This window comes from Scyliorhinus torazame, chromosome 1 (assembly GCF_047496885.1).
Source record: "Scyliorhinus torazame isolate Kashiwa2021f chromosome 1, sScyTor2.1, whole genome shotgun sequence".
Taxonomy (NCBI): domain Eukaryota; kingdom Metazoa; phylum Chordata; class Chondrichthyes; order Carcharhiniformes; family Scyliorhinidae; genus Scyliorhinus; species Scyliorhinus torazame.
The window spans coordinates 245978475-246122653 of NC_092707.1; the positions used below are offsets into that span (position 1 = coordinate 245978475).

The 144179-nt window shown below is 50.4% G+C and overlaps 2 protein-coding genes, 3 non-coding genes and 1 pseudogene across 7 annotated transcripts; 5 read left to right on the top strand and 1 right to left on the bottom strand.

The window, feature by feature from the left end:
* The first annotated feature begins 5807 nt into the window (after window positions 1-5807).
* Window positions 5808-73280, top strand: tmem178a (transmembrane protein 178a). Of its 3 annotated transcripts, none has more exons than XM_072504240.1 (4): window positions 5809-6349; window positions 47479-47592; window positions 52110-52243; window positions 70487-73280. In XM_072504240.1, the coding sequence occupies exons 1-4, from the start codon at window positions 5881-5883 to the stop codon at window positions 70634-70636; spliced, it is 867 nt and encodes a 288-aa protein (XP_072360341.1). In that variant the 5' UTR covers window positions 5809-5880; the 3' UTR covers window positions 70637-73280. The 3 variants fall into 3 exon arrangements, with proteins under 3 accessions (XP_072360347.1, XP_072360341.1, XP_072360333.1); XM_072504232.1 differs by having other exon boundaries at window positions 5810-6349; window positions 52110-52247; XM_072504246.1 differs by lacking the exon at window positions 47479-47592 and having other exon boundaries at window positions 5808-6349; window positions 52110-52247.
* LOC140429154 (dermatan-sulfate epimerase-like) lies at window positions 30837-31409 on the top strand. The gene has a single exon (XM_072515793.1). It carries the CDS (start codon window positions 30888-30890, stop codon window positions 31407-31409), a length of 522 nt encoding a protein of 173 aa, XP_072371894.1. The 5' UTR covers window positions 30837-30887.
* Window positions 31530-34281, top strand: LOC140420194 (dermatan-sulfate epimerase pseudogene; annotated as a pseudogene).
* A 37179-nt stretch (window positions 73281-110459) lies between the features above and the next one.
* LOC140430328 (U5 spliceosomal RNA) lies at window positions 110460-110572 on the bottom strand. Its single transcript, XR_011949380.1, has one exon. It is a non-coding gene; the product is annotated as a U5 spliceosomal RNA (small nuclear RNA).
* A 15227-nt stretch (window positions 110573-125799) lies between these two features.
* Window positions 125800-125912, top strand: LOC140430356 (U5 spliceosomal RNA). Its single transcript, XR_011949388.1, has one exon. It is a non-coding gene; the product is annotated as a U5 spliceosomal RNA (small nuclear RNA).
* A 13606-nt stretch (window positions 125913-139518) lies between these two features.
* LOC140430343 (U5 spliceosomal RNA) lies at window positions 139519-139631 on the top strand. Its single transcript, XR_011949385.1, has one exon. It is a non-coding gene; the product is annotated as a U5 spliceosomal RNA (small nuclear RNA).
* The last annotated feature ends 4548 nt before the right edge of the window (window positions 139632-144179 follow it).

The window sequence follows — 144179 nt, forward strand, 5'->3', positions numbered from 1 at the left end:
CTGTTGGCCACCTCCAAGCCGGTCATTCTGGGCGGTGACTTCAACTGCATCATCGATGCGGCTGGACGATCCGGCAGAGCCGACAGCAAACTAGACGCTACGTCCAGACTCCTGATGGAAACGGTAAAAGACGCTAAGCTGCTCGACGTCTTCAGCAACCCTGAAGACGGAGCGCAGCGTAGATACACATGGTCACGGCCAGACGGGTCCGTCCGCTCCAGGATAGACTTCTTCTTTGTGTCCTGTGCTTTCACGGTCAGGTCCACCGACATTAAGCCGGTGTTCTTCTCTGACCACTGCCTCCTACTGGCCGACTGCCACCTGCAGGAAAACCAGGGGGCGGGCAGGGGGACATGGAAGCTGAACGTGAAACTGTTGACTCCAGAGAACGTCGAGGAACTTAAAAGGGATTACAAAGGTTGGAGAACCGTGAAACCCCTCGTTGAGTCTCCACATCTCTGGTGGGAAGCAATCAAGGGGAACATCAAAAGGTTTTTCATCCTCAAAGGCATTCAAAAGGTGAGAGAGAGATGAGGGACCATGTCCAGGCTCCAGAAAGGTATGCAGAATTTGCTCCAGCTGCAGTTGATGGGGGTTGATATCAAGGAGAATCTCCAAGAGGTGATGTTGCTCTCTTTGGTGTTGTCTCTTAATTTGACTCTGTTTAATTATGTTTGCTCAAGAGTCGCCAGGTATCTTTCGACACCGCCACAAGGTTCAGAACCGAATACTGATCAATGACTCGATACACCAGTTAGCAAGTTCAAAAGCAATGCTCATTTATTTGCACACAGTCAAATCTACTCATGCATAAACTGTACAAACTAAACTATCACTATTACTAAAGCCTATACTTAGCTTTGGGTGCCCACTCAGTCAGAGGAACAATGGCCATTGCTCGGTTCTGAGGCTGCTGGGTTGAGCTGTTTGCAGGATAGCAACTAGGAGCGTCTATCTCGTAGCGTGTGTTGACTTGGGGCTTACTTGGTCTGGCATAGCTGCTCGGCTGGTCTCTCCCTTCGCTGAGAGCCAAGGCCAAAGAAGAAAGATTCTCCCTTGGGGAATACTTTTTATACCCAAAAGGGCTTTGCGCACTTTTGGGCGGGCCTTGAACTTGGCCTCAATTAATTGGGCCGTTCCCAATCATTCGTATCGATCTTCCTCCAATAGAGGGATGGGTTCCCTGGTTGCTGGGCGTGTCCTACGTGGCCGTTGGTTTGCTTTGTTTGAGTCTCCTCTGGCCCTGGGGTGTCTGCCTTAACATTGTTTATCTAAATGTTTCCCTTTTGTCCCCGGAGATGGCTCATTAGTTTGTAGATGGCTTAGCAGTTTCTGTCCTGTCTGAGAGCTAAGGCTCTAATCAATAGACAGACCTTGCACCTGCTTGTTTCTCAGTATTGTCCAATTTTCCCTGCATTCTTTGCAAGTGTCCATTTTGTAATCGGGACGTGGCCATCCCAGATGGCTACAGTGAAGAGCCAGCAAGCCTCGCTCTTCACCTCAGAGACCTCCTAGGTTATCTTCCGTTCCAGAGTCCGCTCCGTGGAGCAGGATGAAACGTGCTCACGCTTCTTCTTCCAAAAGGTGCACAGAGAGACCTCTGTGATCAGCAGCCTGAAGGAAGAAGATGGCTCTGTAAAGTCATCGCAGTCTGACATCCTGAGGATCAGCAATTCTTTTATGCCAGACTGTATGATCTGAAGCCAACAGATAGCACGGTTTCCCAGACCTTCCTGTTGTCTATCACGGAGGTCTTGGGCGACAGCGAGCGGGAAAACCTGGACAAACCGCTAACTCTGGATGAGCTGACAAAGGCCGTCAAGTCCTTCGAGACGGGTAAAACTCCCGGAAGCGACTGCTTACCGGTTGAGTTGTATTTGGCTCTGTGGGACTGGATGGGCCCAGACCTGCTGGAAGTGTACGAGAGTATGCTTCTGGGCGGCAGCATGTCAGAATCCATGAGGAAAGGCATCATCACCCTCATCTACAAGCAGAAGGGGGAAAGGGAAGAAATTTGAAATTGGCAACCCATTTCACTGTTGAATGTGGATTATAACATTCTAGCCAAGGTCATTGCCAATCGGGTCAAGTCTGCTCTGGATCGGTGATCCACCCTGACCAGACCTGTGCTGTACCCGGCAGAAAGATCTCTGATAGCCTCGCCCTACTCAGGGATATGATCGCCCATGTGCAGGACAGGAGGGTGGACACCCGCCTCATCAGCCATGACCAGGAGAAGGTTTTTGACAGAATATCGCACACCTACATGATGGATGTGCTCTCCAAAATGGGGTTTGGGGAGGGAATTCGCAATTGGGTCAAACTGCTCTACACAAACATCTGTAGCGCAGTCTCAATCCATGGGTGGGAATCAGAAAAGTTCCAGATCAAATCTGGAGTCAGGTAGGGCTGCCCCCTCTCCTCTGCCCTGTCTTCCCGTAACAGCCTCCCTGAACAGGCGCCGGAATGTGGCGACTAGGGGCTTTTCACAGTAACTTCATTTGAAGCAATTTTTTTTGTGTGTGCTGCATAGAACCTTTTGCGAGTCCATCAGGAAGGATCCGGGTACAAGAGGAGTGACGATCCCAGGCAGCGAAGGCGTGCAGGTTAAGGCCTCCCTGTATATGGACGACGTCACCGTCTTCTGCTCAGATCCCGTGTTGGTACGCAGGCTCTTGAACGCCTCCGACCAGTTTGAACTGGCCTCGGGAGCCTAGGTAAACCGCGGCAAGAGTGAGGCCATGTTCTTTGGTAACTGGGCCGACCAGTCCTTTGTCCCCTTCACCGTCAGGTCAGAGTACGTTCGAAGCGGCTGGGGATGCACCAAAAACTGGGAGGAGCGCATCGCCAAGGTAAGACAAACTGGGGTGGTGGGAGCAACGCTCCCTCTCCATTGCCGGTTAAACCCTGGTCATCAGGTGTGAGGTACTTTCGGTGTTACTGTACGTGGCGCAGGTCTGGCCCATTACCCGACCCTATGCCGTAACAGTCACCCGTGCCATCTTCAAATTCATCTGGAGATCCAAGATGGACCGTGTCCAAAGGGACACCATGTACAAACCTCTGGATAAGGAAGGAACGTACCCAACGTCTCCCTCATCCTGATGGCCACCTTTGTGTCCAGCTGCATCAAGCTGTGCGTGGACCCCCAGTATGCAAACACCAAGTGTCACTACACACTGAGGTTCTCCCTGTCCCCGGTGTTACGAAGGATGGGCCTGGCCTCATTGCCGCGGAACGCTCCAAGTAGTTGGACCGTGCCGTATCACCTGTCCCTCGTGGAAAAACCTTTTCAGAAAAACACCTTTGACCACAAGGCAATGAAGCAGTGGTCAGCACGTAATGTCCTCGAGGCCCTCAAGGAAAAGGAGACTGTGGAGGATGTTGGATGGTTCCCTGAGCAGACTGTCAGAGTCATCTGGCAGAACGCCTCATCACCAGAACTGTCAAACAAGCACCAAGACCTAGCTTGGCTGGTGGTGAGAAGGGCCCTCCCCGTCAGATCCTTTGTGTACACCCGAAGTCTCAGCACCGTCGCATCCTCAGAGTGGCTGCAGGGCAGATGAGATGGTCGCCCACCTCCTTGTGGAATGTGCCTTTGCAAAGAAGGTCTGGAGAGAGATGCAGTGGTATTTGTCAAGGTTCATCCCGAGCAACTCTGTGACACAGGACACTGTGCTCTACGGACTGTTTCCAGGGGGGGACACCGAGACAAACATCAACTGCTGTTGGAGGGTCGTCAACTCGGTGAAAGACGCTCTTTGGTCTGCCTGAAACTTGCTGATCTTCCAGTGCAAAGAATTGTCCTCGACCGAGTGTTGCAGACTGGCACATTCCAAGGTCCAGGACTACGTGCTGAGGGACGCACTCAAGCTGCCGCCAAGGCGCAATGGGGAAAGGTCACGGTGTAAGGTCTTACCAGCAAATGTACACCGAGGGGTGGGTAACAGTGTAAACCCCTCGGTCTGGTCATTAACACTCCAATGTACAAAAGTATTGAAAGAAACATGACGATGTAAATACTTACGAAAGAATTGTAAAGTAAACAGGGAAACGTGCGGAATGTCATCACAATTGAATGTAAGATAGTCAAGTGAATATGTAACTTTGATGGGAATGTACAGTCACAACAATTCAAAATGTTCTGTAATGTTTATTAGAGATTTTATGAATAAAGTGTATTTTTTGTAAAAAAAAAATGTATAAAGCCAAGGATGCCTTTAACTTCTAAACTTGTGCTTCGCCTCCAAAGATCTGGATATACTGCAGAATGTCTTCATTTTTTGGCATTTCAATTTAATTTGAAATACTGACGTACTTTGGCATTTAAAACCTACATTTTCAGTGAAAAAATTGAAGACTTTTTAATTTTTTTTAAATCAAATCAATTATTATTAGTTAAGTCTCAATTTAAATGTATGGGGGAGGGGTAAGTATGGATATATTTAGAGCAGTCTGTTGTTTCCTTCCAGTGCTGTACCTTGATTTTTTTTCCACTCGTTGCACGTTGTCATGGTAATGATTTGGAGCTGAATGTGCGGCAGGCGAGATTTGCAAATTGCCCTGGGGTTGATATTTATTTGTGGACAGATGCACTTAGTTTGCCCCAGGTAACGTCTGGCATATTTTTGAATGGAATGTGTTTCATAAAAAGGCCAGACACGATATTGGCTCCTCAGAATAAGATTCTTTTGTTTTACACATTAATGAACTTTGTCGCAGATGATCCTGATAGAAAGAAAATAAAGTCTTGCATTTCTATAGCACCTTCCGTGACTTCAGGAATTCCCACATGCACTTTGCGGCCAATGAATTGCTTTGAAATGCAGGCCTTGTTATAATGCAGAAAACTCGGTAGCCACTTTGTACAAGTGTAGAACCCGCACAGAGTGAATGCACATGGAACAGGAGGCTGGATGCAACAATAGTCGTTTATCCTCTGTACACAATAATTCTCTCCGAAGAGCCTCCTCAACTGCACACATGTCGGGGTTTTTATACTATGAGGGCTCCCCTCGTTAAAGGGGAAGCCTAGTCCCGTTACCGGGGAAATCCGTATTCCATAGAACGGGGAACTGGATGGTCCATCCCCGTGACCTCCATGGGGGTTGTAACAACAACAGCCTTCTGCAAACAGCAATTTGGCAATGGTCGGGCGGAAACGTTGGTGGTAAAAAAGAAAGAAATGTTGGTGGGGGGTAAATATTGACCATGGCACGTGGTAGACCCATTCCTGCTCTTCTTGAAAATAGGTTCACGGGATACTCCGCACCATGTGAGAGACAGTAGGGTTTCAGGTCAAAATGTAACTTGAGAAAGACAGCACCTCCAACAGTGCAGCACTCCTTCAATATTGCCCAGGTGGACCAGATGTCCTCAGAAGGAACTAAACTTAAGCCTTCTGAATCAAGAGCTCGTGATACCAATGAGGTAGATAAAGGGTACGTTTAAGTTCGAACTTGCATTAAATTTGGTGTTGCATTCGCAATCTGGGGTGGGGGGAGGGATGTTTTAGAGGTTGTTTGGTACTCTCACACCGAGAGCGAGAGAGAAAGAAAAAAACTGAAATAACAGCCAGAGTGGGAGATGCTGCATCTGCCAGTGAGGAGAGGGAATGTGAGAGTCTCCAGGCAGAGGAAGCCAGTGCACAACTCTCTCTCAGCCAGTCAGTCCCTCTGCAGGATTGCCCCTGCCTGTCCGAGCCACTGCACAAACCTGAGTCCGGACAAATGACAGGGGAAATCAGAAGCGTCTGCCCGACCCCCGGCGCCGGGGCGAGGGTGTGGGGCTTGTAGAAAGGGGGGAGGGAGAGGAGGGGGAAAGAAATCCATCGGATTCGAGAGCGGCGTTGCCTCGGACAAGAGCAGGGAGGGGAAGTCGATGCTTGGGGCAAACAGAGAGATGGAGAAGCGGAGCTGGATCACCTCCATCAGCCTGTTCCTCAGCGGCTCCGCTCTCCTGCTGCTCACCACGGCTATTTTCACCGATCACTGGTACGAGACGGACGCCCGGAGACACCGGCAGGGCTGCGACGGTCAGAGCCTGGGGAGCGGCGGCGAGGAGCAGCAGCGGGTGATGCCCATCTACAACCTGCCTCTGCGGGAGCGCGGCAAGGCGGAGGAACCGGCCTCCCCGGGGACTGGTGCACCCGACACCAGGGGCTCCTCCCACCCACTGTCCCCGGGCCCGGGCAGCGACCAGGACCTGCTGGAGAACTGGCGCGCGGTGCTGGGGCTCGGGGTCTTCGAGTCGGACTGCGCGCGCCCTCTGTTCGCCACCTACACGGGTCTGTGGAGAAAATGCTACTACATGGGCATCGACCGGGACATCGACCACCTCATATCCAAAGGTAAGGTTCAGGACAAAAGGGGGAGGGAGGGGGCGAAGGTCACTTCCATTCCCTCATCTTCCAGAGTTGGCTTGTTTGCACTTACAAGTGTAAAAGGACAATATGAAGAACAGGAGGTTTCAGGTAAACCAGCTCAGATCTTTAGTTGAGCTGGCCAATAAGTCCCATGTACATCGACTAGACACCAGTGTGGTCCTTCAGTGGGAACTGTCTAACATCCCGCATGGGACTTGCTGGGTGGGAATGGTAATGATTCCCATGGTTCTGGTGGAGTACGAGCACCCCCGCTGAGAGTTGGAGGAACTCCATTGAGCATTGTATAAAAGGTCATCCTTAGTAAGGCACAGACCAGAGAGAGACCCGGTAGGGCTCTACCGGGAAGTGTATATACCGTATTTGTAAATAAATCAAAGTTTTTACTTTACTCCCCATATCCTTATTAAAATGTCCATCTCCTGACTCTCAAAACCAAGTCCAATGCTTCCCGGCAATCCTTCCCTTGTTATTCCAGACACTAACGGGGAGCATTGGTTCAGGGGAAAATCCTCTAAATTCTCCTTCCAGAATTTTTTTTTAAATTCAAGGACATGTGTTTCTTAAAGAAAAGGAGACAGGCTCAGCGAGTTTTAAAGCAAAATGAGTGATTCTTGCTACTTGGGTGTATTTCTCCCACCTTCCCAATCAACAAAAAATTAAATATGCCAGAATGATCCAGAATTCAAATTTCAGTTAATTTGTGGAGATCAGTTTGTATCCAGGACAGTTTGGTACAATTTAAAGTGAAGATTGACATTTCTACAAGGCTTTTCACTAGCTCAAGACATCTCTCAAAGGACTTAACTGCAAACTAAGTACTTCTTAAAACTGTGTATTCACTGTTGTGAAGAATTCTGCCACCCATTTGTGCACATGCATTATTTAATCATCCTTTTTGGTGTGCATTTTGAATTATGTATTGGCCCGACCCACCCGGCTTCTTAGAGCTATGATATCTCTTGCTCAAATCTTAGCAGTGGGACTTTGGAACCCACAACATTGTGACTCAGAGGTGAGATTGCTACCACTGAGCCCAGACTGACACTTGTGAAGCAGCTGATTGTGTGTCTGATTTATTTTTTCCCCTGAAAGTGAAAGAGAATCATAAGCGATTTGCTCTTTCAGGCACTTGTCTGTTGTTATTTTCAGCTGGCACTGAGAGTGAGTATAGCATGGGTTAAATTGACGATTACAAATCAGCAATTTTTGCACTTTATGGAAACTATATTTTTTTCACTGGAATGGCTAGGGAAAGTTATAATCTAATATCGAGGTTAACAACCCATTCAGCTGGTGTGGTGTGAGTGGCTATGATACATTGCATTAATATGACTTAGGTATTGAATAAATAATGACCTGGTAACATTTGATGCTGATGTTTGCTGCCAAAAGTGGAAGGTATTTGATTACACACCATAGACATCCGTCAACTGGGCGGAGCAGTAGTTAGCACTGCTGCCTCAGGACGGCACGGTGGCTCAGTGGTTAACACTGCTGCCTCATGGTACTGAGGATCCGGGTTTGATCCCAGCCCCAGATCAATGTCCGTGTAGAATTTGCACATTCTCCTCGTGTCTGCCTGGGTCTCACCCCACAACCCAAAGATGTGCAGGGTAGGTGGATTGGCCACGCTAAATTGCCCCTTAATTGGAAAAAAAAAATAATTGGGTGCGCTAAATTTATTTTTTTAAAAGCACTGCTGCCTCACAGCGCCGAGGACCCGGGTTTGATCTTGGCCTCTTGTCACTGTCTGTGTGGAGTCTGCACATTCTCCCTGTGTCTGCGTGCTCCCCCCCCCGCCCACCCCCCACAACCCAAAGGTGTGCAGGCTAGGTGGATTGGCCACGCTAAATTGCCCCATCATTGGAAAAAAAAGAATTGAGCACTTTCAATTAAAAAAAAAGACATCCCTCAGCTAGCAATTCCTACTGTGCTTCAAAGTCTCACTCCAGAGACCTGAGCTAAAGTTGACACATCAGTGCTGTACTGAGGGAGTGCTGCTCTGTCAAAAGTGTCATCTTTCAGTTGAGATGTCCAAATACCCAGCTTCCCTTTCAGATAGATGTAAATAGATCCCATAATACTATTCAAAGAGCAGCAGGAGAGCTTCCCTAGTCTCCTGGCCAGTATTCACTAGATTGATTCCTGTATGATGGGAAGCTGAGATAAGTTGGTTCTATACTCTCTGGAGTTTAGAAGAATGAGAGATGATCTCAGTGAAACATTCAAGATTCAGAAGGAACATGACAGAATAGCCACGGAGGGGTTGTTTCCACTGGTTGGAGAATCTAGAACATGGGGCACAGTCTCAGGAAAAGAGGGTGATCATTTCGGACTGAAATATGGAGAAAATTCTTTACCCAGAGGGTTGTGAATCTTTGGAATTCTCTAGCGGATTGTGGATGCTCCATCATTGAATATATTTAAGGCTGGGATGGACAGATATTTGGTCTCTCAGGGAATCAAGGGATGTGGGAAGCTGCTGGGAAAATGTAGTTGAGGCAGAAGATGGGGCACGTTCTCATTGAATAGCAGAGCAGGCTCAAGAGGCAATATGGTTTACTCCTATTTCTTATGTTCTTATTTATTCCTCAACTAATCATATACAAATTGGCAACCACATTTTCCTACATTATAGCAGTGATTGCATTTCAAAAGGGCCTAAATTTCTGTAATGCACTTTGGAAAGTTTGCGCAGTCCTGAAAAAACAAACCTTGTACTCATATACCACATATCAATAATTAAACGTATCAGGCACCTTCATAGGAGCATTATAAAACAATATTTGATACAAAGCCATGCAAGGAAGTATTTACAGCAGCTGACTAAAAGCTTGATAAAATAAGTATGTTCTAAGAAGAATCTGGCACGTCATCGACATGGATACCACTATTACACGTGAGAACACCACCCACCAGGTACGCGGTACATACTCGTGCGACTCGGCCAACGTTGTCTACCTCATACGCTGCAGGAAAGGATGTCCCGAAGCGTGGTACATTGGCGAGACCATGCAGACGCTGCGACAACGAATGAACGGACATCGCGCAACAGTCACCAGGCAGGAATGTTCCCTTCCAGTCGGGGAACACTTCAGCAGTCAAGGGCATTCAGCCTCTGATCTCCGGGTAAGCGTTCTCCAAGGCGGCCTTCAGGACCCGCGACAACGCAGAATCGCCGAGCAGAAACTTATAGCCAAGTTCCGCACACATGAGTGCGGCCTCAACCGGGACCTGGGATTCATGTCACATTACATTCATCCCCCACCACCTGGCCTGCAAAATCCTACCAACTGTCCTGGCTTGAGACAATTCACACCTCTTTAACCTGGGGTTACCCCATCTCTGGATCTGTAAAGATTTAATCACCTGCTAATGCTCGCATTCCTAGCATTGTTTGGCATCTTTGAATTTGTCTATATATGTGTTTCTGGAACAGACCTCTTCATTCACCTGAGGAAGGAGCAGCGCTCCGAAAGCTAGTGACATCGAAACAAACCTGTTGGACTTTAACCTGGTGTTGTAAGACTTCGTACTGTGCTCACCCCAGTCCAACGCCGGCATCTCCACATCATAACATTGTAAATAGTCTGGTTCAGCAGTTCCCAGGGAACAGAGTTTGGTATTGAAGACAATGGTCTCTGGTTTTCCCAATGTTTAGTTGGAGAAAATGTTTTCTCATTTAGTACTGGATGGTGGACAAGCAATCTCACAGGCAGTGGAGGGGTCAAGAGAGGTGATGGTGAGGTTGAGCTGGGTGTCGCAGCATGCATTTGGAAATTGATGCTGTGCTTTTGGATGATGTAGCCAAGGGGCAGAGAGGAGGGAGTCAAGGATAGGTCTATGGGGATACCATAGGTAATAGTGTGTGAGCATGTAGAATAGTTATTGTAGGGGATACTCTGGATACAATAAAACAGATAAGAATGGAACCAGGGAAGTGCTGTCCCACCCATCTGCACGTCAGTGGAGAGACGGAGTAGGATGTTGTGGTCAAACATGTTAAAAACCGCAGGCAGATCAAGAAGGGCAAGGAGGAAGAGTTTACTTTTGACACAATTGTCAGATAGGATGCCATTTGTGACTGAATCATAGAATTTACAGTGCAGAAAGAGGCCATTCGGCCCATCGAGTCTGCTCTGGCTCTTGGAAAGAGCACCCCACTTAAGCCCACCTCCACTCTATCCCCGTAACTCAGCAACCCCACGCAACCGAAGGGAGGAAAGCCACGCAGACTCTGCACAGACAATGACCCAAGCCGCGAAACGAACCTGGGACCCTGGAGCTGTGAAGCAAGTGTGTTTTCGGTATTGTCGCAAGGTTGGAAACCTGTTTTACAGGAGCCAAACATGGAGTTCCAGAAAAGATGGGCATGGATTTGGGAGGCAACAACACTTTGGAGCGGGAAGGGAGGTTTGTGATTTGGTGACAGTTTACAAGGACTATAAAAATTAATGGGCTGGATTCTCCAGTCCCCCAGCCGTCTGCTTCTCGGCAGCATGCCGTTCACTGGTGGTGGGATTCTACGGCCATGATTCTTTGGCCTCGTTACATAGATACATGGAAAATAGGAGCAGGAGGAGGCCTTTTGGCCCTTCGAGTCTGCTCCGCCATTTATCACGATCATAGCTGATCATCCAACTCAATAGCCTAAACCCGCTTTCTCCCCATAGCCTTTGATCCCATTCTCCCCAAGTGCTATATCTAGCTGCCACTTGAATATATTCAAAGTTTTAGCATCAACTACTTCCTGTGGTAATGAATTCCACAGGCTCACCACTCTTTGAGAAGAAATGTCTCCTCATCTCTGTCCGAGATGGTTTACCCTGAATCCTCAGGCTGTGACCCCTGGTTCTGGACACACCCACCACCCGCTCTTGCTCGAGCGAAACAAGGCTGTTGAATAGCGGGTGACGCCGAAAATGAGAACTACACCAGGCGGCAAACAGTTTGCGATGTAACTCGCCTGCTCCCAGAGGCAAAATCGGGATCTAGCCATAGCGGGTTAGAAACCAAGGCCGGGATTCTCTAAAAATGCAGCTAAGTGTTGACGCCGGCGTAAACACTGGAGTGTTTCGCAGCGGCTTCAACGGGCCCCTTGGCGCAGCGATTCCGCAGCCCACGGGGCCAGCACAGCACCGGAATGCTCCGCGCAGCTCCAGTGTAGAATTTACAGTGTAGAAGGAGGCCATTTGGCCCATCGAGTCTGCACCGACTCTTGGAAAGAATAGCCCACACCTCCACCCTATCCCCATAACCCCACCTAACCGTTCTGGACACTTAAGGGGCAATTTAGCATGGTCAACCACCATCTTTGGACTGTGGGAGGAAACTGGAGTACCTGGAGAAAACCCATGCAGACATGGCGAGAATGTGCAGACTCCGCACAGACAGTGACCCAAGCCGGGAATTGAACATGGGACCCTGGAGCTCTGAAGCAACAGTGCTAACCACTGTGGTACCGTGCCGCCCTATTGGTATTTCCCCAGGATGCACATCTGACGTGCTTACCATTGCTTACCACGTCCCGTGGCCTTTAACACCTGGGGCGGCCGTCCTCTGGGGGCTCTTGAGGCTCGCTTGTCGGCGGCACATGCACTGCATGTGCTGGCTGTGAGCCGCAGCCTCATCAGAGGGGTGGAAATCGGGGGAGCTGGTGTCCATTGCCACTCCATTGGACGGGTCTGGGTTGGCACCTGGAGCCCCCTCCTCCCGCTCGGTGCCCATAGAGCCCTGGGATTCACCTTGGAACGGAGGGGCAGCTGGTTCGAGCCCTGGCTGCCCCTGCATCATCTGGCTCTGCCAACCCTGGTGGTTCCCCATGGTCTGCACCTTCATGCCAACGCCCTCGGCGATGCTCCTCAGTGACTGGGACATGCTGTGCAGCGCCTCGGCATTGCCCACCTGCGATTGGGACAAGCTCCGCAGTGTCTTGGCCATTCCCATCTGAGAGTGGGACATGTCCCGCAGAATCTCATCAAGGTCAGCTTGGTACTGGGTCACAACCCCCAGAGAGTCGGACATTCTGCCGAGAACCCCAGCCATGGCCGTCACCGACTGTGCGACACCTTGGACACCTTCATTAATGGTGCCAACAGGCTCTCCACTGCGGCGACACCCTATCATTGTTGGCCTCTGTGCTATGCATTGCCGGCGACAGCTCCAGCGCCCGTAGTCTCTGGGACTCCTCAATCGGCTGTGGACCTGCTGGAGTGTCGCTGACATCTCCCTCTGAATGTACCGGCCGCACCCTAATTACTCCATCAGCTCCGGGATGACCTCTTCCATAGGCTCAGCATCAGGCTGGGATCCAGCAGACCTCTGACCATTAACATGTCCCACGCAGGTGCATGTATCTGTGCTGGTGGAGGGTGGGGATGACAGCTGTGACATGGCATCCTCCGATCTCTCCTCCAAGGTGGTCTCATGGGACTCTACTCTCTCATGCTGCCCGGTGTTGGTCATTGACCTTTTTCCGGCAATGGAGGCCAATCCTCCTCTTTACACTCCTGGTGATCATAGCCGCCACATCCTCGTCCCAGGCAGCATTGGCTGCCCTATGGCTGATCCTCCTGGGAACAGGACATCCCTCCTGGCCTCCACAGCATCTAGCAGCCTTCCAGGGCTGCGTCCCCGAATCTTGGAGCCGGTCTCCTGGGCGCCATTGTATGAGCTGACTGGTGTTGGCTGAGCAAGTGCTGCTTAAGTGCTGCTCAATCTTGTTAGCGGGAGGCTAGCAAATCAGATGTCGAGCCTACATTTGTGGCGAGAAGCCCGCGAGGCCTAGTTAAGTGGACCAATTTGTCGTGTTGGGTGTTCCGATACACAAACGATCCAACACGGTTGTAGATGGTACAACTCTGTTTTATTATTCTGTACAATAATAACTATTAACTTCTGGCTGTGGTTCGTACTTCACCAGCTAACCTGTGGACCCAGCCCTAGCACTATCTTAGTGAGGCACTCAGCACATGGTGTATGTCTGAGTGGCACGCTATGAGCTCTGTGCTCTGAGCTATCTCCTGGTAGAATCAGCGGGAACTGTGGTGTTCCCTGTTTTATAGTGCGTGTGCTCTCACTGGTGATTGGCTGTGATGTTGTGTGTGTGTTGGTTGGTCCATCTACCTGTCCATCATTGTGTGTGTGTGATTGCACCATGATATGTTAATGTGGATATCATGATATCCCCCTTTTCACAAGGCCATGTGCCTACATGGTAATAAATATTGGTGTGTACTGAGTGCATCTGTGTGCAATATTTACAACATGTACATGAGGCTAAACTATATACATAGGAAGGTGTCAGGTGCAACAGAGCAACGAGGTCGTACCACAAACAAAACAAGTGCAATCATCAAATATCGAAAGAGAACTCCTGGAACGACAAGAAAGAAAGTTAACATTATTGCACAACAAATCAGTGAGTCCAATGTGCAAACAGGCTCATAAATCCAGTCTATTAGGTGGGCGACGAATTCGGGTTGACCGCCTCAAGGGTGGGTCAGGATCCACCGGCTGAGGAATGGGCCTGGCCACGGGCGAGAGAGGAATAGGCAGGGTCGCAGGAAGCTCCACGAAGTTGACATCAGGGACAACAGGAGGGGGTGGCACCGGTGCATGATCACGTAGCGAGCGCGGAAGCAGCCGAAGGGCCCGCCGATTACGCCGGCGGATGGAGCCACCAGGCATGCGAACAAGGAACGAGCGGGGAGCCACGCGGCGGAGAACCTCGGCGGTTGCCGACCAGCCACCCTTCAGTAGGTGTATGCGGACGTTGTCTCCAGGCGCCAGGGCAGGAAGATCAGTTTCCCGAGCGTCATGTGCCACTTTCTGCTGAGCACGCTGCTGTCGCATCCTTTGCAGTACTGGAGCATGGTCGGGTTTAGGAATATGAATGGACGGCACAATGGTCCTGAGGGCGCGACCCATCAACAGCTGGGCTGGTGAGAGGCCTGTGGACAGTGGGGCCGAGCGATAGGCCAGCAGGGCTAAGCTGAAATCTGATCCGGCATCAGCAGCCTTGCAGAGGAGCTGCTTCACGATATGGACGCCCTTTTCTGCCTCACCATTCGACTGGGGATGCAAAGGGCTGGACATCACTTGTGTGAAGCCGTATGAAGCGGCAAACGAAGACCATTCTTGGCTCGCAAAACAGGGCCCATTGTCAGACAAGACGGTGAGCGGAATGCCATGGCGCGTGAAGGTTTCTTTGCATGCTCTGATGACAGCTGATGATGTCAAGTCGTGCAGGCGTATGACCTCTGGATAATTGGAAAAATAGTCAATTATAATGACGTAGTCCCTGCCGAGCACATGAAAGAGGTCCACACCCACCTTTGCCCAGGGGGACGTTACCAACTCATGGGGCTGAAGTGTCACAGGCACCGGCTGAAACCTCTGGCAGGTGGGGCAGTTGAGCACCATGTTGGCGATGTCGTCGCTGATGCCCGGCCAGTACACAGCTTCTCGGGCCCTCCGCCTGCACTTTTCAACCCCGAGATGGCCTTTGTGCAATTGTTCGAGGACAAGCTGGTGCATGCTCTGTGGGATCACAATCCGGTCCAACTTTAGGAGGACACCATCAATGACGGCCAAGTCGTCCCGGACATTGTAGAATTGTGGGCACTGCCCCTTGAGCCACCCTTCCGTCATGTGGCGCATCACACGTTGTAGAAGGGGGTCAGCCGCAGTCTCACGGTGAATGTGGGCCAGACGTGCATCAGTAGCCGACAGATTGGCCGGTGTGAAGGCTACTTGTGCGTCGACTTGACAAACGAACCCCTCCGATTCGGGGGGTGTGCTCACTGCTCTGGAAAGGGCATCCGCGATGATGAGGTCCTTTCCCGGGGTGTAGACAAGTTGGAAGTCGTATCTTCGGAGTTTGAGCAGAATGCGCTGGAGGCGAGGGGTCATCTCATTGAGGTCCTTCTGAATGATGCCGACCAGGGGGCGATGGTTGGTCTCCACAGTGAACTGCGGAAGACCATACACATAGTCGTGGAATTTGTCGATGTCGGTCAACAAACCCAGGCACTCCTTTTCAATCTGCGCACAGCGCTGTTCTGTGGGGTCATGGCCTGCGAGGCATAGGCGACCGGGGCCCATGATGCAGTGTCATCCCGTTGCAGGAGTACCGCCCCAATGTCGGACTGGCTGGTATCAGTCGAGATCTTTGCGTCCCGAGTAGTGTCGAAGAACGCCAATACCGGGGCTGTGGTGAGCATGATCTTGAGCTCCTCCCATTCCTTCTGGTGTGCGGGCAGCCACTGGAACTCCGTTGTCTTCTTGACCAGGTGGCGAAGAGCCGTTGTGTGCGAGGCAAGGTTGGGAATAAACTTCCCCAGGAAGTTGACCATCCCGAGAAAGCGTAGCACTGCTTTCTTGTCTGCCGGCTGCGGCATGGCTGTAATAGCTGCCACTTTGTCGGCATCCGGACGCACCCCTGACCGGGATATGTGATCCCCCAGAAACTTTAGCTCAGTTTGGCCAAAAGAACACTTGGCTCGGTTGAGGCGCAGGCCGTGATCTCGTATCCGAGCAAAGACATGCTGGAGACGACTGATGTGCTCCTGTGGTGTGGTGGACCAGATGATGATGTCGTCAACATAGACGTGCACCCCTTCGATGCCCTCCATCATCTGTTCCATGATGCGATGAAACACCTTGGATGCCGAGATGATGCCAAACGGCATTCTATTGTAGCAGTATCTGCCAAAGGGAGTGTTGAAGGTGCACAGCTTCCTGCTGGACTGATCCAGTTGAATCTGCCAAAAACCCTTTGGGGCATCAAGCTTGGTGAAAATATTAGCCTGGGCCATTTCGCTTGTGATTTCTTCCCGTTTGGGAATGGGGTAGTGTTCCCTCATGATGTTATTGTTCAGGTCTTTCGGGTCGATGCAGATCCGGAGCTCGCCGGAGGGCTTTTTTACGCACACCATGGAGCTGACCCATGGTGTTGGCTCCGTGACCCGGGAAAGCACTCCTTGGTCCTGCAGGTCCTGCAGCTGCTGCTTGAGGCGGTCCTTGAGTGGTGCTGGGGCTCTACGAGGTGCGTGAATGACAGGGGTGGCGTCCGGTTTGAGCCGTATTCTGTAAGTGTAGGGCAGTGTGCCCATGCCCTCGAAAACCTCCTGGTTGTGGGCGAGGAGCGAGTGGAGCTGCGCCCTAAAGTCTGCATCCGGGAAATCGGACGTGCCGTCTGGAGACAGAGTGTGTACCCGCTGAACGAGGTGGAGGATCTTGCACGCCTGTGCGCCTAACAGAGAGTCCTTCGAGGATCCAGCTATCTCAAAAGACAGTGTGGCTGTGTATGCACTGTGTGCAACCTCGAGCTGGCAGGACCCCATGGCCGGGATAACGTTCCCGTTGTAATCAACCAGCTGACAGTGGGATGGGCGAAATGGTGGTTTAACCTTCAAGATGTGGAAGGCTGACCATGCAATGAGACTGGCGGAGGCACCAGTGTCTAAGCGAAATGTAATTGGTGATCGGTTGACCGTTCGGGTGGCACACCATTCATCGCCCGGATTAATGCTGTGCACTGGCATCGGCTGGTGGGTCCTACTTGGGGACATCCAGTTCCTGTCTATTACCGCAACGCGGAAGGGTTCCCGGTCGTTGGCATCACCGGTCTGCACGTCATCAGGGTATGACTCGGTGTATGGGGGCTGAATGGCCTGCACGTCCCTGCGAGGCTGGCGGAATTGCGGGCGAGTTGGCAGGTTGAGCTGCTCGACAGCAGGCAGCGTAGTGGCCCATCCTGCCACAGCAGAGGCATTGTCACATTTTGGCTGGACATTGCCGCTTTACGTGTGCGGATCCACAGTTGCTGCACGTCGTGACGTCATGGCGTTCTTTGCGCTAACGCGCATGCGCGGTGCGGTCCTGCGTAGAGCGCGCCTGCGCATCACGTCCCTCTGCGTCGACGTCCCCTCTTTTGGCGCGTACAAGCGCGGGAGGTCTCGGAAAGCGCGCGAAATGGCCGCCCTCATCCGGGCTGCGGGCCGGGAGGAACTCGATTGACTGGACCCGCTCGGCCTCGTAGGACCCCTGCTGTGCCGATTTGGCCGCCTGGAATTGGGAGTACCGGCTGGTCGGGTTTTCGTGGAGGACGCGGGTTTCGATGGCGGTGGCTAGGGTGATGCACTTTATTTTGAAGAGCTGCTGGTGTAGGGTGTCCGAGGTGACCCCAAAAACGATCTGATCCCGAATCATGGAGTCGGAGGTGGCCTCATAGCCGCAGGACTGCGCGAGAATACGGAGGTGTGTCAAATAAGATTGAAAAGGCTCATCCTTACCCTGCAGGCACTGCTGGAAGAGGTACCTCTCGAAGCTCTCATTAACTTCCACGCTGAAGTGTTCCTCAAATTTTAGAAGAATCGTCTTGTACTTCGTCTTGTCCTCGCCTTCCGCGAATGCCAGGGAGTTGATGTGGATGGCGTGTTACACCGGCGTGGAGAGGAGGAGTGCGATCTTCCTGGTGTCCGACGCATTCTCCCTGTCTGTGGCTTCTAGGAAGAGCTGGAAGCGCTGTTTAAACAGCTTCCAGTTGCCGCCGAGATTTCCAGCGATTTGGAGCGGCTGCAGCGTGCTGATGGTGTCCATGGCGCAGGATGGCGGATCTCTGAAGAGGTGCAGGTATGTCTCACAGTCGCTGGCGAGTTTCCAGCCCTGGTATCATGTTGTGTTGGGTGTTCCGATACACAAAGGAACGAACACGGTTGTAGATGATACAACTCTGTTTTAATATTCTGTACAATAATAACTATTAACTTCTGGCTGTGGTTCGTATTTCACCAGCTAGCCTGTGGACCCAGCCCTAGCACTATCTTAGTGAGGCACTCAGCACATGGTGTATGTCTGAGTGGCACGCTGTGAGCTCTGAGCTATCTCCTGGTAGAATCAGCGGGAACTGTGGTGTTCCCTGTTTTATAGTGCGTGTGCTCTCACTGGTGATTGGCTGTGATGTTGTGTGTGTGTTGGTTGGTCCATCTACCTGTCCATCAGTGTGTGTGTGTGTGATTGCACCATGATATGTTTATATGGATATCATGACACAATTAACGTTGAATACTGTTGCCAGCCTCGGTGGGCCAAGCGTCGGGAAGCTCGCGGCACTTCCCACTCGCTACAACACTGAGAAATCTTTCCGAGAATCGCGCCCTGTACTCCCACCACTTGTCAGTGGGATTTCCCATTGAAACCACTCACCCCGCCGGAAAACCTGTGGGCCGGAGTGCGCTGCCTGGGGGAATGAGAATCGCAACAGCCGGAGAATTCCGGCCAATGTCTTTTACTTTCTTTACTGTTTTTCAACATGTTCTCTGTTCATAAACCCTTTGATGATCAAAGAATAATGATTCTAGGTATGATAAGCAATAGGTATACTGATTCCAGATATGTTCCCGTCTGAGTGATAAACAGGTTTTACACAGTTGTCCATGGGATTTTAGATTTTAAATAGTACGATGCACATTGAAATGCTACCTTTTCAAGTCAGAGTGCTTCTTTTGTGAAGTATTATTGTTATTTTTTTAAATGCATGCCATTTTGTGCAGATCACTATCCTAAACAACTGAAATGAAAAACTAGTTCATCTGTTTTTGATGGTGTGAGGGAAAATAGAAATTCTGGCTGAAGCGCCAGGATAACTGTGCAGCACTGTGCAATCTCTATCATCCATCTGGACCATTGGAGCAGGCACCACCTTTGTTTATTGTCCCATTTAAATAGTGGCATCTTCAACAAGAGCAAGATTTAAAATCAAATTTCATGATCTGGGTATCGCTGGCAAAGTGGTTATTTATTGTCCAGCCTGTTCCTTACAACTTCAATGCCTGGTGCATCACAATATATACATATCCCACCCCACCCGTAAGCCATACAATCCACTGGGAGAAGCAAAAAAGCCAGATCAAAATAGAAACAAATTGGGGAAGGAAGATCTGGAGAATTCCTCTTTGACCCTATCTAGTGATCAAAACTAGCTCAGGAGACCACTCTGGCCACAATTAATATACTATACCTACCTTATCATAGATTCAGATGACGAAAGATGGGAGGAGCTCAAGTGGAGCATAAACACCTGCATGGATTAATTGGGCCAAATGGCCTGTGCCTTGTGCCCTCGGTAATCCCACACAATATATAATTCCTGGTTGTCTTGAGAATGTTGTGATATAACCTTGCAAAACAACTTCAGAGATCAACTAAGAGTCAATCCCATTGGTGTGGGACTTGAATCACATTATATATTTGACCAGATGACAGACGGCTTCAAGCTGATAGCAGCTTTCTTTATTTCCAGATGTAAACAAATTGAGTTCCAACTCTCAAAATATTACAGTGAGATTTGAACATGAATTGTATTGTGCTGAAGTGTCACTGTAGATTTAAGTCCTTGTACCCTAGTGGGGAATGGATTGAACCAATGGACTTCTGACTTGGAGGCAAGAGTGTTACCACATGTGGCAAGCTAACATAATAGGGACTATGGCTTTTCATAGAATCATAGAATTTACAGTGCAGAAGGAGGCCACTGGGCCCATCAAGTCTGCACCAGCCCTTGGAAAGAGCACCCTACTTAAGTCCATGCCTCCACCCTATCCCCGTAACCCAGCAACCCTCACCTAACCTTTTGGACACTAAGGATCAATTTATCATGGCCAATCCACCTAACCTGCACTTCTTTGGACTGTGGGAGGAAACTGGAGCGCCCGGAGGAAACCCACGCAGACACGGGGAGAAAGTACAAACTCCACACAGTCACCCAAGGCCAGAAATGAGCCCGGGGCCCTGGAGCTGTGAGGCAGCAGTGCTAACCACTGTGCTACCTTGCCGCCCTAATTTTGACAATTTCATAGAAAGCTTTTGGAAAATATATGCTTATAATTTTCCGAAAGCAAATTTAAGAAGCCACAATGTTACTCTTTTGATGCTTAGCATCCTTCAACAAATCTATGCATTTTATACCACAGTCCACTGATGAAAATTATTTATGTCAAGAGATGGTTTTGGAGACCCTTAGTGTACATTACAGTTACTGCAAGTTCTGTTTGTACTTGTGTACGTGAAAGCCTACCCTCTTCATTATGCTTTTAGCAATCAGAAAGATTATTTATTTTGAGATTAGGAATGACCTTTGGGCTTCTCCTTTTATCCCCCCAAAATATACTTTATCCATGACGTTTATCAAATGGATCATTCAAAGTTGACGTTACATAAAGTGCAAAACAAATCAGTTTCATCTGATACTGACTGTATATTATTCACTACATTTACAATGACAGTCAATATTTACCATTTGCATGACATGTCAAACAGATAGTGCGAGGGTTGTTCACAGCTCCCAGACGCTGTGCACTGAGGCCTGAATGGCCTTCAAAAGTGGCCTTTCCCTAATGTGCTTTTATGGCTGGTGCCCCAAGCTTGAATGCCGTCAGCATGTAGTCCTAAGCCTTGAGCGGGATTCTCCCTTCTGGGGACCAAGTCCCCATGCCGGTGGGAAAACCGGCGCCAACCACTCCGGCGTCAACAGCCCCCGAAAGTGAGGAATTCTCCAAATTTTCGGGGGCTAGTTTGACGCCGGAGTGGTTGGAGCCGCTCCAGCCGGATCTCACGCATGCGCGGACCGACCGGCATATTTCCCCGCATGCGCGGGAGTTCTCTTCTCCGCGCCGGCCCTGGGGCAATATGGCAGAGCCCTACAGGGGCCCGGCATGGAGGAAAGAAGGCCCCCACGGAAACAGCCCGCCCGCAGGATCGGTAGGCCCCGATCGCGGGCCAGGCCACCTTGGGGACCCCTCGGGGTCGGATGCCCCCGCGCCCCCCCCCCCCCCCCCCCCAGGACCGCCCCCGCACACTTACCTGCCAGGTCCTGCCGTACGTGAGGTGAGTAATTCGCGCCGGCGGGACTGGGCCAAAACTGGACGGCCATTTGGCCCATTGGGGTCCGGAGAATCGCCGGGAGGTCCGCTGTCAATGGCCCCCGACCGACGTGGTGGGAATGCTGCCGGCCCCCGAAAAACAGCACCGGAGAACAGGGCAGCTGGCATCGGGGCGGAATTGACGCCTCCCCCCCCGGTGGGGGGTTGGAGAACCCTGGCCCTTGGAGCATGTCAGTGTGCATCACCCAGTCATGGATAACTCTTAGCATCGAAGGCCGATAAGGCTGACGTTGACCAATGAACATTGTGACGGGGCTAAGACCTCACACTATATTTTTATGAAATATATATGTCATCATCATGGCTAATTCCTAAAATGAATAGAACCTATGTCTGGCTGTGACCTGATACAAAAGAGCCAGCAAAAATGTATCAGAGACTTGCACCTCATTATCTCTGAAGCTTCCTCTCCAAACCCCATTTTGGAGAGTAGATTCATCATGTAGATATGCAATATTCTGAAAAGGACCCTAACCTGGTCCAAGCTGATGAGGCAAGTATCCACCCCACTATCCTGCACATAGGCAATTGTATTCCCGAGGCTATCAGATATCTTCCTGCCGAGCACAGCACAGGTCTGATCAAGGTAGATCACCAACTCCAGAGCAGACTTGACATGATTAGCGTTGACTTTGGACAGGATTTTGTAGTCCACATTAATTAGTGAAATGGGCCATCAATTTCTAATTTCCTCCCTCTCATCTTCTGCTTGTAGATGGGGGTGATGATGCCTTTCCCCGTGGATTCTCACATGCCGGAAGCAGTCTCTCAGACACTTCTAGCAGGCCTTGGTTAACCCAGTCCCACAGGGTTGAATATAACTTGGTAAACTGTTGCTTCTTGGTGTTCTACTCCTATAGAAGGGCCTGGCAGCATTTGCCAACTCATCCAGAGTTAGCAGTTTGTCTAGACTCTCCTGTTCGTTGTCATCAAAGACCTACGTGATAGAGGACAGAAAGGACTGGAATACTATGATGTCTGTGGACTTTACATTTAAAATCCACCGTAAAAGGATGTTCTGATCATTCAGATGACAGGCTGTCATCATGTTCAGAGTTCTCTGTGTACCTTTTGGAAGAGGAAATGCAAGCACGTCTCATCTAGCTCCACGGAGCAGACTCTGGGTGGAAGATAATCTTGGAGACTTGCGCAGTGAAAATCGAGGCCAACTGACCATTCACCTCTTGGTGATCCTCCTTAACATCAACCCCCACCAACTGCAAAAGGAGCAGATTCTGCATGGTTATCTGGAATTGAGATATTTTCCTCTTTCTCTTTCTCTCTCTCTCATCTTTTGAACACTTTTGAGACTGAACAATTTCTTGATTTTCAACTTAGTCGCTTCCCACCTGAATGTCAAGGTCTCAAAGTGAGATTTCATGGCTCTCCAATCTTTGTAATATTTTTTGAGTTCTTCCGTGTTTTCTGAGATTGGCAATTTCAGTCCAGCTTCCATATCCCCCTGCCAGTTCTCTGGTCTTCCTGTAGGTAATAGTCAGACAGTAGGAGGCAGTGGTCAGAGAAGCATACCAGATTGATGTCAGCGGATCTGATCGTGAATCTGCAGGATACAAATAGAACTCCAATCCTGGAACCAACTACGGCAACAATTTGGCCTGACCAAAATGTCGGACAAAGCTCCCATCTGCAGCAACCATATGTTCACATCAGCGCTGACTGACGCCACCTTTAAAAAGTGGGGACAGGACGGAGGGACACCGACAGTTAGGGACCTATACACGGACGGCAGGATCGCAACAATGGACAAACTGACAGAGAAATTCCAGCTAGCCAGGGGGAACGAGCTAAGGTGCCTGCAACTCAAAAAACTTCCTACGAAAGGAGACGAAGACGTATCCACAACCGCCACGACAGACATTACTGGAGAAGTTACTGGACACAAGCATCCTAGATAAAGAGAATTGTAGCGACATGTATGACCGACTGGCAGAGAAAGGGCCGACACCGTACTGGACGCAACAAGAAAGAAATGGGAGGAAGACCTGGGCATTGAAATAGGGTGGGGACTCTGGAGCGAAGCACTGCATAGGGTTAACTCCGCCTCCACGTGCGCAAGGCTCAGCCTGACGCAATTAAAAGTGGTACATGGAGCCCACTTAACAAGAACCCATATGAGTAGGTTCTTCCCGGAGGTGGAGGATAGATGCGAACGGTGCCAAGGTGGCCCGGCCAACCACGCCCACATGTTCTGGTCTTGGCCCAGACTTGCTCGGTACTGGTCAGCCTTCTTCGAGGTAGTGTCCAAAGTGGTGGGGGTGAGGGTGGAGCCATGCCCGAATGTGGCGGTCTTCGGGGTTTCAGACCAGCCAGATCTATTCCTGAGAGGAGGGCGGACGCCCTTGCCTTTGCCTCCCTCATCGCCCGCCGTAGAATCCTGTTCGGTGGCGGTCAGCAGCACCACCCAAAGCTGCAGACTGGCTGTCCGACCTCTCGGAATTTCTCCAAATGGAGAAAATCAAATTCGCCATCCGCGGGTCAGACGACGCCTTCCACAGAACGTGGGAGCCATTCACCCAATTGTTCCGGGACCTGTTGTGGCCAATGAACAAGCAGAAGAATAGCCAGGTCGCCAAGAATCAGGGGAAAGTTGCCGAGGTGGGGGAAGGAGGGATAGACCCGGGGGTGGGGGGGGGGATAGCATCTAAACCTAAGAGAAAAGAAAGACGAACCACAGGAGAAGGGGAGGGGGGGGGGGGGGGAAGGGGGCAGGAGGGGGGGGGGGAAGGGGGCAGGAGGGGGGGGGAAGAGGGATGAGACAGGGAACAATAGAGGGGAACCAGTGAGGTGGGGGGGAGGCATGGGAATGACAGCCGGAAGGAGGGCATGGGAAACGATAACAAACTTGGCATCTACAGGAGCAGAGAACAAGGAAAATCCGGGCGAAAGACGGGGCGAACGGCTGAAGTGGAGGTGATCGCGAGACGACAACGGCAGCAAAAACCGTCCGGGAGAAGCAAGCGACAACACCAACACCAGATCCATTCGCGTATTGCCCTCTGTAATTGTTTCCCCGGCGCCCAAATGTGTATGTACCCCCCCAGTGTCCCCCCCCCACAAACAGATGCCCACTTCTGTGCTAAAAACAATATTGCCAATTGTACAGAGCTGCTGTTGTTGAGCTAGCGCATAATACCCCATCAGTTATTTTATTCTAACTTTTTTAGTTGTTGTTTGTTTTGTTTTTTGTGTGTATTCCCTTCTCTTCTATGTATATATATATATATATATGTATTCTATTTTATGTACATAACGTAAATATATTTTGTTCAAAAACCCAATAAAAAACATTTATTAAGAAAAAGAATACAAATAGGAAGTCTACCCTGGAACAGGCAGATCTGTCTGGCCTCATCCACGTGTGTCTACACTGAACCCCATCTGCAAAGTTGCTTAAAATGTTGTGCAGCTTTGCAGCTTTTACTGTATCCACAGGAGGCGGCGTCCAGTTTGCTGTCAGCCCTGCTGGGTCGTCCAGCTGCATTGATGATGCAGTTAAAGTCACTGCCGAGAGTGACTGCCTGGATGTTGCCAGCATCAGTAGGAGTTGATAGAGGACAGCCAGCTGCTCACTGTTTTGAGCTGGAGCATATACGTTAATTAGTGGGAGGGGAACAATATTGTGAATTACATCTTCTACAAGGAAGCGCCTGCCCATCACCTCCATATCTTTAGAGATGGTGAAGTCACCTCCCCCACAGTAGAATGCTCAGGCTGGAGGAACAGGAATTGTTTCTTCCTGACCAAATCAGTACTCTACAGGGACCGCCATTGTGACCATTCTATCTGGGTGCTGAGGTGCCATGTCCCACACTCCTGCAGAAAGAGCAGGACAGCTTTGATCTTGACAAGGTACCCCAAGGCCAAAACACACTGCATAACAGACTTAATGCAATGTACATTAATGGAAGCAATCTTTAGCCTAATTTTGGAGCATTTTGTCACTTACCAGACCCATTGATTAATTGTTCTAGCCCTTGAGTGTGCTCCCGCATGCCCATGGTGTTCACCAAGTCTCACTTTTGTCGGGCTTAGAAGGTCATCCTGGTCTGCCCCATTAGTGTTGTTCCACCCGCGTGCCATCAGGGGAGTCGTGCAAACGGGGTTTGGTCTGCCCTCCATTCAGGATGTGGGTATCGCTGGCTAGGCCAGCACTTGTTGCCCATCACTACAATCTCTCTCCTGCATTCTCAACCTCTCTTGTGTTATTGGAAAACATTCAATCTAAATTTATCTGAGTAAAGCTTTTGAAATGTGTCCTGGTGTTTTATCTATAATTTTAAAAATTCTTTCATGGGATGTGGGTGTCACTGGCTTTTGATGTCCATCCCTAATTGCCCTTGAACTGAGTGGTTTGCTCGGCCATTTCACAGGACAGTTAAGAAAATAATAAAGACAGGAAATGCTGGAAAAACTCAGTAGGTCTGGCAGCATCTGGAGATAGAAACAAAGTTAACGTTTTGAGTCCGTATGACTTTTATTTTTCAGAATCAGCCACATTATTGTGGGTCTGGAGTCACATGTAGATCATGATAAGGACAGCAGATTTCATTAACTAGATAGGTTTTTACAATAATTGATGGTTTCATGGTCGCCATTACTGAGACTAGCTTTTCAATTCCAGGTTTATTCATTTAATTTAAATTCCACCAGCTGTCACGGTGGGATTTGAAGCCATGTCCTTAGAGTATTAGCTTGGGCCACTGGGATTAACTAATTGACGTTACCATCTCCCCAGTTGTTTGAATGAAGCTATAAGACAGAACGTGATAGGAGCAGAATAAAAATATTGCATTGGAAAAACTGACTGAACTGTTGTAACTTGTGAAATTCAGCACAGTATCTCAGGCTATATATATCCAAATTCAGATCACAGCGTCACAGCTCGAGATTAGTTGCAAGTAACGCAGATATTACGACACAATAAATAATTCAATGGATAACATGTTAATGTGAAATAAACATTTTAAAAATGTGCTACCATTTTGTTTGGACACTGACTATGGTCATTATTTTAGTTACAGGCAAAGAATGTATTGGAGCCTGGTGGCCAGATTGTGCAATGATGGTGTATTATACTGTGTATAAAATGGCAGCTTTTGTGCATCATTCAACAACATCTTTAACATTAAAAAATACATAGGAACAGGAGTAGACTATTTAGCCCCTTGAACCAATTAAGCCATCCAATGAGATTACGGCTGAGCTGTGACCTAGCTCCATGTGCCCATCTTTGTTCCATATCCCTTAATACCTTTTGATAAACAAAAAATCCATCAATCTCTGATTTAAAATGAGCAGTTCATAGTGGAACAGAGTATCAAACTTCTAGCACCCTTTGTGCGTAGACTTGAAAGGTCTGGCTCTAAACTTTACAGTCCTTCACCCACTGTGGTAATAGTTTATCTCTATCAACCCTCTGACCCAGGTATCCCAGAAGATGCTCTGGGGGACCCCCCAGAAGTTCACACACAAAGACTGTATGGCAATTGTCTGGGAAGTTCAAACTTCTGACAGGAAAGTACCCTACACTTAGGAACCATCCAAAACTTTAAATTGAAGACTTTGGATGGTTCGGATTCTCTTAACAGAATAGTTCCGCAGGAAAAGTTAGTAGAAGTGTTAAAACTACTTCTAACTCCTGGGTAACTATAGTACTTACCCTACCGCCAGCAGCCCATTGCACATCCTAACTACACCTCCCTCCACTACCCCCCCCCCTCCACATGGACCCCCTGACTACCCCCACACCCGACTATCCCACCCCAGCCTCACACCTCCAACTACTCCCTCTGCACATCCTCGACTACCCTCCTGACCCTACCAATCCACCCTACCCAGCCACTGATCCATTCTACCACCTCACCCACTTGCCTTCTCCCTGACTCCTTTAAACTTACCAGCTTAGGGGCAGCATGGTGACACAGTGGTTAGCACTGCTGCCCATGGTGCTGAGGACCTGGGTTCGATCCTGGCCCCGGATTACTGTCCGTCCGTGTGGAGTTTGCACATTCTCCCGGTGTCTGCGTGGGTCTCAACCCCACAACCCAAAGATGCGCAGGGTAGGTGGATTGGCCACGCTAAATCGTCTCTTAAATGAAAAAAGAATAATTGCGTACTCTAAATTTTTTTTATTTTTTAAACCTACCTGCTTAGCCCCCCCCCCCCCCCCCAAAAAAAAAGACTGTTACCCTGCACAGAGTAGCCCAGGAGTCGGTACACTGTATATTTCTGATCCGGCCTGAGTCAAGGTCAGATGAGAAATGTCCAGCTCCCAACTAAGGTAAGTAAAGATGCGCAGAGTGGCAATCTGACTGTGATTGCCACTCCTCGAGTTCTGACCCAATAAGTTTCCCATATAATACATGGCACATGTCCTGGGTTTAACATATAATGGATGGTGAGTCGAAGAATACAAATCTCTGTGCCATAAAATATATCGGGTCCACCGAATGTCAAACAAAAAATGGCATGAGAAGCTGGAGGACCTGGAGAATAGGTCAAGGAGGCAGAACCTGCGGATTCTGGAGAGAGGCCAATGCCCTCTGTGGAGACTGGATGTAGGACTATTGGCGGATGAGGAGTTCTGTGGGCGGATTCGGCGGGGTATCCAAAGCTATGCGGAGCCCAATGATACTGGGGAGGTTTCAGTGAGTGTGGTCTGGGAGGCGCTGAAGGCAGTTATCAGGAGGGAGCTAATTTCAGTCAGGGCCCACAAGGAGAAGAGGGACAGGATGGAGAGGGAGAGGTTGGTGGGGGAGATACTTAGGGTGGACAGGAGGTATGCGGAATCCCCCGAGGAGGGGTTGTTAAAGGAGCGCCGGAGTCTGCAGGCGGAGTTTGATCTGCTTACCATGGGGAAGGCTGAGGCTCAATTGAGGAAGGTACAAGGAGTGGTGTACGAGTATGGGGAGAAGGCAAGCAGGATGCTGGCGCATCAACTGCGGAAGAGAGAGGCGGCCAGGGAGATTGGGGGAATTAGGGATGGGGGGATAACACGGTGCTGAGCTCGGCAAGGATCAACGAGGTCTTCAAGGACTTTTATGGCAAATTGTATGAGTCAGAACCCCCGGAGGTGTGGGGAGGGGGGGGGGGGGGGATGAAGCAATTCCTGGACCAACTGAGGTTCCCTAAGGTGGAGGAGGGGCAGGTAGAGGGATTGGGGGCCCCGATTGAGATGGAGGAATTGGTTAAGCGGTTGGAGGGGATGCAGTTGGGCAAAACCCCGGATTGGCATCCCGTAGAATTTTACAGGAAATTCTCAGAGCTGTTGGGTCCGCTATTGTTGAGAACTTTTAACGAGGCTAAGGGAAAGGGAAACCTTCCCCCGACGATGTCGCAAGCTTTGGTCTGTCTTATCCTTAAGCAAGATAAGGACCCGTTGCAATGTGGCTCCTATAGGCCAATTTCGCTCCTTAATGTAGTGCCCAAATTGTTGGCCAAGATCTTGGCCACTAGGATTGAGGACTGTGTCCCGGGAGTGATCAATGAGGATCAGACGGGGTCTGTGAAGGGCAGGCAGTTGAACATGAATGTGCGGAGGCTCCTGAATGTGATTATGATGCCCTTGGAAGGGGGAGACGCAGAAGTGGTAGCGGCAATGGATGCGGAGAAAGCCTTCGATCAGGTGGAGTGGGAGTACCTGTGGGACGTGTTAGGCAGAATTGGGTTTGGAGAGGAATTTATAGGGTGGGTTAAATTGTCGTATCAGGCCCCGGTAGCGAGTGTGTCGACGAACCGGCTGCGGTCGGAGTACTTTAGGTTACATCGAGGAACGAGGCAGGGGTGCCCCCTGCCCCCCCTGCTGTTTGCCCTGGCGATCGAGGCGTTGGCCATGGCGTTGAGGGAGTCCAGAAAGTGGAGGGGCTGGTTCGGGGGGGGAGCATCGGGTTTCATTGTATGCGAATGACCTGCTCCTGTACATTGCGGATCCGGTGGAGGGGTTGGGGGAGGTCATGCAGACCCTTAGCGATTTCGTGGACTTTTCGGGGTATAAGCTGAATGTTGGAAAAAGCGAGCTTTTTGTGACACATGCGAGGGGCCAGGAAAAGAGACTGAGAGAGCTACCGCTCAAGATGGTGAAGAGGAGCTTTCGCTACTTGGGCATACAGGTGGCTAAGAGTTGGGATGCCCTGCACAAGCTCAATTTAGCGCGGCTGGTGGATCAGATGGAGGAGGACTTTAAGAGGTGGGACATGCTGCCGCTTTCCCTGGCGGGCAGGGTGCAGTCTGTGAAAATGACGGTCCTCCCCAGGTTCTTGTTCGCCTTCCAGTGCCTTCCAATCCTCATCCCCAAGTCCTTTTTCAAGCGGGTAAACGGGAGTATTACGGGATTTGTGTGGGCAAACAAGACCCCGCGTGTTAAGAGACTGTTCTTAGGTTCTCACTCACTCACTTTCCTCTATTTCAACTTCCACTTACTCTTCCCCCTCACTCCCGCTTCCACTCTTCTCCCTCATTCTCCGCTCCCTCACTTTCCCTTGCTCTCTTCTCCTCATCCTCCTCTCCCTTACTCTCCCTTCCACTCTTCTCCCTCAATCTCACTCCCCCTTACTTTTCCCCATCATTCTCTTCCCCCCCCACTCCCCCTTGCTCTCTTCTCCCTAACTCACTGGCCCTTACTCTTCTCCCTCATTCCTCCCTCTTTCATTCCCTCTTGCTCTCTTCTCCCTCACTCCGTGCCCCCTACTCTTCTTCACTCTCCTCTCTCACTTTCCCTTGCACTCTTCTCCCTCACTCACCCCATTACTCTCCTCCCTCACTTTCCTCTCCCTCACTCCTTCTTGCTCTCTTCTCCCTCACTCAGTGCCCCCTATTCTTCTCTGTCATTCCTCCCTCCTTCACTCCCTCTTGCTCTCTTCCCCCTCACTCACTTCCCCTAACTCTTCTCCCTTACTCTCCTCTCCCTCACTTTTCCTTGCACTCTTCTCCCTCACTCTCCTCTCCCTCACTCTCCCTTCCACTCTTCTCCTTCAATCGCTTCCCCTTACTCTTCTCCCTCAGTCTCCTCTCCCTCACACCCCCATGCACTCTTCTCCCTCCCTCACTCTCCCAACTTTCCCCTCACTGCCTCCCAGCCACTCATCTGTTGCTGGTGACGTTGCCGTTCCCCTCCTCCTTACTGTTACACTGAGAGTTCTGGTGGGCTCCCGCCCTCACCATCAGCTGGAAATGCACCGCCTTTGGGAATAGCAGCGCTCAGCGCCCTTTCTCTCCGCCTTACCTCCGGATCCCACCTCCTGGGATCAAAACAAAACCGGATACCACCTCGCATCCATCGGGATCCACAGCGGAAAATAAAAGGGAGGAGGCAGTGGCATAGTGGTATCCTCACTGGACTCGTAATCCAGAGACTAGCCCCTCACCGGTCGCGGAATCGGTGAGGAGTCTGCGCCAATTTATTCATCGTAAAACGTCCACTAATTCTCCATTCGAGCTGGCCATTAGCTGTTGAAACGGAGAATCCAGCCCTCCATGTTTTGTACAGAGTTATTGAAGATGATTTGGTCGGAAGTCGGGTTTGGGGATCTGATGCCACAATGAAGACATACACACATGGTGTACCAGTCGTATTTTTCATCAATTTGTTCTGCTCTCTATTAGCATTCACTGTAAGTGACAAATCTGGTGGTCGCATCCACTTCATGAATGGGAATTATGATGGTCACCCCATGCTATACTTCACTAAAGGAGATGTGGAGGATCTGCGGCTCAAGGCAAGAAGCACTCACCGGCACATTGCGAACAAAATTCGGGATGCAGGACAGATCATGCTATCAAGCCCAAAGGAGTACTTACCTCCCTGGGATCCTAAACATTTCAGTGCCCGTTGGAATGAAATCTATGGCAACAATCTGGGAGTACTGGCTATGTTCTGTGTACTGTTTCCTGAAAGAACCGATGCTGTGGAGTTTGCGATGAACTACATGGAGAGGATGGCATCTCAGCCTATTCCTCAGCCAATAAAGAAAAATATCCTATATGCCTTCTTCACCACCTTGTCAACCTCTCCTGCTACCATCAGGCATCTGTGGACATGCACTCCATGGTTCCTCTTGTAACTTGTTTTTATACCATAATACAAAATGTTGATTGTACTATGCATCCCCATATTGAGGAGAGGATAACCCCAGCCAAGAATCAAGATCAAGTGCTTCCCAAAACAAGTGGTATGAGGCTGGTGAAAGATGCTCCGTGGGATGAGGTTCCACTGGCTCACTCACTGGTGAGTTTTGCCACTGCATATGACTTCTTGTATGAACAACTGAACAAAACTCAACAGGAGACATATCTGGAGGTCATCGCTGATGCCTCTCGCTACATGTATGAAAAATCTTACAGCCGAGGATGGGGATTTCAATATATCCACAACCATCAACCAACCAACTGTGTGGCCTTGTTGACAGGAAGCCTCGTTCTCATGAATCAAGGTTATCTCCAAGAAGCTTACTTATGGACAAAACAAGTCCTTGCTATTCTGGAGAAATCGATGGTCCTACTAAAGGATATTAAGGATGGCTCCTTGTATGAAGGCGTGGCTTATGGCAGTTACACCACCAGATCCCTATTCCAGTATATGTTTCTTGTACAAAAGCACTTCAATATCAGTCACTTTGATAACCCCTGGATCAAACAGCATTTTGCTTTCTACTATAGGACTGTTCTACCGGGCTTTAGAAGAACTGTGGCTATTGCTGATTCCAACTACAACTGGTTCTACGGGCCTGAAAGTCAATTGGTGTTTCTGGATACCTACGTACTGCGCAATGGCAGTGGCAACTGGTTAGCAGAGCAAATCAGAAAGAATCGAATACGGGAGGGACCGGGCACACCAGCAAAAGGACAGAGACGGTGCACACTCCACACTGAATTTCTGTGGTAAGGTACGATGGCTCTCTTGCTCCAGTCCCACCTCTGGATTATGGGTTACCAAAATTGCATTATTTCGAAGATTGGGGCGTTGTGACCTATGGAGGGGCTGTACCAGCGGAAGTTACCCGACCCTTCCTGTCCTTCAAATCGGGTAAACTGGGCGGACGTGCAATCTACGACATAGTGCATCAGAAGCAATATTCACAGTGGATTAATGGCTGGAAGAATTTCAATGCTGGTCACGAACATCCTGATCAGAACTCTTTCACGTTTGCACCCAATGGTGTGCCTTTCATCACGGAGGCTTTGTATGGCCCCAAATACACGTTCCTCAACAATGCATTAATGTTCCTTCCAGACACGGCAGACACCTGTTTCAGCCCATGGGTAGGGCAAGTGACAGAAGCTTGTAACTCAAAGTGGTTGGAATATAAACATGGCATTTCAGGGGATTGTCGTGGTCAGGTCACTGCAGCTTTCGAGCAGAATGGAGTAGTCTTTATCAGAGGGGAAGCAGCAGGCGCTTACAGTCCTAACCTGAAACTGAAGAGTTCCCAAAGGAACCTCCTCCTTCTACAACCCCAGCTTTTACTCCTAGTGGATCAGATCGACTTACACGAAGACAGCCCCCTTGAAAAAGTGAGTGCATTTTTCCATAACACAGATGTAGCCTTTGAGGAAATATCTGAAGATTGGGTGAATGGAGCATTTATTAGACAAAAGGATGGTCAGTATACAATGTTCTGGATGGATGATAAAGGCAACAGTGAAAAGGCTGGACTGGCATTCAAAACTTACCCCCGTGGATACCCAGTCACCAGAACAGCCTATATCTTCTTTGGACCTTCTGTGGAGATTCAAAGCTTTAGCATTCGAGGAGATTTGGATCGAGTAGATGTATATCTAGCAACAAATGAAAAAACCTATACAGTTTATCTCTTAACTGGGGAAACTTCCATGAAACCACTGTTTGCTATGGTACTAGCCGACCGCCAGAAAATTGTGTTTGACAGAGCTTCTGCAATCAGGGATGCTTCAGTGCAGGAGGTGGAAGATTACATGACCGTTGTTGAGGAAAATCTTCAACATGCAAAACCCGTGTTTCAGCAGCTAGAAAAGCAAATCTTGGCCCAAGTCCTGAACACCGATAACTTTCGAAAGATGGCCGAGCGGCTTCTAAAACTATCGGACAAAAAGAAGACCGAGGAAGCTGTTGAAAAGTTATTTTCTGTCTCGTTTGGACGAGGCAAGGCCAAAAAAATGTAAAAAGGAAAAGGTGATGGTGATAAATTTCCCAACAACCTTCCAGATATTTTTGCACAAATTGAAATGAATGAGAAAAGGGAACGGAAGAAGTTGCTGCAAAAAGTGCAAGAAGAAACTTCCGATGAGAGAAATGAGGAAGTGAAGGAGACTTTTGACTTTTCTGATGTGAAACCAGAACAAGGTACAAATAACAATGTAAAACCTGGTTCGGTCAAACCAGGAGCCACTGTTCGAAGCACTGCACAATCCCTTTCGGCTTCCTACACAAGAGTTTTCTTAATTTTAAATATAGCAACCTTCTTTTTCCTGTTAGCTTTACAGCTAATTCGTTTTCAGAAAGCTCCAAGCTTGTACGCCCAAAGATTTCTCTACGCAGTGCTTCTACTGGATAGCTTTGTACTGCTTTGTTTGTACTCCTCTTGTTCCCAAGCACAGTGCTAGACTAAGGAAGCCATCTCATGAAAGACTAAATAAAAGTGCAGTACTATTACTAAACTGAGTGTATAACGCAAGTACAAGATTTCCAGATGCATTTTAACAGATTTTTACGAGAAGATACTTAACAGGAAAGCCAAAGATTTGATGAATCCCTGTTAAAAATGCAGATAAGTGGAAGAATTATTATCTCCACACTCCTATTATCTGCCATCCTGATTATCTACCAGATTTTTCCCAGGTCAAGGCCTTGATTGACGATGCCTCATTGCACAGCTACTTGTGTTATTTGTATTTCACCCCCTTTTCTTGTTGAGTAAAACAACATAATGTTTCTTTTATTATTGTACTGTAGTCACCTTCATTTGGGCAGCACGGTAGCACAAGTGGATAGCACTGTGGCTTCACGGTGCCAGGGTCCCAGGTTCAATTCTCCACTGGTTCATTGTCTGTGCGGAGTCTGCACGTTCTCCCCGTGTGTGCGTGGGTTTCCTCCGGGTGCTCCGGTTTCCTCCCACAGTCCAAAGATGTGCAGGTTAGGTAGATTGGCCATGATAAATTACCCTTAATGACCAAAAAGGTTAGGAGGGGTTATTGGGTTACGGGAATAGGGTGGAAGTGAGGGCTTACGTGGGTCGGTGCAGACTCGATGGGCCGAATGGCCTCCTTCTGCATTGTGTGTTCTGTGTCCTGTGTCCCATTCCAAGTGTTTTGCAGTGTAAGTCCAGAAATCTGTGAAGCAGTGTTAACTCCCAATCTTATCTCCCCCAGGAGGCTTCCTTTCAATAGGTTGGGTCAAAACATTCCAGTTAACAAAAATGGGCCATTATTAGTACAAGCCCATTGTTTTTAAAGGTTTCACTTTGACTTGTCACTACATCGTCTTCATATATAATGTGTGTGTAAATGGTGTTCAGGCGAACCTGTGCCTTCTCTTATTTTTGAAAGTTTTGTATAATTTTATCACCATATGTTTCCCCTGGTAACTGGTGAGTTCTCAGTGAACAGCAATGACTGCACACACAATGTGTATACTAACTGCAGCTGGATTGTTCAGTTTGTCATCCTTTCCTTGATCAATCATTAAAGCACAAATGTTATCATGCAAAAAAAAAGACTGTTCTTAGAGCGCAGTCGGGGTGGGGGTGGGCTGGTATGGGTGGTGGATAGATTTTATTTGTAAAGGGCAGATACCCCACCTTGTTTTGCTAATTTGTTCAGTTGTTTTCTTAATTAGTACTATGCTTTTTGTTGTTTTCTTTTTGTAGTGGTTTGTAAAAATTATTGAAAATTTTTGAATAAAAACAAATTAAAAAAAAAAGTTTAGTTAGAGGTTCCCCTTTTTGTGTAAAGAAATTGAAGTGTATGATCGAATGTTATAGTGCCCCCTTAGAATTTTTATAGATATGTGTTGTATTAGGGAAAACTTGGGTAAATGTTTCGACCCATAGGACAGAGTAGGATAGAACCTGTCCTTGATTGAGGGTACCCGGCATATGTAACAGGAGAACAGGAGAAGATTCAGTAGTGTGATCCTTCACGCTTTGCGTTGAGGATCAAGAGGATGGTCTGTAGCCATCTGGGATGGCCACTTACAATAAGAAACATGGACGGTCGCAAAGCATAAAGGGAAATGTGGACAATGTAGGATTCAGGCAGGCTCAGAACCTGAATGTATATTTGTGAGCGAAGAATCCAGACAGCAGGCATTTCGGCGCCACTCCCTTTACTCAGGAAGCGAAAACAACAGGGTCAATGACCGCTTAGAACACGCCCAGCCATCAAGGCACCCGCCCATTTATTGGCTCAAATCGAATACAGTGATCAAGAACTACCCAATTAATGGGGTCCAAACCGAAGGACCGCCCAAAAGAGCGCAAAACTCCCCAAGGATAAAGAGAGAGACTGCCATGCGTTCAACCTCTCTTGGACCTGGCGCTCCGGCAACGTCCACCTCCAAGTGCAGCGCCACCAGAAGCAAGTTCAAGTTCAACGCCCGCTACCAGACGGATGAGCCCAGCTGAGCAGCAGTTACTTCTCCAGACCCAGTAGATCCAGAATCGAACAACGGCCACTGTTCCTCTGACCTAAGCCGGGTGCCTGAAGTTAAGTAGAGGTTGTCATAGTTGATAGGTGTAGTTTAACTAGTAGTGTTTATGTTGCATGATAATTGTATGTGTAAATAAAGTACCATTGATCTTGAACTAACTAACTGGTGTTTGGCTCTTTGATCGATATCCGGTTGAACCTTGTGGTGGTATCATTTGATACCTGCCGACTCTGAGCAATATAATATCGATATATAAAGAACGAAGGACAAACTTATTGATTGCCATATTTATAGCTGGTAAAAAAGGCAACACTGTACGTTTCCCTTTACGTCTGCCAATTTTAACTGACTGTCATGTTTCATGGCCATTTTCTGAAGTTCAAACTCTCTCTCTTTATCTTTTTCCCTGATCTGTATATCCCTTTCTCTTTCTTTTTGGTCTGCTAGGGCTATTCTTTCTTTTCTTTTTTCTTCTCTCTCCTTTTCTTTTTCCTCTCTATCTCTTTCTCTTTCTTTTTCCGCTCTCTCCCTTTCTTTTTCGTCTCTTTCATATTCAAGCTGCTTTAATTCTTTCTCATGTTCCATTTGTTTAATTTGTAACTGAATTTTTGCCAATTCCAATGAGTCAAACTGTATCTCAGGCAACTTTAAATGCTTAGCCACCGCCATAATTACCTCGTCTTTTCGCATTTTGTCAGGTAATGGTAACTGCAATGTTTTTGCCAAATCTAACAGTCTGTTTTTAGTCCGTTAGGTACTGCGTGTGACCGTCTCCACCCCCAAAAACTTCAGAGCCTCTGAAAGAGCCATTGTCCACAACACACTCCCCACTTAAACTAGAATACCACACCTGAAAAGCAACCACAATATGCTCACCCCTCACTGTCTTTAAGTTCACCAAGCCAATCCAATAGATAGACTTTTAACCCCCTCGAGCTCCCAATTTGTTATGGGCCAGGGTTTAGAGAACCCCAAAGTGTATAATGGACTTCACCTGACCCACAACTTTTAAAAGATTGTGGTATGGGGAACACATGGCCCACTCTACAGGTGTGGTACAGCAGAAATGGAAAAGTATTTTTTAAAGCAAAACAATGTTTATTCTATGAACTCAAGGAAACCTTTTTAAAACATACAGTGAACATCTTAGCAACCATTAATTCAAATACAACTCCCAAATAATACAACACTAAGTAATCCTTAAGCTGCCTTTTTAACATCCATAAGACCTAAAAAAGAACTTTTAACAGATGCACATCAGGTTAAAGTCACTACTGAGAGCAGTTATAAGCTTTAAATCACCAAAGGATCGATTTACAGTTTTTAGATTACAGAGAGAGAGACTAATACCCCTTCTGGCTGTGACTGTAGCTATCCAGCTCTGAAAACGAAACTAAAACACACCCTGCAGCAAACAGCCTAAAACGAAAGTAAAAAGCTGACAGACAGCCCAGTTCCACCCACACTCTGACATCACTGATAAACACCCATTTCTTAAAGGTACATTTCTTAAACACCCATTTCTTAAAGGTACTCTCACATGACAGTAGAGAAAAATGGTAGCGATGATTTTGCAAGATACAAGTAGATAAAAGATAAATTGCTGGAAGTGTGTGCTTGGTGGCTCTGGGAAGTGGAGAGTGAGTTAATAATATCAGGATGGTGATGGTGGGTTTTGGGAGAGTTGGCCATGGCATACGGGTGTCTTGGTGGGTTTTAGTGATTCATGAGGTCGGAAAGGAAGGAGTAGTTGCAGAATGCAGGAACTTTATATGGTGGTAGGGAGCACTGGAAAGATGATACCAGATTCTGGTAGAAGTGGAAAAGTGTGTTGGGTTGCATTGATTGGGTCCTGTGGCATGGGAGGATTAGCTGAGGGTCCTGGGGAATGGGAGGATTAGATGAGGGTCCTGGGGAATGGGAGGATTAGCTGAGGGTCCTGGGACATGGGAGGATTAGCTGAGGGTCCTGGGGCATGGGAGGATTAGATGAGAGTCCTGGGGAATGGGAGGATTAGGTGAGAGTCCTGGGGCATGGGAGGATTAGCTGAGCGTCCTGGGGAATGGGAAGATTAGGTGAGTGTCCTGGGGAATGGGAGGATCAGGTGAGAGTCCTGGGACATGGGAGGATTAGCTGAGGGTCCTGGGACATGGGAGGATTAGCTGAGGGTCCTGGGGCATGGGAGGATTAGCTGAGGGTCCTGGGGCATGGGAGGATTAGATGAGGGTCCTGGGGAATGGGAGGATTAGCTGAGGGTCCTGGGGCATGGGAGGATTAGATGAGGGTCCTGGGGAATGGGAGGATTAGGTGAGGGTCCTGGGGCATGGGAGGATTAGATGAGGGTCCTGGGGAATGGGAGGATTAGCTGAGAGTCCTGGGACATGGGAGGATTAGCTGAGGGTCCTGGGGAATGGGAGGATCAGGTAAGTGTCCTGGGGAATGGGAGGATCAGGTAAGTGTCCTGGGGCATGGGAGGATTTGGTGAGTGTCCTGGGGAATGGGAGGATTAGGTGAGTGTCCTGGGGAATGGGAGGATTAGGTGAGTGTCCTGGGGAATGGGAGGATTAGGTGAGAGTCCTGGGGAATGGGAGGATTAGGTGAGAGTCCTGGGGCATGGGAGGATTAGCTGAGCGTCCTGGGGAATGGGAGGATTAGGTGAATGTCCTGGGGAATGGGAGGATTAGGTGAGGGTCCTGGGGAATGGGAGGATTAGGTGAGAGTCCTGGGACATGGGAGGGAGGATTAGCTGAGGGTCCTGGGGCATGGGAGGATTAGCTGAGGGTCCTGGGGCATGGGAGGATTAGGTGAGTGTCCTGGGGAATGGGAGGATTAGGTGAGAGTTCTGGGACATGGGTGGATTAGCTGAGGGTCCTGGGGCATGGGAAGATTAGCTGAGCGTCCTGGGGAATGGGAGTAATTAGGTGAGCGTCCTGGGCATTGGAGGATTAGAAGGGAGTTGGACACACACGCCCTGCTGGAGCTGCTCATTACTGGTTGGCCTCGCTTTCTTCTGTTGGCCTGGAACAGATAATTTTTTTTTTTAACAAACAATTTTATTGAGGTATTTTTTGGCATTGTAAACCGTTACAGATTACAGAAATATGCAAACATCAACGGAAAACCAACACTTCAACCAAACCATAATGCACAGACCCGCTCCTCTCCCATAGACACTATCCGCCTATGTATCCCTCCTACTCTACTCTAAACCCCCCCCCCCCCCCCCATATTTATCCCTCCTACTCTATTCTAATCCCCCCACCCCCTGCTGACGTTCACTCTCCCTCGAAGAGGTTGATGAAAGGTTGCCACCTTCGGGCGAATCCCAGTACAGATTCCCTCAAGGCGAACTTGATTTTTTTCCATACCCAGAAAACTTGACATGTCCGAAAGCCACAGTTCGGTCTTTGGGGGTTTTGAGTCCCTCCATGCCAGCAGTATTCGCCGCCGGGCTATTAGGGAAGCAAAGGCCAGAACATTGGCCTCTTTCTCCCCCTGGACTCCCGGGTCTTCCGAGACTATTCTGCCCTGGATGCCTATTGGCGGGAGGCGTGGGAAGCATGGGACCTGTCTGCGTACAAAGTCCCGCACCTGTAAGTACCTAAAGTCATTTCCCTTTTCCTGCCCAGCTTTCTCCTCCAACTCCCTCAAACTCGCAAAGTTCCCCTCCAGGAACATATCGCCCACCCTCCTCACCCCCGCCCGCCGCCATGTTCGAAACTCTCCATCCATGTTCCCGGGGTCGAATCGATGGTTATCACAAATTGGAGCCCAGACCGACGCACCCACCTCCCCTGCATGCTTTCTCCACTGGCCCCAAATCCGCAGGGCCGCCCCCACTACCGGGCTGGTGGAATACCTGGCCGGCGCAAGCGGTAGGGGAGCCGTGACCAGGGCTGCCAAACTGGTGCCCCTGCACGAAGCCGCCTCCACCCGCTCCGAGATAGACCCCGTACCCACCAACCACTTCCTTATCATGGCTATGTTAGCCGCCCAGTAGTAGTTGATCAGATTCAGCAATGCCAGTCCCCCCTCGCTGCGGCTCCTTTCAAGCATCGCCTTTCTCACCCGTGGGGATTTTCCCGCCCAGACAAAGCTCATGATGATTTTGCCGGTCCTTTTGAAGAAGGACCGTGGGATAAAGATCGGGAAGCACTGGAAGATGAACAGGAATCTAGGGAGGATTGTCATCTTAGACCTCTGCACCCTCCCCGCAAGTGACAGCGGGAGTGCATCCCATCTCCGAAACTCCCTCTTTATTTGTTCCACCACTCGAGTCAAATGTATCTTTAAAAAAAAAATTTTTTAAATAATTTTTATTAAAGGTTTTCATAAAATATCAATAACAAAATGAGAAAGAAAAAAGAACCCAACAGGGTTAAGTACAAAACACAATCTAAAAAAGCAACCCCCCAACCCCTCCCCCCTGTACATAAATAATAAATTAACATTAACACCCCGACTTAACACAACAGGTGTATACACCCCCTCAGACCCTCCAGTGTAAATAACATAAACAAAAATAAAGTAACCCCCCCCACCCCCCCCCCCCCCCCGAGCTGCTGCTGCCATTGACCAATGTCTATCGTTCTGCCAGAAAGTCTAAGAACGGTTGCCACCGCCTAAAGAACCCTTGTACCGCCCCTCTCAAGGCGAATTTCACCCTCTCCAATTTAATGAACTCTGACATATCGCTGATCCAGGATTCCACGCTTGGGGGCCTCGTATCTTTCCACTGAAGGAGAATCCTTCGCCGGGCTACCAGGGACACAAAGGCCAGAATTACGGCCTCTTTCGCCTCCTGCACTCCCAGCTCCTCTGCCACCCCAAATATTGCGAGCCCCCAGCCCGGTCTGAGCCTGGATCCTACCACCCTTGACACCGTCCTCGCTACGCCCTTCCAAAATTCCTCCAGCGCTGGGCATGCCCAGAACATATGGGTGTGATTTGCTGGGCTCACTGAGCACCTAACACACCCGTCCTCACCCCCAAAGAACCTGCTCATACTTGTCCCGGTCATGTGTGCCCTGTGCAGCACCTTAAACTGTATGAGGCTGAGCCTCGCGCACAAAGAGGAAGAATTCACCCTCCCTAGGGCATCTGCCCACGTCCCCTCTTCGATCTCCTCTCCCAACTCCTCCTCCCACTTACCTTTCAACTCCACCACCGAGGCCTCCTCCTCCTCCTGCATCACCTGGTAAGTTTCCGAGATCTTCCCCACTCCCACCCACCCCCCCGAGAGCACCCTGTCCTGTACTGTGTGTGGCAGTAGCCGCGGGAATTCCACCACCTGCCGTCTGGCAAACGCCCTTACCTGTAAGTACCTGAAGGTGTTCCCCGGGGGGGAACCTGTACTTCTCCTCCAACTCACCCAAGCTCGCGAACTTCCCGTCCACAAACAGGTCCCCCAACTTTCGTATCCCTGCCCTGTGCCACCCCGAAAACCCTCCACCTGTTCTTCCAGGGGCGAACCGGTGGTTCCCCCGTAATGGGGTCCACGCCGAGGCCCCAACTTCCCCCCTATGCCGCCTCCACTGCCCCCAAATTTTGAGGACCGCCACCACCACCGGGCTTGTGGTATACCTCCTTGGAGGGAGCAGCAGCGGCGCCGTTGCCAGCGCCCCCAGACCCGTACCCACACAGGACGCCGTCTCCAGCCTCTTCCATGCAGCCCCCTCCCCCTCCATCACCCACTTGTGCACCATTGTCGCATTGGCGGCCCAATAGTACCCACAGAGGTTGGGCAGCGCCAGCCCCCCACTATCTCTACTCCGCTCCAGGAACACCCTTCTCACCCTCGGAGTCCCTCGCACCCACACAAACCCCATTATATTCCTGTTAACCCGCCTGAAAAAAGCCTTTGGGATAAACACGGGGAGGCACTGGAACAGGAACAAAAACCTTGAGAGCACCGTCATCTTAACTGACTGCACCCTACCCGCCAAGGACAGCGGCAACGCGTCCCACCTCTTGAACTCTTCCTCCATTTGCTCCACCAGCCTTGTAAAGTTAAGCCTATGCAGGGCCCCCCAGCTCCTGGCCACCTGGACCCCCAAATATCTGAAGCTCCTCTCCTCCCTTTTTAGTGGGAGCTCGCCAATCCCCCTCTCCTGGTCCCCTAGCTGAACTACGAACAGCTCGCTCTTCCCCATATTGAGCTTGTACCCCGAAAAGTCCCCGAATTCCCTAAGGATCCTCATTACCTCTGGCATTCCTCCCACCGGGTCCGCCACATACAGCAGCAGGTTGTCCGCATAAAGCGACACCCTATGCTCCTCCCCACCCCGCACCAACCCCCTCCAGTTCCTCGACTCTCTCAGTGCCATAGCCAGGGGTTCAATCGCCAGTGTGAAGAGGAGGGGGGACAGGGGACACCCCTGTCTCGTCCCTCGGTGCAACCGAAAGTACTCGGACCTCCTCCTATTTGTGGCCACACTCGCCATCGGGACCTCCTACAACAGCCTAACCCACCTGACAAACCCCGAAGCTGATGCGCCAGCATCCGGCTTGCCTTTTCCCCATACTCGTAGACCGCCCCCTGGGCCTTCCTCCACTGCACCTCCGCCTTCCTGGTGGTCACCAGGTCGAATTCGGCCTGGAGGCTGCGCCTCTTCCTCAACAATCCTTCCTCGGGCTTTTCCACATACCTCCTGTCTACCCTCACCATCTCCCCCACCAGCCACTCCCTCTACCCCCCCGCTCCCTTCACTCCTTGTGGGCCCTAATGGAGATCATCTCTCCCCTCACCACCGCCTTCAGTGCCTCCCATACCGTCCCCACTTGGACCTCCCCGTTGTCGTTGGGTCTCCAAGTACCTCTCTATACTTCCTCGGACCCGCTCGCTCACCTCCTCGTCCGCCAACAGCCCCACCTCCAAGTGCCACAGCGGGCGCTGGTCCCTCTCCTCCCCCATCTCCAAGTCCACCCAATGCGGGGCGTGGTCCGAAATGGCTATTGCCGAATACTCGGTATCCTCTACTCTTGCTATCAGCGCCATACTCAAAATGAAAAAGTCGATTCGAGAATAAGCCTTATGGACATGTGAGAAGAATGAAAATTCCCGAGCCCCCGGCCTTGCAAATCTCCAAGGGTCCACCCCTCCCATTTGGTCCATAAATCCCCTCAACACTCTAGCCGCCGCCGGTTTCCTACCCGTCCTAGACCTGGAGCGATCCAGTGCCGGATCCAACACCGTGTTAAAGTCTCCCCCCATTATCAGGCCCCCCACTTCCAAGTCTGGGATCCGACCCAACATACGCCGCATAAAACCTGCATCGTTCCAGTTCGGAGCATACACATTGACCAGTACCACCCTCTCTCCCTGCAACTTACCACTTACCATTATGTACCTACCGCCATTATCTGCCACAATGCTCAACGCCTCGAATGACACCTTCTTTCCCACCAAGATCGCCACCCCTCGATTTTTGGCATCTAGCCCCGAGTGAAACACCTGACCTACCCACCCTTTCCTCAGCCTTACCTGGTCTGCCACCTTCAGGTGTGTCTCCTGAAGCATAAACATCCGCCTTGAGCCCCTTCAGGTGCGCGAACACGCGGGCCCGCTTAACCGGCCCATTCAGTCCCCTTACATTCCAGGTTATCAGCCGGATCAGGGGGCTACCCGCCCCCCCTCCCCCGCCGACTAGCCATGACCCCGCCTCGGCCAGCCACGCGCCCGCACCCCACACCCGGCCCGTTCCCCACAGCGACATACCCCCGTCTCGAACCCCCCCCCCCCACTCGCTCCAGCTCCTCCTTGACCTTAGCAGCAGCAACTCGATCCCCCCCCCCGGGCTAGGACCCAACCTAGCTGGTTTACTCCCCCCATTGCACTTCCGCAAGTCAGCTAACTCCTGCTGACCCCGGCCACTCCCGCCTCCCCTTCGCCTCCTCCCATTGTGTGGCACACCCTCCTCTCCCGCTCCCCATCCACAGGCTCTCCCCCTCCCCCCTCCGTTCTAAGCGCGGGAAACAATCCTCGCTTCCCTGCCCCGGCCCCGCCCCCCCAGTCTTCGGCGCGGGAAAAAAGCCCGCGCTCTCCACCTACCAGGCCCCGCCACCAACCAAAACAGTGCCCAACCCGCCCCATCCACCCTCCCCAACCCGAAAGAGAAAAGCACAGAGAAAAAGAAACCCAAAACAATGCAAAGGGCACCCCCCACCTCCCCGAACCAAAAATAGGCATAACATATCCACCGCAGTCCCCAATCGCCCATCCCGACCCTCAGTCTGTGTCCAGCTTCTCGGCCTGAACAAAGGCCCACGCCTCCTCCGGAGACTCAAAATAATGGTGCCGGTCCTTGTAGGTAACCCACAGTCGCGCCGGCTGCAACATGCCAAACTTCACCCCGTTCCTGTGTAGCACCGCCTTCACTCGATTGTACCCGGCCCTCCTCTTCGCCACCTCCGCACTCCAGTCCTGATATATCCGAACCTCCGCGTTCTCCCACCTGCTGCTCCTCTCCTTCTTGGCCCACCTGAGCACACACTCCCGATCGACGAACCGATGGAACCGCACCAGCACCACCCGCGGAGGCTCGTTAGCCTTTGGCCTCCTTGCCAACACTCTATGGGCCCCTTCCAGCTCCAGGGGTCCCTGGAAGGACCCCGCTCCCATCAGCGAGTTCAACATGGTGACCACATAGGCCCCCACATCCGGTCCCCCCAGTCCCTCCAGGAGGCCCAAAATCCGCATATTCTTCTGCCTCGACCAATTCGCTATCTCCTCGAACCGCTCCTGCCATTTCTTGTGGAGCACCTCGTGCGCCTCCACCTTTACCGCCAGGCCTAAGATCTTGTCCTCATTGTCAGAGATCTTTTGTCGAGCCTCTCGGATCGCCACCCCCTGGGCCGTCTGTGTCTCCAGCAGCTTATCAATAGAAGCCTTCATCGGCTCTAGCAGGTCCGTTTTAATCTCTCTGAGGCAGCGCTGGATACCCTCCTGTTGCTCCTCCGCCCACTGCCTCCACGCTGCCTGGTCTCCGCCCGCCGCCATTTTGTCCTTCTTCCCTCCCTTCTTCTGGTCCACCACCACCTTTTTTGTCGCCCCGCTCCTAGTTAAAGCCATATACTGACGGGGAGCTATTATTAACTCTTTCCCACACCGGGAAACGTCGAAAAAGTGCCGTTGGGGGCCCTGAAAAGAGCCCAAAAGTCAGTTTTTGCGGGAGCCGCCAAATGTGCGACTTAGCTCCGCATAGCCGCAACCGGAAGTCTCGAGAGGGAATCCTGTTGGCAGTGTTCTCTTCACAAATCTGCCCCCAAAAGTCTGTGGAAACTCCTGAACAAGGTCTGAGAGTCCGTTCCAGACGGGAGCTGCCGAATGCGCGACCTACTCCTCCATGGCCGCCAACAGAAGCCTCGTCCCTGCTTCTTCAGTGGCCTTGGTAGATCTTTTCACAGTTGTTCCCTCTGCTGCTAGAATTCACCTTTAATAAAGGCCCTCAAGTCAGCTTGCAGCTTTAAGCTTGCCCTTCCCCCGCCTGCATGCTGCAAGAGGCTCTGTTTATCCTGCAGTTACCGCCAAATCTTTTACTGTTTCTGCCGGGTCTGGTAACCAAGAGACATACCATTCCTGGGGGACACTGTCGGGGGAATGTTGCAGTCTTCTTCCCACACCGGGAAATGTCAAACAAATGCCGTGGGGGCCCTGTAAAGAGCCCAAAAGTCCGTTCCAAGCGGGAGCTACCGAACATGCGACCTAGCTCTGCATAGCCGCACCCGGATGTCTCAAATTTAACTTATGTAACCTGCCCCAGTCTCATGCCACCTGTATCCCCAAGTACCGGAAACTTTCCCCAACCAGCCTAAATGGCAGCTCCTTCAGTCTAGTCTCCTGGCCCCTTGCCTGCACTACAAACATCTCACTCTTGGCCATATTTAGTCTGTACCCTGAGAACTGACCAAACTTCCTCAATGTTTCCAATATATTTTCCATCCCGGCCAGTGTGTCCGACACGTACAGGAGCAGGTCATCTGCATAGAGAGAGACCCTGTGCTCCACCACCCCCCCCCCCCCCCCCCCCGCCCCTAGTCATTCCCTTCCACCCCTTTGCAGCTCTCAGCGCAATCGCCAACGGTTCTATGGCCAGTGCGAACAGCAACGGGGAGAGTGGGCATCCCTGTCTGGTCCCGTGATGCAGTCTGAAGTAATCTGACATCATCCTGTTCGTCCTTACGCTAGCTTTTGGGGCCTGGTACAATAGTCTGACCCAATTAACCAGTCCCTCCCCGAACCCAAACCGTCCGAGTACCTCCCACAAATAGTCCCACTCCACCCGGTCAAAGGCCTTCTCAACGTCCATTGTCACCACTACCTCCACCTCCTTGCCCGTCGGGGGCATCATAATCACATTAAGCAATCTTCTCAAGTTGGCTGTCAGCTGCCTGCCTTTCACAAACCCTGTTGGTCGTCCCCAATCACCTCCGGTACGCAGTCGTCAATTCTAATCGCCAGGACCTTGGCCAGGAGCTTGGCGTCCACATTGATGAGGGAGATTGGCCTGTATGACCCGCAGGATTCCAGGTCCTTGTCCCGCTTTAATATCAGCGAGCTGGAGCAGATAATTTGATTGGTCAGGATGACCACAAGGGTAGTGCCACTGTCTGTCCAATGTAACTTGTGTGTTTGTGATGCTGAAGTTCGGCGTTTTAACTCAGTTTACACATTATATTAGAAAATAAACAATAAGCAGTGACCAAGGTAGTACAGGGCCCAAAACAATCAAAAAACACTCTCAAACTATGTTTTAATCTCACCATTTTACCAACAACTACACAAAAAGGGTTAAAGTACACATGCATATAGCATACAAGTTTGAGTATTGAGATCACAGGTCTACTGATAGTGTCTATTGCTTGTATTTAATTTACTAATCAGAAATACAATGATCCATATCTGTTTTTTCAATTAACTGCATGTTTATGGCTTGCGGCTAACATGTTTACAAAAATACATACATGGAATTCTGATATTTTCAGTCAAAATCTTTAATGATAGGGTGTTATTTTGTGAGTTAAACATTATACACTATGGTACTAATGATCATTATGGGTAGCACGATGGCATGGTAGTTAGCGCTGCTGCTTCACGACGCCAAGGACCCAAGTTCAATCCCTGCCCCGGGGTAACTGTCCGTATGGAGTTTGCACATTCTCCCCATGTCTGCGTGGGTCTCACCCCCAGAACCCAAAGATGTGCAGGTGAATTGGCCACGCTAAATTGCCCCTTAATTGGGAACAAAATAATTGGTTACTCTAAATTTATAACAAAAAAAAAGGGAAAAGAAAACCTAATGATCATTATTCTGATGCGAACGTATGTTATTTATATTACAGGTGTAATTTAACTTCTGTACCTGCATCATAAAACAGTCAATGTATAACTACTTTAATTGCAATGGTCAGCATTTAGGAATATTTACTGTGTTTATAGGATCACACAGATTTCCACTGATATTTAATTCTCAGTTGTCCAATGTTAATGAATCTCATTTCCCTCACAGGAATTGCACAGAGATGCACATCTGTCAAGTATCACTACTCCCAACCTATCCGTCTAAGAAATATCCCTTTCAATCTTACAAAAACCATTCAGCAGGATGAATGGCATCTGCTGCGTAAGTGTAAATCAGTATAAAACTGCTATACTAATGATCCTTTTGAGCTTTGCTTCCCATTTCTTGGATTTAGATTTATTGTCACGTGTATCGAGGTACAGTGAAAACAGTCCAGACAGATCATTCCATACATGAAAAACATAGGACATACGATAAATGCACAAAGGGCGTGATTCTCCGGCCTCGTTGCGCTCTCGCTCAAGCGGAACGAGGCTGGTGAATAGCGAGAGAGGCCAAAACGATATCCGCGGCAGGAGCCAAACAATTTGCGATGCAACTGGCCCGCTCCTGTTGGCGAAATCGGGATCTCGCCGTAGCGTGGCAAGAAATCAATTATCACCACTTAAGCCCCATTTCCACTGCCTCCCGTGATTCAGCGACCAGCCTCCCCAGCAAGTGGTCACGCTGGCACGATTAGAATTCCTTTTGAAAAATGTGAACCTGGTGGAAGGGCTTCTGTGGGAAGCCGAGGGGGTGAGTAGCCATCTTTACTCACAGGCAAAGAGCCTGGGGGTGCTGGGCTTGCCCGGTGCTCGGTGGGCCGCCATGGGAGTGGGTGGGGGAGGGGCGCCTGGAGAGATAAGCCAACGGTCCGGGGGTCAGCCCGTATTGCGGAAGAAAGTGACAGAGGCATCATGATTTTGCAAAAAGATGTTTAATCTGTTGTACAAACCCCACTCCCGATGGTGCCAGTGCCTTAAGTGATCCTCAACGTGCTTGCCTTCCTCGCTCTACCACTACGTCTTGGTGATTCCCCAGGATTCACATCAGAGGTGGTGGCAGCCAGCTGCTTACCTCGTTGCGTGGTCTTTGATGCCCCTGGCAAGCATCCTCTGGGGGCTCTGGGGCCGAGGACCCCAGGCACTTGCCGGCGGCACATGCACAGCCCTGCCGTCCTGTCCCGTGTGCTGACTGCAAGACGCAACCTCATCAGAGGGATGGAACCCGGAGGAGCTGGTGGCCACCATCGCTACTCCATGGGATGGGTCCGGCCAGGAACCCAGCGTCCCCTCCTCCAGGTCAGTGCCCTTAGGGCCCTGGGGTCCACCCTGGGATGGAGGGGCAGTTGGTTAGAGCCCTGGCTGTCCCTGCATCATCTGGCTCTGCCAGCCCTTGCGGTTGCCCATGGTCTGCACCATCGTGTCGACACCCTCGGCGATGCTCCTCAATGGCTGGGCCATGCTCGGCAGTGCCTCAGCCATGCCCACCAGCGACTGGAACAAGCTCCGCAGCACCTCAACCATTCCCATCTGAGAGTGGGACATGTCCCGCAGAACCTCATCAAGGTCGGCCTGGTGCTGGATGACATCCCCCAGCGAGTCAGACATTCTTCCGAGCCATGGCCATCACTGACTGCGCGATGCCTTGGACACCTTCACTCATGGTATTGATGTTGTGCATCACGCTCTCCACTGCACTTGCCACCCTGGCAGTGTTGGCCTCGGTGCAACTCATTGCTGAGCCATCTCTTGCGCCCCTAGCGTCTGGGACTCCTCCAAGTGACTATGGATCTGCTGGAGTGACGCTGACATCTCCCTCTGAAAGTCCAGGTTGGTCCCTATCGTCTCCAACAGCTCCGGGTACCTCTGTACCACAGGCTCAACATCAGGCCGGGACCCAGCTTGATCCTGGGATCCAGCAGACCTCCAACTGCTGTCTCGCCTGGAGGTTCCTGCCTCCACCTGATGTGCATCATCAGTGATGTGGTGCTCAACCGATTGTGCCCCAGAAGCCTGTCCACTAACATGCCCCACCGAGGTGCGTGTATCTGTGCTGGTGGGGGTGAGGATGACAGCTGTGCCACGACTACGGGTGCTCTGAGGTGTTCTCCTAGGAGGCAGGAGAGGGGGCCGCCCAGGATGTGCCGGCATCATCGGCTGGAGGACCTGTGGGAGAATGGACATGTGGCCAGTGGGAGGGATGGGTCAGTCAGTAAGTCACACTACTCACGTTTGACAGGTCCTCCGGGTGGGAGCCTCTGCACGTCTGCCAGCCTCCGCATGGCTGTCCGATCTGTCCTCGGCTACCCTAATCACGTCCACATATTCTGGGCGTGTCCAAGATTGAGGGGGTTCTGCCAGGGGTTCTCGGATGTGATGCCCGTGGCGCTGGGGGTGGAGGTTGTCACGAGTCCAGAGGTGGCAATATTTGGGGTGTCAGACGACCCGGGAGTCCAAGGGATGAGAGAGGTTAATGTTTTGGCCTTTTGCATCCCTGATGGTTTTGCGAGGATGGCAGGACTTGGAGCCGCCAAAAAAGGAGGTGTTGTTTAGTGACTTGGCGGAATTCCTGAGGCTGGAGAAGGTTAAGTTCGCCTTGAGGGGGTCGGCAGATGGGCTCACCCGGAGGTGGAAGCCATTTATTGATTTCTTTAGGGAGGTTTGAGAGGTCGGGAAGGGAGTTAAAATGGGGAAGACGGAATATGAGGAGGGGTTGGCGTCAGGGGAGCGGGGTGGGGGGGGGGGGGGGCTGTGGGTGTTGGTTGTTTATTGGGTTGTTTGGTTGTTCTTCTGTTTCTATTTGTATGTATAAAAATGCCTTGAATAAAAATCTATATTTTTTAATGAATAGGTGTCTGGCGTGGGAGTCCTTGTTGTTGAGATGCTCCAGGGATGTGTGTCGGGCCAGGGAGATAGCGCCTGCTGTGGACCGGTTGTGGTAGTATGCGAATTGCAGTGGATTTCCTTCCATGCAAATGTTTTGATCGCCCTTTTCCAGATGTGCTGGGCCTGCAACCCTAGTTGCTGTTAATGTGGCTCAGTGGTTGCCAGCAGGAAGTGACAAACACAGGGCAAATGGCAGGAACATCTCAGGTCAACTCCTGTTCCACTGCCAGATCGCCAATGTAGGTTCAATGGAAGTCCTGTTTCTGCGCTTAAAGAGATTTGGCACTGAAGTTTCAGCCACTGATTGGGAGAAGCCTTAAGGAAATTATTGGCTATAGTGTGGCGATCTTGTAAAATAAAGACTTCTTGCTGTACAGTTTTTTTCCATTTTGGGATGTCGCCATTTCTTTTTTCTTAATAAATTTAGAATACCTAATTTTTTTTTTCCAATTAAGGGCCAAATTAGCGTGGCCAATCCACCTACCAGGCACATCTTTGGGGGTGAGACCTACGTAGACACAGGGAGAATGTGCAAACTCCACACAGACAGTCACCTGGGGACGGGATCAAACCTGGGTCCTCAGCGCTGTGAGGCAGCAGTGCTAACCACTGCGCTACAGTGCCGCACTGGGATGCGGTTGTTTCTCACAAGGCTGAAGAAGGTGGTAATAAACTTTGTTCTTGGACCTCTACAGGCCTAGTGGTGAAAGTGCATCCACAGCACGTTTAGATATGGAGTTCTTTGATTGTAACCCAGTGACAATGAAGGAATGAGGATATATCTACCACAGTTGGTTTGGCCTGTGTCTTGGAGGAGATCTTGGAGGTGATGATTCCCATGCATTTGCTGCTTTTGTCCTTCTCAGTGGTGGAGGTTGTGGGTTTGGTAGGTGCTGCCAAAGAAGCTTTGATGAGTTGCGTCCAATGGGTACCACATATTGCAGTCACTATTTAAAACTCAATGGGTTAGCAATGACTCTGAAAACAATCTGACATAGGTCAGGTTTTTCGGTAGCGTTCTGCAAACAGTAGTAGGATGTTGGATCCCGTGCGTTGTAGCCCTGCCTATCTCTATATCCATTTAATTTTCCATGTCATATATGCTGAATGCCACAAGTGCCTGTCCAAATAAGGACAAACAGTATAAAATGAGCTGGAAATGGGGTTATCATTTCTCAGATCCCATTTTCTGTCATTACCAACTTATTTGCATTGGATGCTAACCATGTTTGTAGAAAGTAAGCACGTATTGTTGCTGGGCGCTAACATGAAGGCAGAAGATGACACACAGGCAAAGCCAGGGCTGTGCTAATGTGCTAATTATTTTGACACTCAGCTTTGGGTCCGAAAAAGATTTTTGTGTGAGACCAGTTTATGTTCTGGTTCAATTTTTGAACAGATCACTAGAAATTGCACTGGCAGCATTTTTACCTGCCCCTATAAGAACGATGTTTACAATCTAAAAAGCTCATTCCACATGGTCCATCTAAATTGGGAACTCACAGTCTAATGAATTACAAGGCAGAACCCCAAGTCCCATTTCTGTGATTCAGTATGCATTAGTGCTGTTGTGGTTTATAATTCTTTTTTTTCTTACTTTATCAGAGTTACAAAGCCAGAACTCAGAGTGTGGACAGGAGCAAACCCCGAAACCAATTCAAATTCAAATTAAATCCAATTCATGGTCCCCACATACCAGATCCAGGCATTACACCTGACCTCACGCTCACCTTCGCCAAAAGGCCAAGAAGCGATTACGGTTTATAATTCTAACCGCAATATGACTAACACTTTTATTTTACAATTTTATTTTTCAATAAAATTTTGTCGAAACAAATATCCTTTTAAGTTTTCGTGAGGAAATACTCATGAGGTTTTTTCTTTCTATTTTTTTCTACCCGACCAACTCAGATTTGAGGAGGATCACCGCTGGATTCCTGGGAATGGCAGCTGCTGTCCTGCTGTGTGGATGTATTGTGGCATCGATGAGCTTCTTCTGGGAAGAAAGCCTCACTCAACATGTGGCAGGTCTCCTATTCCTAATGGCAGGTCATTTTCCAGCATTTTACTTCAGCATTAATTTTGAATTACGAATTGTACTCCTAACCATATGTGTTATATAGGTATCTTTTGACAGGGAATGGGTTTAACAGTATATTGCCTCTCACATCACTATGGAGTGGATGATGACAGAGAAAAAGGAAGAATTTGCACTCAAAAAGCACCTTTGACATCCTCAGGAAGTCCCAAAGTGCTTTACAGCCAATTGAGTATTTATGAAATACAGTCACTGTTGTAATGTAGGAAACACAGCAACCAACTTGTACACAGCAAAGTCCCAAAAATAACAATGTGATGATGACCAGATAATGGGCGGCATTCTCTGAAAATGGGGCTATGTCCCCACGCTGGCGGGAAAACCGGCACCAACCACTCCGGCGACAACAGCCCCCGAAATTGAGGAATTCTCCAATTTCGCGGGGGCTAGGTTGATGCCGGAGTGGTTGACGTCGCTCCAGCCGGAGCCGAAGAGCCGTCGCAAGTTCGCTCATGCGCAGAACGGCTGGCGTATTTCCACGCATGCGTGGGGGTTCCCTTCTCCGCGGGCCCCCAGGCAATATGGCGGAGCCCTACAGGGAACCGGCGTGGAGGAAAGAAGGCCCCCCATGAAACCAGCCCGCCTGCAGATCGGTAGGCCCCAATCGCCGGCCAGGCCACCGTGGCGCCCCCCCCCACCCCAGGACCACCCCCGCACACATACCTGCCAGGTCCCGCCGTGTGTGAGGTGAGTAATTCACGCCGGCAGGACTGGCCAAAACTTTACTCCCACTCGGCACCATCGGGGCCCGGAGAATCGCCGGGGGGGCTGCTGTCAACGGCCCCCGACCAGCGTGGCGGGAATCCCGCCGGCCCCAGAAAAACGGCGCCGGAAAATAGGGCAGCCGGTGTTGGGGAGGTGGGGCGGGATTCGCGCCTCCCCCCGTGGATTCTCCGACCCGGCACAAGGTCGGAGACTCCCGGCCAATATGTCTCAGTGATGGTGGTTGAGGGTTAAATATTGGCCAGGAACCATGGAGAACTTCCTTTGTTCTTCCTCAAAATAGTGAGATAGGTTCTTCTACGTTCAGCTGAGAAGGTAGATTGGTTTTGTTTTATTTTTTCATTCATGGGTTATGGGTATCACTGGCTAGGTCAGCATTTATTGCCCATTCCCAATTACCGTTGAGAAGGTGGTGATGGTGAGCTGCCTTCTTGAACTGCTGTCGTCCAAATGGTGTCGGTACACCCACTGTGCTGTCAGGGAGGGACCTCCAGGATTTTGACTGGGCGACAGTGAAGGATCGGCGATATAGTTCCAAGTCAGGATAGTGAGTGCCTTGGAGGGGAAATTCCAGATGATGGCGTTCCCACATGTCTGCTACCCTTGTCCTAGATGGTAGAGGTCATAGGTTTGGAAGATACAAAGAGATATAGACAAGAAAAGTGAGCGAGCGAGTACCTGTTTTAGGGAAGTGTAAAGTTATTCACTTTGGTTGTAAGAATAGAAAGATAGAGCATTTTTAAAAAGGTGTGAAACCCACAAAGTGTTGATGTGCTTGTTCAAGGAATGCAGAAAGTTAGCATGCAGGTGCAGCAAGCAATTCGGAAGGCAAATGGTCTGTTGGCCTTTATTTCAAGGAAATTGGTGCACAGAGTAAGGAAGTCTTGCTGCAGTTGTGCAGGGTTTTGGTGGGACCACAACTGGAATATTGTGCGCAGTTTTGGTCTCCACATTTAAGAAAGGATACACTTGCATTGGAAGTTCACTGAACTGATCCCTTGGATGAAGGGGGTTGTCCTTTGATGAGAGACTGAGAAAATTGGTCTTATATTCTCTAGAGTTTAGAAAAATGGAACATACAAGATTCTGAAGGGGCTTGATAGAGTAAATGCTGAAAGATTGTTTCCACTGGTCGGAGAAGTCTAAAACACAAGGGCATAGTCTCAGGGTAAGAGACCAATCATTTAGAACTGCGCTGAGGAGAAATTACTTGACTCAAAGATTGTGAATCTTTTAAATTATTGACCTTAGAGGATTGTGGATGCTCCATCGCTGAATATATTTGAGGTGGGGATAGACAGATTTTTGGTCTCGAACAGAATTAAGAGATACGGAGAGTGGACAGAAAAATGGAGTTGAAGTCAAAGATCAACCATGATCATGCTGAATGGCAGAGCAGGCTGGATGGGCTGTATGGTGTCATGCTGCTTGTGTATTTTGTGTTCTTATGCTGTCGAAGGAACCTTGGTGAGTTCCTGCATTGCACTTTGTAGATGATACACACTGCTGCCTCTGTGCATCGGTGGTAGAGGGAGTGAATATTTAAGGTGGTGAATGGGGTGCCAAAGGTCGTGAATGCGGTGTCAATCAAATGGACTGCTTTGTCCTGGATCATGGTTTTTCATAAATTTAAAGTGCCCAATTCTTTTTTTCTCCAATTAAGGGGCAATTTTTTTTTAGCATGGCCAATCTACCTTCCCTGCATCTTTGAGTTGTGGGGATGAGACCCGTGCAGACACGAGGAGAATGTACAAACCCCATGCGGATAGTGACCCAGTGCCGAGATCGAACCTGGCTCCTCGGCATTGTGAGACAGCAGTGCTAACCACTGCGTCACATGCCACCCGTGTCAAGCTTCTTGAGTGTTGTTGGAGCTGCACTCACCCAGGCCAGTGGAGAGTTTTCCATCACACTCCTGAATTGTGCCTTGTAGATGGCGGACAGGCTTTGGGGAGTCAGAATTCTTAGCCCCTGACCTGCTCTTGCAATAGTTATAGGGCTAGTCCAGTTCAATTTCTGGTCAATGGTAAGTAAACTCCAGGATGTTAATTGCGGTGTTTCAGTGATGATAATGCCATTGAATATCAAGGAGAAATGGACAAATTCTCTCTTGTTGGAGATGGTCATTGCTTGGCACTTGTGTGGCACAAATGTTTCTTGCTACTTATCAGCTCAAACCTGAATACTGACCAGGTTCCACTTGATAACCCGGTCGACAACATTTTCTATCACTTTGCTGATGTTAAGACCATAAGACCTAGGAGCGGAAGTAAGGCCATTCGGCCCATCGAGTCCACTCCACCATTCAATCATGGCTGATTTCAACTCCATTTACCCGCTCTCTCTCCATATCCCTTAATTCCTCGAGAAATCAAGAATTTATCAACTTCTGTCTTAAAGACACTCAACGTCCCGGCCTCCACCACCCTCTGTGGCAATGAATTCCACAGACCCACCACTCTCTGGCTGAAGAAATTTCTCCTCATCTCTGTTCTAAAGTGACTCCCTTTTATTCTAAGGCTGTGCCCCCGGGTCCTAGTCTCCCCTGCTAATGGAAACAACTTCCCTACGTCCACCCTATCTAAGCCATTCATTATCTTGTAAGTTTCTATTAGATCTCCCCTCAACCTCCTAAACTCCAATGAATATAATCCCAGGATCCTCAGACATTCATCGTATGTTAGGCCTACCATTCCTGGGATCATCCGTGAGAATCTCCGCTGGACCCGCTCCAGTGCCAGTATGTCCTTCCTGAGGTGTGGGGCCCAAAATTGCTCGCAGTATTCTAAATGGGGCCTAACTAATGCTTTATAAAGCTTCAGAAGTACATCCCTGCTTTTATATTCCAAGCCTCTTGAGATAAATGACAACATTGCATTTGCTTTCTTAATTACGGACTCAACCTGCAAGTTTACCTTTAGAGAATCCTGGACTAGGACTCCCAAGTCCCTTTGCACTTCAGCATTATGAATTTTGTCACTGTTTAGAAAATAGTCCATGCCTCTATTCTTTTTTCCAAAGTGCAAGACCTCGCACTTGCCCACGTTGAATTTCATAAGCCATTTCTTGGACCACTCTCCTAAACTGTCTAAATCTTTCTGCAGCCTCCCCACCTCCTCCATACTACCTGCCCCTCCACCTATGTTTGTATCATCGGCAAACTTAGCCAGAATGCCCCCAGTCCCGTCATCTAGATCGTTAATATATAAAGAGAACAGCTGTGGCCCCAACACTGAACCCTGCGGGACACCACTCGTCACCAGTTGCCATTCCGAAAAAGAAGCTTTTATCCCAACTCTCTGCCTTCTGCCTGACAGCCAATCGTCAATCCACGTTAGTACCTTGCCTCGAATACCATGGGCCCTTATTTTACTCAGCAGTCTCCCGTGAGGCACCTTATCAAAGGCCTTTTGGAAGTCAAGATAGATAACATCCATTGGCTCTCCTTGGTCTAACCTATTTGTTATCTCTTCAAAGAACTCTAACAGGTTTGTCAGGCACGACCTCCCCTTACTAAATCCATGCTGACTTGTCCTAATCCGACCCTGCACTTCCAAGAATTTAGAAATCTCATCCTTAACAATGGATTCTTGACTTCCGGTTGCGGCGATGACCAGCTAAGCCGCATGTTTCGGCACCTCCTGTTTCAACGGACTTTTGCGCTCTTATCGGGAGCCCCAACGGAAATATTTTGCGGCCAAACCCAGTGTGAGGTGACAAAGGAAGGAGTCCCCCCGGGTGTGGATGGAAAGGAGCGACAGTAGTGGCCAGATTGTGGAGGATCCTTTGGAGCAGCGGCAGAGAAGAGAAGGGAGAAGCAAGATGGCGGCCGAGGGAGCCCAGATGGTATGGGGCCCGGAACAGCAGGAGTTCCTCCGACGATGTGTGGAGGAGCTCAAGAAAGAGGTGCTGGCGCCGATGTTACTGGCAATCGAGGGACTAAAGGAAACACAGAATGTCCAGGCGATGGAACTCCGTGGAGTGAAGGCAAAGGCAGCCGAGAACGAAGACGAGATACAGGGCCTGGTGGTGAAAACGGAGACGCACGAAGCACTACACAAGAGGTGCATAGAAAGGCTGGAAGCCCTGGAGAACAGCTCGAGGAGGAACAATCTACGGATTTTAGGTCTCCCCGAAGGAACAGAGGGAGCTGATGCTGGGGCGTATGTGAGTACGATGCTCCATACTCTAATGGGAGCTGAGGCCCCAACGGGCCCCCTGGAAGTGGAGGGAGCATACCGGGTCCTCGTGAGAAGACCAAAGGCAGGGGAAACACCAAGAGCAATAGTGGTGAAGTTCCATCGCTACAGGGACAGGGAGATGGTCCTGAGCTGGGCTAAGAAGACACGGAGTAGCAAGTGGGAGAACGCGGTGATACGCGTGTATCAAGACTAGAGTGCGGAGGTGGCGAGAAGGAGGGCGAGTTTCAACCGGGCCAAGGCGGTGCTCCATAGGAAGAAAGTCAAATTTGGGATGCTGCAGCCGGCGAGATTGTGGGTCAAGCATCAGGGCAAACACCACTACTTTGAGACGGCGGAGGAGGCATGGACATTTATTCAGGAAGAGAAATTGGACTAGACTTGAGAAATTGCCCGGAGATGGGTAGCGAGGTGGTGGCACAGAAATGTAAAGTGGGGAGAGGGGAGGGCTAATGTATAATAATGTTGGACGGGGAATTTTTCTCCCCCCGATGTGGGGGACATGAAGAAATGTGGGTGCCGGTGGAAATGGGGACAGGGAAGGGGAATGAGGGAACTGCGCCATTAGGGGCGGGGCCGAGAGGAAGGCGCGGGTATTTTCCCGCGCTATGGAAACTATGGCGGGAAAAAGGGCGCAGGAAGGAAGGGAGCCTCACACGCAGGGAGGTCAAAGGATGAACGGGGGAAGCCGAGGTCAGCCAGAGTTAGCTGACTTCCGGAAGCAATGTGGGGGGAGTAATCAAGCTAGAGGGGGATCTAGGGGGGTGGGGAGGGAGGGGGGGGATTAACTGGGTTGCTGCTGTTGAGAGTAAGGGGGAGCTGATACGAGACGAGGTGGTCGGGACGGGAGGGCGCCGTCTGGGGGACAGACGGGTGCGTGAGACCTGGGTGAGGAGATGGTTTAAAAAAGGGGATGGCTAGTCGACGAGGGGGGTGGGTAAATGGCCCCCCAACCCGGCTGGTCACGTGAATATGAGAGGTTTAAATGGGCCGATTAAGAGGGTAAGGGTGTTTGCGCACTTAAAGAGACTGAAGGCGGACGTAGTTATGCTCCAGGAGACGCACCTGAAGTTGGCGGATCAGGTTAGACTAAGGAAAGGATGGGCGGGACAGGTATTCCACTCAGGGTTGGACGCGGAAAACAGAGGGGTGGCAATATTGGTGGGGAAACGTGTATCGTTCGAGGCTAAGACCATAGTGGTGGATAGTGGGGACAGGTATGTGATGGTGAGTGGCAGATTGCAGGGTGAGGCGGTTGTGCTGGTGAATGTATATGCCCCGAACTGGGATGACGCGGGATTCATGAAGCGAATGCTGGGACGTATCCCGGACCTGGAGGTGGGAAACTTGTTAATTGGGGGGGGGGGGGGGGGGACTTTAACACAGTACTTGACCCAGGGCTGGACCGGTCCAGATCCAGGACTGTAAGAAGGCCGGCAACGGCCAAGGTGCTTCAGGGGTTCATGGAGCAAATGGGGGGAGTAGATCCGTGGAGATTCACCAGACCGATGGGTAAAGAGTTTTCCTTTCTCTCCCACGTCCACAAGGTATATTCCCGGATAGACTTTTTTGTTTTGGGAAGGGCACTGATCCCGAAAGTGGCAGGAACGGAGTACTCGGCCATAGCCGTTTCAGATCACGCCCCGCATTGGGTAGAGCTGGAACTAGGAGAGGAAAGGGACCAGCGCCCACTCTGGCGATTAGACATGGGACTACTGGCGGACGAGGGGGAATGCGGAAGGGTGAGGGGATGTATCGAAAGATACCTGGAGGTCAATGACGATGGGGAGGTCCAGGTGGGAGTAGTATGGGAAGCGTTGAAGGTGGTGGTTAGAGGAGAGCTGATCTCCATCAGAGCCCACAAGGGGAAACAAGAGGGTAAAGAAAGAGAGAGATTAGTATGGGAAATTTTGAGGGTGGATAGGAAGTATGCGGAGACCCCAGACGAAGGGCTATATAGGGAAAGACGAAGGTTACAGACGGAGTTTGACCTGCTGACCACGGGAAAGGCAGAGACACAGTGGAGGAAGGCACAGGGGATATAATATGAATATGGGGAAAAGGCGAGCCGGCTGCTGGCCCAACAACTTCGGAAGAGGGGGGCGGCGAGAGAGATTGGTGGAGTTAGGGACGAAACGGGAAAGATGGAGCAGAGAGCAGGGAAAGTGAACGAGGTGTTCAAGACATTCTATGAGAGGCTGTACAAGTCCCAACCCCCGGAGGGGAAAGAGGGAATGAGACACTTTTTGGACCATCTAGAGTTCCCGAGGGTGGAGGGGCAGGAGGTGGCAGGTCTGGGGGCGCAGATTGAGGTGGATGAGGTGATCAAAGGAATTTGGAGCATTCAAGCAGGGAAGGCCCCGGGACCAGATGGGTTCCCGGTGGAATTTTATAGGAAATATATGGACCTGTTGGCCCCACTTTTGGCGAGAACCTTTAATGAGGCTAAGGAAAGGGGGACATTACCCCCGACAATGTCGGAGGCGACGATATCGCTAATCCTGAAACGGGACAAAGACCCGCTGCAGTGCGGGTCATACAGGCCCATCTCCCTCCTAAACGTAGACGCCAAACTGCTGGCCAAAGTGATGGCGACAAGGATAGAGGATTGTGTCCCAGGGGTGGTACATGACGACCAGACAGGGTTTGTTAAGGGGAGACAATTGAATGCCAATGTACGAAGGTTGCTGGGGGTGATGATGATGCCCCGACCGGAGGGGGAGGCAGAGATAGTGGTGGCGATGGATGCAGAGAAGGCATTTGATAGGGTGGAGTGGGACTATTTGTGGGAGGTGCTGAAGAGATTTGGGTTCAGGGAGGGGTTCATCAGATGGGTTAGACTCTTGTACGCGGCCCCGGTGGCAAGCGTCGTTACAAACAGGCAAAGATCGGGATACTTTCGATTACATAGGGGTACAAGACAAGGGTGCCCCCTGTCCCCGTTACTGTTCGCGTTGGCAATTGAACCATTGGCCATAGCGCTGAGGGACTCTAAGAAGTGGAGGGGGTGCTTAGAGGGGTAGAGGAACATCGAGTGTCACTATATGCAGACGATTTACTGCTATATGTGGCGGACCCGGTAGAGGGGATGCCAGAGGTAATGCAGATACTCAGGGAGTTTGGAGAGTTCTCGGGATACAAATTAAACATGGGAAAGAGCGAACTTTTTGTGATGCACCCCGGGGAACAGGGCAGGGGGATAGATGCTCTGCCGCTGAGGAGAGTAGCAAGGAATTTTCGATACCTGGGGATTCAGGTGGCCAGGAACTGGGGAACCCTACATAAACTTAACCTGACGCGATTGGTAGAGCAGACGGTGGAGGACTTCAAGAGGTGGGATATGGTGCCCCTGTCATTGGTGGGCAGAGTACAGGCGGTTAAAATGGTGGTTCTCCCGAGGTTTCTTTTCGTGTTTCAGTGCCTCCCCATCCTGATTACAAAGGCCTTTTTCAAAAAAATAGACAGGAGCATTGTGAGATTTGTGTGGGCGGGAAAGACCCCGAGGGTAAAGAGGGGGTTCCTGCAGCGCAGTAGGGACGGATGGGGATTGGCAGTGCCGAGTCTGAGTGACTACTATTGGGCCGCCAATGTGTCGATGGTCTGTAAGTGGATGAGGGAAGAAGAAGGTGCGGCGTGGAAAAGGTTGGAGACGGCGTCCTGTAAGGGAACGAGCCTAAAAGCGCTGGCGACCGCGCCACTACCGTTCTCCCCGAAAAGGTACACCACAAACCCAGTGGTGGTGGAGACCTTGAAGATCTGGGGGCAGTGGAGACGACATAGGGGAGTGACGAGTGCCTCGGTGTGGTCCCCGATAAGGAACAACCACAGGTTCGTCCCGGGGAGGATAGATGGGGGATTTCAATGTTGGCAGCGAGTGGGAATTAGGAAGCTGAAGGACCTGTTTGTGGACGGGACGTTTGCGAGTTTGGGAGCATTGGAAGAAAAATATAAGTTGCCACCAGGGAATGCTTTCCGATACATGCAAGTGAGGGCATTTACGAGGCAACAGGTGAGGGAATTTCCGCGGCTCCCGACGCAAGGGGTCCAGGATAGAGTGATTTCGGGGGCATGGGTTGGAGAAGGTAAAGTGTCCGAAATATCCAGGGAGATGCGAGACGAGGGGGAGGCGATGGTAGAGGAGCTGAAGGGAAAATGGGAAGAGGAGCTGGGGGAAGAGATTAAGGAGGGGCTGTGGGCAGATGCCCTAAGTAGGGTAAATTCCTCGTCCCCATGTGCCAGGCTTAGCCTGATTCAATTTAAGGTTCTACACAGAGCGCATATGACGGGAGCAAAACTGAGCAGGTTTTTTGGGGTGGAGGACAGGTGTGGGAGGTGCTCGGGAAGCTCGGCGAACCACACTCACATGTTCTGGTCGTGTCCGGCACTACATGAGTTCTGGGAGGGTGTGGCAAGAGTGATCTCAAAGGTGGTGGGGGTCCGGGTCAAACCAAGCTGGGGGTTGGCTATATTTGGGGTTGCAAAAGAGCTGGGAGTGCAGGAGGCGAAAGAGGCCGACGTCTTGGCCTTTGCGTCCCTAGTAGCCCGGCGAAGGATTCTACTTATGTGGAAAGAAGCGAAGCCCCCGGGCGTGGAGGCCTGGATAAACAACATGGCAGGGTTCATAAGACTGGAACGAATAAAATATGCGTTAAGAGGATCGGCTCAGGGGTTCACCAGGCGGTGGCAACCGTTCCTTGACTATCTCGCGGAACGATAATGGAAAAACAGAAAAGACAGCAGCAGCAACCCGGGGGGGGGGGAGGATTATTCCGTGTTATTGTTTTTTTTTCTTAGTTAGTTTTATATTTGCTTTTTGTTTATTTCTTTTTCCATCTGTTGTTAGTTTAATATATTATTTAAATAACGTTTAATGTATATTCCTTTATTAAGTTGTAAAAACGGAAAATCTTTGTTTGAAAAACTTCAATAAAATATATATTTTTAAAAAACAATGGATTCTTGAATCTTGCCAACAACCGAGGTTAGGCTAATTGGCCTATAATTTTCCATCTTTTTCCTTGTTCCCTTCTTGAACAGGGGGGTTACAACAGCGATTTTCCAATCCTCTGGGACTTTCCCTGACTCCAGTGACTTTTGAAAGATCATAACTAACGCCTCCACTATTTCTTTAGCTATCTCCTTTAGAACTCTAGGATGTAGCCCATCTGGGCCCGGAGATTTATCAATTTTTAGACCTCTTAGTTTCTCTAGCACTTTCTCCTTTGTGATGGCTACCATAGTCAACTCTGCCCCCTGACTCTCCTGAATTGTTGGGATATTACTCATGTCTTCGACTGTGAAGACCAGCGCAAAGTACTTATTTAGTTCCTCAGCTATTTCCTTGTCTCCCATCACTAGATTACCAGAGTCATTTTGGAGCGGCCCAATGTCTACTTTTGCCTCCCGTTTGTTTTCAATGTATTTAAAGAAACTTTTACTATCATTCCTAATGTTACTGGCTAGCCTACCTTCATATTTGATCCTCTCTTTCCTTATTTCTCTCTTTGTTATCCTCTGTTTGTTTTTGTAGCCTTCCCAATCTTCTGACTTCCCACTACTCTTTGCCACATTATAGGCTTTCTCTTTTGCTTTGATGCATTCCCTAACTTCCTTTGTCAGCCATGGCTGCCTAATCCCCCCTCTGATAACCTTTCTTTTCTTTGGGATGAACCTCTGTACTGTGTCCTCAATTACTCCCAGAAACTCCTGCCATTGCTGTTCTACTGTCTTTCCCACTAGGCTCTGCTCCCAGTCGATTTTCGTCAGTTCCTCCCTCCTGCCCCTGTAGTTACCTTTATTTAACTGTAACACCTTTACATCTGATTCTACCTTCTTTCTTTCAAATTGGAGATTGAATTCTACCATATTATGATCACTGCCTCCTAAGTGTTCCCTTACTTTAAGATCTTTCATCAAGTCTGGCTCATTACATAACACTAAGTCCAGAATGGCCTGTTCCCTCATGGGCTCCATCACAAGCTGTTCCAAAAAGCCCTCCTGTAAACATTCAATGAATTCCCTTTCCTTGGGTCCACTGGCAGCATTATTTACCCAGTCCACCTGCATATTCCCGTACCAGCCTCCCCGAACAGGCGCCGGAATGTGGCGACTAGGGGCTTTTCACAGTAACTTCATTTGAAGCCTACTTGTGACAATAAGCGATTTTCATTCATTTTCATTTCATTTATTGAAGTACCCCATGATCACTGTGACCTTGCCTTTCTAAAATGCACTTACTATTTTGTGGTGCATTTTGTGCCCCTGGTCCTGACCACTGTTAGGAGGCCTGTACATAACTCCCATTATGGTTTTTTTGCCTTTGTGGTTCCTCAACTCTACCCACACAGACTCCACATCATCTGACCCTATGTCGTTTAGTGCTATTGATTTAATTTCATTCCTAATTAACAAGGCAACCCCGCCCCCTCTGCCCACCTCTCTGTCTTTTCGATAGGTTGTGAATCCCTGGATGTTTAAATGCCAGTCCTGAACCCCCTGCAACCACGTCTCTGTGATGCCTACCACATCATACCTGCCAGTCACAATCTGGGCCACAAGCTCATCTACCTTGTTCCATACACTGCACGCATTTAAATATAGCACCTTTAATTCTCTATTGACCGTCCCTTTTTGTTTTCTTAGTGTGGTGAACCTTGGTTTACTGAGCCTTTCCATACACTGTGTCATATTTTGTGGGATGGGGGACTAGCTCAACCTCTCCTAAGTTCTGTCTTTTCGTGCTTTTTTGTATTCCTAAGCAGCTACGCTTCCCACTGATTACGTCACCTCTTGATTCCCTGACTTTCCCTTCCCCCCAATCTCTAGTTTAAAGTCCTATTGACCACCCTATTTACTCTTTTCGCCAGAACACTGGTCCCAGCTCGTTCAGGTGGGGACCATCCCAACGGTATAAGTCCCCCCTGTCCCAAAACTGATGCCAGTGTCCCATGAAAAGGAACCCCTCTTTCCCACACCACTCTTTCAGCCACGTTTTAACTTCCCTTATTCTTGCCTCCCTATGCCAATTTGCACGTGGCTCGGGCAGTAATCCGGAGATTATGACCCTTGAGGACCTGTTTTTTAATTTGAATCCTAGCTCTTTATAATCTCTAAACAGGTCCTCTTTTCTAGACTTGCCTATGTTGTTGGTACTGACATGGACCACAACAACTGGATCCTCCCCCTCCCTCTCCAGTATCCTTTCAAGCCGGTCAGAGAGATGTTCCGCACCCTAGCACCGGGCAGGCAACGTACCATGCTCTTTATCCTGCTCACAAAGGATACTATCTATCCCCCTGATAATAGAATCTCCTACAACTACAACTTGCCTATTTACTCCCTCCCCTTGAATGGCCTGCTGAACCATGGTGCCTTGGTCAGCTGACTCATCCTTCCTGCAGCCCTGTTCACCATCCACACAGGGAGCAAGTACCTCATACCTATTGGACAGGGTCAAGGGCTGAGGCTCCTGAGTTCCTGACTGCTGGTTCCCTTTACCTGCCTGACTTGCAGTCACACCCTGCTGTCCCTGGCCACTGGCAGGATTTAAACTACCTACCCTGACAGGTGTGACTACCTCCTGAAACACAGTGTCCAGGTAAGTCTCCCCCTCCCGGATGTGCCTCAGTGTTTGAAGCTCAGACTCCAGCTCATCACCTCTGAGCCGGAGCTCTTCGAGCAGCCAACACTTACTGCAGATGTGGTCGCTGCAGCTCGCAATGGGATCTGCCAGCTCCCACATCAAGCAGCTCAAGCACATCACCTGACCAGCCATCTCTAATTAATTAGTTAGTTTAATTTAAGTTTACGAGTTTAGCTGTGTTTTTTTTTAAATTTGGGGCAGATTTGCTATCAACCAATCAGATCACAGCTTCCCTCTGACGTCACTTTTGGGGGAATAAACTGGAAAACAGGAAGTTACCGTTAGGTTTTTATACTCACAGAGACTGCTGCTCCTCCTCCGAACGGCTCCCAAAATTAGGCCCGGAGAAAGAGAGAGAACAAAACAGTCGGGAAAAAGCACCTTCTCCCACTCTTCACCGAATTACCTCACTGCACCAAATTACAAAATTCTCACTCTGTCTGTGTCTCACTCACTCAGGCTGTGTCTCCTTGACCAACGCAATGCTTACTGAGTGCGCTTTCTGTCTGTCTTTTATACAGACTTTAGGATGACTCACACTAAAACTTCAAAGAGAAGAATACAATGTGTACCTTTGTGCCCCTTAACAGGCCTCAGGTGAGAGTAGACTGATGATACGGTTATTGGCCAGGTTGGATTTGTCCTGCTTTTTGTATACAGGACATACCTGGGCCATTTTCCACATTGTCAGGTTGATGCCAGTGTTGTAGCTGTACTGGAACAGCTTGGCTAGGGATGCGGCTAGTTCTGTAGCACAAGTCTTCAATACTATTGCTGGTATGTTGTCAGGACCCTTTGCCTTTCCAGAGTCAGTCTAGATTTTGCATGCAAGTCCATGGAATAGAACACCACGTGTGTATCTATTTTTAAAAAAGTTCGAGGGCCCAATGATTTTTTTTTCCAATTAAGGGGCAATTTAGCATGGCCAATCCATCTACGCTGCACATCTTTGGCTTGTGGGGTGAAACCCACGCAGACACGGGGAGAATGTACAAATTCCACACAGACAGTGACCTGGGGCTCAGCTCGAACCCGGGTCCTTGGCGCTGTGAAGCAGCAGTGCTAACCACTGTGCCACCAAGCCACACTTTTTTTTCTTGTTTAACACTCCATAACAGGGCAAGATTCAGCTGCAGCCTGTACGTCCTAAAATCCTCTCACAGGAAGGAGCCATTCTACAGCGTGTTTCTTGGAGAAGCATTTCACTCCCCTTGAAATTTCAATAGGCTCTGTGATTTCACTGTTGCAGTATGCCTTCATTTATCCATTTGTACTTCGTTGTTTACAATGAATTTCACACCCCATTGACCATTATTAGCCTCTTGATTGACATCTAAAACCTATCCCAAAGGAAGGATTAGCTTTGTTTTTATTGCACTTCACTATCCATTAACTCTGAAGTGCTTCCTCTTTTAAGCAGGTGCCCTGCCTGGCTGCATTTTTTCTATAGTGTTTTTTTTCTACCCTGAAGTGTTTCCTAGAAAGAGCAGGTGCTCTGTCCAAACAGCACTATTTTTAGACTGGATATTTTTCAACCTCTGATGCCCGAACAGCATGCCTGCACTTTTCCACTGTAGAAGCAGCTGGTAACACTCAGACATTAAAGTGCAAGGGTTCCTCAGTGAGGATCTCTTTGCAGCCACTGTTGAATTCATTGGATAGATGTGATGACCATGCCGGGGGGCTCAGAAGCTTTGATTCGTGTCACTTGACCAGGACTCAAAATGCTACTTTTTAAAAGTTACTTTTTGTTTTTGATTTATAAAGTTCTTGCTGGCCTATTTTTGTCAGGGGCATGCCTGGGTGGTGCCAACCTGTCAGTGCCAGGTTAGCACTACTATGGTGCCAGGGGCAGTGGTTGTTTGGCACTGAAAAGGGACAGGGCCTGAAGGGGGGTATTGAGGGGAGCCTTAGGGGCAGGGGGGAGCTTTTAGCGACCCCAAAGTAGAGTGTTGATCACTTGAGGAGGGTGCGTCTTTGCTGGTGAGATGGTGTGGGGATGGGTGCTGTCGTGTTATTCTGAGATTGGGGCACCCTTTAAAAATGCTGCCCTGATCTCTGAGGACCCGGCCTTGCCAGCGTCTTCACATACACATTTTTGGCACAAATCATCCTTGGCTCCAAAAAAAATGATTAAATGTGAGAAGATCGCAATGGGGATCGCGGCAGAACAGCCATGTGATTCGCATTGATTTTCTCATCTGAAACTTGACGGAAATGTGGTAGCAAGCGGGAATTGCCACGAGCTAACCATTGCGCCACTATGCCGCCACTTCAAGCAGTTCTGCAGCCAAAAGCAGGGAGCACAGAGCACACACAACCTGCAGTCATCTGGGAGCTTTGGTGCCCCCCCACAATCGAGGCTATTACCCCACCCCGCTTTCTGGCGGGATGGTTAGATCATGGGAGGCCATTAAATAGGGGGTCATTCCCATTAATGGCATAGAGATGAGAGCGGCACGGTGGTGCAGTGGTTAGCACTGTTGCCTCACGGCGCTGAGCACCCGGGGCCAAATCCGGCCCGGGGTCACTGTGTGTGTGGAGTTTGCACATTCTCCCCGTGTCTGCATGGGTCTGACCCCCATAACCCAAAGATATGCAGGGTAGGTGGATTGGCCACTCTTAATTGCCCCTTAATTGGAAAAAAATAATTGGGTACTCTCAGTTTATTTTTTTAAATGGTCAGGAGATTGGCTTTAATTGGTGATTATCGGTTTCTCGCCACACCACAGTGGGATTCGGTTCTCAGCAACAGGAATCGGCTCCTGAAAGGGATTGCTCTGTGAAATTGAATGGATACTTAGCGTTTCAAAGGATTTTAGGGGATGCGAATCCTTTTCAAACGTTGTGGGCTTTCGAGGAAGTCTCTGACACTTCAAAAAGCAGCAGTTTTAAAAGCATACGTGTGCCTCGGGCTTCCAGCCTGTTAATTGCATGATGATGCATGTAGATCCGCAATTTACATTTTCCTGCCAATGCGGGGTTTTTCTCTATCTACCCTATCTATCCCCTTTATATGCTGAAAACATCAATCAATTTCCTCCTTACCCTTTGAAGGAATACAACCCTAGTTTGTGAACTCTCTCTTTGTAATTTAATCCTTACCATTCTGGTAAATTTACACGGCACACACTTCAGGGCCAATATATCCTTCCTATGGTGTGGTGCCCAGAACTGAATGCAGTGCAAAGTCAGTGGTCTAATTAGGACTTTGTATGGCTGTAACATTATTTCTACCCAAGGACTTCATAAAGCTGTAACGTTATTTCTACCTAATTGTCTTCTAGCCCTCGAGATAGAAATGTCAACGTTCTATTAACCTTTTTGATTCTTTTCTGTACCTGCCTGTGACATTTTAACAATCTAAATACAATGGACTCCTAAATCTCTTTGGAGCTCTGCTGTTTCCAGATTTTCATCATTTGGAAAGTGATCTGGGGCGAGATTCTCCGACCACCCGCCGGGTCGGAGCATCGCCGGGGGCTGGTGTGAATCCCGCCCCCGTCGATTCTCTGGCACCAGAGATTCGGCGGGGGCGGGAATCACGCCGCGCCGGTTGGCGGGCCCCTCCCCGCGATTCTCCGGCCCGGATGGGCCGATGTCCCGCTGCTAGAATGCCTGTCCCGCCGGTGTGGATTGAACCACCTACCTTACCGGCGGGTCAAGGCAGCGCGGGCGGGCTCTGGGGTCCAGGGGGGGGCGCGGGGCGATCTGGCCCCGGGTGGTGCCCCCACGGTGGCCTGGCCCGCGATCGGGGCCCACCGATCCGCGGGCGGGCCTGTGCCGTGGGGGCACTCTTTTCCTTCCGCCTTCGCCATGGTCTCCCCCATGGCGGAGGCGGAAGAGACTCCCTCCACAGCGCATGCGCGGGGATGCCGTGAGCAGCCGCTAACGCTCCCGCGCATGCGCCGCCCGGCAATGTCATTTCCGCACCAGCTGGCGGGGCACTTCTGTCAGCTGGCGGGGCGGAAATCAGTCCAGCGCGGGCCTAGCTCCTCAAGGTTAGGACTCGGCCGGTCAAGGGGCAGAGGATTCCGCACCTTCGGGGCAGCGCGATGCCGGACTGATTTGCGCCGTTTTTGGCGTCGGTCGGCGGACATCGTGCCGATACCGGAGAATTTCGCCCAGATCCAATCTTTTTAGATCCAAAAGTGAATTACCTCACATTTGCCTATAACGAAATCCATTTGCCATAATTTTGCCCACTCACTTAATTAATTAATTAATTTTAATAAATTTAGAATACCCAATTTTTTTTTTCCAATTAAGGGGCAATTTAGCAAGGCCAATCACCTAACCTGCACATCATTGGGTTGTGGGGGTGAAACCCACGCAGACACAGGGAGAATGTGCAAACTCCACACGGACAGTGACTCAGGGCCGGGATTTGAACCCGGGTCCTCATCGCCGTAGTCCCAGTGCTAACCACTGCGCCACCGTGCTGCCCTCTATTCACTTAATTTATTAACATATCTTTAACACTATGCTGCCACTGTGCTGTCCATTTTTGTGGCATCAGCAAACTTGTGTAGTTCGTTATCCCATCATCTAAGTTGTTAATAAGTATGGTGAATAGTTAAAACCTCAATACACATCCCTCAAAATTAGAGTACCTGCCCATTACAGTAAACTAAGAATCACAGAATTGTTAAAGTGCAGAAGAAGGCTATTCAGCCCATCGTGTCTGTACCGGCTCTCCAAACGATCATCATGACTTAGTGCCGTTCCACTGCCTTTTCCCCATACCCCTGCACATTGTTGCTATTCAAATGATCATCTAACGCCCTCTTGAATTCCTCGATTGAACCTGCTTCTACCACATTCCAGACCCAAACCGCTCGCAGTGTGAAAAAGCTTTTTCTCACATCACCTTTGCTTCTTTTGCAAATGATTTAATCTGTGCTTTTTCATCCTTGATCCTTTTAAGAGACAGGAGCAGTTTCTCCCTATCTACTCTACCCAGCCCTTATGTATTTGAACATCTCTATCAAGTCTCCTCTTAGCCTTCTCTCCCAGCAGAACAGCCCAACCTCTCCAATCTATCCTCATAACTGAAGCTTCTCGCCCCTAGAACCATTCTTATAACTTTGTGAAAATATGATAAATATATCAAATTAACTCTGACTCATACTGTATTGTTTTTGAACTGTTGCTTACACATGTAAGAAAACCTTACCTAGGTGTTAATTTTGTAACATGTTCTATTTTAAGTGATACTAGCTATTTTATAATACATCCGAATATCTGTCAAAATAGATTTGTTTCTACCATTTAAACAAATTTGCCATTTTCACTGTTCTGCCACACCTTATTTTACTTTGTAAAACAAAATGCTGCATTGTTTAAATAGCATTATATTCTGGATGGAAACGGGGTGGCATGGTGGCAGTGGTTAGCACTGCTGCATATGGCGCTGAAGACCCGGGTTTGATCTGTGTGGAGTTTTGCGCATTCTCCCTGTGTCTGCTTGGGTTTCATCCCCACAACCCAGAGATGTTCAGGGTAGGTGGATTGGCCATGGTAAATTGCCCCTTAATTGGGGGAAAATAAATTGGATACTCCATTTATTTAAAAAAAAATATTCCGGATGGAAATAACAGCAATTTTTCTTTTTCTTTCCCTTTAGGAATTTTTTGCACAATTTCTCTTTGCACATTTGCAGCCAGCATTTCGTATGATCTGTCGCGTCAACCAAAATTTATCTACGGTCTACCAAGCGATATTGACCATGGGTACAGCTGGTCCATTTTCTGTGCGTGGTGTAGCCTGGGGTTAATGATGATGGCAGGCTGTTTATGCACTGCTTTCCCATTCCTCAGCAGAACCAAGATAATCCATCAAAAGTCCATCAGAGATTCCTCCGTGTAACGACCACTTGACGAAACACTGTTGACTTTATAAGAGACCTATGCTTCTCTGATTTGATCTTGTGTTGGAATATGGCATCTGTGTTTTTAATTCTTCGTACATTATACCAAGAATTCTTTCTTACAATACATCTATACTTGTGTCTTTAAAACACAATAGAAAGAACTGCAGTGGTCAATTAAAGCTATCAAACACAAAAAGAAGCAGCTACTGACTATACTCCACTTAAAATGACAAATATTTTCTAACTAACCGCCTCCATTTTGATTGGTTATTCCAGTTCTGAGATGAGTTGGAATTGATTCCCTGTCGTATTTCTTTTCTGCACACTGCCAATATTTTATTGTTGTATTCCAAATTCAAAAATGTTACAGAAATATTAAAACTGGGCTCGCTATTCAAATATCAATTGTACTGTAGGATTTAGAATGCTACTTTCTTGATGCCCAATGGGAAGATGTTTGAATACTTCTCCATCAGTATATTAAGCACATTGGGAGCGCAAATTAGTCTTTGCTGGTAATGTGAAATGGGTGATACCAAATTGGGAGCCCGTTTTATATCTGCCCAATATTTTTCCATTTGATCTCAAAGAAAATTGAGTGGGTTGTAAAAAGGGGCCACCGATTTACTATTGTTCATTTTGTGCTACTATCAAGGATCAAGCTCACCCCATTTACTTTAAACTATCAGATCCAAGTGTCAATTTGCACTTTCACATTCCAAATATTTTGCCTCTCTTAAAGCTATGGTGATTCTTTTACGAAACCATGTATTTTAAGTAAGGTTCAGTTGTAATTATTTGACAATAATGTACTGTCAGTTGTTGTGTTGAATAATGTGAATGAACGTGTGAATAATTGGTACAATTGTTACAATATTTCCATAAGTGTGGTACTGAGTGTAAATGTTTTGTGCTCTTTGTCTGTATACACAGTTTTTATTTGATAAAATTGAAGTCTTAGTGACTGAAAAATTGGATCACATCTGACTGGGACCCCTGTATGTGTCGAATGAGACCAGTGGTTACACCATGCAAAATTGGTCTGCTGACCTTATTTTTACTACTGATGACCTGCAGATGCCAGTCAAGGCCCCAAGCGCAATTTATGGCCTTGCGAAGAGCAAAGATCAGACGGCCAAGGTGAGAAGCATAGGACAATACAAAATAAGGGGTAAAATTCTAAAAGAGGTGCAGGAGCAGAGGTACCCGGCTGAACATGTGCAGAGATCATTGCAGGTGGCAAGACTGGTGGAGAAAGCAGTTAATATCGCAGATAGTATTGTGGGCATTATTAATAGGGGCATAATGTACAAGAGTAAGGAGGTTATGCTGAACTTATACAAGACACCAGTTGGAATATTGCATACAGTTCTGGGCACCACACTATAGGAGGGACATGAACATATTGGAGAGAATGAAGATAAGGTTCACAAGAATGGTTCCAGGGGTGAGAAACCTCAGCTATGAGGATAGATTAGAGAGGTTGGGATTGTTCTGGAAGAGAAGGCTAAGACGAGATTTGATAGAGATGTTCGAAATCATGAGGGGGCGAGACAGAGTAGATAGGGAAAAACTGTTCCCATTCATAAAAGAATGAGAGGATGCAGATTTAAAGTGATTTGCAAAAGAAGCAAATATGATGTGAGAAAAACCTTTTCACACATAAGTGGTTTGGGTCTGGAATGCACTGCCTGGAAGTGTGGTGGAGGCAGGTTCAATCGAGGCATTAGATGGTAATTTGAATAGAAACAATGTGCAGGGGAAAAGAGGGGAATGGCACAAAGTCATGATGCTCGTTTGGAGAGCCGGTGCAAACCCAATGGGCCAAACGGCCTCCTTCTGACCCATAACAATTGTGTGATTCTGAGGGAATAGACAGGGCAGGAATATTAACATGGAGCTGAGAGGAATATTCCTGCTCTTCCTGGCTTCACAATAAGGTGTGTTTAAAAAAAAAATTAAAACCTACTTTCAGGGAGCAGCAGTTGAGAACAGTTAGTTGATCTACCAAACCCCTGAGAGTACTGACCACAGCCTGCAGGGCAAACACAACTGTTAGTTGCTGAGGAATTTTTGAGTGGGCCTCAAACAGGTGTTAGGGCCTCATCTGCACAAGCAAAGTGACTACTGTTTTTTCAGACACCAGGCCATGAATGCCTATGCAGAAGTCTTCATCAATATAACTGGCGATGCACTTTGTGTATCGAATGTGTGCATGTATGCTGCCTGTCATACTGATATTTAGTTGCCTATTTTACACTTGTAATATGGGTGTGACACCAATTCATTTCTCGGCAGGTATGTTTTTTTATAAATAATCTGCACGATGGATATCCCTTCTAGATCCCACACTAGATTGCTTGCTTCAATACTAAATGAGACAATATATGTATAGCTCTGTATGAAGTATCCATACTTCGATGTATTCTAAATGACTTTTTAATGTCTTTATGCACCTAGAAAAGTGAATTTTTTTTTCAAAAGTGAAGTAAACCCATCTGGTAACAAAAATCCCTCTCTTCCAATAAAAAAAATCGCAATTAAAGAACTACTTTTTTCCTCCATTTATACTGAATTGTACAACATTAGTCATTAACCACAAAGTAAAGGTTTAACTCAATGTGAAACTAACACAATATATGTACCGTTCACAACATAACCGGATCTGCCAGCCAGTGACAGGGCTGAGACACTTGCCGCTGACCACAATTGGGAATGCATCTTTTCTTTAATAAATTTAGAGTACCCAATTCTTTTTTTTCCAATTAAGGGGTAATTTAGTGTGGCCAATCCACCTACCCTGCGCATCTTTGGGTTGTGGGGGTGAGACCCACGCAGACACGGGTCAATGTTCAAATTCCACATGGACAGTGACCCTGGGCTGGATCAAATCCAGGTCATCGGAGCTGTCAGACAGCAGTGCTAACTACTATGCCACTGTTCTGCCCTGGGAATGCATCTTCACGTTTAGGGACTTCCTGTCGCAGTTGCAGGAAGCAACCAGAAGGGGGAGGTGCAGATGCACTGAGGCCTGGTCCTCTGGGATCAGCAATGGAAAGGTTTGTTTTAAAGATGTTTTGAGGCCTTCCTGCGATTGTTTCTTCTATTAATTACTTTCATCCCAGATCCTATTCCTGTGATTAATAGCCTGGACGTAATAAGTTCACAGAGGCAAACATTCCTTCATCAGAATCCCTTTTATTAACAAAACCAACGGCAGTACAACCATGAGCATTCAGCTTTCTGCCTACACTGGGAGTGCAGAGGAGCTGACACTCCCTGTCATATACAAAGAAGAGGTTCCCTGATTGGCCCACTAATCAGGGAACTCTTATTTCAATTGACCAATTTCAAAGGCCTGGTCTAAGTCATTACACTGGACCAAATTTCTGAATGAGTTCAAGGCATCTAGTCCAGATCTCTATTAGGATAATGATCGGAGGCATCAATGCACGGTTCGGGGTCAGTGTATCTCTCCCCATGGGAAGTTTAAATTCTGCGCGTACGACTTCCTCTGTGACCCGACACAACAGTGGCGAATGTCTCAAATTTCACTGCTAATTCCATCATCCTCAAATTGGACAAATTTACACACATTTACCTGAAATTGATGCATGTAAGTAAATGGTGCTTGTCAAAGCTATTTCAATTAGCTGTGTATGGATGATCCAGGTACAAAATCTTGGGTTGCCAGAGCACAGCAGGAAAGATGATGTGTGGTCGGTGCTTCAATGTAAATGTCAGCTGCAGGACATGTCAGGGAACATGGAAGCTTGTTCAACAACAGCTTGCATTCATATGGTGCCTTAATCATAGTGGAACTTCCCAAAGAGCCTCACAGGAGCAGAATCAGACCAAAAAGTTTTAAGGAATATCTCAAATATCTGGATTCAGGCAGAGATTGACGATGCCTTGCATTCTATTCTTGTTCATGTTGAAGATTCGCCTCTGGAAAAGGCACAAGGCAGAAAGAGAATGAAAGCCTCAAACATCTGGAAGACAAAGCAGTCAACTCACAATCAAGAACTGCTATGCAGCAGAGTGGCACAGTGGTTATTACTATTGGCATATCATTAACAGGCACAAACCGGTATTCTCTGGGTCTCCTGTGATGCTCCGCCTCCGCCAGGTGGAATTACCGACAGCGAGTTTCACTTATGGTTTCAAAAATAGAGAGGCTGTTGAGGGAGAGAGAGCAGGTAGAACACGTTCCCAGAGACGCAACCAGGGGCTACCTGACCTTCCACTGGCGGGGATTTGGGGGAGGGCAGCAGGGGGTGCCCAGGGGATGGGCAGTGGTGCCAGGGTGACCCCTGGGACCAGGGTGGTGTCCAGACACGGACCACCATTGCCACGGCCTGCAGGGCAGCCATCTTTCTGTGCACCCTACTGGCCGCCCACCGTGGCTCGTGACTGCGCAGGGTAACACCAGCCATATGGATGCACCTACCAACACCCCATCCCCAACCTCGTCTCTCCACCCCACCTCCAACTTGGACTGCTCTGGAGGGGCCCTTCAGAAAGGCGCTGGGAGAGTATCCCGTATCGTGGTGGCCTGCTGTGTCCTCCACAACATCGCCCGGCAGAGGGCTGACATGCTGGAAGAGGGGGAGAACGCCAAGCCTCGTCTGACCAGGAGGATGCGGAGGAGTGTCAGGATGGGAAGGGCATGGGGCCTGCCAGGCACAGGAGGCCTCACAACGTATTATCCTAGGCCGGCGTGCACGGGATGCTCTATCCACCTCCAGGTTCACTGACTATGGGGCCTGGCTGACCGCACGGACATCCCATTCCACCTCCTGCAACCCCTCCGTGATTCTTATCTGCGGGTGTGGGCCCTGGGTTGGCAGTAACAGCGGGTCTGGTCCATGGGATAGGGAATGATGACAACCCGGTTTGCGATGAGCTCTGGTGCTCCGTGTTGTTTGACAACGTCTGACATCTGCCCACGGTAGCAATTTCCACCGTCCAGCTGGCACCTGGGTGATCCCTGCATGTGAGCCGGTCATTCCATCACACGGTCTCACCAAACCCTTGGGATGGCAGAGGTGGGGACGGGATGCTGGGTGGGGTGGGTTAGTTGGGCAAGAGGGAAAGGGAGGGGGAGAAGTGGGGTACCACAGCGATGTGCGGGGTCCGATCTGGGGGTCCCGGCCCATGGCCAACTCCAACGTCCCCCCCCCGCAGCCCCCCACCCTCAGCAGCCAGCTCAGCCCATCCCTCATTCTCTTTTGAAAGAATATAGAGGCAGGTTGGAACTTTTTTGCACAGGTGTTTATTTTAGAAAGAGCATGTGAACATCTCTATGAGGTTTGTGCCCTAGCCCCTCTGTGCTTCACCCATGCCATCTTAACTGGTGTCTACCTTTCTGGCCTTACAGGCCCTAACGCTACGTCGAGGTGGATCCCCAGGTGGTACATCAGGAGTGGAGGCAGCCTACTGCGAATCTCGCCCTGTGACCTGGGTCCGCTTTGGCAGTGGGGGGATTCAGAGATGCTGAGGTGTTCTGGCACCACCCCTGCCTCAGTCACTGGCACGGGCCCCAGCACCTCCTCCTCCCTCAGGGTGCCCAATGGTCCCAAGGCTACTCCATGAGACTGGGGTACGACTGGAGTGAACTCCTGGGGCTCCCCCACCACCTGGCACCGCCAGTCCTGGAGGCCTGCTCTCGTCTCGACATGGGTTTCCATGCCCACAGCCATGGAGTGCAGGGACTGGGCCGCTTCCCTCTGGGTCTGTGCCATACCATTCAGTGACTGTGCCACCTCCGTCTGGGAGGTGCTTTAATTGTCTGTGAGAGGACAGCCCTGTCCTGTGCCTCAGCCACTGCCCGGACAGAGTGCCCCAGGTCTTGGACACTCTGACCCATGGCCGATACATTCTCCCCCAAGACCTCCACCGTGGACGCTACCCATTCAGTGTTGGCCTGGGTGGCGTGCATTGTCGGCACTGCCTCCTGCCCCTGCAGGTGGTTAGACTCCTCCAACCTCACCTGCAGGCGCTAATGGTTGCTGTCAACCCCTCATGTAGTCCCTGGCTCTGTGTCTGCATCTCCATTTTGATGGGACTGCCCTTTCCAGAAGTGTGAAACCCATCTGGACGGCAGCTAGTCCGACTGTCCGCCCCCTCAGGGATTCCTACATTCACCTGATATACCGCTGCACGTGTGTAGTGCGCACCAGATAGTGCCCCAGGAGCGTCTTCAATATCGTGCCCAACCGAGATCAGTATCTCTGGGATGGTGGAGAGTGTTCGTGACAGCTGTGATGGGAAGTAGTATCGTCCCCGGACTGGTGCTCCTGGGTATCTCGGGCTGGCATTTGGGGGATCTCCCCACTATCTGTCGCTTCCTCTTTGCTAGAATCTGCTTGGGGTTGGGCTCGGGGTCGGGGAACACCAGAAGGGCCTACCTCGTCACCAAGTGATCCTGCAAGACATGACGCATGATTGCATCGCGGGTTGGGGTGGTGGTGAGGGGGTGGCGAAGGGGTTGGTGTGGGGGTGGTGAGGTGGTTCATGCCACGCATGCCATGGGAAACCGCAACACAGCTCGGTCAGGGGGCGGGAGGGGTGAGGCAGAAAGTGCACAGTGTTAGACAGTCGGATGCGGGCACCACAGGGATGGGTAGCTGGTGGGTTTCATGGCCAGGGAACCCAGCCATGGCAGGCAGCATGGGTGCTGGGACATGGTGCTGGGTGGGAGCGCATGCACTGCTGGCTGGTGGGGTTCAGTGGCCCTCGGGTGGGAGGGCTGGGTTACAGGTGTCTGGGATGGGGGTTGGTGCCAGTGGCACATTGTTGCCTTCCCACCCTGGCCGCCCTGAGGAGGTTGTGCAGCTTCTTCCTGCACTGCTGTCCAGTCCTAGTGGAGGGCCCATGGCGCTCACGGCCTCTGCCACCTGTGCCTGGGCTCGGTGTATGGTGGTAGGTGGCAACCTCCTTCCCACCCCAGGAAACAGGGTGGCCCGCCTCTCCTCCACGCCGTCCAGCAGGGTCTCCAGCTCGACGTCCACAAACCGGAGTGCTGCTCTCCGTCTGCCATCTTATTGTCAGGATGTGTGTGTGTGGGGAGAGGAGTGCTAATATGCTGCTGCAGCTTGTCAGCCTCTCGAGTTTCATTGGACTTGATCATGTTCCACGTGGAGCCGCTAGCCGATTAACAAATCATGAATTGCTCCAGTCTGGCACCAGTTTAGTTGTTGTTTAAGTCACTGTTTCAGTCCCGGGGTCAACACTTTGCTTCTGAAAAGATGTTTAGATCAAGACGTGTGTCATATTATGCACTGAATTTGGGGGTTTTATGTTGCAGTGGCAATGGTTTATTGATGAGATCTGGAGGTTTGTGTATTGAAATATAAACACATTTATTGGTAGGCTTTAACTATGTACAGTTCCAAGGATGGTCCTTGCCTGGAGCTATGTCACGCAGGCATGTTGCTTACTGAGTTCAGTTTACGATTCTTTTTGGACCATGTGACTGGTGCCACTCTCCAGTCCCACATTCATCCTTGCTCAGCTTAGCATCTTACATTTTAATGCAAGGAGGCACACATCATCACAAGGTGAGGATCTCTTGGATAATTTGGGGGCAATTTTTACTTTGGGTTTAATATCAAATGGGGGGTATTGGATCAGCCACCTGCTGTATAATTGGGAGATGCGATGTTTGCAGCTTAAATAGAAATGGAAGGAGTTCATGGTCAAAGTATAGTTCCCTCATCTGACCACAGCTTCTGTGCTGTGTCCAGTTCTGGCTACTGAGATTTACAAATGGGTAAATCAGTGTCAAATGAAATTCAGTTTGGACAACGACATGTTTTTCAGATGAGCGATTACAGTTACGAGGATAGACTGGTACATAATTGTCTGCCAGGACAGCCGATTTGAGTGTTCTCCTAGAGTAGTGATTATTAATAGGAGTGTGATGTCTCAGGCAAGCAACCACGCGGAAGCGACAACTGTAGAAAAACGGTTTTATTTTACTTATATATTTACACCTCCTACTCCCCGAAGGGTCTCCCCTGCTTGGCCTACACTTGGGCCAGAATATTTATGTCCCAGAGGCTCCTGGTTTAAGGGGGGGGTCCACCCCCTCATCTAGGTAGATCGTACTCAGGCGAGGCCACAGGGACTCTGAGGTTATAATAAGGAGATACGATAGAAGTGTTTAAAATCATGAAAGGTTTGGTTAGGCCAAATAAGGAGCACGTATTTCCAATGACCCATGGGTCAATAGCCAGAGGACACAGATGTAAGATGATTGACAAAAAAGCAAAGGTGAGACTTCCGGGTGCGGCGATGACCAGCTAAGTCTCACGTTTCGGCAGCTCCCGGTGGAAAGGACTTTTGGGTTCTTAATAGGAGCCCCAACGGCAATTTTAACGGCTAAAAACACTGTGCGGTAAACCAGAAGGGAATCCCCCCTGGACACGGATGGAAAAAGGAGAGGAAAGTGGCCGGATTGCGGTGGATCCTCTAGAGCAGCGGCCAGGAAGGCAGGCACAAAGCAAGATGGCGTCGGAAGGAGGCAGTTTAATATGGGGCCCTGACCAACAAGAGTTCCTGCGGCGTTGCGTGGAAGAACTTAAAAAGGAGATGAAGAAGGAGCTGTTGGCCCCGATATTACAGGCGATTGAAGGGCTAAAGGAGGAGCAAAAGACCCAGGAGCAGGAGCTTCGGGTCGTGAAGGCAAAGGCTGCTGAGAATGAGGACGACATACAGGGCCTGGTGGTGAAGACAGAGATGCACGAGGCACAACACAAAAGGTGTGTGGAAAGGCTGGAGGTGCTGGAGAATAATGCGAGGAGGAAGAATTTAAGGATTCTTGGTCTTCCCGGAGGTGCAGAAGGGCTGCACTCGTTAATGGGATCGGAGGCCCCGACGGACCCGTTGGAGGTGGACGGAGCCTATCGAGTTATGGCGCGAAGACCGAGGGCTGGAGAAATTCCTCGAGCCATAGTGGTGAGATTTCTCCGATATAAGGACAGAGAGATGGTCCTCAGATGGGCAAAGAAAACTCGGAGCAGTAGGTAGGAGAACGTGGTGATCCGCGTATATCAAGATTGGAGTGCGGAGGTGGCGAGAAGGAAGGCAAGCTTTAATCGGGCCAAGGCGGTGCTGCACAAAAGGAAGGTTAAATTTGGAATGCTGCAGCCGGCAAGACTGTGGGTCACACATCAAGGGAAACACCACTACTTTAAAACGGCAGAAGAGGCGTGGACATTTATTGTCGAGGAGAAACTGGAATAAGCGGGCTAGAAAAAGAACGTTTGGGACAAAGTGGTGGGTCGAATATGTGGGGTGAAGAGGGGGAAAAGGGGGAAGAGACGATTTCCCAAGTTGTTAATCCTGCGACCCTGTAACTTTTCTCTCTTCCCCATGTCGTGGGGGAGGGGGGGAGGGAGGATGAGGAGCTGGGGGCGCCGGCCATTGGGAGCGGGGCCAAATGGGAAGCGCGGGCTTTGTTCCCGCGCTATGGTAATCATGGCGGGAACAGGGAAGCAGGAAGGAGGGGGCCTCGCACAGTGGGAGCCGAGGTCACGGGGGGAAGCCGAGGTCGGCCAGAGTTTGCTGACTTCTGGGAGCAACATGGGGAGTGCAATTACGCTAGTGAGGGATCTAGCAGGGGGGTGGGGGGTGGGGTTAACTGGGTTGCTGCTGCTGGGGAGAAGGGGGAGCTGGTATGGGGTGGGGTGGTCGGGGCGGGAGGGCGCCGTTGGGGTGAGATACGGCTACGTGGGAACCGGGTGAGGAGCTGGATTGAAAAAGGAGATGGCTAGTCGACAAGGGGGGGGGTAAAGAGCCCCACCAACCTGGCTGATCACGTGGAATGTGAGAGGGCTGAACGGGCCGATAAAGAGGGCACGGGTACTCGCACACCTAAAGAAACTTAAGGCAGATGTGGTTATGCTGCAGGAGACGCATCTGAAACTGATAGACCAGGTCAGACTACGCAAAGGATGGGTGGGGCAGGTGTTTCATTCGGGGCTAGACGCAAAAAAACAGGGGGGTGGCTATATTAGTGGGGAAGCGGGTAATGTTTGAGGCAAAGACCATAGTGGCGGAAGTGGGGGCAGATACGTGATGGTGAGTGGCAAATTGCAAGGGGAGGCGGTGGTCTTAGTGAACGTATATGCCCGAACTGGGATGATGCCAACTTTATGAGGCGTATGTTAGGACGTATCCCGGACCTAGAGGTGGGGAAGTTGGTAATGGGTGGAGATTTTAATACGGTGCTGGACCCAGGGCTGGACAGATCGAGGTCCAGGACCGGAAGGAGGCCGGCTGCAGCTAGGGTGCTTAAGGACTTTATGGAGCAGATGGGAGGAGTAGACCCCTGGAGATTTAGTAGACCTAGGAGTAAGGAGTTTTCGTTTTAGTCCTATGTCCACAAAGTTTATTCACGGATAGACTTTTTTGTTTTGGGAAGGGCACTGATCCCGAAGGTGACGGGGATGGAGTACACGGCTGTAGCTATTTCGGATCACGCTCCACATTGGGTGGACCTGGAGATAGGGGAGGAAAAAGAACAGCGTCCACCCTGGAGAATGGACATGGGATTATTGGCAGATGATGGGGTATGTTTAAGGGTGAGGGGGTGTATTGAAAGGTACTTGGAACTCAATGATAATGGGGAGGTTCAGGTGGGAGTGGTCTGGGAGGCGCTGAAGGCAGTGGTTAGAGGGGAGCTGATATCTATTAGGGCACATAAAGGAAAGCAGGAGGGTAGGGAAAGGGAGCGGTTGTTGAAAGAACTTCTGAGGGTGGACAGACAATATGCGGAGGCACCGGAGGAGGGACTGTACAGGGAAAGGCAAAGGCTACATGTAGAATTTGACTTGTTGACTACGGGTAATGCAGAGGCACAATGGAGGAAGGCACAGGGTGTACAGTACGAATATGGGGAGAAGGCGAGCAGGTTGCTGGCCCACCAACTGAGGAAAAGGGGAGCAGCGAGGGAGATAGGGGGGTGAGAGATGAGGAGGGAGAGATGGAGCGGGGAGCGGAGAGAGTGAATGGCGTGTTCAAGGCATTTTATGAAAGATTATATGAAGCTCAGCCCCCGGATGGGAAGGAGAGAATGATGTGCTTTCTGGATCAGCTGGAATTTCCTAAGGTGGAGGAGCAGGAGAGGGCGGGACTGGGAGCACAGATTGAGACGGAGGAAGTAGTGAAAGGGATTGGGAGCATGCAGGCGGGGAAGGCCCCGGGACCAGACGGATTCCCAGTTGAATTCTATAGGAAATATATGGACTTGCTGGCCCCGCTACTGATGAGAACCTTTAATGAGGCGAGGGAAAGGGGGCAGCTGCCCCCGACTATGTCAGAGGCAACGATATCGCTCCTCCTAAAGAAGGAAAAAGACCCGCTGCAATGCGGGTCCTATAGGCCTATTTCCCTCCTGAATGTGGACGCTAAGATTCTGGCTAAGGTAATGGCAATGAGGATAGAGGATTGTGTCCCGGGGGTGGTTCATGAGGACCAAACTGGGTTTGTGAAGGGGAGACAGCTGAATACAAATATACGGAGGCTGCTAGGGGTAATGATGATGCCCCCACCAGAGGGGGAAGCAGAGATAGTGGTGGCGATGGATGCCGAGAAAGCATTTGATAGAGTGGAGTGGGATTATTTGTGGGAGGTGCTGAGGAGATTTGGCTTTGGAGATGGGTATATCAGATGGGTACAGTTGCTGTATAGGGCCCCGATGGCGAGCGTGGTCACGAATGGACGGGGGTCTGATTATTTTCGGCTCCATAGAGGGACGAGGCAGGGATGTCCTCTGTCCCCGTTATTGTTTGCACTGGCGATTGAGCCCCTGGCCATAGCATTGAGGGGTTCCAGGAAGTGGAGGGGTGTACTCAGGGGAGGAGAAGAACACCGGGTATCTCTGTATGCGGATGATTTGTTGCTATATGTGGCGGACCCGGCGGAGGGGATGCCAGAGATAATGCGGATACTTGGGGAGTTTGGGGATTTTTCAGGGTATAAATTGAACATGGGGAAAAGTGAGTTGTTTGTGGTGCATCCAGGGGAGCAGAGCAGAGAAATAGAGGATTTACCGTTGAGGAAGGTAACAAGGGACTTTCGGTACTTGGGGATCCAGATAGCCAAGAATTGGGGTACATTACATAGGCTTAATTTAACACGGTTGGAGGAACAGATGGAGGAGGACTTTAAGAGATGGGACATGGTGTCCCTGTCACTGGCAGGTAGGGTGCAGGCGATTAAAATGGTGGTCCTCCCGAGATTCCTTTTTGTGTTTCAGTGCCTCCCGGTGGTGGTCACGAAGGCTTTTTTCAAAAGAATCGAGAAGAGTATTATGAGTTTTGTGTGGGCCGGGAAGACCCCGAGAGTGAGGAGGGGATTTTTGCAGCGTAGTAGGGACAGGGGGGGGCTGGCACTACCGAGCCTAAGTGAGTACTACTGGGCCGCCAATATTTCAATGGTGTGCAAGTGGATGGGAGAAGAGGAGGGAGCGGCGTGGAAGAGATTGGAGAGGGCGTCCTGCAGGGGGACTAGCCTACAAGCTATGGTGACGGCACCGTTGCCGTTCTCACCGAAGAAATACACCACAAGCCCAGTGGTGGTGGCTACATTGAAAATTTGGGGGCAGTGGAGACGGCATAGGGGAAGGACGGGAGCCTCGGTGCAGTCCCCGATAAGAAATAACCATAGGTTTGTTCCGGGGAGAATGGATAGGGGATTTGGAGCATGGCAAAGAGCTGGGGTAGCACAATTGAGAGATCTGTTCGTAGATGGGACGTTTGCGAGTCTGGGAGCGCTGACGGAAAAATATGGGTTGCCCCAAGGGAATGCATTTCGGTATATGCAACTGAGGGCTTTTGCGAGGCAACAGGTGAGGGAATTCCCGCAGCTCCTGACGCAGGAGGTGCAGGATAAAGTGATCTCAGAGACATGGGTGGGGGATGGTAAGGTGTCGGACATATATAGGGAAATGAGGGACGAGGGGGAGATCATGGTAGATGAGCTGAAAGGGAAATGGGAAGAAGAGCTGGGGGAGGAGATTGAGGAGGGGCTGTGGGTTGATGCCCTACGTAGGGTAAACTCATCGTCCTCGTGTGCCAGGCTAAGCCTGATACAATTTAAGGTGTTACACAGGGCGCATATGACTGGAGCACGGCTCAGTAAACTTTTGGGGGTAGAGGATAGGTGTGCGAGATGCTCGAGAAGCCCAGTGAATCACACCCACATGTTCTGGTCATGCCCGGCACTACAGGGGTTTTGGGTGGGGGTGGCAAAGGTGCTTTCGAAGGTGGTGGGGGTCCAGGTCGAACCAAGCTGGGGGTTGGCTATATTTGGGGTTGCAGAAGAGCTGGGAGTGCAGGAGGCGAGAGAGGCTGATGTTTTGGCCTTTGCGTCCCTAGTAGCCCGGTGCAGAATATTGTTAATGTGGAAGGAAGCCAAACCCCCGGGTGTGGAGACCTGGATAAACGACATGGCAGGGTTTATAAAGTTAGAACGGATTAAGTTCGTACTAAGGGGTTCGGCTCAAGGGTTCACCAGGCGGTGGCAAACGTTCGTCGACTACCTCACAGAAAGATAGAGGGAATGGAAAAGAAGAAGACAACAGCAGCAACCCAGGGGGGGAGGGGGGGGAGGGGGAGGGGGAGGGGGGGGGGCAGGAATCGGACGGACTCTCAGGGATGTTATTGTATATGTTATAGGCACTTGTTTTAGGTAATGTATATTGGACTGTTAGATTGTATCTTTGGAGAGTATTTATTTTTGACCAGGCAGTTGCCATTTAGTTTGGTTTTTGTTTCTGTTCATATATTATTTATTTATTTGTTTAAAACTGGCCACTGTTATTTATATTGCTTTATTGTTGTTTAAAAGAAACACTACGTACTGTTATGTTTGGCCAAAAAATCTTGAATAAAATATATATTTTTTAAAAAGCAAAGGTGACATGAGGAACATCTTCTGCAACGAGTGGTTAGGATTTTGAACATGCTACCTAATAGGGTGATGGATACAAATTGAAGATTTGGAGAATTGGGTGAATACATGGCGGAGAAAGAAATTGCAGCAATATGAAGAAGAGCACAGAAGGCCAGGTTAACTGGAATGCTCTTCAAAAGAGCAGGCACAGAATCAGTGGGCTGAAGGATATCCTTCTGTGCTGCACTATTCGCCAATTCTATTTAAGGGGGAAGGAAGCATTTGAGATTATGAAAATAAGGCTGTTACCTATTCCTAAAGGTCCTACATTATGAGGAAATATTAGGGATGCATCTTAAAGTCAGCATAGAATTCTGAATTCTCCCTCAATGTGCCCGCACAGGCGCCGAAATGTGACAACTTGGGGATTTTCACCGTAATTTCATTGCAGTGTTAATGTAAGCCTACTTGTGACAATAAAAGATTATTTTATTTTATTATTTAAAGTGGATTCTTGTGATGGAAAAGCAAGAATGTAAATAGCACAAATAATTACTTTAAATTAAATTATGGGATTAGGACAAAGGAGTCAAAGTAAAAACTATTGAAAGGCAAATTTAGGACTGATATTAGATTTTGTTTCCATACATGAAATACAAGATTAAAAGGACCTCCTGATACCTGATGAAATGTATCCTAGGACATTGTGGGAGGCTAGGGAGGAAATTGCCAGGCCCCTAACTGAGATATTTAAATCATCGACAGTCACAGGAGAGGTGCCTGAAAATTGGACGGTAGCAAATGTTGTGCCCTTGTTTAAGAGGGGCTGTAGGAGTAAGCCCGGGAACCACCGACCGATGAGCCTTACTTCTATACTTGTTAGAAGGTATTCTGAGGGACAGGATCTACAGGCATTTAGACAGGCAAGGGCTAATTAGGAAAAGTCAGCATGGCTTTGTAAGGGGAAAGTCATGTCTCACGAATTTGATTGAGTTTTTTGAAGGGGTAACCAAGAACGTAGATGAGGGCAGTGCGGTCGACGTTGTCTACATGGACTTTAGCAAGGCCTTTGACAAGGTACCATTTGGTAGGTTGTTGCAAAAGGTTAAATCTCACGGAATTGGATACAAAATTGGCTTGGTGACTGAAGCCAAAGGGTGGTTGTGGAGGACTGTCTTTCAAAATGGAAACCTGTGACCAGAGGTGTGCCTCAGGGATCGGTGCTGGGTCCACTGTTATTTGTGATATATATAAATGATTTGGGGGCAGCATGGTGGTGCAGTGGTAGCACTGCAGTCTCACGGCACCGAGGTCCCAGGTTCAATCACGGCTCTGGGTCACTGTCCGTGTGGAGTTTGCACATTCTCCCCGTGTTTGTGTGTGTTTCACCCCCACAACCCAAAGATGTGCAAGGTAGGTGGATTGAACACGCTAAATTGCCCCTTAATTGGGACAAAATGAATTGGGTACTCTAAATTTATTTTTTTTAAAGAAAAAAAACGATTTGAATGAGAATGTAGGAGGCATGGTTAGTAAGTTTGCAGATGACAACATGACTGGTGGCATAGTGGAAAGTGAAGAACGTTATATAAGATTGCAACGGGATCTTGACCAGTTGGACCAGTGGGCCAATGAATGGCAAATGGAGTTTAATTTGGATCAATGTGAGGTGATGCATTTTGGTAGATCAAATCAGGGCAGGACCTATTCAGTTAATGTTAGGGAGTCGGGGAGAGTTACAGAACAAAGAGATCTAGGAATACCGGTTCATAGCTCCTTGAAGATGGAGTCGCAGGGGGACAGGGTGGTGAAGAAGGCATTCGGCAAGCTAGGTTTTATTGGTCAGAATATTGAATACCGGAGTTGGGACGTCTTGTTGAAGTTGTACAAGACATTGGTACGGCCACACTTGGAATACTGTGTGCAGTTCTGGTCACCCTATTATAGGAAGGATATTGTTAAACTAGAAAGAGTGCAGAAGAGATTTACGAGGATGCTACCAAGACTTGATGGTCTGAGTTATAAAGAGAGACTGGATAGGCTGGGACATTTTTCCCAGAGACTTGGAGCGTAGGAGGCTTAGGGGTGATCTTATAGAGGTCTATAAAATAATGGGGAGCATCGATAAGGTAGCTAGTCGACATCTTTTCCCAAAGGTAGAGGAGTGCATAGGTTTAAGGTGAGAGGAGAGAGATACAAAAGAGACCAGGGGCGAAATTCTCCGTTATCGGCGGAAAGTCCGCCGATCGGCGCAAAAAACGGCGCAAATCCGACTTGCGTCACATCGGAAAAATGGGTCGATAGTCTCCGGCCCGAAATGGGCTAGCAGCAATGTAACGGGATCCGCGCTTGCGCAGTGGTTCACGCCGTGCAGCGTCATACGCGCCGCACGGCGTGACGGCTCATAAGGCCGCGCTGCTCCCCCCCACCCGACCGCAACACCCGACTGGATGGCTGGCCGCCGCTCAGCCCCGAGGTTCGAGTCACGCGATGTGGAGGCGCTCCTGGACTCGGTGGAGCAGAGGAGGGACGCCCTGTATCCCGGGCACGGCCGCAGAGTTCCCCACGCCACAGCCGGTGTCTGTGGAGGGAAGTGGCAGAGGCCGTCACCGCTGTGGCCCTGACACCACGGACAGGCACCCAGTGCCACAAGAAGGTGAACAACCTCGTCAGAGCAGGCAGGGCCTCCCCCATATCTCCCCCTCCCCCATATCCCCGCCTCCCCCATATCCCCCCTCCCCCATATCCCCCCCTCCCCATATCCCCCCTCCCCCATATCCCCCCTCCCCCATATCCCCCCTCCCCCATATCCCCCTCCCCCATATCCCTGCCTCCCCATATCCCCCCTCCCCATATCCCCCCTCCCCCATATCCCACCCTCCCCCATATCCCCCCTCCCCCATATCCCCCCTCCCCCATATCCCCCTCCCCCATATCCCCCCTCCCCCATATCCCCCCTCCCCCATATCCCCCCTCCCCCATATCCCCCCTCCCCATATCACCCCCTCCCCCATATCCCCGCCTCCCCATATCCCCATATCCCCCCTCCCCCACATCCCCCCTCCCCCATATCCCCCCTCCCCCATATCCCCGCCTCCCCATATCCGCCCCCTCCCCCATATCCCCAAGTGAATCCAGCCCTAACCTTAACCTCTGCAATGCACGCGCAACCGATGGCGTGCATTCATATACCTGCCTAACAGTGTTGCCTTTTACCCCTGCCACCCCCCCCCCCCCCCCACAGGAGAAGCGCGCACACAACAATAGGGAGCATGTGAGGACTGGAGGAGGCCCCGCTGATGAGAGGCCACTGACCGTACATGAGGAAAGGGCCCTGGAACTGGCTGGTGGACCTGAGGACTGGGAGGTTGCTGATGCAGAGGTCGGGGGCGTAGTAGCAAGTGAGCCACCGACAGCCCGTCCCCATATCCCCCCTCCCCTATATCCCCCTCCCCCGTATCACCTGATCACTGCCTGATGTCTAACCATGCATGCTTCATTGTGTATCGCAGGACCAAACGTCCAGGCACCCATCCCCGCAGATGCAGACCGCCCGCAGGATGCCCCTCGGAGGCCACGGGAGACGGAGAGACCAGGACCCTCCTCCATGCGACGCCCGCAGGATGCCCCTCGCACACCACGGGAGACGGAGAGACCCGCACCCTCCGGCATGCGACGCCTGCAGGATGCCCCTCGGAGGCCACGGGAGACGGAGAGACCCGCACCCTCCGGCATGCGACGCCCGCAGGATGCCCCTCGGAGACCACGGGAGACGGAGAGACCCGCACCCTCCATCATGCGACGCCCGCAGGATGCCCCTCGCACACCACGGGAGACGGAGAGACCTGGAGCAACAGGGAGACGACGCCCCCGTCACGTGCGGGAGCGACCACCCAGTGATGAGGGGGGCAGACACAGGCCCCCGTCACATCCGAGCCAGGACACCACTACCCAGGACACCACTACCCAGGACACCACTACCCAGGACACCACTACCCGGGACACCACTACCCGGGACACCACTACCCGGGACAGCACTACCCAGGAAGACGAAATACCGGACAGTGACTCAGAGTGGATGGGTGGAGACGAACCCCCACCCCAAAGTGCCATGGACTCAGAGTGGGACGAAGAGCACGACACAACGCCACTGCTGTCACCAACACCCTCCACCATCGCAGAAACACTCACCTCGGTTGGGCACTTTAGTGATGAGGCGTCTGGTACACTCACTGGTGCGCACAACACAGCCGTCCCGGTACAGCAGGTGGAGGTAGGAGCAGCAGAGGTGCCGGGCGGTCGGAGGGCAGCCCAGCCCAAGCGAACATCTGCCGCCCAGATGGATCCCGGGTTCCTGGAGTTACCACACCCACACATAGATCCGATGCAACCACCGACCCGGAGACAAGCGAAGAGGGTGACGGGCGGCTTGCGGCGGCTGCGGTCGCAGGTGGAGGAGTCCACCCGCGTCCAGGAGATGGAAGTGGTGCCGGTCATGCGTGCCACCCAGGCCGACACCGCACGGGTGGCGTCCGCGGTGGAGGCAATGGGTGCGACGGTGTCAGACATGGGGAACGGTTTGCGAGGCCTGGGGCTTTCCGTGCAGGCGGCGTCTGTGGCCCAGGAAATGGCTGCCCTCTCACAGGAGGCCATGAGCCAGTGCCAGCGCCAGATGGCAGAGGCGCTCAACGCCATAGCCCAGTCTCAGCAGGCCATGGCCCAGTCTCTGCAGGCCATCGCTGATGGCATCGGCGCCAGTGGCCATGTGCGAGCCGGCGTCGCACTGTCACAGACAGGGTTTGCCAACCCCCTGGGCTCCATGGCTGCAAACCTGCAGACCCCTGTCAATGCCAGCACGGACTTCCAGGACTGGCAGCGCCAGATGTCGGGGGGGCGTCGGATGGCCAGTCCGTTTGCATCCCCCACCCATGTAGAGGCCTGGGGGCCATCGGGCACCCCGAGGGAGGAGGAGGTGGTGTGGTCCGTCCCAGCTCCCTCTGTAGGGGAGGTCCCGGTACACCGCGACACCTCGGACTCCCCCCCTTCCGTCCCAGGTGCATCGGGTGGGCAACGAGCAGGACAGGCTGGCAGCTCGCCAGCCCAGTCGCCCGGGCCGCAGCCTGGCCCATCTAGGCCAGGACGCCCCAGGAAACGGCCGCCAAAGGGATCCAGTGTCAGAGGGCAGGAATCACAGGAGTCCACCTCCAGTTCTGCTGTACCGTCTGGGGAACCACGTAGACGTAGTCAAAGGGCCCGTAAGGCCAAACAATTAGACACTGAGTAAGTTGGCACGGTTGCAGGGCACAGATGAGTTTTAGGGGCTAGGGCACGTGCATGAACTTCTTTGGTTATTAAAGTCAATGTTACACCTACAGAAGCTGCCTTTGTGCTCTGTCCTAAGTGTGCGGGGGTGTCATGTACGTTGAGCGCAAGTGTGTGTGTGAGGGGCGGTCTTACTTCAGCCCCAGGTGAGTCTGCCCCCTTCCCCCTGGGCCGCCATCAACATCCCCCGGGCAGAGGACGGGACCGTGCGCTGCAGTGTCACAGCCGCATGCAGGGATGGTCCGGGTGGATGGTGGTACTGTGGCCATGGGTCAGACATAGTCCAACGATGTAGAGCCAGGAGCTCACCGCAGGGCGGGTTGTCATCATCCTCCATGGCCTGCGATAGACACGCGTCCACCTGCAACTGTGTGAGCCCGGCCCGTTGTGCCGCAGGTGGATCTCGGCAATGGGGGGGGGGGGGGGGGGGGTGTGTGCATGCGGGTGGGGTGGTTAGGGTTGGGGAGGGGGGTGAGGGTGCTGGGTGGGTGGATGGGTGGGGGGTGTGGGTGGTCGGGCTGTGTGCCATGGTGTGCGGTCTGTGGCCATACTACCCGATTCCCACGCCCATCTAGTCAGTGAAGCGGGCGTCTATCAGTCTGTCCCGTGCCCGCTGGGCCAGCCGGTAACGGTGGACAGTTACCTGCCTGTGTCTACCCCGTCTGCCCTGACCAATGCCCCCATCCCCCTCATCTGGGGAGGACTGCGCCTCTTCCTGCTGCTCCTCCACTCCGCCCTCCTCTGCCTGCGGCACATCGCCCCTCTGTTGGGCTATGTTGTGCAGGACGCAGCACACCACAATGATGCGGCCGACCCTATCTGACCGATACTGGAGGGCGCCCCCAGAGAGGTCCAGGCACCTGAAACGCATCTTCAGCACGCCAAAGCACCTCTCTATCACTCCCCTTGTCGCTACATGGGCATCATTGTAGCGGTACAGGCGTCATCAGCCACGATCGCAATGGGTAGCCCCTGTCGCCCAGCAACCAGCCCCTCAGCCGGGGATGGCGTCCCTCGTACATGCCGGGGATGGATGACCACGACAACACGAATGAGTCGTGTACACTGCCTGGGTGACGGGCGCAGACGTGCAGGATCATCATGCGGTGGTCGCAGACCACCTGTACGTTCATCGAATAGGTCCCCTTCCTATTAGTGAACACGGCCCTGTTATCTGCAGGTGGCCGCACGGCGACGTGCATCCCATCGATCGCGCCCTGGACCATGGGGAACCCGGCCACGGCAGAAAAGCCCACTGCCCGGGCATCTTGGCTGGCCCGGTCCACGGGGAAGCGGATGTAGCGGTGCGCCATGGCATATAGGGCATCTGTCACTGCCCGGATGCACCGGTGCACCGATGTCTGCGATATGCCGGACAGGTCCCCACTCGGTGCCTGGAATGACCCTGTTGCATAAAAGTTCAGGGCCACTGTAACCTTGACGGACACGGGGAGAGGGTGTCCCCCGCCAGTGCCACGCGGTGACAGGTGTGCCAGCAGGTGGCAGATGTGTGCCACGGTTTCCCGGCTCACCCGGAGTCTCCTCCTGCATTCCCGGTCCGTGAGGTCCTGGTATGACTGCCTGGGCCGGTACACACGGGGCGCCCTCGGGTGCCTCCGTTGCCGTGGGGCCGCGACGTCCTCCTCCCCCTCCTCGTCCTGTCGGTCGGGTGTCCCTCCAGCCTGGGCGGCTGCTGCCTGCCCCTCTGCAGCAGCCTGCGCCGCCTCTCTGGCACGCTCCTCCTCCTCCTCCTCCTCCTCCTCCTCCTCATCCAGGGCAACATAGACATGAGCGGCTGCCGCAACGGCGGCCAGCATCGCTGGATGATCTGAAAACATGACGGCCTGGTGGGGGGAGGGGAACGACGACAAGTCATCATTGCCCATATCCCCTCCTCCCCCCAGCCAGGTGGCATGGACCGCATGGGTCCAACTGTTGGAGGCTGGCACCTGGCCAGGTGGACCAACTCACTTGCCCCCCCATCCCCCTCCCCGGCACGGACCCCCCCCCAACCTCCACCCCGGCACGGACCCCCCCACCAACCTCCACCCCGGCACGGACCCCCCCACCCATCCCCCTCCCCGGCACGGACCCCCCCCCCAACCCGGCACGGACCCCCCCCAACCTCCACCCTGGCACGGACCCCCCCCATCCCCCTCCCCGGCACGGACCCCCCCCCCCCCCAACCTCCACCCCGGCATGGACCCCCCCCCAACCTCCACCCCGGCACGGACCCCCCCCCCCATCCCCCTCCCCGGCACGGACCCCCCCCAACCTCCACCCCGGCACGGACACCCCCATCCCCCTCCCCGGCACGGACCCCCCCCCAACCTCCACCCCGGCACGGACCCCCCCCTCCCCGGCACGGACCCCCCCCCCCAACCTCCACCCCGGCACGGACCCCCCCAACCTCCACCCCGGCACGGACACCCCCATCCCCCTCCCCGGCAGGGACCCCCCCCCAACCTCCACCCCGGCATGGACACCCCCATCCCCCTCCCCGGCACGGACCCCCTCCCGGCACGGACCCCCTCTCGGCACTCCCCCGGAGCCCAGCCTACTCTAACCACCCCTTGCTTCTCCCCCCGCCGCACACACACACACACACAAGCCGAGACACACCTCTCCTCACGCATTCAGACTGCGGCCACGCCATCGCCTGCCCAGAGCCAACCCCCCAGGCCGTCACTCACCTCCACGCTGGTCGGCGTGAACCTGGAGCACAGGGTCACGCCGATGAAAAGGAGGTTTAATTTACGTCGACGTGAACGGTCATCACGTCGACGGGACTTCGGCCCATCCGGAAGGGAGAATATCGGCAGGCCGAAAATCGGCTGCCTTGCGCAGACCCGTGACATTCTCCGCGGCAGCGGCGCCATTAACGCCCCGCCGACTTTTCTCCCTTCGGAGACTTCAGCAACCGGCGGGGGTGGGATTCACGGCGGCCAACGGCCATTCTCCGACCCTCTGGGGGGGTCGGAGAATGACGCCACAGAGGGGGAAATTTCTGCACATAGAAGGTGGTGAGCATCTGGAACGGGGTGCCAGTGGAAGTGGTAGAGGTGGGTACAATTTTGTCCTTTAAAAAGCAGTTGACAGTTACATGGGCAGGGTGGGTATGGAGGGATATGGGCCAAATGCAGGCAAGTGGGACTAGCTTAGTGATAGAAACTGGGCAGCATGGACAAGCTGGGCCGAAGGGCCTGTTTCCATGCTGTAAACATCTATGACTCGATACAAAAACCTTGTATAATTTAAGACAGAATTAAGAAGCAGGATCTTTTCTTTGTTTTTTAAACATTTGTTCATAGGATGTGGGCATTGCTGGCTGGGCCAACATTTATTGTACAGAATTATATGTCCCTAAAGGACATTAATGAACCTAATGGGTTTTTATACAATCAACAATTATTTTATGGCAGCACGGTGGCACAGTGGGTTAGCCCCGTTGCCTCACGGCGCCGAGGTCCCAGGTTCGATCCCGGCACTGGGTCACTGTCCGTGTGGAGTTTGCACATTCTCCCCGTGTTTGCGTGGGTTTCGCCCCCACAACCCAAAGATGTGCAGGCTAGGTGGATTGAACACGCTAAATTGCCCCTTAATTGGAAAAAATGAATTGGGTACTCTAAATTTATTTTTTTAAAATTTTTAATAAATTATTTTATGGTCATCATCAGACTTTTAATTCCAGACTTTTATTGAATTCAAATTCACAGGCTTCACTGAGGCCTCACCATGACAAAGCCAGCAATAATTTAAATCAGCAAATGTTTCGACCAGCGAAACATTTGTCTCCTATATGGCAAATGCAAATAACAGTATTTTGCATATTTTGCAATGGCTCCACCTCAGATCCCTTCCCTGTTAAAACAGTGTTGCAAATACCTAGTTCATGGTTTATGTTAATATTTGAAAGGTAATGTTTAGTTTTGGGAAGATTATTGTCGTGAAGGTAAGGAAATTAAAATATTGAACATTAGTGACTGAATCATAGAATTTACAGTGCAGAAGGAGGCCATTCAGCCCATCGGGTCTGCACCGGCTCTTGGAAAGAGCACCCTACCCAAGCCCACACCTCCACCCGATCCCCATAACCCAGTAACTCCACCCAACACTAAGGGCAATTTTTGACACTAAGGGCAATTTAGCATGGCCAATCCACCTAACCTGCACATCTTTAGACTGTGGGAGGAAACCGGAGCACCCGGAGGAAACCCACGCATACACGGGGAGAACGTGCAGACTCCGCACCGACAGTGACCCAAGCCGGGAATCGAACCTGGGACCCTGGAGCTGTGAAGCAATTGTGCTAACCACCATGCTACCATGCTGCCCATAATGCTACAACACCTAAAGAAATGTCAGCTCAGAAGTTTACCCATGTTTGTGTAATAGAATTAGAATAGAAGAGATGGAGTCACAAAACAGCAGATGGATGTACTAAGGTGGAGAATTTATAAATGAGGGATAATTGGCTTGGAGGTCATGTTGAGGATAGCCCAGAGAAGGCCATGTCATCATTGGATGGGTGGAGCTTATGAAGGTTTCAGTTTGTTTGAGTGTTTGCTGGGAGAGGTTTTTAGTTGCAATTTGGATCTTTTGTGGCTTGCAACTCACTGAAAGAAGTTAGTGAAAATAAATGATATAACTACACCAGAAACACAGTAAAACATTAACGTCATCATTGAACATGAGGAAGGCAGATGAGGCTTAACCTCAGTTTGTGAGGGACAGAAGCAGGAAGATTGCCCAAATTGAAGCTCGTGGGAGAATCTACTGTGGGCTTCATAGTATATTATTGCCAAAGAAAGAAACCATTAGATTAGCTTGAAGGCATTTGAAAAGTAACCAGAACAAGGGGCGCGATTCTCCACTCCCACGCCGGTTGGGAGAATCGCCTGGGCCGCCAAAATTTCAGGGGACGCCGGTCCAACGCCCTCCCACAATTCTCCCAAGCAGCGGGAACGGCCCGGTCGAGTTTCGCGGGCCGCAGGCCGGAGAATCGCCGGAGACACCGAAAATGGCGATTCTCCGGCACCCCCGCTATTCTGAGGCCCGGTTGGGCCGAGCGGCCAGGCCAAAACGGTGGGTTACCCCCGGCGCCGTCCACACCTGGTCGCTGCAGTCGTGGGCGGTGCGTGAACGCTGGGGTGCGGCCTGCGGGGAGGGCGATGGGGGATCCTGCACCGGGGGGTACCTCAGATGTGGGGTGGCCCACGATCGGTGCCCACCGATCGTCGGACCGTCCTCTCTGAAGGATGACCTCCTTCCTTTCGCGGCCCCGCAAGATCCGTCCCCCATCTTCTTGCGGGGCGAACTTGAGAAGACGGCAACCACGCATGATCGGGTTGGCGCCGGCCAACCCGCGCATGCGCGGATGACACCCGTTATGCGGCACCGGCCGCGTCATCTATGCGGCGCCGCTTTTATGCGGGCGACAAGGCCTGGCGCGTGTAGATGACGTGGCCCCGATCCTGGCCCATTGTCAGGGCCTGAATCGGTCGGGACCGGAACCGTTCCGCGCCGTCGTGAACCTCGACGCCGCGGCCACTTCGGCGTGGGAGTGGAGAATCGCGCCCAAGGAGAATTCTCCAGGGGACTGTGACAAACTTATGGGTAGAAGTAAGAGTGTCCCATAAGAGAATTCTTGGAGGAATTAGGAAGTAAACCTGAGTGCATAACATATATAGTTTATGAACCATATTGTTTAGTTAATAGTGCTTGTTTTGTTTAAGTTTCTAAATGTAGAAGAAAGCTTTTTTTGTTTAAAAAAGTGAAACCATGTGGTGTAATTCTATTGGTTAAACTAAGGTATCAGGGCAGCACGGTGGCGCAATGCTGCCTCACGGCGCCGAGGTCCCAGGTTCGATCCCGGCTCTGGGTCACTATCCGTGTGGAGTTTGCACATTCTCCCCGTGTTTGCGTGGGTTTCGTCCCCACAACCCAAAGATGTGCAGGCTAAGTGGATTGGCCACACTAAATTACCCCTTAATTGGAAAAAATGAATTGGGTATCTCTAAATTTATTTTTTTAAAATAAGGGGCGAGATTCTCCGACCCCCCGCCGGGTCGGAGACTCGCCGGGGGCTGGCGTGAATCCCCCACCGGAGATTGGGCGGGGGCGGGAATCGCGGCGCGCCGGTTGGCGGGCCACCCCCCGCGATTCTCCGGCCCGGATGGGCCGAAGTCCCGCCGCTAAAATGCCTGTCCCGCCGGCGTAGATTAAACCACCTACCTTACCGGCGGGACAACGCGGCGCGGGCGGGCTCCGGGGTCCTGGGGGGGGTGCGGGGCGATCTGGCCCCGGGGGGTGCCCCCACAGTGGCCTGGCCCGCGATCGGGGCCCACCGATCCGCGGGCGGGCCTGTGCCATGGGGGCACTGTTTCCCTTCCGCCTTCACCACGGTCTCCACCATGGCGGAGGCGGAAGAGACTCTCTCCACTGCGCATGCGCGGGAATGCCGTCAATGGCCGCTGACGCTCCCGCGCATGAGCCGCCCAGAGATGTCATTTCCGCGCCAGCTGGCGGGGCACCAAAGGCCTTTTCCGCCAGCTGGTGGGGCGGAAATTCGTCCGGCGCTGGCCTAGCCCCTTAAGGTTGGGGTTCGGCCCCCAAAGATGCGGAGCATTCCGCACCTTTGGGGCGGCGCGATGCCCGACTGATTTGCGCCGTTTTGGGCGTCAGTTGGCGGACATCGCGCCATTTCTGGAGAATTTCGCCCAAGGTATCAGAATTTCTTTTTAAACGTGTAACTGGATTGGAACAGCAATCATTCACCAGGGGTATGGGCGGCACGTTAGCACAGTGGTTAGCACTATTGCCTCACAGCACCAGACACCCGGGTCTGATTCCTGGCTTGGCTCATTGTCTGTGCGGATTCTGCACAATCTCCCTGTGTCTGCGCGGGATTCCTCCGGGTGCTCCGGTTTCCTCCCACAAATCCCGAAAGACGCGCTGTTAGGTGAATTGGACATTCTGAATTCTCCCTCTGTGTACCTGAACAGGCGCCGGAATGTGACAACTAGGGGCTTTTCACAGTATCTTCATTGCAGTGTTAATGTAAGCCTACTTGTGACACTAATAAAGAATTTTATTATGTCACTGCATCAACACTATCAAAATCCTTTTTTGCAGCAACACTTCAGCTTCTTGCTGACAGGCTCCCCCCAGAGGTGAAAATAACTCAGCACATTGGTGATAAATTCTTTAACCTTAACCGGCTGAAGGACAAAACCAAGGAGACGCCTACTTCTGTAGCAAAGCTACAAAGTGCTGGGGATACAGGTTCAGATCAGAGCCCCTGGGCAGCCAACCTACCTCCACTGTGGCCTCAGTGGAAAGACACAAATCATGCTGCAAATTCTGCAGACGAATGGTGGACTAATCACTTTAAGCTCAGCAAATGAGGAGGCTACCACTTGACTTTAGGGATTTGCATTCGCTAAGTGCTAAAATAATAATAATGACTGTATCTGGGCCATACCCTGTTCTCACCCTGAACTGGAAAATTTCATCAAATTTACTTCCAATTTGTACCCTTGCTTTGCCTTCATATGGTCCATGTTTGACTCTTCCCTTCCCTTCTTTGACTTCTCAGTCTGCATTTCTGGGCATAGGTTAATATTCAATATAATCCAGAACAAGTGGAACCCTCCGTGATTTTCTATGGGACGGCAGAAGTTCAAGAAATGTTAAGGCCCAGAAGATGGCGCTCGGAGCGAGGCGACTCTCTGCGAGCTCTCCCAAACAGATCCACTTTTTACTCTTCTCATGTACTTAATGATCTGTTGAGCTGCTCGCAGAAAAACACTTTTCACTGTACCTCGGTACACGTGACAATAAACAAATCCAATCCAATCCAACCAGGTGGAGATGATCCTTCGTTGAATAGAAAGAAAGACATATCAGAAAGGCTGGTATGGACAGTGGCATCATCACAACAGAAGTGATGGAAACAGAAACTGGGAGAATAGAATAAAGTCCATAGAATCGCTACAGAGCAGATGGAGGCCATTCCGCCCATCGAGTCTGCACTGACCCTCCTAGGCACACCCCGCCCTCTCCCTGTAACCTAACCTGCACATCCCTGAATCGTGGGAGGAATCAGGAGCACCTGGAAGAAACCCACACAGACACTGGGAAAATGTGCAAACCCCACACAGTCACCCGAGGCTGGAATTGAACCCGGGACCCTGGTGCTGTGAGGCAGCAGTGCGAACCACTGTGCTACCGTGCCACCGTTTCAAGAAAGAAAGACTTGCATTCATACAATGGTATTCATGACTGCTGCATATGTCACAGTGTTTATAGCCAATGAGTAACTTTTGAAGTGTAATGACTCACCGTGGTCTTGCTGGAAACATGGCAACTATCTTGACTACACTTCCTGACAACCCACAGCACAAAAATTAACACTGACACCCCAATGCAGTACTGAGGGAGTGCTGCACTGTTGAAGGGGCCAACTTTTGTATGAGACATTATATCGAGGCCCCTTCTGTCTGTTTAGGTGATGTAAAAGATCCCATGGCACTATTTGAAGAAGAGTAGGTGAGTTACTCCAGTGACCTGGCCAATATTTATCCTCATTCAACATCACAAAAACAGATTGCCAAGTTATTCTCTCATTGCTGTTTGTGGGTGTTTGCTGTGTTCAGCAAAAGGTGGGCACCGGTATACAAAAAATAGCTTTGACAAAGAGTCGTCGGATTCGAAACGTTAGCTCTTTTCTCTCCCTACAGATGCTGCCAGACATGCTGAGATTTTCCAGCATTTTCTATTTTGTTTCAGATTCCAGCATTCGCTGAAATTTGCTTTATCCAGTGCCAGCTACTGTGCTACCGTGCGTACCTAAACTCACTTCCTCTCGGGGGTTCTACCCTCTCCTTCAATTCATCTATAGTGGCAAACTCTTCTTCCAGATACAAACCATTCACCTTAACCAGCCACACTTCTCTCCATTTCCTATACGTGCTATCAATCCCTCCCAGCACTAACCCTGTGGTTTTCACACAATGGCGTTAACACCGACATCCCCTCTATGTTAAAGTGCCTCCCCAGCTGTTTCCAAATCTGCACCATGGACTGCACCACATGGCTCCCTGAGTATCTGCGCGGCGCCAATGGCAACGCTCCCATCACCATAACCCATAACCTGGACTCCCGACAGGATTCCTCCTCTATTCTAACCCATTCTACCCCCTCTCCTTCCCACTACCGCCTCACCTTCTCCAAGTTTGCCGCCCAATAGTAATGTAGCAGATTTGGTAACAGCAACCCTCCCTGCTGCCTCTGCCTCTGCAACAGGGTCCTCTTAACCCTTGGCACCTTCCCTGCCCATACAAAGTCCGAAATATATTGTGTCCAGGTTCCGAAAGAAGGCCTTCCGTATAAAGATTGGGAGTGACTAGAATATAAACAGGAACCTCGGCAGAATGTTCATCTTCACCACTTGGACCCTCCCTGCCAAAGTCAAGTGCAGCGTGTCCCACGTCTTGAGATCCTCTCTAGCCTCCTCCACCAGTTTTGTTAAATTCCATTTGTGAAGCATTGCCCATGCCCTCACCACCTGAATCCCCAGGTATCTAAACCTGTCTCAAGCCACCTTAAATGGCATCCCAAGTACTTTATTTTCCTATTAAGGGGCAACTTAGCGTGGCCAATCCACCTACCCTGCACATCTTTGGATTGTGGGGGTGAGACCCAAGCAGACACGGGGATAATGTGCGAACTCCACACGTACAGCGACCCGGAAGTCCTCAGCGCCGTGAGGCAGCAGTGCTAACCACTGAGTCACCGTGCTGGAACAGACTGGTGATTTTAATATGAAACAACTCTCACTCTCCATAGTAGAGTATGTCCCAGTACTGCAAAGAGAGAGGACAGTTTTGTAGATGGCATGAAATGAAATGAAATGAAAATCGCTTATTGTCACAAGTCGGCTTCAATTGAAGTTACTGTGAAAAACCCCTAGTCGCCACATTCCGGCACCTGTTCGGGGAGGCTGGTACAGGAATTGAACCGTGCTGCTGGCCTGTCTTGGTCTGCTTTAAAAGCCAGCTATTTAGCCCTGTGCTAAACCAGCCCACTTATAGACTGGCATCATAGACTAACCGGAATTCTGCATCAGCTGCAATTTGTTAAGCCACAAAAAATGCATGTTGATGCTGGGCGATGACTGGAATGTTTGAACAAACAATTTCCCAATGATCCAGAAAGGGTTTCCAAAAGTGGGAGGACCTTGTGACTCTCAACCTCAATGCTTCAACTGCATTCTTTACGTTTTTGGGCCAGTGACATTGGGAAAGCATTGCACAGGACGAATTAACAGACAAGGATAGATCCATGAGCACAGTCTTTCCACACAGATATATATATCTTGGGAGTATGAGAATAATATTGGACAACTAATTTTGGACTAGGTCTCTATTCCCTTCTGCCCTGCCTTCATGGTTGGTACAGAACTTGCTATAATCTCATTAAAAGGCAAAACACTTACACCTCAATCGGAGCCTTTTGGCCCATCATGTCTATGCCAAGAATAAAAGAGATTCTAAGCCACTTTCTAATTCTTTTTTTAAAATAAATTTAGAGTACCCAATTCATTTTTTCCAATTAAGGGGCAATTTAGCGTGGCCAATCCACCTACCATGCACATCTTTTGGGTTGTGGGGTGAAACCCATGCAAACATGGGGAGAATGTGCAAACTCCACACGGACAGTGACCCAGAGCCGGGATTGAACCTGGGACCTCGGCAGCAGTGCTAACCACTGTGCCACCGTGCAGCCCCCACTTTCCAACTCTTGATGTGCAAACTTTGAAGGTTACACTTTAGCAATATCAGCAAACATTTTTCTAAATATGATTAAGATTTCTGTCACAAAAACAGAAAATTCTGGAAAACTCCGCGTGTCTGGCATCATCTATGACGAGAGAAATAGAGTTTTGAGTCTGTATGATTCCTCTTAAGAGTTAAAGAGAGGGTGAAATGTGCTGGATAATATACTGTATAAGAGGGGGTGGAGCAGCTGAAGCAGAGGAGAAGATCGGTGATAGGTGGGAGCTAGGAGAGATTGCAACAAAGATGTATGGGAGAAATGGGTTTGAAATCATTGGGCATCAGCACCAGTACTGGGGAAGGAGGGAGCTGATCTGACAGGACAGTCTTCAAGCTGGGACCAGAGTCCTGGTGAATCGCATAACTAAGGCTGTAGATAGCGCTTTAAACTAAATAGTGGGGGGGGGGGGAGGGTTCAGTTGTACAGAAAATTAGAAAATCAAAGTTAAAGGAGAAGGTAGAAGTGCAGGTTAATGATGAGAACTTAAAATGAGTTCTGGCGACCGAAGGGTCAGGAGAGGTAAGTAAAGTTTCCAAATTACGCAATAGAACAGAAAGTATAGAAGATGGCAGGAATCTAACTTCAGGCACAACAGATAAGGGAACAACTATGAGAACGAGGACGGTCAACACAGGACTGAGGGTGCATACCTAAATGAGCGCAGTATACCAAACAAAATAAATGAGCTGGTTGCGCACATTGAAATTGGCCAGTACAAAGTTGTGGGCATCACAGAGACGTGGCTGCAAGGGGATCAAGGCTGGGATTGAAATATCAAGGATATGTGAACTAAAGAAAGAACAGGCAGATGAGGCGGGGTTGCATTGTGAGTAAGAAATTAACTTAAAGCTGCCAAGGGGGAGTGAGTTCAGGTATCTGCAGTTTAGGGACGTTGCACGAAAGGTCTGGAGGGGTTTCCCCAGGTTGCTGGGATGCACCCTGCTGGAGCGACGGCTGCCTCTGGATGTGGAAGGTGGGGAAGAATTGAGAATATATACAAGTGGCTGTGGGAGCAGTGAGGCGGGCAGGTGGTGAAGATCAAGGAGAAATAGGAAGGGGAGATAGAAGGGGAGATCAATTGGGGAGTATGGAGTGAGGCACTGCGTAGGGTAAACAGGACCTCCTTTTGTGCAAGGATGAGCCTGATACAGTTTAAGGTGGTGCACAGGGTGCATATGACTCGGGCGAGAATGAGTGGATTCTTTCAGGGGGTAGCAGATGAGTGTGCGAGGTGTGGGCGGGAGCCAACGAATCAAGTGCACATATTTTGGGGTTGTGAAAAATTGGGAAGATTCTGGGCGGGAGTGTTCGCGGTCTTAGCCAAGATAGGGGAGGAGGAGGTAGATCCGGACCCTTTGGTGGCGATATTTGGGGTTTCAGAGAAGCCAGAGCTCATGGAGAGGAGGAAGGCCGATGTCGTGGCCTTCGCCTCTTTGATTGCACGGCGGCGAATTTTACTAGAGTGGCGGTCAGCATCACCACCGTGGGTAGGGGCTTGGTTGGGTGACCTGTACGACTTCCTGCGATTGGAGAAGATAAAGTATGAATTAAGGGGCTCTGCAGAGGGGTTTGAGAAAAGGTGGTGGATGTTTGTGACCGTATTTAAGGAGCTGTTCGTCACGGGGGAGGGGGGGTGAAAAATGGGGGAAAATCTGTACAGACTGTGCAGTTGATTGCTGGGAAGTATGTATCCCAGGTGTTTATGGATTTTAGCCTGTTTTGATACATGTCTGTAATGAAATACATTTAAAAAAATGTGTGGGTAGGGTTGAGGAATCGCAAATGTAAAAAGACTTTGATGGGAGTTATGTACAGGCTCCTAGCAGTAGTCATGATGTGTGCTGAAAATAAATCAGGAGATAGAAAAGGCATTTAAGAAAGACAATATTACAATAAATTCATGGGCAGCATGGTAGCACAGTGGGTAGCACTATTGCTTCACAGCTCCAGGGTCCCAGGTTCAATTCCTGGCTTGCGGCACTGGTGTGTGGAGTCTGCAGGTTCTCCCTGTGTCTGTGTGGGTTTCCTCCGGTTGCTCCGGTTTCCTCCCACAAGTCCCGAAAGACGTGCTTTGGACATTTTGTCCAGGTAATTTGGACATTCTGAATTCTCCCTCTGTGTACCCGAACAGGTGCTGGAATGTGGCGACTAGGGGCTTTTCACAGTAACTTCATTGCAGTGTTAATATAAGCCTACTTGTGACAATAAAGATTATTAAAATTTAAAAAGTAATCATGGGGTCCTCAATTTGCAGGTGGTCTGGGAATATCAGGTTGGTTGCAGATCCCAAGAAAAGGAATTTGTGGAATGTCTACGAGATAGTTTTTTGGAGCAGCTTGTGGTACAGCCCACTAGGAAACAGGCAATTCTGGATTTGGTGATGTGTAATGAGGCAAACTTGATTTGCGAACGTAAGGTGAAGGAACCCTTAAGAGGCAGTGACCACAATATGTTAGAATTTACCCTGCTGTTTAAGAAAGAGAAATTGGAATCAGATGTAACGGTTTTACAATTGAGTAAAGGTAACTACAAAGACATTAGGGAGGGGCTGGCCAGAGTTGATTGGAAGTGGAGCCGAGCAGGGAAGACAATGTAACAACAATAGCAGGAGTTTTGGGGGGTATTCGGGAGGCAATACAGAAATTTATTCCAAGGAGGAGAAACATGCCAAGGGAAGGACAAGGCATCCATGGTTGATAAGCATACAATCTGCCGAGGATTAGTGGGAAACCAGAGGATTGGGAAGTCTTTAAAAGCCAGCAGAGGAGAACTAAAAAGCAATAAGGGGGGAGAATATGAAATATGAGTGTAAGCTAGCTAGTAATATTTAAAAGATTGCAAGAGTTTTTTTTTCACTGTATGAAAGATAAGAGAGTCAAGAATAGAGATTAGTCCACTGGAAAATGAGGCTGGAGAAGTAGTAACAGGGAACAAAGAAATGGCAGAGGAACTGAATAGGTACTTTGCATCAGTCTTCACAGTGGAAAACACCAGTGGCATATCAGAACTTCAAGCGAGTCAGGGGGCAGAGGTGAGTGCAGTGACCATCACTAAGGAGGGGTTGGGGAAACTGAAAGGTCTGAAGGTTAATAGATCACCTGGACCGGATGGACTACACCCCAGGGTTCTGAAGGAGATAGCTGAGGAGATTGTGGAGGCATTGGTGGGATCTTTCAGGAATTATTGGAGGCAGGGATGGTGTCGGGGAGGAGGGTGGCATGTGGCGCAGTGATTAGCACTGGGACTGTGGCGTTGAGGACCAGGGTTTGAATCCTGGCCCTTTGGTCACTGTCCGTGTGGAGTTTGCACATTCTCCCCATGTCTGCGTGGGTTTCACCCTCACAACCCAAAGATGTGCAGGTTGGTCACGTTAAATTGCCGCTTAATTGGAAAATAAAACAATTGGGTACTCTAAATTTATTTTAAAAAAGAAGGGAGGCAGAAGACAGGAAATTATAGGCTGGTTAGCCTGACTTCGGTTGTTGGTAAGATTTTAGAGTATTATTAAGGATGAGATTGCGGAGTACTTAGAAGTGCATGGTAAAATAGGACTGAGTCAGTATGGATTCGTCAAGGGGAGGTCATGTCTAACAAATCTGTTAGAATTCTTTAAGGCGGTAACGAGGAAGATAGAAGAAGGAAAACCAGTTGACGTGATCTATTTGGATTTGTAGAAGACCTTTGACAAGGTGCCGTACAGGAGGCTGCTAAATAAGTTAAGAGCCCCTGGTGTTAGGGGCAAGATATTGGCATGGTTAGAGGATTGGCTGACTGGCAGCAGGCAAAGAGTGGGGATAAAGGGGTCCTTTTCAGCATGGCAGCCAGTGACTAGTGGCGTTCCGTAGGGGTCAGTGTTGGGACCACAGTTATTCACAATGTACATTAATGATCTGGAAGAAGGAACTGAGGGCATTGTTTTTTTAAAATTCGTTCATGGGATGTGGATGTCTGAACCAGCATTTATTGGCCATCCTGAGGGCATTTAAGAGTCAACCACATTACTGTGGGTCTGGAGTCACATGTAAGTCAGAAGGGGTAAGGACAGGCTAGGAGAGTGGGCAAAGAAGTGGCAAATGGAATACAATGTGGAAAAGTGTGAGGTTGAACATCAGACACCTGCTGAATGTAGTAATGACCCCATCTGGGGGGAGGACACCAGAGGAGATCGTCTCCCTGGAGGCTGAGAGACATTTTGATCGAGTAGAGTGGAGGTACCTCATGGAGGTGTTTGAATCGTTTGGATTCAGAGCGGGATTCACCATGTGGGTGAAGCTCCTATGGCGAACTTACGGACGAACAGCACCAGCTCTGAATACTTTCGGCTACACAGGGGAAAAAAGCCACTGGCCATTGCCCTTAGATTGGCGGATTGGTGGACGGGCATTTGGAGAGGGGGCAGAGAACATCGAGTCTCACTCTATGCGGATGACCTGCTCCTCGACATGTCGAACCCCCAAGCCAGCATGGGGAAGGAAACTGGATTCCTCAGGGAGTTTGGTACCTTCCCATGCTACAAACCAAACCTGGGAAAGAGCTAAATCTTCCTGGTGCAGCCCAAGAGGGAGGAAGGGAGCTGGAAGAACTGCCGTTTAAAGTGACCCAAACCAAATTCCAGGTACCTGGGGATTCAAGTGGCTCACACCTGGAAGTATCTCCACAAATGGAACCTCTCCAGCCTGGTAGAGGAAGTGAAGAGGGATCTGCAAAGATGGGACTCACCCCCCCCCCCCCCCCCAACACACACACACTTTAGGAGCCCAGTGGTAGTACCCACCTAAAAGACGTGGAACCAATTCAGATGCCATTTTGATCTGGGTGAGATGTGTCCACGGGGGCCGCCAACTGCAACAACCACAGGTTCGCGCCGGCAGGGATGGATGCTACTTTTGGGACGTGTGGGGGACACTGACGGTTGAGGACATTTACGTGGACTACAGACTGGTGACTCTGGAGAAGCTCACAGAGAAGTTCCAACTCACAAAAGGGAATGACCTCAGATATTTGCAGCTGTGTAACTTTCTCCGCAAGGAGACAAAGACGTTCCCCAGAAAGCCGCACACACATTCCTGGACACGATGGTAGTGCTGGACTGGTTAGGGGACAACAAATGTGGCAATATATACAGGAGGTTCATAGAAAAGGTCAGGACTCCAACTGGACGAGACCAGACAAATGTGGGGGGAGGAACTGGGCACAGAAATATGGGGAGGACTCCGGATGGAGGTGTGGCATAGACTCAACTCCACCTCCTCCTGCACCGGGCTAAACCTGGAGCAGCTCAAGGTGATGCACAGAGTGCACCTTACCAAAGCACGCATGAGTGGGTTCTTCCCACAGGTGGAGGACAAGTGCGAGAGGTGACGAGGGGGCCCGGCCAGCTGGTCCTGCCCCAGACTCAGGGAATTCTGGATGGCCTTTACCGAGGCTATGTCCAAGGTGATGGGGATCGAGGTGGAGCCGTGCCCATCTGTGGCGGTCTTCGGTCAGAGCACCCAGAGCTCTGGACAGGGAAAGGGGTGGATGCCCTGGCCTTCGCCTCACTGATCACCAGGCAGAGATTTCTGCTGGGGTGGACCTCGAAATGGTTCTCAGATCTGGCCGAATTCCTGAGGCTAAAGAAAATCAAATTTGAAACAAGAGGGTCTGAGCAGAGATTCCACACCACATGGAGCAAATTCACAAGCCTATTTACAGACATGTTTGCAGGGCGGGACCCAACAGTGGAAAGAAGCCTATAGAAAGGAACCCTAACCACACCAAGACCCAGAAGGGGGAAACTGGGGGCAACCCATACGACAGCCCCAGCGGAACCCAACAAACCAATGTAAAAATCAAACACAGATGTAAAAATGTAAATAGTGTCCAGTATCAGACCCCCAGTTATGGCTATAGTGACAGCGAGGGGCCCAAGGCTGGTTGTTCTGACCTATGTACAGTTTTCCTTCTGGTTGTTGAATAATACTCCTAATTGGATTGGATTTGGATTTGGGTTTATTACCACGTGTTCCGAGGTACAGTGAATAGTATTGTTCTGTGTACAGTCCAGACAGATCGTTCCATACATGAAGTCAGCAGGAGGTGTAGACAAAGTCAATGGATGGGAGGCAGGTTCTCGTGATGGATTGAGCTGTGTTCACGACTCTCTGTAGTTTCTTACGGTCTTGGACTGAGCAGTTGCCATACCAGGCTGTGATGCAGCCAAACAGGATGTTTTCTAAGGTGCATTTGTAAAAGTTGGTAAGAGTCAATGTGGACATGTCGAGTTTCCTTTGTTTCCTAAGGAAATGAAGGGGTGTTGTGCTTTCTTGATCATAGCGCCGACGTGGGTGGACCAGGACAGATTATTGGTGATGTGCACACCTAGGAATTTCAAGCTATCAGCCATCTCCAACTCGGCACCATTGATGTAGACAGGGGTGTGTACGATACTTTGCTTCCTGAAGTCAATGACCAGCTCCTTAGTTTTGCTGATGTTGAGGGAGAGATTGTTGTCGTTACACCACACCACTAGGTTCTCTATCTCCCTCCTGTCCTCTGACTCACCATTGTTTGAGATCCAACCCACTATGGTCACGTTATCAGCAAACTTGTAGATGGAGTTGGAGCCAAATTTTGCCACACGGTCGTGTGTGATTAGGGAGTATAGTAGGGGACTAAGTATACAGCCTTGCGGGTTTCCGGTATTGAGGACTATCGTGGAGGAGGTGTTGTTGTTTATCTTTACTGATTGTAGTCTATGGGTCAGGAAGTTAAGGATCCAGTTGCAGAGCGAGGAGCCAAGTCCTAGGTTTTGAAGGCGGAACTGTAGTCAATAATTGGGAGTCTAAGGTAGGAGTCCTTGTTGTCGAGGTGCTCCAGGGATGAGTGTAGGGCCAGGAAGATAGCATCTGCTGTGGACCGGTTGTGGCGTTATGCAAATTGCAGTGGATCTAGGCATTCTGGGAGGATGGAGTTGATGTTCCTCATGACCAACCTCTTGAAGCATTTCATAATGATAGATGTCAAGGCCACGGCATGTTGCCTGGCTCTTCTTTGGCACCGGTATGATGGTGGTCTTCTTGAAGCAGGTGAGAAACTTGGAAAGGAATAGGGAGAGGTTGAAGATGTCTGCGGACACACTCGCCAGTTGGTCCATGCAGAATCTGAGTGCATGACCAGGGACTTCGTCAGGACCTGTTGTTTCCAAGGGTTCACTTTCAAGAAGGCCTGTCTGACTTTGAAAGCTGTGATGGTAGATATGGGTGTGTCCGAGGTTGCTGGGGCAGTTGAAAATGGTTTGTTGATTTCCTGCTCATCGGGGAGGGGTGTGCTGCTGCCAGAGATTCTACTCGGCTTTGCTCTGTAGCCTGTTAGTTGTTTAAGCCTTGCCACAACCGACGGGACTCTGTAACGTTAGTCTGTAGACTCTGGCTTAGTTTAATATTGTTAGAAGGAGCACCATCTTGTGGTCCGATTTTCTGAAGTTTGGTCGGGGGATGGATTGGTCAGCACCCTTGATGTTTGTGTAGCAGTGGTCAAGGATGTGGGCGCCCCTGGTGGGACAGCAGATGTGTTGGTGGAATCTTGGCAGTACACTCTTGCGGTTCGCCTGGTTGAAGTCCCCGGCCACAATGAACAAAGCCTTCGGATATTCTGTTTCATTATTTATAGCGGTGTACAATTCATCCACCGCCTTCTTCACTTCGGCCTGGGGTGGGATGTAGACCGTGATGATGGCAGGAGTGAACTCCCGTGGAAGGTAGTACGGGTGGTGCTTCACAGTCAAGTATTCCAGGTCCGGGAGCAGTAGTTTGCCAGAGTCGCCACATCCGGGCACCAGGAGGGGTTGATGAGGAAGAAAATCCCTCCACCCTTCGCTTTGCCCGGTGATGACTCTTCTTTGAGGAGCCATCAGGCTGTATGGTACAGTCCGGTGAGGCAGGAGTGAGCCATGTCTCCGTGAAACAGAGCACACAGCAGTCTCTCACTTCCCTCTGAGAGGTAAGTTGAGCGTTAAGCTCATCCGACTTGTTTTTGATTGCTTGGACGTTTGCCAGGAGTATGAGGGGAGAGGAGACTTAAAGCCACAGACCACTGCATTTCCCTCGCTCGGCGGCTGCTTCTGCATGGTACCAGGCTCCGATGGGAGAAGTCTGACCTTGTCGAAGGCAAGTGTCTGGCAGGGTCCCGGGTGTTGGTTGCCATTTTGGGGTCCTGTCTGGCTGGGTCCGGGGCACAGGTTGCGATTTCGGGGTCACTGGGGGGTATGTTAAGGTTGGGGCTCGGCCGCCAAAGATGCGGAGCATTCCGCACCTTTGGGGCGGCGCGATGCCCGACTGATTTGCGCCGTTTTGGGCACCAGTCGGCGGACATCGCGCTGTTTCCGGAGAATTTCGCCCCTGGTTCTTAACAGCTTGGCAAAAAATGTACACAGCAACAATAAACATGGATTTTCTAAGAAAAAAGACAGATAGTTAGGTTCTTGATTAATAAGGGATCAGGGGTTATGGGGAGAAGGCAGAATGGGAACAAGAAAGATATCAGCCATGATTGAATGGCAGGGCAGACCCCAAAAACAAAGAACAATACAGCATAGGAACAAGCCCTTCGGCCCTCCAAGCCTGTTACCGGTCATGATATCAACCTTTGCCAAAACCCTCAGCACTTCCTTGTGTCGTATCGCTCTATACCCATCCTATCAATGTGTTTGTCAAAATGCCTTTTGAACGTCGTTAATGTACCTGCTTCCACAACCTCCCCTGGCAACGCGTTCCAGGCACTCACCACCCTCTGCGTAAAAAATCTGCCTCGCACATTTCCTCTAAACTTTGCCCCACGGAACTTAAACCTATGCCCCTTGTGACTGACCCGATGGGCCACATGGCCTAATTCTGCTCCTATGTCTTATGGTCACATAGGCAGTGTGAAGGGCAATAAAAGGTACTGATAGTGACATAAAGGTAAGAATGTGTTAATGGGAGAACAAGGGTCAGTGCTCAGCGAAAGCAAAACTAAAGAACAAGTGACAGATGGCCCAGTAGGGGAGGGGGTGAGGGTTTCCACTGGGACAAAAAAATGTTTTGGATATTTAAAAAAGGGTCAAAATGGAGGAGAAAGGGCAGCACGGTGGTTAGCACTGCTGCCTCACGGCGCCTAGGTCCCAGGTTCGATCCCGGCCCTGGGCAACTGTCCGAGTGGAGTTTGCACATTCTACCCGTGTTTGCGTGGGTTTCACCCCAGAACCCGAAGATGTGCAGGTTCAGTGGATTGGCCACGCTAAATTGTCCCTTAATTGGAAAAAATGAAATGGGTACTCTAAATTTATTTTTTTTAAAGCTGGAGAAGGGTCACAGTCTGAAGTTGTTGAACTCAATGTTGAATGTGCCTAATGGTAAAACGGGGTGGCTACTCTGGTTTGCATTAGGCTTCACTGGAGCATTACAGCAAAGGACAGACATGTGGGCATAAGAGCCAATTGCTGAGTTGAAATGACAAGCAACAGGAAAGTTGGGGTTATGCTTATAAATATGCACAAATATGTTGCACAAAATGGTCACCCAGTCTCCACAATGTGACAAAGAACCACAGGGGTGGAGCAAATGTATTAGTCCCAATTTTAACAATTAAACATGCCACAGAACAAATAATTAAAACAGAAGCTTGAATCTATTTTTCACACAAATCAGCCCCACAGAAGCAGGGCCACAAAAAATTATTTAAAACCCTGAGTGTTCCTCTCCACGGAAATCTTTAGTAAAAGGCGAAAGATTTATACGATCTGAAGAGAAACCAGAGTGTACAGCTTAACAAACCGCCCATATGCGCAACCAACCATACACGTAGCTCTTTAACATCTTACTGAGTGAATACACCAACAGTCAACATCAACACTAGCGAAAGACCAATATAACTGATATGGATTTTAACAAAAATAATTAACTAAAAATCGCTAATGCCCCTCAGGAAGACGAAGAACTATTAATCTTTCGCACAGTATTATAGGTATGTAAATGAGTGAGGAGGCGGGGCCTATCTGGCCCACGGATTGTGGGCTGTGTTTGTTCTTGTTCAGTGGCTTTTGTCCTTCTCGAGCATTTTGTGCTCAACAAGTGATTTGTTTTTAAGAGCAAGCTGAAGCTGGAAATCAGAGGGTAATCAGACCTCTGCTTTTGGCACCAGAAAGTCAAGTTTGTATTTGATAATTAGAGTTATATTTATCTCCGTTACTGTAAATACCGTCGGCAGGATTCTCCATTTCAGAGACTAAATGTTGATGCTGGCACTGAATCGGTGGTGTTCTACGACAGGAAAATTGGCGCAGTTCCCATTACCGTTGGTAAAGGGCGAGCGGCGATTCTCCGGCCCAGATGGGCGAGTGGCCTGTCCAACACGACAGGTTCCCGCCGGCACCATCCACACCTGGGGCGAAATTCTCTGTAATCGGCGCGATGTCCGCCGACCGGCGCCAAAAACGGCGCGAATCAGTCCTCCGCATCTTGAGCGGCCGAGCCCTAACCTTGAGGGGCTAGGCCCGCGCCAAACTGATTTCCGCCCCGCCAGCTGGCGGGAAAGGCCTTTGGTGCCCCGCCAGCTGGCACGAAACTGACTTTGCCGGGCGGTGCATGCGCGGGAGCGTCAGCGGCCGCTCACGGCATCCCCGCGCATGCGCACTGGAGGGGGTCTCTTCCGCCTCCGCCATGGTGGAGACCATGGCAAAGGCGGAAGGAAAAGAGTGCCCCCATGGCACAGGCCTGCCCGCGGATCGGTGGGCCCTGATCGCGGGCCAGGCCACCGTGGGGGCACCCCCCGGGGCCAGATCGCCCCGCGCCCCCCCCCAGGATCCCGGAGCCTGCCCGCACCGCCTTGTCCCGCCGGTAAGAGAGGTGGTTTGACTCTCGCCAGCGGGACAAGCATTCCAGCAGCGGGACTTCGGCCCATCCGGGCCAGAGAATTTGAAAGGACACAATGTACAAACCTATAGATAAGGGGGAAAAATGCACCTAATCCTGAAGGTCACCTTTGTGTGTGGCTGCATCAAGCTGTGCATAGATCTTTCTTTTAACAAGCTAACTTTTTAAAAATCCTTGGTACACAAACATCAAGCATCACTCCGTGCTGACGTTCTAACAGTCCCCAGTGTTGTGAAGGATGGGTCTGGCCACACTGCTACGGAACACTCCAGGTAGTTGGGCCGTGCTATACCACCTGTCTCTTGTGAAAAAAGCTATGCAGAGAAACATCATTCTTTAAAAATATTTTTATTCAAAACATTTACAATTTTTTTTACAAAACACCAAGGACCAGATTAATCCCAAACATACAAACAAACAAGTGCCCACAATCCAATAAAAACAACACAGAGAAACAAGTCCGTCAGGCAGTGGTCTGGACATTATGTCCAAGAGGCTCTACGGGAAAAGAAGATGGTGGATCCTGACAGATGGTTCCCTGAGCAGACTAAGTCATTTGACAGAATACCTCATCATCAGAACTTTCAAACAAGCACCAAGACCTAGCTTGGCTGGTTTGATCCCAGCCCCGGGTCACTGGCCGATAAATGGCTCTCACCTCCGGGCAAACCATAGCATTGATCCCCTCAGGGCGAACTTAAATTTCTCGACCCGGAGAAACCCAGCCATGTCACTAAGCCACACCCTCGACTTCGGGGGCTCCGGGTCCGTCATGCCAATAAAATCCATCTTCGGGCTACCAGGAAGGCAAAGGCCAAAACATCAGGCTCTCTCACCCCCTGGACTCCTGGGACTTCTGGCACACCAAAGGTCGCCACCTCTGGACTCGGAACCACCCTTACCTTCAGTACCTCCGACATGACGTCAGCAAACCCTGCCAGAAACCCCTAAGCCTCGGACATGCTCAAAACATATGGACATGATTCACACGCCCATCTGCAAACCGCCCACACCTATCTTCCACCCCTTCGAAGAACCTGCTCATCCGGGCCACAGTCATGTGTGCCTGTGGACCACCTTAAATTGTATCAGGCTAAGCCTGGCACATAACAAGGATGCATTGACTCACCTCAGGGCGTCCTCCCACAACCCAGCCTCCAGTTCCCCACCCAGCTGTTCCTCCCACTTTCGCTTCACCTCCCCTATCGGGCTGCCTCCCATTCCATCAGCTCCTTATAAATCGCCGATACTTCCCCTCCCCCACTCCGTTTTTGACACCACCATATCCTGTAGCCCCTGGGGCGGCAGGTGCGGGAAAGTCGTAACCTGCCTCCGCACAAGGTCCCTCACCTATAGGTAATGGAACCCATTCCCACCGGGCACTCAAACTCCTCCTCAATTCTTCCAAACATGGAAAACCCCCATCTATAAATAAATCCCCAACCCGCTTGATCCCCGCCCGTTGCCACCCCCAGAACCTCCCCGGAGCATAGCGGTGGTTGCCACATATCGGTGCCCACAGGGACGCCCCCTCCAGCCCCATGTGCTGCCGCCACTGTCCCCACACTCCCAGGGCTGCCACTACCACCGGGCTTGTGGAGTAATAAATTATTTTCTAAGTGACAGACATTTATTTGACTAAATCAGGAGGTCTGAGCTGAGAATTAGAAACCAATAAGAGTGAATGAGGGATTAGACTATTGATAAGAATTTCTTTAAGAATAAGACTTCATGGTTAAGGTTTGTTCTAAATTAATACTTTTATGAATTTCTGAACCATTTGTTGTTTTTGGAATTTTCTTTATACTTTCCTTATGCTTTCGTTTAATTATTTTTGCTATGTTCTGAACAGTTTCTGAATTATTTTGATCAACGCTTTTGATTCAGTTTTTATGTAAATGTATCAAGGTGAATGTTTTTAAATTCTGGGGCAAGCGTCTGATAATACCGTGTCTGCATGGGTCTCACCCCCACAACCCAAAGATGTGCAGGGTAGGTGGATTGGCCACGCTAAATTGCCCCTGAATTGGAAAAAAAGAATTGGGTACTCTAAATTTAAAAAGAAAAATACCTATCCTGGATTTTAGTTTGACCCTTTGAAATTCACCTAGTCTAGTTTGGATATGAAACCATCATAATACAATGCAAAGTTAATGGGAATCAATTAACATTCCTCTAACACACATTGAATGTTTATGTTTCCAATGGGGAAACAGAAAGATGATCCGAGTGGAGTGCTTTAGTTCTTTCATTGATGGTTCATCCTTAAACAAAGAGAAGTGGGAGTTCTCTGGTTAGCCATGAATGTCCATATTTAGTTGGGTATTTACTTGAAACTCAGGATTGTCCTGAGCTCAGAAAGAAAAGGTCTGATGCACGATCAATTGCACAAAGACAAGAGTTGAATACGACTGAGGCTTTATTGCTCTAAGATGTGTGGCCTCCCACAGCAGCTGGTGAAATGGCTGCTGCAGGGAGGACACACATATTTATACTCCGCCTACTGGGCGGAGCCAGCAGGCAGGGACTACCGCCGTACCTGTAGTACAGGTCCTACCATACATCACCTAATATAGGTGCAACAGTGGTTTACCACAAGGTCATATGATCCTTTTTCCTTTTTAAAATAAATTTAGAGTACCCAATTCAATTTTCCAATTCAGGGGCAATTTAGCGTGTCCAATCCACCTACCCTGCACATCTTTATGTTGTGGGGGCAAAACCCTCGCAAACACAGGGAGAATGTGCAAACTCCACATGGACAGTGACCCAGAGCCGGAATCGAACCTGGGACATCGGCGCCGTGAGGCAACAATGCTAACCACTGCGCCGCCATGCTGTCCAAAAGGTCATATGATTTGCAGTGACCATTTTATAAATTTATATATTTTTAAACTATTGACTAAAAGTTCACATTATACTGGAACATAATACTGATTAATTATTGATTTTTCAATTATGACGCAATTGAGGTCCACTATTTATTAAATCATTTGTCTTTAACTGGTGATTGAATAGTACAATAATTCTGATTAACACACTTGGTGGTTGCAAATGACAGAACACAAAATGTCTTTAAGTTTAATATCAATTTCAAAATGGATTCCTTGATCTTGATAGTCTCCTAAAGTGGAGAGAATATGAAAGCATGGCGTAGCTAAGGTAAAACCTGTGCTAATGTAGGAGATAGGGTTAAGGAGCAGATAAATCGTATAATTCAATGCTGGCACTGGCTCAAGGGGCTGAATGGCTACACCTGCTGCTATGTTCTCATTTACACAATTTACCATGCCACTTAACTTAGTTTTTGTCAGCAAATTTGGAATGCAGCACTCTAAAGCTCTATAAGTCATCTATAAATGTTGTGAAAATATGAGAACAAATTCCTGAGGAACATCTTGTCAAGGCATTTTGAGTGCATTTAGAAGTGATTTATTTTGGTAGCAAGAATGAGGAGGACTAATACACATTAATTGAACCATTTCAAAAGGTGTAGTTAAACAGAGAGGTATTGGGTGTGTATTGTGATGAAAGGTCGTGGGCGCAATTCTCCCATCGGGACACTAAGACCCGGCGCCGGAGTGAAAACCAGAGTGTTTCACTCCGGCGTCAAAGGTCGCTCCCAGCCCCTTATCCTCCCGGCCCCGGGGGGCTAGGAGCGGCGCCACGTCATTTACGCACGCCGGGCCTTGCCGCCGCGTAAAATCGGCTCCGCATAAATGATGTGGCCGGCGCCGCGTAAATGACGTCATCCGTGCATGCGCAGATTGACCGGCGCCAACCCGCGCATGCGCAGTTGCCGTCCTCCCCGCGGCCACCCCGCAAGAAGATGTTGGATGGATCTTGTGGGGCGGCGGAAGAAAGGAGGTCCTCCTTCAGAGAGGCTGGCCCGCCGATCGGTGGGCACCGATCGCGGGCCAGACCCCTTTTGAGTCCCCCCCCCTGGTGCAGGAACCCCCCTCCCCACCCACAGGCCCCCCCCCCCCTCCCCAGCGTTCCAACGCTGTTCCTGCTGGCAACGACCAGGTGTGGACAGCGCCGGTGGGAACCTGTCATGTTGGGCAGGCCGCTCGGCCCATCCGGGCCGGAGAATGGCCGCTCGCCCATTACAAACGGCGAGCGGCGATTCTACGAGCGGCCAGCCGTGATTCTCGCCGCACCGATTTGGGGAGGGTGGGAGAGTCCCGTGTGGGTGCCGGGGCGGCGTGGCAGGACTCGCACGGCACCCCGGCGATTCTCCCACCCGGCGTGGGGAGGGAGAATTCCGCCCCATAGACCTGGGGCGAAATTCTCCCCCAACGGCGCGATGTCCGCCGACTGGCGCCAAACACGGCACCAATCAGACGGGCATTGCGCCGGCCCAAAGGTGCGGAATGCACCGCATCTTTGGCGGCCTAGCCCCAACATTGAGGGGCTAGGCCAACGCTGGAGGGATTTCCGCCCCGCCAGCTGGCGGAAATGGCGTTTGCTGCCCCACCAGCTGGCGCGGAAATGCGGCGCATGCGCGGTTGCGTCAGCGGCCGCTGACAGTTTCCCAGCGCATGCGCGGGAGCGTCAGCGGCCGCTGTCAGTTTCCCGCGCATGCGCAGTGGGGAGAGTCTCTTCCGCCTCCGCCATGGTGGAGGCCGTAGCGGAGGCGGAAGGGAAAGAGTGCCCCCACGGCACAGGCCCGCCCGCGGATCGGTGGGCCCCGATCGCGGGCCAGGCCACCGTGGGGGCACCCCCCGGGGTCAGATCGCCCCGCGCCCCCCCCAGGACCCCGGAGCCCGCCCACGCCGCCTGGTCCCGCCGGTAAATACCAGGTTTGATTTACGCCGGCGGGACAGGCAATTTCTGGGCGGGACTTCAGCTTATCCGGGCCGGAGAATCCAGCGGGGGTCCCGCCAACCGGCGCGGCCCGATTCCCGCCCCCGCCCAATCTCCGGTACCGGAGACTTCGGCGGGGGCGGGATTCACGGCGGCCTACGGCCATTCTCCGAACCGGCGGGGGGTCGGAGAATGACGCCCCTGAAATGTTAACTCTGTTCCGGAAGGGTGGTACGGTGACGCAGTGGTTAGCACTGCCATGCCACGGCACCAAGGATCCGGGTTTGATATCGCCCATTCACTGTCCAAGTGGAGTTTGCACATCCTCCCCATATCTGCATGTGTCCCACCCCCACAACCCAAAGATAATTAAAAAAAAGAATAATCTTCATTGTCACAAGTAGGCTTACATTAACACTGCAATTAAGTTATTGTGAAAAGCCCTGTACAAAGTAAGTGGATTGGCCATGCTAAATTACTCCTTAATTGAACAAAAAAGAATTATTCCACCATTCAATGAGATCATGACTTATCTGATAATCCTCAACTCCATTTCCCACCTTATCTCCATGAACCTTGATTCCTTTCCTGATTAAAAATCTGTCCATTATTATCTCAGCCTTGAACACACTAAACAACCCAGCCTCTTACCGCCCTCTGTGGTAAAGAAATCCACAGATTCAATACTCTCTGAAAGAAGAAATTTCTTCTCATCTCTGTCTTAAATGGGCAACCCCTTACACTGCAATTATGCTCTCGGTCCTGGACGCTCCCACAAGTGGAAACAACCTCTCAACATCTACCCTATCAAGCCCCCTGAGAATTCATTATGTCTCAATAAGGTCGCCTCTCATTCTTCTGAACTCCAATGAGTACAGGCCCAACCTACTCAAACTCCCCTGATAAGAATATCCACCTCAAACCTGGGTTCCTCTGAATGAACGTTCTCTGGACTGCCTCCAATGCCAGTATATCTTTCCTTAGATAAATGGATCCAAACTGTTCACAGCATTTCAGTTGTGGTCTAACTCGTGTTTTGCATAGTTTTAGCAAGAATTCCCTATTTTAATACTCCATTCTATTTGAAATAATAAAGGCCAACTTTATTCTAGATATTTAGTGTGCACATTCCATATCAGGCATACACTCTGAGGTCAAAACATTTCAAATTGAAAATGATAGAAAGTGCAATAGATTTCATCTTTCCTCCAAGCAGCATGTTTCACTCTGAGACGTCTGAATACAATTTCAATACTCTTGATATTCACAAATTATATTCCATGTCAGGCGTACAGTTGGAAGGGTTTTACACAGTTTCCAGCTCCACGGTGTAATCTGGCTAAAAGGTCATGAGTGTCAACCTTTTCCCATTTCTCATTTCCAGTGGTTTCCCCAAGCCTTCAGGACATGCCCTGGACCTTGGAATGTACCAGCCTGCAACTTGGTCGAGGAAACTTCTTTCCATTGCATCCTGGAAATAGCGTAGAGCACAGTCATGCATCACAGAGCTGCTTGGAATGAAGCTTGAGAAAAAGCTTTTAAAAATGTAATCCATTCATTACTTTTCTCTATGTTAAAAAAAGTAATTTCACAACAAGGCAATAAAGTGTCAATCATCCTGACCCTTTAAAGTAACAATAACAGAAACCACAAACCCTTGAAACCACTTTAAACTTGTATAAATAACATTGAGAAATTGGCTGTAGGGAACCTGGGGCGAAATTCTCCAGTATCGGCGTGATGTCCGCCGACTGGCGCCCAAAACGGCGCAAATCAGTCGGGCATCGCGCCGCCCCAAAGGTGCGGAATGCTCCGCATCTTGGGGGGCCGAGCCCCAACCTTAAGGGGCTAGGCCCGCGCCGGACAAATTTCCGCCCCGCCAGCTGGCGGAAAAGGCCTTTGGTGCCCCGCCAGCTGGCACGGAAATGACTTCTCCGGGCAGCGCATGCGCGGGAGTGTCAGCGGCCGCTGACGGCATTCCCGTGCATACGCAGTGGAGGGAGTCTCTTCCGCCTCCGCCATGGTGGAGACCGTGGCGAAGGCGGAAGGAAAAGAGTGCCCCCCACGGCACAGGCCCGCCCGAGGATCGGTGGGCCCCGATCGCGGGTCAGGCCATCGTGGGGGCACCCCCCGGGGCCAGATCGCCCCGCGCCCCCCCAGGACCCTGGAGCCCACCCGCGCCGCCTTGTCCCGCCGGTAAGGTAGGTGGTTTAATCCACGCCGGCGGGACAGGTGTTTTAGCAGCGGGACTTTGGCCCATCCGGGGGGGGCCCGCCAACCGGCGCGGCGCGATTCCCGCCCCCGCCGAATATCCGGTACCGGAGAATTCGGCAACCGGCGGGGGTGGGATTCACACCAGCCCCCGGCGATTCTCCGACCCGGCGGGGGGTCGGAGAATCTCGCCCGAAAGCTGTAAATCAAGCAATGCATCCCCTGGTGCACAGCTCCAGATGTTCTTTGCAAAGGCACACTCCAGAAGGAGATGGACAATATTCTCTTCCCCACCTCGAGGGCAATATGTGGAGGGAGGATGAGATACCAGGCCACATGCCTGGATCTAATGGGGAGTGCCTTTCTCATCCACAGCCACGCTATGCTTGGTGCTTGTTTGAATGTTCTGACAAAGAGGTATCCTGCCAAATAACGTTGACAGTGTGCTCAGGGAACCAGCTGACAGGATTGACCATCTCATTTCCCACATGACCTCTAGACCACTGCCTGCCAGACTTGCGGTAAAAGATGTATTTTGTCATAAATGTTTCCACAGAGAATAGGTCATGCCTATTGTTGTAATGGAACCAGGGCCTGTGCCAGGTGCGGGCGTTTGACAGGTGCAAGTCCACAACCTTTAAGTCAATCTGAAAATCAGACAGCACAGAAATGGGGTCAGGAGAATCAGGATCCACCCGCCATTTTTAAAGAGTCAAGATAAAAACAAATTACTGTGTATGCTGGAATCTGAAACAAAAGCAGAAAATACTGCACAATCGCAGCAGCTCTGACAGCATCAGTGGAGAGTGAAGGGAGCTAAATGTTTCGAGTCTGGATGACTTTGTCAAAGCTGGAGAGAACTGGAAATAGGGTTAGTTTTATATTGTTGTGGGGGCGTGTGGAGCGGTGGGGATGGATAGGAGGCCAGCGATAGATGGAGATTGACAAAGAGTCATCTCGATTCAGTGAAAATTCAGCCTGTTAACTCTGTTTTACATTTCACTGATGTTGCCAGACCTAATCAGTTTTCTCCCACATTCTTTTTTATTTCAGATTTCCAACCTTGCTTTACTATCCCTCTCGAGGTTGAGGTTGTTCAGTATATGAGACTTTGGGCTTCCATTGTCTATCTTGGCATAGGAACATAGTGTGGTGGTATGTATTAGGGGTATTAAGATACCCTGTGATGCCGAGAGGCTATTGGTGGATAGACACTGGATCCCGATTGGATCAGCCGCCTGCTGGCTCCACCCAGTAAGGCGGAGGATAACAGCCCGGGTTCTCCCAGCAGCCGCATTCTGTAACTGTGCTGCTGGGGAACAAGTCTGTGTAATAAAGCCATTGTTCGACTCCTTCTCATCTTGTTTTGTGAGTGATTGATTGTGCTACAATTTATTACGCAGACTTTAAAGGACATGGAGCTCCGAATCATTCCTGAGTGTCTGCGAATCAGCCCCCACGCGGCAAACTCAACGGCCACTTTTAAACATTGGTTAGCGTGTTTTCATGGATACCTCCGAATGGCCCCGGCATATCTACAGAAGACCAGAAAATGCAGGTCCTGCATGCCAGGGTGAGCCCTGAAATCTACACTCTCATAGAGGACGCGGACGATTTCCAGGCGGCGCTCGCGTATGCTGATAGGAATCTACGTTCGGCCCGTCAACCAGGTCTACGCACGCCACCAGCTCACGACGAGACGGCAAATCCCCGGGGAATCGCTGGACGAATTCTACAGTGCGCTGTTAATACTGGGGAGAAACTGCAACTGCCCATCGGTTTCGGCTAACGAACACACAGAGCTACTGGTCCGAGATGCGTTCGTGGCAGGTATGCTTTCATCCCAAATTCGCCAGCGATTGCTGGAAAGAGACGCACTAGGCCTCAAAGAGGCACGGGTCCTTGCGGCCTCGTTCGATGTGGCATCGCAGAACACCCGTGCCTACACTCCCGACCACGCGGCAGCCCCTTGGGCACCGTGGACCCCCGCCGCGACTGAACCCCTGGGACACCCCGCCCCCCCCCGCAGGCCTGCGCTGCCAGAGCGGCGGATCACCCGGGGGGGGCCCCGCTGCTACTTTTGTGGGCAGGGGAAACACCCCCGAATGCGCTGCCCGGCCCGCTCGACCCTCTGTAAAGGGTGCGGCAAAAAGGGGCACTTTCTAGCAGTGTGCCAGGCCCGGGGAGTAGCTGCAATCTCCGGGGGAGAACCCCAAACACAAACCCTCCAGCGATCCATGTGCAGCCAACGGGCGCCGCCATCTTGGGTCCCGGACTCCATGCGGGAGGGATGGGCGCCGCCATTTTGTGCTCCTCCGGCAACGTGCGATTCATGGGCGGCGCCATTCTGTCCACCCCTGATCATGTGTGACCCGTGGGCGGCGCCATCTTGGCTGAAGGCTAAGGACCCCGGGATGGACGGCCCCACGGGGCCTGAAGAAAACGCCCCAATGCAGCAACTACGACTGGCTTCTGTGACCCTGGACCAGTCGCGGCCCCGGACGCTCCAAACAGCAACAACGACAGTATTTATAAACGGTTACGAGACGCCCTGCCTGATGGACTCTGGGAGCACGGAGAGTTTTATACATCCCGATATGGTAAGACGCTGTTCCCTTCCGATCCACCTGAGTAATCAAAAAAAATTCTGGCGGCAGGGTAGGGTCCCATTCTGTAGAGATAAAAGGGTTCTGCATCGCGAACCTCACGGTGCAAGGGATGGAGTTCAAGAACTACCGGCTTTACGTCCTTCCCCACCTCTGCGCTGCCACATTCCTGGGATTGGATTTTCAGTGTAACCTCCAGAGTTTAACGTTTAAATTCAGCGGCCCTATACCCCCACTCACTATCTGCAGCCTCTCGACCCTCAAGGTCGATCCGCCTTCCCTGTTCGCGAACCTCACCCTGGATTGCAAACCAGTCGCCACTAGGAGCAGACGGTACAGCGCCCAGGACCGATCTTTTATCCGGTCTGAAGTTTAGCGGCTGCTGAGGGAAGTCATAATCCAGGCCAGCAATAGTCCCTGGAGAACTCAGGTGGAAGTTGTAAAGACCGGGGAGAAGCAGAGGATGGTCGTAGACTATAGTCAAACCATCAATAGGTACACACAGCTAGATGTGTACCCTCTCCCCGCATACCCGACATGGTCAATTGGATTGCACAGTACAAGGTCTTTTCCACGGTGGACCTTAAGTCCGCCTATCACCAGCTCCCCATCCGCCCGAGCGACCGGAAATACACTGCTTTTGAAGCAGATGGGCGGCTCTATCACTTTTTAAGAGTTCCATTCGGCGTCACTAACGGGGTCTTGGTCTTCCAACGGGAGATGGACCGAATGGTTGGCCGTTACTGTGGGCCACGTTCCCGTACCTCGACAACGTCACCATCTGCGGCCACGACGAGCAAGATCACAACGCCAACCTCCGCAAATTCCTCCAGACCGCGAACGCCTTGATTCTCACATACAACATGGGGAATTGCGTGTTTAGTACCGACCGTCTAGCCATCCTCGGCTACGAAGTGCGAAATGGAATGCTAGGCCCAGACCCCGAACGCATGTGCCCCCTCATGGAGTTCCCCCTCCCCCACTGCTCCAAGGCCCTGAAACGCTGTCTGGGCTTTTTCTCTTATTACGCCCAGTGGGTCCCCAACTACGCGGACAAGGCCCGTCCGCTAATTCAGTCCACTGTCTTTCCCTGTCGACTGAGGCCTGCCAGGCCTTCAGCCACATCAAAGCGGATATTGCAAAGGCCACAATGCACGCCATCGACGAGTCTCTCCCCTTTCAAGTCGAGAGCGACGTGTCCGACGTAGCTCTGGCGGCAACCCTCAACCAAGCTGGCAGACCTTCTTCTCCCGAACCCTCCACGCTTCAGAAATCCGCCACTCCTCAGTGGAAAAAGAGGTCCAGGCCATAGTGGAAGCTGTGCGGCATTGGAGGCATTACCTGGCCGGTAGGAGATTCACTCTCCTCACTGACCAACGGTCGGTTGCCTTCATGTTCGATAATGCGCAGCGAGGCAAGATCAAGAACGACAAGATCTTGCGGTGGAAGATCGAATTCTCCACCTATAACTATGCGATCTTGTATCGTCCCGGAAAGCTGAACGAGCCTTCTGATGCCCTTTCCTGCGGCATATGTGCCAACGCACAAGTGGACCTTCTCCGAACCCTCCACGAGGACCTCTGCCACCCGGGGTCACTCGGTTCTATCACTTCGTGATAAAGAACCGCAACCTGCCCTACTCCATCGTGGACGTCAGGACCGCCACCAGGGACTGCCAGATCTGCGCAGAGAGCAAGCCACACTTCTACAGGCCAGATAAAGCGCACCTGATAAAGGCTTCCCGTCCTTTTGAACGCCTCAGTCTGGACTTCAAAGGCCCCCTCCCCTCCACCGATCGCAACACGTACTTCCTGAACGTGATTGACGAATATTCCCGGTTTCCTTTCGCCATCCCCTGTCCCGACATGACTGCGGCCACGGTCATTCGAACCCTCGGCACCATCTTTACATTGTTCCGTTTCCCCGCCTACATACATAGCGATAGGGGATCCTCCTTCATGAGCGACGAACTGCGTCAATTCCTGCTCAGCAAGGGCATCGCCTCGAGCAGGACGACCAGTTACAACCCCCGGGGGAACGGTCAGGTAGAGAGGGAGAACGGAACGGTCTGGAAGACCGTCCTGCTGGCCCGATGGTCCAGAAGTCTCCCAGTTTCCCGCTGGCAGCAAGTCCTCCCGGACGCCCTCCACTCCATCCGGTCGCTGCTGTGTACAACAACGAATCAAACACCTCACGAACGCCTCCTTGTCTTCCCTAGGAAGTCCTCCTCCGGAACGTCACTTCCAACCTGGCTGGTAGCCCCAGGACCCATCCTGCTCCGAAAGCATGTGCGGACGCACAAATCGGACCTGTTGGTCGAGAGGGTTCATCTCCTCCACGCGAACCCTCAATACGCCTGCGTGGCGTACCCCGACGGCCGACAGGACACGGTCTCCCTGCGGGACCTGGCACCCGCCGGAGCTCAACACACACCCCCAACACCAATCACCCCCTCCCTCCCACCGGCGCACCCCTCAGCCGCCCCCTTCCCAGGTGGATCGGTCCTTTCCCCGGCCCCGAATAGGGGTATTGGAGCGGGAAGAGGCATCGCGACGCTCCCAGAGACGACGGGGCCCGAACCAGCGCCTGCATCACCACCAGGGCTAAGACGATCGGCAAGGACGACCAGGGCACCCATTCGACTCATCGAATCAGTATAGTAAAGTAAGAAATGCCTCTGTAAATAATATTTTTGGGTTGCCCAGTAAAAGCGGCATTGTAAGTAGTACTAGTAGTTGATATCGGAGCATAGCCGCCGTGTTAGCGGCATCCTAGGTACCGACTCTGTAAACCCCGACCACCACACGGCCCACTACCCCGCCGGGTTCCTTTTTAACAAGGGGTGAATGTGGTGGTATGTATTAGGGGTATTAGGGTACCCTGTGATGCCGAGAGGCTATTGGTGGATAGACACTGGGTCCCAATTGGATCAGCCGCCTGCTGGCTCCACCCAGTAAGGCGGAGTATAAGAGCCCGGGTTCTCCCAGCAGCCGCATTCTGTAACTGTGCTGCTGGGGAACAAGTCTGCGTAATAAAGCCATCATTCGACTCCTTCTCATCTCATCTCATGAGTGATTGATTGTGCTACACATAGCAACAGGAGGAGGCCATTCAGTCCCTTGGGCCTGTCCCACCATTTAATGAGATCATCGCTGATTTATGGCCAAACTCCATGGCCGGGAGTCTTCAAAACGGCGACGGTGGCGCAGTGGGTTAGCCCTGTTGCCTCATGGCGCCGAGGTCCCAGGTTCGATCCCGTCTCTGGGTCACTCTCCGTGTGGAGTTTGCACATTCTCCCCGTGTTTGCGTGGGTTTCGCTCCCACAACCCAAAGATGTGCAGGTTAGGTGAATTGGCCACGCTAAATTGTCCCTTAATTGGAAAAAATGAATTGGGTACTCTAAATTTTTTTTTAAAACGGCGGCTAAGTGTTGACGGCGGTGTACCTGCTGATGTGTTTCACGCTGGTGCCATCGCGCCTCTTGGCCCAGCGACTCCATGGCCCACATGGGGCCAGCACGGCGCCGGAATATTCCATGCAGCCCCGGCTGCTGAGATGCTGCCCTGCATTTCTGGCCGTGGGTCCGCGCATGCACGCGGCGACCGCTTCCGCGCCAGCGCCGTGCGACATGGTGGACACACACAGTGGGCTGGCGTGGAAGAAGGTAGGCCACCACCAGATGGGTCATGACCCCTGATCGCGGGTCTGGCCGTTGTGAAGGCCCCCCGGAGAAGCATGCCGGCGGGAAGTCGGCTGGTCGACCGCGGAGAATCGCCGCAGGGGCCTCTTTCAACGCCCCCGACTGGCGCCGCATCGACTGTGCGCTCGCGACTGGCGTCAATTCTCCAATCACCGGAGGTTCACGTCCCGGCGTCGGACCCGATCGCGGGTCTGACGCCCCATTAAACGCCCGTGCGCCGAACGCGATTTCGGAGCGGAGGTTCAGAGAATCCCGGCCCATATCCTTGGGTCCATATCCCTTAATATATTTGCTCAGCACAAGTCTATCTACCTCAGATTTAAAATCAACAACTTTTCTAGATTCGACCGCTGTTTGTGGGGGAGAGGTCTAAACCTCGACCACCTTTTGTGTAAAGAAGTGCTTCATAGAGTCTCTCCTGAATGGTTTAGTCCTAATTTTTCGACTTGTCTTGGGAGATTGAATTGCAAAATCATTTGGGAAGTACAAAGAGTTTGAGAAAAGCAATGAAAACCTCCTGAGCAGCAGAGTGCCCACAATCTGCAGCTCCTCTTCTCCGGGAAGTGCCAGATAGGCCCCGCCCACTCATCTACATAACTTAAATTCTGTCCGAAAGCTCAAGACTTATTCCTCTTTCTGTAAACATTAACGGGTTGTAGTTAAATATGAAAATCTGTATCAATTAAATGGTTCATTCTACGGTGCGGATGTTGAGTGGCAGTGTGTGAAGTCAGTGTGATGTTAAAGAGCTCCATACGAGGTGGGTAGTGAGTAAGTTTGATGTGAATGTCAGTACTCTGGTTTCTCTTCAGATCGTATAAATCTTTCGCCTTTTACTAAAGATTTCCGTGGAGAGGAACACTCAGGGTTTTAAATAATTTTTTGCGGCCCTGCTTCTGTGGGGCTCATTTAAAGTTAAAAAACAGATTGACCTTGTTTTCGTTGGCCCTGTTTACGTTACTTTGTGATTATACTGGAACATGTGCATTAGAGGCTGCTCTTCAAGTCTTCTACCAGAGGTGTAATGCCTCTTTACAAATACTTTTTTTGAAAGTGTCCGATTCCTTTTATTCCCCAATTCAGGGGCAATTCAGCGTGGCCAATGCACGTCTTTGGGTTGTGGGGGTCAAACACCAGGAGAAACTGACCCAAAATTTCACATCATCATCATGGACTCCCGACAGTGCTGAAGGAGGCTATTTGGTCCATCTCAGTCCCCACCTCCCCTTCAATATATTATAATTATATGCTAATCAATAGGCCTAAATGTAGTACTTCCAAATTTGCAGATGTTAAAAAGTGGGTGGGAGGGTGAACTGTGAGGACGATGCAGAAAATTTCAGTGGGATTTGGACGGGCTGGGTGAGTGGGCATTTGCTTGGCAAATGTGAGGTAATACACTTTGGTCGGAAAAGGAAGAAGGCAGATTGGTATTTGAATGGGTGTAAATTGAGAGAATTGGAAACTCGGCCTTTTGGCTAAGATCAAGTGTACATAACAATGTAAATATTTAAGAAGGAATTGTAATGTAAAGAGTGATATGTGTATAATAATATCAAAATTGAATGGAAGAAAGTCAAGGCAATGTGTAGCTCTGACGGAAATGTATAGTCAAGACAATTCGAAATGCTCTGCAATGCTTATGATAAATGTTATGAATGAAGTATATTTTTTTGAATAAAAAAAAAAGAAACCACGATCTTTTGGCAAAGAGCATTTCGATGTCGATTGTGGACTGGGGAACACGGAGGGATTAAAGTCGTTGAAGAGGAAACATTGAGAGCTCTGCTGCTATTGGTGGATCTACATGCTGGTCTAAGCCTCTGGTTTAGGCCTAATGCCGAAGCAGTTTAGACTCAACGTGTGAGCTATGGCTGCAGCTGCATTCCGACCACCAGGCTGGGGAGTGCGAAACACTGTCCGAGTCACAGTGAAGAAGTCGGAAGGGGAGTCACCTGTGGACCACAATTTCTTCATGAAGCGGGTGCTGCTCGAGTGCTGCGGGTTTCACGCAACAGATATCTTCTGCTTGCAAGACTTCCCCAACAATAGATATTTTGACGTCACCTTCAAGAGTGTCGCAGCTTGCATCAAATTCTTGAACGCATTCAAGGAAAAAGGTAACCAGAGTCCCCTGTCGATCCTGACTGCGGAGCCTCTGTTTACGCTACCGTCGCAGCAAAACCGGGTTGTTACACTGCACACGTACAACCTCCATGTCCCCGTGTCTGATGTGCTCACGTTCCTCGCCAGGTATGCTGAGCTGAAAAGTGACAGCGTGCAAGTGAAAGACACCTTCGGCATCTGGACAAGTGAGAACCAGGTCAAGGTGACCCTAAGAACAGACAGCAATGGAACCATCCTGCATCCCCCTCCAGTTTCGCCATTGGTGGAAATTGTGGCTACCTCTACTACGTGGGACAGCCACGAGTATGCCGCACCTGTGGCAAAATGGGGCATGTTGCCACCAACTGCAATGTCACCTTCTGCAAAAACTGCAGGCAGGAGGGACACATGACTGCAAGGAAGACAAGTGCTGCAACCTGTGTGGGGAGGCCGGCCATCTTTACAGGGCCTGCCCAAAACGCGGGGCAACGTACGCACAAATCATCAGCGGCGGAGTCAAAAAGGCGACCACAGAGGAGGTTCATACACCCTCCATCGACAAAGACACCACAGCACAGAATGGTGAAAATCAACAGAAGGGCCCTCAACAAAAAGTGGAGGCTCCAGCCCTGGGAAATGGTGAACAGGAACAAATGTAAGAGGAAACAAAAAAATAAACTGAAGAAACCCCGATGGGGAATGGCAAAAAGCGGCACCTTTCAGCCAGCGTGCTTAGTGCCGACACCTCCTCCGATGAGGGAAAACAAGGCAAGAATCAGCCTCAAATAAAGAGGCAAAGTATCAATGTGGAACGGGATGCACAGACCCCCCAGATCACAGACAGGGAAGAAAATACAACACGCCGAGATCATCAACCTCTGGCTTATGGGAACAGCAATATGACCAACGGCCACCAAATGCCGGACATAGAAAACAAGGTCACAGACCAACTCCAGAAATTAACAAGCAGCAACAACCCAGGCGAAGACCAGCCTGCAACCCCAACACCAAACTTCTGTGCATGCAAAAGGAATGAATGATCAGAGCTGTGCTAGCAATAAATCCTCCTGACCTTTATTAACCTTAAACAAAACTACAGACAAGGAGCTAGAAAATGTCGTTGTCTTAAAGTTGTGAGGTATACCATTAACTTTAAATAAAATTATTTCAAAATTTATTATGATACAATGACAATTTATGACTGTCTCAGTCTCTTTCGTTGCATGCCTTTCATTTCTTAGATGAGTTGATGCATTGATTGAAGCAAAGGTCTTGGAAAGTGAATGATTTTCAGTAAGCAATTGAATTTCCAGGAGGTTGGTTCTCAGGTGAACTTGAAGTTGGAACAGGTTGGGGAGTGTTATTCTCCCACTTTCAAGGTATTGTTGCTAATTATCTTGGCTGCTTGGATGTCTTGCAGATGGTTGATGGCTTCAGTGGACCTCTGTTTACCAGCAGCTTTTTGCTCAATTTTAAAGTAGACTAAAAGAGGGCTTCCTCACCATGTGACTTGTACAAGTTCAAATACCTTTTCTTCAAAAAAGGGGTGGTATGATCAATACGTATCCTGTATGGGGGCGGCACGGTGGTGCAGTGGTTAGCACTGTTGCCTCACGGCGATGAGGACATGGATTCGATCCCAGCCCCGGGTCACTGTACCTGTGAAGTTTGCACATTCTCCCCATATCTGCGTGGGTCTCACCCCCACAACCGAAAGATGTGCAGGGTAGGTGGATTGGCCACGCTAAATTGCCCCTTAATTGGAAAAAAAGAATAGGGTACTCCAAGTGAAAAAGAAAAATACCTATCCTGGATTTTTGTTTCACCCTTTGAAATTTATCAATTCTAGTTTAGGGCAGCACGGTGGCGCAGTGGGTTAGCCCTGCTGCCTCACGGCACCAAGGTCCCAGGTTCGATCCCGGCTCTGGTTAACTGTCTGTGTGGAGTTTGCACATTCTCCCCGTGTTTGCTAGGGTTTCACCCCCACAACCCAAAGATGTGCAGGGTAGGTGGATTGAACACACTAAATTGCCCCTTAATTGAAAAAAAAATTAATTGGGTACTCTAAATTTATTTTTTAAAAGTATAGTTTGCTTATGGAACCATCATAAAACAATGCAAGGTAATCAATTAACATTCATTAAAAAAAAATTAGAGTACCCAATTAATTTTCTCCAATTAAGGAGCAATTTAGCGTGGCCAGTCCACCTACCCTGCACATCTTTGGGTTGTGGGGGCGAAACCCACGCAAACACGGGGAGATTCTCCACCAGGACAGTGACCCAGAGCCGGGATCGAACCCGGGACCTCGGTGCTATGAGGCAGCAGTGCTAACCACTGCGCCACCTTGCTGCCCTATCGATTAACACACATTGAATGTTTATGTTTCCAATGGGGAAACAGAAAGATGATCAGAGTGGAGTGCTTTAATTCTTTCATTGATGGTTCGTCCTTAAACAAAGGGAATTCCAAGGCTGGCCATGAATGCCCATATTTAATTAAGTATTTACTTGAAACTCAGAACTGTCCACAGCTCAGACAGAAAAGGCCATATGATTTGCAGTTACCATTTTATAAATTTATAATTTTTAAAACTATAACTAAAAGTTCATATTATATTGGAACAGACTGCTGATTAATTATTGATTCTTCAATTATGACTCAATTGAGGTTCAGTATTTAGTAAATCATCTGTTTCTAACTGGTGATTGATTAGTATAGTAATTCTGATTAACACATTTGATAATTGCAATTGACAGAACACAAAATGGCTTTGTAGTTTAATGTCAGTTTCAAAATGGCTTCCTTGACCTTGTTAGTCTCCGACAGTGGAGAGAGTATGAAAGCGTGGCATAGCTAAGGTAAAACCTGTGCTAATGTGGGAGATAGGGTTAAGGAGCAGACAAATCGTATAATTCAATGCTGGCATTGGCTCAAGGGGATGAATGGCTACACCTGCTACGGTGTCCCCATTTACACAATTTACCATGCCACTTAACTTAGTTTTTTCAGCAAATTTGGAAGGCAGCTCTCTAAGGTTTTAAAAGTCAACCATAAATATTGTGAAAATATGAGTACAAATTCTTGAGGAACATCTTCTCAAGGCATTGTGAGTGCATTTAGAAGTGATTTAGGTGGATTGGCCACATTAAATTGCCTCTTAATTGGAAAATAATAATTGGCCACTCTAAAATTAAATTTAAAAAAAAAGTGATTTATTTTGGTAGGAAGAATGAGGAGGGCCAATATAATTAATTGAACCATTCCAAAAGGCGTTGTTCAACAGAGAGGCATCGGATATGCATTATGATGAAACATCATAGACCTGAAATGTTAACTCTGTTCTGGAAGGGTGGCACAGTGGTTAGCACTGCTGCCTCATGGCGCTGAGGACCTGGGTTCAATCCCGGTCCCGGGTCACTGTCCAAGTGGAGTTTGCACATTCTCCCCAGATCTGTATGTGTCCCACCCCCACAACCCAAAGATGTGCAGGGTAGGTGGATTGGCCATGCTAAGTTAGCCCTTAATTGAACAAAAAAGAATACTTAAAATGTATTTAAAAAACTCTATTCCACCATTCAATGAGAACATGACTGATCCGATAATCCTTAACTCCATTTCCCGCCTTATCCCCATAAACCTTGATTCCTTTCCTGATTAAAAACCTGTCTATCTCAGCCTTGAACACACCAAACAACCCAGCCTCTTACAGCCCTCTGTGGTAAAGAAATCCACAGATTCACTATTCCTCTAGAGGTTGCTGTTGCTCACTACATGAGACTTTGGGACAGATGGGACAGTAAGTTGCAGTGAGGAAATAAGAACCTTACAAATGGATATAGATAGGTTAGGAGAGTGGGGCAAAATATGGCAGATTGAGTTTAACGTTGATAAGTGTGAGGTCATGCATTTTGGTCGATAAACTGGAAAGGCAACTTTTCTAAATAAGAACAAAAGAACAAAGAAAAGTACAGCACAGGAACAGGCCCTTCGGCCCTCCAAACCTGTGCCGACCATGCTGCCTGTCTAAACTAAAATCTTCTACACTTCCGGGGTCTGTATCCCTTTATTCCCATCCTATTCATGTATTTGTCAAGATGTCTCTTAAGCGTCACTATCGTCTCCAAACAATCTAAATCCTGCTGTATCCTCTGACAGTCCTCACCGCTATCCGCAATTCCACCAAACTTTGTGTCATCTGCAAACTTACTAATTAGACCAGTTACATTTTCCTCCAAATCATTTATATATACTACGAACAGCAAAGGCCCAGCACTGATCCCTGCGGAACACCACTAGTCACAGCCCTCCAATCAGAAAAGCACCCTTCCATTGCTACTCTCTGCCTTCTATGATCTAGCTAGTTCTGTATCCATCTTGCCAGCTCACCTCTGATCCCATGTGACTTCACCTTTTGTACCAGTCTGCCATGAGGGACCTTATCAAAGGCTTTACTGAAGTCCATATAGACAACTCCACTGCCCTACCTGCATCAATCATCTTTGTGACCTCCTCAAAAAACTCTATCAAGTTAGTGAGACACGACCTCCCTTTCACAAAACCGTGCTGCCTCTCGCTAATATGTCCACTTGCTTCCAAATGGGAGTAGATCCTGTCTCGAAGAATTCTCTCCAGTAGTTTCCCTACCTCTGACAAAAGGCTCACCGGCCTGTAGTTCCCTGGATTATCCTTGCTAACCTTCTTGAACAAAGGAACAACATTGGCTATTCTCCAGTCCCCCGGGACATCACCTGAAGACAGTGAGGATCCAAATATTTCTGTCAAGACCTCAGCAATTTCCTCTCTTGTCTCCTTCAGTATTCTGGGGTAGATGTCATCAGGCCCTGGGGTCTTATCCACCGTAATATTTTTCAAGATGCCCAACACCTCGTCTTTTTGGATCTCAATGTGACCCAGGCTATCAACACACCCTTCTCCTGACTCAACATCCACCAATTCCTTCTCTTTGGTGAATACTGATGCAAAGTACTCATTTAGTACCTTGCCCATTTCCTCTGGCTCCACACATAGATTCCCTCCCCTGTCCTTCAGTGGGCCAACCCTTTCCCTGGCTACCCTCTTGCTTTTTATATACGTGTAAAAAGACTTGGGATTTTCCTTAATCCTATTTGCCAATTACTTTTCGTGACCCCTTTTAGCCCTCCTGAGTTCTTGTTTAAGTTCCGTCCTTCTAACCCTGACAAATGCCTCCTTTTTTGGGGAGAGACTTTGGGTGCTCTGATGCAGAGGGATCTGGGTGTCCTTGTGCATGAATCACAGAAAATGAGCATGTAGGTGCAGCAGGTAATAAGAAAAGCAAATGGAATGTTGGCATTTTTAGCAAAAGGAATTGAGTATAAAGGTAAGGAAGTGTTGTTGCAACTATACAAGGTAGTGGTAAGGCCGCACCTGGAGTATTCTCCACAATTTTAGTCCCCTTATTTGAGCAAGGTGTAGTGGCATTGGAGACAGTTCAGAGGAGGTTCACTGGATTGATTCCACGGTTTGTCGTGTGAGGAGAGATTGAACAGTTTAGGCCTCTATTCTCTACTCTTCACTCTCGAGGGTTTAGAACAATGAGGGGAGAACTAATTGAGGTATACAAGATACTGAAAGGTATGGATAAAGTAGACGTGGAGCTGATGCCTCCTCTTGTGGGGCATTCGAAACAAGAGGTCATAATCTTAGAATAAGAGGTAGCAAATTTAAAACAGATTTGAGGAGAAACTACTTCTCCAAAAGGGTTGTGAATCTGTGGAATTCGCTACCGCAGAGTGCGGTGGATGCAGGGACAGTGAGTAAATTTAAGGAGTTAGACAGATTTTTAATTGGTAATGGGTTGAAGGGTTATGGAGAACGTGCAGGACGGTGTGGAGTTGAGGCCAGGGTGGGATCAGCCATGATCACATTGAGGGTGTTCAGGCTCAGGAGGCTAAATTGCCTATTCCTGCCCCTCGGTCCTGTGTCCGAGGGAGGAGATGGTCTGGCTGATTTAGCAATCCAGCTCTTGGCCTGTAACATTGCCGACACCAAAATCGTGAAACGCGATTGGGCAGAGAATAGCTTCCGATGCCGAAATCGCGGTAGATGCCGATTTCATGCCAAATTGGGATGCTCCGGCACCCCAAAATGGCGTAAATGCGGCGCTCACCATACGGGCTGAAAGTACAGTTGGCATTTCATTTTCGCCCGATGCGCCGGGGTCTCTGCGATTCAGCACCTCCATTGGGCCGATTTCCCGATGCGTGGCTCTCACAAACCGCAAACCTGGCATCCTGGCCGCTGAGCGGGAGAACGTCGGAAGCAAATGGCGTGGTGTGACTGCGGGCTGCTGGCCCACACACCGACCGTGCTGGCTGCGGCAGGGGGCCCCTGCCAGGGCCGGGGGAGGGAAGGGGAGGGGGGGGAGGCTGAGCAGTGGGGATGACCCCACCCCCCCCCCCCCCCCCCCCCCGCCCAGGGGACTGGGGCAGTGTCCGAGCACCTTCCTGCTGAACATCCACTGACCGACCACCCACCCCGGCCCCTGGTTCCACACAGTGGCACCAGCCATATGGATGAGCCCATCCCCGCACCACCCTCACCCCCGCCACAGGCCCCGTCCCCTCGGCACCCTGCCCTACCGGCAGCCTCTCACCGGGGACCACCCAGGGCCACACCCACGGCAGCCCCTCGTGAGGGCAATGCCAGCCAAAGGTGCCCGTAGCTGTAGGGACGAGTGCCAGGACGGGGGGCACCGGCGGATAACAGGCCAGGGGTGAGGGAAGTGAGGAAGAGGGGTGTGGACATCCAAAATGGCCTCCTGCACAGATCGATGGGAAATTGGCCAACACAGAGACACAGACAGGCTGCATCTTGCAAATATACAAGGGATGCAGCCCGGACCTTGCAGAAAGTAACACAGGGAAAAAGCCATTGAAAGGACATCCAGGGACAATGGGCTCCAGGTAGAAAGTAACAATATGTGGCAGACTTAGTGGCATCGGAGTCCTTATTTAGGAAGGCCCACGTGCCTCAGACACTAATGGCCATGGCCGACTGGGACCCACCCTGCCATCGAGGTGACCAGCACCAATTGGTTGAGATCTATCAGGGTGATCAAGCCCTGATCGATGTATTGGATATCTACCTGGGACCGCCCAAAAGCACGCAAAACCCGCAAGGGATAAAAGGTGCTGCACAGTCACCCCCGCTCACTCGACCACCAACAACAATAACGGTGATACCTGCACCAGCAAAGGAGGGGACCATCCACGGAGGAACCCGAGCCGGGGACACCCACGACCAGTGACAGACATCCAGCACTGCCAGACGATGGATTCCAGATGAGGCCATATCTGCTCTGCACATACCAGTCACCCGGATGTGAAGTTGTTCTTTCACGTGTGTTAGTTTTGAGTCCAACCTGCATGTGTGTGTGTTGACTAGTATTAGCTCTGTGTGTGTATTGAACTGATATTATTGCATGCAGCTTCTGTGGTCACTTCCCACCCGAAACGCAACCACCCCACAACCGCTCAAACCCCCCAGTCCCCTATTGGACATGGGACCACGCCGAACGGTTGGCCAGATGATGACACTCGGACGCCTCTCTATAAGCATGGCACATGATTTCTGATGGAACCTGCCCCATCATGTGTGCTCCACACATGCACGTCTTCTTTGCCTGTGCGTTGTTTCACCCTCATCACCCCATCCCTTCTTCTCCTCCCTGCATGCTATTTGCAATTCGAACTGTCCCTCACGTCTCACTGATCAGACTCTGAGAGCACCTTCATCATCAGTACTCACACTGAGCCGTCTTTCCCCCCCACTGACAACCCATACTACATTGTGTGCCTGCTACACAACACCACAATTGACCCCCACGACTCAGAGCAATTGTTATATTCATTCCCTGACCATCTTCTCACCCCCCTCCCGATCAGACTCCGTTCTTCACCGTCGCTGTGCGTGGGGCTCACCCCACCTTCCACAGAATAGGGGGTGGTCCCTCACCAACCACACACCCTTGTCCTGTCATTTTTCCTTGGACACCCAACATATCATCAACCTGTTCTTGCTGGTTCTGACCCACCGGTCTATCCAGACCGAGGAGGTAGCCCCTTCCGAGGGATACACCCTCGTCCTGTCATCTGTCCTTAGACACCCAACAACCCAACAAATCGCCATATCTGTTCTCGGCGGTTCTGACCCACCAGTCGATTCAGACCTAGGAAGTAGCCCCTTCCTAGGAATACACACTCGTCCTGTTCTTCAACACACTTGGGTAGTGGAGTAATGGCATTTGCCCCGCCCTACCAGGGGACCACGGAACCATTTAAAACGCTCGGGTAGTGGAGTAATGGCATTTCTCCCACCCTACCCAGGGACCCCACACATTCTTTGCCAGCCGTGGATCATACGCACCTCTCTCACCTCTAACCCCTCCTTCCCTCCGACCCCCACTATCTGGAATGGCTACTTACAGTACCAAACACTTGGGCAGGCCTCAGACCAGAACCGTTGCCCCACACCCCACCGTTTGTTTGTGGGATGAAAAATGTATTCAGTGACTGAGGTCACAACTCATTCTCTTCTTCACTCTTCTACAGCGGTCCCTTTGGAGCGACCCCACATGGTATTTACACTTAGCAACCCTACAGTGATTGCTACTGTGAAGGAATCGGGCTCCCCCCTCCTCAGGTCAGACCTCTGTGCTCCTGGGGTGAAACTGTATTCAGCTAGCCGCCCTGGGGTTCGGCTGGTTAAGCTAGACCTCAATCAGTATAAGGTTGCGTTAAGAAGGGGGTGGTCGAATACAGGTTCTGACCACTCCAAGCCTCAGCCAAGAGAAGGCTGTGTTGGGTTTGAACATGTTTAGATGACATGTGGAAAGGGGGGGGTGTCACGGATGGTGACAGTATGATAGATTGAACGTAGACATATGGCGTGCGATATTACCAGAAACTATGCTTGATCCACCAGGACACCCTTAGACAGCTAGCCCAGGATGTCACCCGGCAGATGCAGAAGGCACAGCCAGAACTTGGTGGGATGATTCCTGGAATCGGGGCTCTGACTTTCAGAGACACCCCATTGTTCGACTCCACCCCCACCTGGCTGTCATGCTGATCCTGTTTACCTTGATCTGCCTCATCATCCGCACGGTCCAATTCCGTAGGTGGACAGCAGAGATCACGGAGCGCCAGGGCGTGGGACTCATGTTAACTGAACGGGGCCCTTTAATCCAGCCAGACCAATGTTCCCCAGGGACTGATACTTATTTTGCACTGAGTATCCAGGTTGTCTTGTGTATGACCTTTGTAGAACTGTAAATTCTTTTTTTAAATATAAATTTAGAGTACCCAATTCATTTTTTCCATTTGAGGGGCAATTTAGCATGGCCAATCCACCTACCCTGCACATCTTTGGGTTGTGGGGGCAAAACCCACGCAAACACGGGGAGAATGTGCAAACTCCACACGGACAGTGACCCAGAGCCGGGATCGAACCTGGGACCTCGGCACCGTGAAGCAACTGTGCGAACCACTTGCGCTACCGTGCTGCCCGAACTGTAAATTCTTAAAGCCAGACTGTTTATATTGATCTGCATTGCCGTCAGTATGTTCTGCAGTTTGTACATGACAGAATTCCTCCACTTCTGTATCAGGTTTTCGAGATAGTCCCACCTCGGCATTGGACTGCCAATTGTATCTTACAGTACGGACACTTCCTTTCTCTGACCGTATTAGGTCCGTTTTGGAACGTATATTTATATTTGTCTTTGTTATTCGTGTATACTCAATGATCTGTTGAGCTGCTCGCAGAAAATACTTTTCACTATACCTCGGTACACGTGACAATAAACCAATCCAATCCAATCCATTCTGCATTAGTGAGTTGTGCATGTAGAGTTAGGGTCCTACCTGATGGACAGGTGACTGGGGATGCAAGACATGTATTGGTCCGAGTGTGTGATCCACCACGCTTTGTCTCCAGGATCAGGAGGGGGATCTGTGGACTTCTGAAATGGCCGCCCGCAAAGCCAGTGGGCATCACATGGACATAGACGGGCTGCAGCTTGCAAATGTACAAAGGCCCAGATAGTGCCACGGGACATAGCGGTTGAACGCAGGACGGGGCCATTCGGACCCTCGAGTCTGCTCCGCCATTCGCTCTCTCGACCACCGACGGCAACAGCGGTGATACCTTCACCAGCCAAGGAGAGGAACATCCACGAGGGACCAGAGCCAGGGACACAAACGACCAGCAACAGGCATCCAGCACTGCCAGAAGTTGGATTACAGATAAGGCCATGGGCTGGGTCTCCATTTGGGAGACTAAGCACCCACGCCGGCGTGAAAACGATGCTATTTTATGCCAGGAAAACTGTCGCAAAAGGGCCACCGATTCCCTACTCCTGGGGGGCTAGCAGCCAGGCAGCGTAGACCTCCCAGCTCTAGCTGCCGATGCAGCCCAGAGCATTGCCGGGTCCATGGCTGCGCATGCGCACAGCGGCGGCCTGCAGCTGCTGCGCCATGCTTCATGGCGGACACAGCCTGCAACCCGGGCCGACAAAATAGTCCCCCCCATCGGCCGACTCGTGTGCCCCTGAGCGACCCCCCCCAAAGTGCCCCCAGCCCTGAATAGAGCCCCCTTTGCCCGCGGGTCAGCCTTCCCCCGACTGTGGCGGCACTGGACTGAGTCCGCAGCCGCCACGCTGAGTTCCTGCAGGTGGGACCACACGTTTCCCACACCGCCGGGAACTCAGCCGGTCGGGGACGGACCATCGCAGGGTGGGCCTCAGACAATGAGCCTACTCCTCGAGTACGCCGCTTTTCAGGGAACGGAGCATCGCAAAAGCGATGCCGCCACCAATTTTGTCGTCATCGCAGAATCCAGCCCCAGATGTGCTCTGCACTTGCCAGTCACCTTGACGTGAAGTTAGGGTCATTCTTGTGTGTTAGTTTAGAGTACAAGTTGTCTGTGTGTGTTGTCGGTGTGTGCGTGTAATAAACTATTACCACACTGAACAACTTGTGGTCATTTGTTCACCATTTTCGGGTTACAGACACACACTGTGGTTTAGAAGGTACAACATTGGTTGGGGGGGTGTGGGCTGTGGGGGGATGGCAGTGAGGGGTGTGAGGGGTGAGGGTCGAGGGTTGTGTGAGGGGGGGATGTCCGCATATGTGTCATGGGGATGCGCAACTAAGCAGGGTTTCACTTGCTCGCCCACGGCCGAACTCTATGTCGACGCCCTCCCTTTCCTCCGGGCCGCTGATCAAGTCCAGTGTCCTCTGCTCGGGCATGGTGAGGGGCCGCAGGTCTGGTGTTCACCCTCTGGTCATCTCCCGCTCCCGGCGGTTGTGCGCGGCCATCCTCTGGGCCAGGGGCACGGAGCAGCTAACTCACCCTGGCTGCCCTGAGGAAGTGATGCAGTCTCTCCCGGCACTGTGGCCAGTCCAGACGACATTGTCCACGGCGCTGACCACCTCTGTCACCTGTGGTCAGGCATGGCGAACGGCGGTGCCTGGTGGTCTTCCTTCCGGGCCGGGCTACAGGGTCATCTTTCTCGCCACCACGGCGTCCAGGAGGGTGTCCAGCTCAGTGTCCCTGAACCGTGGCACTGCTCTCCTTCCAGCCATTTTGTTGACTGGGACGGTGTGTGTGGGGGGAAGGCGCATGAGTCTCATGTGCGGCAATCACGGTCCCAGCGATTCCGGCCCTGTTTCACTTGGACCGGTTGCGTTCCACGTGGCGATGGTGCTCGCCCATTTAGACTTGCTGAATTGGTGCACCGGTTGTGCCATTTTTGCTGTCGTAAAACACCAATTTCCACGGTGGCTTCAGCACTTAGCCTCAAAATCGGAGAATCCCGGCCCATATACCTGTCTTGGGTCCATATCCCTTAATATCTTTGCTCAGCACAAGTCTATCTACCTCAGGTTTAAAATGAACAACTTTTCTAAATTCGACCGCTGTTTGTGGGGGAGAGGTCTAAACCTCGACCACCTTTTGTGTAAAGAAGTGCTTCATAGAGTCTCTCCTGAATGGTTTAGTCCTAACTTTTCGACTTGTCTTGGGAGATTGAATTGCAAAATCATTTGGGAAGTACAAAGAGTTTGAGAAAAGCAATGAAAACCTCCTGAGCAGCAGAGTGCCCACAATCTGCTGCTCCTCTTCTCCGGGAAGTGCCAGATAGGCCCCGCCCACTCATCTACATAACTTAAATTCTGTACGAAAGCTCAAGACTTATTCCTCTTTCTGTAAACATTAACGGGTTGTAGTTAAATATGAAAATCTATATCAATTCAATGGCTCATTCTACGGTGCGGATGTTGAGTGGCAGTGTGTGAAGTCAGTGTGATGTTAAAGAGCTCCGTGCGCGGTGGGTAGTGAGTAAGTTTGCTGTGAATGTCAGTACTCTGGTTTCTCTTCAGATCGTATAAATCTTTCGCCTTTTACTAAAGATTTCCGTGGAGAGGAACACTCAGGGTTTTAATTAATTTTTTGTGGCCCTGCTTCTGTGGGGCTGATTTAAAGTTAAAAAACAGATTGACCTTGTTTTTGTTGACCCCGTTTACATTACTTCCTGAATTTGACGAAGCGGCTGTTCTTCCGGAGGCGTGATAACATAGAACATATAGTGCAGAAGGAGGCCATTCGGCCCATCGTGTCTGCACTGGCTCTTGGAAAGAGCACCCTACCCAAGGTCAACATCTCCACCCTATCCCCACAACCCAGTAACCCCACCCAACACTAAGGGCGATTTTGGACGAATTTTGGACGCTAAGGGCAATTTATCATGGCCAATCCACCTAACCTGCACATCTTTGGACTGTGGGAGGAAACCGGAGCACCCGGAGGAAACCCACGCACACACGGGGAGGATGTGCAGACTCCGCACAGACAGTGAACCAAACCGGGAGTCGAACCTGGGACCCTGGAGCTGTGAAGCAATTGTGCTATCCACAATGCTACCGTGCTGCCCTAATTTCCACCCTATCCCCGCAACCCAATAACCCCTCCTAACCTTTGTTTGGTCACTAAGTGCAATTTATCATGGCCAATCCACCTATATCTTTTTATTGAAACAGTAAAAAATATATACAAGGCCAAACGGTACAAAGACTCATTTTGTGTTGGAGAAACAGGATATCCTCCCCTTAGTACCAATGTACGGGGAGGGGGTGTGGATAAAACAGTTCACAACACGTTTCTACAAAAAACAAATGGTACAAGCATTAAACTTTGCGCTGGAGAGACCAGATACCCTCGCCTCTGTACCAACAGAAGGGAAAGGAAGGGAGGTGGTGGGGAGAGAGGGGAAAGGAGGGTAGTGGGGAGGGAGGGAGTCGGAGTGTTGGTGAAGGGGGCCAAATAGGGCACTACCTGAACTATCAACAGAGGCAGAAAAACAAAAGAACCTTCAATTATGATGTGCCAGATTCTGGGAGTTCCCCCGAGGGGGTGAGAGGCGACATAGTGCCAGGCACGAGTGAGACCCGCACGGATCATCCTGAGGACAGACACGGAGAGAACGTGCAGACTCCACACAGACAGTGACCCAGCAGGGAATCGAACCTTGGATCCTGGCGCTGTGAAGCCACAGTGCTAATCACTTGTGCTACCGTGCTGCCCTCCAATTATAACTGTCTCCAAATATTTTTTTTTTAGTATCCGGGATCTGGGTTCTCTGCCATGCCACATTTCTGTTTCACCCCTCCGGTGAAATGCTCCGTTTCGCGAGCTGGTCAATGAGGTTTCCCATTGTGGGGCAGCCTCACGCCATCGAGAAACCCCCGGGCTGTCTGCGTGGGTTTCCTCTGGGTGCTCCTGTTTCCTCCCACTGTCCAAAGATGTGCAGGTTAGGTGGATTGGCCATGCTAAATTGCCCTTAGTGTTCAAAAAGGTTGGGTTGAGTGGGATTACGGGGAGGGTGGAAGTGTGGGCTTGGGTAGGTGCCCTTTCCAAGAATCGATGGGCCGATTCTGCACTGTAAATTCTATTCTATGAAATAGTGTGCGTCCTCTGGAGGGGCTGGGTTCCTTGCCATACCACTCTGTTTCGCCTGTTGACCCTGAGATGCACTGGGGCGCATCTCTGGAGGGGTGGGGTGGACAACTCCGGAGAGCTGATGACCACTGTCATCTCCCTGGAGGGACGCTCCAGGTTGACCTTCAGTGCACCTCCTCTTGGACGCAGCCAGCAGGGTCCTGGGATGGAGGGGCAGCTCCAGTGCTCCCTGTGTCATCTGGCTCTGTGAGCCTAATGGGCTGGGTTAAGGTGGATCTGTTGCAGTGGGACAGCTGAATTTGATGTATTATTATTGGGCAATGAATGCCAAGAAGTTTTGAGGTTGTAGTAGGAGTCAGAGGCAATGTGGGTGAGAATGGAGGCAGGCTCTTGTAGGGGATCAGGGTTGAGGGTGCTGGCACTCCCATTTGCCCCATGGTAATATTCGCCACAATTTCAGCAGTATTTTAAGTTAAGCGTGGGGTCAAAGTGGTTTCCAACCCGAAAGAATCATTTGTTTGAGCCGGCAAGATTGGATGCTCGGTTTCTTTGCTGGGAGGAGTGGAGGGTGGTGGAAATGAAGGACTTATTTATGGAAGGACGGATCACGAGCTTGGAGGAGGCGGCGGAGAAGTTTGTGTGTCTGCAGAAGGAGGCATTTAGGTATATGCAGTTGCAGGATTTTGCAAGGAAGGTTCTCCCGAAGTTTCCTGTGACACTGTCCTCTTTCTGTTGGAGAAGGTGTTGCGTGTGATGGGGTTGAAGGGGGGTCATCTCGCTGACTAATGGAAGGATTCTGGAGGAGGATACGGCGTTGTTGGAGTGGGTAAAGGCCAAGTTGGAAGAGGAGCTTGAGGTGGAGCTGGAGGAGAGGTTGTGGTGTGAGCTTTTGTGGAGAGTGAATGCCTCAATCTCATATGCGAGACTAGGCTTAATACAATCTTTTTTTTTGTTAGAAATTTAGCGTACCCAATTCTTTTTTTCCATTTAAGGGGCAATTTCATGTGGCCAATTAACCAACGCTGCACATCTTTGGATTGTGGGGGTGAAACCCACGTAAACACAGGGAGAATGTGCAAACTCCACACGGACAGTGACCCAGAGCCGGGATCGAATCTGGGACCTCGGTGCCATGAGACAGCATTGCTAACCACTGTGCCACCATGCTGCCGGCTTAATACAATTAAAGGTGATGCACAGGGCGCACCTGGCTAGATCAAGGATGAGCTAATTGTTTGAGGATGAGGAGGACACTGTGAATGGTGTGGGAGGGCCTGGGTGCTCCCTCTGTGCTGAGTCTTGACTTGGGAGGGTCCTGGGTGCTTGCTTTCCAGAATGTTCTCTGACCCTCAGCCAATGAGTCCTGGGACGGGGGTCGCAACCCCCAATGCAGTTTCCAATTGCAACTCTGCAGGGCACCAGGAACCCATCTCCAGGGTTCCATCTCCAGGTGTATTATTCACATATAACCTTACTCCACATATGGTAACTGGGTGCCAGAAAGTCTAGCTTTATCTGGGCAATCCAAAACAATCAATCCATACGAATAGGACCGATTATCTCCTGATGTGTTGTTGACAGGACAAGCCCAATCATGCATGGTAGTTTGACCGTTTAGTGTATTCAAATTTGGCCACGTCTGAATCCCCAGCTGACTGGTTTAATTTAAAATGTCTAATTCTTAATTTAAAGTGTCCAATTTTATATCAGGCTGAAATTCAGGCTGCTGTTCATTTTACCACACCTCCTCATTCTTCCTACCAATATTAATCACTTCTCAATGTCATCAAATTGTCTTTATATGTCAAGTGAAAACCCTCACGAATCTGTATTTGGGCCTCTTTTCTCACAACATTTATGATTGACTTAAAGTTAGCGAGGGCTGCAATTCTATATTAAAAATTTTTTTTTCGAGTACCCAATTAATTTTTTGTAATTTAGGGGCAATTTACCGTGGCCAATCCACCTAGACTGCACATCTTTGGGTCGTGGGGACGAAATCCACGCAAACAGGGGGAGAATCTGCAAACTCCACAAGGACAGTGACCCAAAGCCGGGATTGAACCTGGGACCTCGGCACCGTGAGGCAGCAGGGCTAACCCACTGTGCCACCGTGCTGCCCTTGCATTCCTATATTTACCGACAAACCTAAGTTGTGTGGATGGGGCAGGAGTAAACCTTGAGTCTCTCCCAACATCATCATTGTGCATCTAGAACATGAAGTCAACACCCACTCCGCCTAAGTGCATGTGCGGTGCCACTGATATCATCATTGTGTGCCTGGTGAAAGATTGGCACCGTCTTGCTCACCCTGCTCACTGCCCAAAGACAGTGACCTTACAGGATGGCAAGTGGGAGACAGACAGTGAGTGTTCTGGAATAGGGCAGCAATTGGGGCAGCGAGAAAATCACAATCAACATCCAAGGAAATATTTTTCAAATTATGGGGCACTTTAGCTTGTTAGGATGTAAGGACAGCATGGTAGTGCAGTGGGTAGCACTGCTGCCTGCGCTGCCAAGGACCCGGGTTTGATCCCAGCCCCGGGTCACTGTCCGTGTGGAGTTTGCACCTTCTCCCCGTGTCTGCGTGTGTTTCATCCCTACAACCCAAAGACATGCAGGGTAGGTGGATTGGCCACACTAAAAATAATTGGGGTCTGCAAATTTATTTAAAAAAAGGACCAGATTGTTGAATAAGAAGCGAGCCTCAATTGAGTTACAACTTTTAAAAAAATACTTAATTAGTAGCTATGTTAGAAAGCCCAGGTTATATTCCACACTCTGTAAGTCTGTTTAATATCACAAAATAGCCATGAGCTTCTGAGCATGTAAAAGGAATGAATGATCAGAGTTGTGCTAGCAATAAATCCTCCAGACCTTTGTTAACCTGAAACAAAACTACGTGGCTTTATTGAGAACTAAACTAATTGATTCATTGGTTAAAACAGAGAATTATTCAGGGAAACTGATGTTCTGAAACAGTTCCATCGTATTCTTGCCGAAGAATATGAAGGAAGATGGCACCAGTTAATCTTTTGTCAAAATTGACCAGAAGGCCAGAAGAC

What these genes read in the sequence shown, in the direction of transcription:
- tmem178a (XM_072504232.1), top strand. Translation starts at nt 5,881, where the DNA reads ATGCTTGGGGCAAACAGAGAGATGGAGAAGCGGAGCTGGATCACCTCC. An exon ending in GGATGAATGGCATCTGCTGC is followed by an intron (nt 47,593 to 52,109) that starts GTAAGTGTAAAT and finishes CGACCAACTCAG; the next exon opens with ATTTGAGGAGGATCACCGCT. An exon ending in TCTCCTATTCCTAATGGCAG is followed by an intron (nt 52,248 to 70,486) that starts GTCATTTTCCAG and finishes CTTTCCCTTTAG; the next exon opens with GAATTTTTTGCACAATTTCT.
- LOC140429154 (XM_072515793.1), top strand. Translation starts at nt 30,888, where the DNA reads ATGAAGACATACACACATGGTGTACCAGTCGTATTTTTCATCAATTTG.